The 144,179-nt window shown below is 43.6% G+C and overlaps 1 protein-coding gene across 2 annotated transcripts; it reads right to left on the bottom strand.

Annotated features, from left to right (window-relative positions):
- Positions 1-23,660: 23,660 nt before the first annotated feature.
- On the bottom strand, positions 23,661-127,383 carry LOC143982686 (synaptonemal complex protein 1-like). Of its 2 annotated transcripts, XM_077481608.1 has the most exons (9): positions 127,031-127,377; positions 124,551-124,661; positions 106,493-106,585; positions 78,246-78,320; positions 61,179-61,229; positions 60,897-61,088; positions 52,768-52,911; positions 31,328-31,414; positions 23,661-26,046 (listed from the first exon to the last, which is right to left on the bottom strand). In XM_077481608.1, exons 1-9 carry the CDS (start codon positions 127,172-127,174, stop codon positions 25,921-25,923), a joined length of 1,023 nt encoding a protein of 340 aa, XP_077337734.1. In that variant the 5' UTR covers positions 127,175-127,377; the 3' UTR covers positions 23,661-25,920. The 2 variants fall into 2 exon arrangements, with proteins under 2 accessions (XP_077337734.1, XP_077337735.1); XM_077481609.1 differs by lacking the exon at positions 52,768-52,911 and having other exon boundaries at positions 127,031-127,383.
- Between the last annotated feature and the right edge of the window lie 16,796 nt (positions 127,384-144,179).

Here is a 144,179-nt window from a genome sequence, read left to right as displayed (position 1 = left end):
AGGGGATTATTCTGATATCCCTCTATACCCCAACAATGCTTTTGTTGTCTGCCAGACTTTGCCAATAAATTTTATTGTCGGGCATCTATGGATAAATGAGTCTGCCTCTAATACCTCTATTAAAGTATTATGGGGGGCCCCCATTATCATCATCCTAACGCTGGAATTTCCCCCTCCATGGGTTCTGCAGCCCACTAGCTGCTGAAGCGGAGATGCCAGAAAATATGACCTCGGGTGCGGAACCTCCATATTCCCTTCTTTGGTCGGTAACTGCATGGTTTGCACACTAATTCTAGATTGGCCCTTTTTCCAAATTAAATCCCTAAACAGGAATTATATTCTTTTAAAGCACTTTTAGCCTATCCAAGTTGGGGAGTTGTGGAAGAGGTATAGAAGCTGGGGAAACCATATCATCTTGATTAAATTATAGCGTCCTGCTACAGACAGCGGGAGTCGGTGCCAAATATTTCCTTTTTGCTTTAATTTAAGTAATAGAGGGCTAAGTTTTCATTGATGTATAGATTTATATCGCTAGCAATCCAAACCCCCAAATATTTCAGTTTTGCAACTACTTTTAGATTGGGAGTTCCCGACAATAGATGGTCGCCAAGCGGGTCGACCATTAACGAGGCCGATTTGTCCCAGTTGACAACCAGACCAGAAAGTTGTCCGAACTCTCCAACCATTTGTATCAATGTTTGTTACGCAGTTTGAACATCTCTGAGTAAAAACAGGACTTCTGTCCGCCTCTGAAATCCCTGTATGCCTGACATTGATCTAGTCATGATTGCTAGAGGTTCCATCGTGAGAGCAAATAATAAGGGGGACAGGCAGCAGCCCTGTCTCATCCCTCTCTCCAACTGAAACAAATCAGAGTATTCGTTATTAATTTTTATTTTTGCTCTTGGTTCGGTATAGAGTATTTTCACCCACCTAATGAAGGAGGAGCCAAACCTGAATCTCTCTAGCACTCTCCAGAGATAGTGCCATTCCAGACTATCAAAGCCCTTGGCTGCATCCATGAACAATATTGCCCTAGAGCCACTGTTGTCTGTTGGAATCTGCATATTTAAAAGGACTCTTCTAATATTAATGCTAATTGACCTATTCGGAATGAAACCTGACTGGTCAGGATGTATAAGATTTTGGATACATCCATTTAAACGGGTTGCTAATACTCTGGCCAAAATTTTTACATCTGAACATAATAATGAGATTTTGCGATAAGAGGAAGCTTCTCTGGTAACGCGGGGGGAGGAGTCTGGTAACGATGTGCGCCTGCACCTAGCGTGTCGGGAGTGCATCGGGTCTCCCGCCACGCCAGAGACACCGCCGAACATTGCCCCGCACTAGTCCCGGCTCCAGCCTCACCACTTATGTGGTAGGGGTCCCCCTGTCCCTGCCTCTCCCCCTTCCTCCGGCTGCCCCATACTGAGTCTTTGGGAGGAGAGTCCGGGGAAGCGAAGCACGAGTCGGGAAGGGCGCAGCTGACGAGACGAGACGGACGTGGCGTTCCCTGGGTCCCTGGCGCTCGGAGATTTTCGGAGGACACACGAAGGTACCGGACGCCCTCTGCTGGACAAGGAGCCGCGGTGCACCGAAAAGTCATACAAAGGTTACACATGAAAATTATCTGAACGTAACAAAGAAGGTCAGTAGAATTGTGCATAAAGTTTATGCTTTGGCAGTATCAAGGAGATACCTCAGGAGACCAAGTGTGGGGTAGGTGGACTTAAATTATATTATGCTACCAAGCATTATAACAAAAGTAAACCAGTAAAACAGGACTGTGGAAGATCCTTTTAGGAAAATACACATAAGCAGTTGGTACGTAAGCCGCAGCACAGGTTATAGTATTAAGCATCCACTGAGTTACAGGAGATCCCCCAAAGAAAAAAAGGGGGGGCTATACTTTTTACTCTGAACTTTATTGAACATTAACAGTAATGGCAGTGGGGAGGAAAAAAGGGCGGAGGGTGAATAGAATATTGTGTACCTCCGCAGCCTCATAGTGTTCTCGCATTAAATTGCAGTTCTTCGGGGGTCGCAAAACCAATTAGAAAACACTCAGAACGCAGACTCCGCTAGGTTGGTTATAAATATGAAGAGACACACTCTGAAGAGACATTAAAAAGGTATATAAAGAAAGAGCGGAGAAAAGAAAAGCCCCATATAAATAAAAAAAAAAAAGGGGTGCTGCTAATTCCGGGACAGATGAAGGGAAAGTCAGCGAAGACAGGGGCTATCCTAAAATCGCCTCGGCGGAGTTTGGTGACTAGCCCAGGCGCAATGAATAAATACGTCACGCAGACAGCGTCAATGGAAAAACAACAGACGGAAAAGCAACAACATACAAGAAGCCTTCAGGCGGAAAACAAAAAAAGAGATAAGAAAGACAAAGAGAGAAGAAGGCTCCAAGTACAAAATAACTCCTCACAAGACATTGACACACTACCTGATATACCACCTGGGGATGAGTCTGAGCAAATAGTTGAATCAGATCGTGATACAGAAAGAACATTAGCCCCCTCGTTACAACAAGAAAATCCCCAAGCTTTGCCCACCAAAAACGAAATAATTTCCATGTTTGCAGCATTGGAAAGTGCTATGAAAACTGAAATGGAAAGATTACATAAAAACTTAGGACACGTCCTGGAAAGGGTAGAAGAAATGGAAAAAAAAGCGGAAAAGGACGCGAACACTATAAAGAAACTAGAATCAGAAATACAACATCAAAAGGCACAACAAGATCAAGCATATAAAGCGGAGGACCAAGAAAATAGAGATAGAAGAAAAAATTTAAGAATATGCGGAGTCCCTGAAGTACCACAACGAGAAGACCTTATAGATATAATTAAGAAGATTTGTAACCCTTTAATGAACAAAGATATAATCAACCCAATGGGCCTCCCACAGGAAAAGCCACGGGATATAATAGTATGATTCCAAAACGAAGAAGAGAAATATCAAATATGGAGAAATACAAGACGAAACGCACCATTAAGATATGAAGAAAATGATATCCAGATATTTCAAGATCTTTCACAAGAGACCTTAAGAAGAAGAAGAGCTTTAAAGCCATTATTGTCAGTGATGACAGAGAACGGTGCCCTATATAATTGGGGTTTCTCCGCATGCTTGATAGGGAAAAAAAATGGTCGGACAGAAAGACTGAGTTATAGCGAAGAAACAACAGAATTTTGTAGAAAATTAGATATTCCAGTACCGGGGGTGTAGGGGGGGAGCAGGGGGGGGGAGACAGGGGGTGGAACAGGCCCCCCCTCTCTTCCATGTGGGGGGAGGGGGAGCGGATGGGGGTCGGGCGAGGGTTGTGGGTTACATGGTCCCCCTTTCCTCAGATCCTTCTCTCGGGCTGTCTCCTCTCCGTCCCTCCTCCCCCTTCCCACCTTTTTTCTTTCTCTGGGGGGGAGTGAGGGGGAGGGAGCCGGGATGTGGGGGGGGTGCGGGGGTTGTGGTGGGGGACGCGAAGTTCCTGGCATGTGGGATTACCAACTCGCAACTAATAGGCGAGAGAGAGGCCGGCACCGCCACTCAGAACTCCACCCTAGGACTAAGGGACAAATGGAACGAGGGAGTTCCGGTTAAAATGTCCTGGACCAATGGGTAATTTTTACATCAAAAGAGGGAGCAGGGAGGGGGGAAAGGTGGGAGGGAAGAATCTGTTGACGCAAATCCATTACAGGTAGTAAGAAAATGTCTAGGCTGGTACAATGTTGGAGCTTAAAATAGCAACATATAATGTAAGAGGAATGAATTCTCCAAAGAAAAGGTATAATATTCTTAGGGAGCTGGAGGGATATTCTGTAGATATTGTCTTTTTACAAGAAACGCATCTAGCCTTAGATTCCAACATCAGGTTAAATACAGTAAAGTTTCCAATGTGGTATTATGCAGATACTCCGAGCAAGGGCTCTAGGGGAGTCGCAATTGGGATCTCTAAGAATGTTAATTGGAAAGTGGAAGAAATGAAAGTGGACCCAGAAGGGAGGTTCCTATTCTTAAAAGGAAATATAGAAAAAAAAAGATATACATTAGTGAACATCTATTGTCCTAATAATGGCCCAAAAAAAATATTTAAATCGAATTTTGAACATATTAGAAATATATAAACAGGGCCACACGATCTTGGCCGGGGACCTAAATTTTGCAATGGACCCGCCCATAGATAGTACATCTCATGGTCTTTTACAGGAAAACAAACAACACAGAATTCTAAAAAAGAGAATGCATACACAATAACTAATGGACACTTGGAGAATATTTAACCAAGGAAAAAAAGATTATACATATTATTCTTCAGTCCATGTTATGTACGTGAGATTGGACTACATATATGTAGATCATAAATTGTTAGATAATATATCAGAGGCAAAGATAGGAACTATAACCCTATCGGACCACGCGCCTGTAATAATAAAACTTAAAGACCCAGTAAGGGAGAGTAGAAAAGGGTCATGGAGACTAAATGAGTCTCTATTAGAAGGCGTAGAAACTGAGGACATCATAAAAAGAGAGATCGAACAATATTAATGAAACAGATGAGATCCCAAAGGCTACTCTTTGGGAGGCACATAAAGCTTTAATCCAGGGGAAATTAATTTCCATAGGAGCCTGGAAAAAAAAAGAAAGTGAAAAGAAACTAAATGAGCTAAAAAAAGAGCTTTATGTATTAGAACAAAAGCATAAGAGCCAACTGGATAAAAATATATATAAAGAGATTATTTATAAACGTACTCAATTAACCACTTTCAGACCGGACCAATTTGCTGGTCAAAGACCAGACAACTTTTTGCGATTCGGCACTGCGTCGCTTTAACTGACAATTGCGCGGTCGTGCGACGTGGCTCCCAAACAAAATTGATGTCCTTTTTTTCCCACAAATAGAGCTTTCTTTTGGTGGTATTTGATCACCCCTGCGGTTTTTATTTTTTGCGCTATAAACAAAAATAGAGCGACAATTTTGAAAAAAACGCATTATTTTTTACTTTTTGTTATAATAAATATCCCCCAAAAATATATAAAAAAACATTTTTTTCCCTCAGTTTAGGCCGATACGTATTCTTCTATATATTTTTGGTAAAAAAAAATCGCAATAAGCGATTATTGATTGGTTTGCGCAAAAGTTATAGCGTTTACAAAATAGGGATAGTTTTATAGCATTTTTATTAATAATTTTTTATAATTTTTTTTTTACTAGTAATGGCGGCAATCAGCGATTTTTATTGTGACTGCGACATTGTGGGGGACCCATCGGACATTTTTGACACATTTTTGGGACCATTGTCATTTATACAGTAATCACTGCTATATAAATGCAGTGATTCCTGTGTAAATGACACTGGCAGTGAAAGGGTTAACCAGTGGGTGGCAGTGTAGGGGTTAAGTGTTCCTAGGGGAGTGTTACTAACTGTGGGGGGGTTGGGCTTTCATTTAGTGTACACTGATCTCTGCTCCAATCACATGGAGCAGAGATCAGCGTCACTAGTTGCTAGGCAGAATAGACAAATGTTGTTTACACAGCATTTGCTCTATTCGGCCGCTCCGTGAGACGATCGCGGGGATGCCCGCGGCGATCGAGTCCGCGGGTCCCGCGGCGGGACTCACGGGGGTCCCGACCAGCATGGCGCGCTCCCGATGGCAGGGCGGCATCGAATATTGGACGTACCTGTACGCCAATATGTCTGCCCGTGACATTCTGTCGACGTACATCGTCGTGCGCTGGTCGGGAAGTGGTTAAATGACAGGATGGAACTAGAAGCAAGAAAAATATATAAAAATGTAGCCAAAGAAAGGTATATGTGGGGAAATAAAAACGGGGAAACATTTGGCCAGATTAGTAAAGGAAAAAAAAGCTACAAATTATATAGGAAATTTTAAAATGCGCAAGGGGAAATAAAATTTAGAACATCAGAGATAGCAAATGCTTTTAAAACATATTATAGTGCCCTATATTCAATCAGGAAGACCGAGACAGAAAAACAGAAAGGGACTAGAAAAACTAAAATTCAGGAATATTTGAGTGAGATAGATTTACCTAAAATAACCCCAGAGATGTTCAAAAGCCTAGAGGACCCGATTACCCCAGATGAAATCGAGAACGCAATAAAGGAAATGCCGAATGGGAAAAGCCCAGGACCAGACGGTTTTACCATTAGGTATTATAAAAAATTTAAACAACAGTTGGTCCCTGAGTTATGTAAATTTTGGAATAAACTGGCAGATGAGGAGGTTCTGAGGAAAGAATCACTCCTGGCAAATATTACAGTTATTCCAAAACCCGGTAAAGATAGCTCTATCTGTTCTAACTATCGTCCAATAGCGCTATTGAACACTGATACCAAATTATACGCAAAGGTATTAGCGACAAGGATAAAAAATCTACTCCCTGAATTGATCAATGGTGATCAAGTAGGATTTGTACCAGGTCGGGAGGGCCGAGACAATAGTCTCCAGACTCTGCTATTAATGGGAAAGGACAAAGAAACCAATCCTCCAATGATTTTAATCTTGATCAACGCCGAAAAGGCTTTCGACCGAGTGGATTGGTGTTTCATAATGGAAACTTTACAGAATGCAGGCCTAGGCCCAAGAATGCTGAAATGGATAAATAATCTATACACTCATCCGTCAGCTAGAGTGGCGGTGAACGGGAGTATGTCGTCCGCATTTGACATGCTAAACAGTACAAGGCAGGGGTGCCCCCTCTCGCCCTTACTATATGTGATAGCTTTGGAGCCACTACTAGCAAAGATTCGTAATAATTCTGATATAGGAGGAGTAAGACTGGGGGGAGAAGAACATAAAGTGGCTGCATATGCGGACGACATACTCCTATATATGACCAACCCTCGATCGTCATTACCTGGTTTAATAAAAGAAATTAGAGACTATGGGGCCCTATCTAATTTTAAAATAAACCCAATCAAAACAGTTATTCTGAATGTAGGATTAGATATCCGGGAAGAGGAAAAGATACGCCAAGAATTCCCCTTTACATGGGAAAATAAAGAAATAACATATTTAGGGATTAAAATAACAAAGACACTTCAGGGGTTATATCAAGCTAACTATATTCCATTCGTAAACGAAATCAAAACACTGCTAGGGAAGATGAATAAAGGAACAATTACATGGACGGGAAGAGTTAATGTGTTGAAGATGGTGGTATTACCAAAAATTACATATAAAATTCAAATGCTTTCGATAAATATTCCAAATAGCTTCTTTAAAATAATAAGAACTTTATTTTTAAAATTTATATGGCAAAATAAAAAATCTAGGATAAAATATAATTTATTAACCAGAAAAAAAAATAGGGGTGGAATGGCACTACCAGACACATATAGATATTATCTTGCAATTATTTTAGCAAGACTGGTGGAATGGACAAATTTAAGCACTAAAAAAAAAATGGGTAAAATGGAGGAGACACTTGGTTCACAATTACAAAAAAACATTTGGATTCCACCAAAATTTAGATTAGTTAGTACTAGGACACACGAAATCACTTTAACGGTATTAAAAAAATGGGATACAATACAGCGGAAAAATAAATGGGTATATAATTCAACACTAATCCCTCTAGAGGGTACGCTTTTTTTCACCCCAGGATACGGCACACAATTAGGGAAACAAATGAAGGATTTACAAATAAAGGATATCACGCGGGATGGGAAATTAATGTCAAGACAAGATTTAATCAAGAAGCACAGTTGGCAAATTTTAAGAGAATGGGAATACCTACAGATTCAACATTTTATTAACTCTATCCCAAAACCAATAAGAAACGAAAATATGTTAACACCAATAGAAAAACTATGTACGGGGAAAACAGCAGTTAAACACTGTGTTTCACAGGTATATGATCGTCTCTCGGAAATAGAGGGCCTAGGTATTATACCATCTATAGTTGAATGGGAAAAAGATTTGGGTTTTAAAGTAGATGAGACCCAAATGATCAATTCCGTATACGACCACGTACCCGACACAAGATCAATAGAGGCTAATTATAAATGCCTAAGGAGATGGCACTTAAAGCGGGAGTCCGCCGGGACTCCGCGTTTTTTTTTTTTTTTAAAGCCAGCAGCTACAAATACTGCAGCTGCTGACTTTTAAAATAGTGACACTTACCTGTCCAGCGCGCCCGCGATGTCGGCACCCGAAGCCGATCTCTAGATCGTCTTGTCGGGTGCTGCCGCCGCCATCTTGGGTATGGGAATCAGGAAATGGAGCCTTTCGGCTTCATTTCCCGGTTCCCTACTGCGCATGCGCGAATCTCGCTGCGCAATAAGGATGGTCCCCGATGCCTCTGGGATCTGTATGTTTCCCAACAGGCAGCGGGGCACTTGCAGAAAGGGGCGGGCACTTGCGGAAAGGGGCGTAATCTACGCCCCTTTCCACAGAGAGCTATCCCGGAAGTGGGTGCAGAATACTGTACTGTACAGGTATCTGCACCCCCCTCCCCCCTGAAAGGTGCCAATTGTGGCGCCGGAGGGGGGGAGGGTTCCGATGAGCGGAGGTCCACTTTAGGGTGGACCTCCGCTTTAACACCAGATAAATTATACAGAATAGATCCCTCCAAATCTAAACTATGTTGGAGAGAATGTAAATTACCGGGAACAATATTCCATATTTGGTGGGAATGCCCAGAAATAAAACAATACTGGCGCAAAATAATAGAATATATTGAAATAATAACAGGGGAAAGAATACCTTTATCCCCCGGGGAGTGTTTGTTCCAAGGGGCAGAAGAAAAAACCAGTAAGCAATTTAAAAAAAGAATAAAAAATACGTTAGTACCGGTCTTACTTAACGCGGCAAAAGCCATAATACCCAAAAACTGGTTACAGGTAAAAAAAAACCCTATCAGAGAATGGATACAAAGAATAGAGTACATCAATAATATGGAATATCATAGCAAAATGGAGGAAAATAAAATGAAAAGATACAGGGTAATGTGGGAAAAGTGGAGAATATTTAAAAGGACGAAACATTATACACAAGCACTAACAGAATAAAAGGTAGTGGATTCAGGAAGGGCCAACAGATTAGAGAGAAGAGGGTAGGGGGGAGGGGTAAAATAAATAAATAAAATTGTTTAGTAAATAAGATATAGTTTCTTAAACATGAATGTAAAAGCATTTAATGAGATGGTAGTTTTATTCTTTCTTTTTGTAAAGCTCTCCCTTTTTTGTGAAAGGAAAAAAAAAAAAAAAAAAGAAAAATGGAGAAAAGGAAGGAAAGAAAAAGAGAGACTGTCACAATGATGTTAAGTTAAGAGGGATTCTGAGAGTCAAGCTGATTAGAATCCGTCAGTACAAAGAAACTTACTGAGATGGCAAAAAAAAAAAAAAAAAAGAGGAAGCTTCTAGTAGGTCTTTGCCCTCCTTGTGTATCACCACAATAGTGGCTTCCGACATTGAGGTAGGCAGTCTCCCATTGGTTAATGCCCATCCGAATATCTTCAGCAACTCCGGGAGTAATACTTCTCCATATGGTTTATATATTTCTATTGGGAGTCCGTCGACCTGGCGACTTTTGATTTGACATCCCAGCCACTGCTCGCCGCACTTCCTCCAGGGTCACTGGTGCATCCATGACCATTTTATCCCTTTCTGTCAAAGTCGGGTTTGTTATTTTCTGAAAGAAGTCCTCCATTTCCCCCCCCCCCCCCAATTCCCCTATCAGACTTATATAGGGATCTATAACATTCATGCATTATCTCAAATGGATCAGTAGAGATCTTTCTACTTTGGGTCCTAACTGTCGAGACTGTGGGGGGGGGGGGGGGGGGGGGGGATTAGATCTAATCAATAGAGAGAACATGCAACCAACTCTCTCTCCCCTCCTCCAAGTTGGCATTGTCTCTGAAATATTCATCTTTTCTCATAGCTTGTTGTTTGTCTAGCCATTCCCTCTGTCTGGCGTTGGATCCTCTACATATCGCCTCTCTGCCAATGTTGCCTCGTCCCTAGCATCCCTTTCCCACTTCCTAGATTTCCCCTTAGCTCTTGCCACCTATAGGATCAGGAGACCTCTAAGATAGGCCTTCAAGGAGTCCCAGACCACTCCGGCTGGTGCCGTACCTGTACTTATTTGCATAACTTCATTTCGTTTAATCACCACTTCTCCAGAGTTACCAATCAATTCCAACCAACAAAGGTCGATCTTCCATTCTCTTGGGTGGGCTTTACCCACTGCATTTATTGTCAGTGCAAGCGGGGAATGGTCAGAGACTGCTCTTGGACCATACTCTAAATTTCTTATTAACACTAGTGCTTCACTGCTAAAAAAGTATACTGCGCTATTTGATGAATTTACAAGCCGCGGCTCAAGATATTATACGACACCAACACATATATGCAAAAAAGGAGCTGCGTTAAATATATCACTGCACACTAATTCAACCAAAAATTATAAATGTGCTGCAAAAAATTCAAAATAATTAGAAACATGACAATATAATATAATTAATCGATATTAATTTGTGAAATATATGCTATTTGATAATCAAAAGAATACCGACGATACGGCTCTCCCGGTAGGAGAACATCATTCCTCTACCGATCATTATGCTCACCCCCTTGAATATGAGAACTGCACAGAATGATATTGGGTTTGAAATTTCTGACTACGAAGTTGTGAGATCGTGTCATTAGTCAAGTGTATCTCCTGCAGGCAGAGCAGTCCAGGCCCACTTCCCTCGAGTGCAGACAGAACAGATGTTCTCTTTATCTCTGTACTTTCATTCTTGTGTACTTCTAAACATTCAAATCGAGGTGCATTCCCTCTCCTCATATTCTAATAAGCCATTATTATTGGTGTAATATTATTGTGATAATAGAAAAACTGAAAAAAAAATCCTTCCATTCCTTTCTTTTTTCCCTTAAATAAAAATGAAAAAAATGCACACACATATGCATGCATATAGAAAAAAACAAACAAACAAAAAAAAGGGGTAGGGGAGCAAAGGACGGAGGGAGGGGGGAGGAAGCAGGGAAAGAGGGGCCAGTAATCAAAAAAAAAAAGAAAATAAATGTTTCTTTCCCTCCCCCTCTCATAAGCAAAAAAGTAGCTCCCCGCCAACCCACCTCCCCCCACCCATAATCAAATCATAATCAAGTCAAGACAGCAGCAGTTCCATGTTCTCTAAGTTCTACAGGGCTATAAGTCCCTCTTGTTTTCCTCCACTGTACCGCCTCAGCCGGAGAGCTAAAAAACAAAGTCCCGCCGAGTGCTGTCATCCGCAAGCGGGCCGGGTACAGCAATGAATATGCAACCTTATATTACATCAGGCTATGTTTGATCTGTGTAAATTCAGCTCTACGCTTTTGAAGATCTGGCGAGAAGTCGGGGTAAAGTGAAACCTTAACCCCATTAAACTTAATGTCCTCCATCTCTCTGGCCTTCTGTAGCAGGTTCACCTTATCATTATAGTTAAGAATTTTCAGGAGTATCGGTCTAGGGTAGTTGCCCGTCTGATGGGTTTTAAAGGGGACTCGGTGTGCTCTTTTGATCGCAAATAGTGGCGTAAAAATAGTGGGCCCAAAAATTTCCCTGAACCATCCCTCCAAAAATATTATAGGGTTGGGAACCTCAATTTGCTCTGGCAGGCCTATCACTCTAACATTATTATTACTATTCTTCATTTCATCAAGTTTGGCTGCCTGGATGACCATTTGTTCTTTGAGCCCCTTGATTTCTCGCCTCAATGGGTACAGATTATCCTCAACTGTGCTTACTCTTTCCTTTAGAGCCGGTAGTGCTTTCCACAGTTTTACAAAGTTCTTGCCCTACAGTAAGTATTTCCTCCTTGATGCTTTTTAGCTGGGTATCAAGACTAGTGATTGAAACTTTACAGTCGTTAATCGCATTTAATACATCTCTTAGTGAAGGTTCCTCCTTCAACAGTATAGAACCAGGTGTAGGAACTGACTACAGCAGAGGTTACAAGTACAGTTCTAGGTTTACCTCTCCCTGACCCTTTAGTACTCACAGTTTTAGTGGTTGATGGGGTAGATGGATTTGAGGATACCTGCCCTTAGCTCTTCCTGTCTGTTGTGGAGATCATCTGTACTTTAGCTTGCGTTGTTGCCTGTTGACAACCCCCTGTAACAAGTGACAGAGAGGGTGTATGGGCATATCTCTCCAATTTGCTGCACGAGTTTGTTGAATCCCCTCCTGGGGTGGCTGTTCCTCCGCTGCACATTTTCTGGACATGTTGGGCTTTAAGAGGAATATTCAAAGATTATTATTTATTGCAGGTAGCTTACTATTCAGGAGGAGGGAAGTTAAAGCCTCCATCGGCTGCCTCCTCACAAGAACACACTCCACGAGCTGATATTTCCATGTCCCTCTGTGCCAATACACTGCACATCTTTCCGCCCGCCCGGCTGAGCAAGCAAGTCCCGCAGCAAGATCTCCAACACCCAAAGCCTCGCGAGATCACCCTCAGGCTCGTCGTCCCCGCTTCGGATATCCACCACAGTGCGCAGGCTCTCCCATCACTATAATGCGGGGGAATTCCGGAGGGGGGGGGGGTCAAACGTCTACCTGAGCCAGGTCCTCTCAATCCTAAGCGGCTGGGCAATAATGAGAAGCGGAGCGGAGGAGAACCTTGCACGCAATCTCTCCTGCATCCGGTCACTCCCCCCGAGCAATGTTATATTTAATGTATCTAATCGGGTGCACCAAATGAGAATACCCCATATCGCAACCCCACACCTCGATGAAAAGGATGATGGGGCCCAAAGCAAATCTTTGAGGCTGGGTTCACACCATAGCGATGCGGGAACGCCGCAAATCCGCGGCGTTTTCCCGCATCGCATGCCTCCCGCCGGCAGTTCACACTGCCCTATGCGGACTGCTGGGGAGTGTCAATGAAATCTTAATGACACCCCCAGACCAGTCCGCATATCGCAGTGCGATCTGCAAACTCGGACAGGAATCGGATCGCATGGTGTGAACACCCATGCGATCCGATTCTGCTGCGGACCAAAAAAAGGGTCCTGTGCGAGTTTGCGGCGGATGCGATGCAAATTCAGCCATACTATCTGTATGGCTGAACTCGCAGCGCACAGACAGATCGGATGTGATTTGCACTGCAGTGCGGTGTGAATCACATCTGGATCTCTCACCCGCAGCGGTGTGAACCCAGCCTGAAGGTGCAAAAGTTCAGGTAATACCAGTGACCATCTCAGGAACTCTGGCGATATCAGAAGAAAATCTCCAGATTCTTCCTGTAATTCTAGACTTTAACATGATGTGAGGCCCATTAAACAAAGGATTGATTGTTCAATCAATTCTGGGGGAAAATGGAAATCAAATATATCAATCCCAAAGGCACCAAAAAAAAAGGTCAGCGAATATGCAACTCAAGATAAGAGAGACTCAACTTAGGAGCAAAAACAAACTGATGGCAATATAAAGGATGTTGATAACAAGATCTGAGCAGAAATTAGACTCTGGGAATCAGGACAGAAAGGCATACATTTCAAACCAGAGAGATTAAACCAAAACAACAGAGCAGAAAAAGCAGTACTCACCTTCAAAGTGACTACATCTTTTTTTTACAGATAGAGGAGGTACTAGAAAAGACCCAGACGTCTGTCCTGTTGAGAGGAAAAAGAGAAGGCACTCACTCATCCCAAACCTTATGGTGTGTTATTTGTGTGTTTTAGGATAGAGAGGCCTGCACTGGGTCTAGCAAGGGTTGAACGTGAACTGGGGAGAGACAGCTCCAGCAGAGCCGGTGAGTCTTATGAGAATGGCAGTCCTGTCAGAATCCCTGACAGAACCAGGGTTTAGTATAGAAGGTAGGCAACTTGGCTGGGACCACAGCAGGAAGAAGCACTGGAGAAGAAGAGATTTGGCTGTGCGCAGCAGCTCCCATCTGCAGGAATTGTACACTGATGACAGAAGCTGGAGTGACCACAGGAGAAACTACTGTAAGAATCAGAGAACCACACTCAGGTATGGGCGTTGTTCTGGGATGGGGAGGGAAGGGTCTATCAGTATAAAAGGAAGCTCTATTAAAGATGTGGTGATGGTAGGAATATACCAGGGAGCTGCAGGCACAATGGCAAACAGTCTGGGTAGGAGTAGAGCCAGCGCCATAAGCACCAGTGACTCCAGCTATAGTCTTGTGTGTGGCTGCATTACTGCTGATCCTGGAAGAGGTTAAGTCTCACCTGGACAATGGGCAAGTGCACCTGGTAGGGGTAAGGGCCATTTTACACTTGCAGCTTAAAACACTGCTGTCCACACAGCATCTTGAGTTGTAAAACCATGCAAGGAGATGGAGTGATGCACGTTTCATTGCATCATACAGCTCCTTATAATTGTTCATTTATTTATTTTTGACAGAGCCTTATATGAAGTGTACAAAGTGACACTTCATTCATGTCGCTGCACAGCATCATGGTGTACTGCGCTTGCTATGCAGTGACATGTGGGGACCGTGCAGTGCGGCGCAATGCCACACAAACATGTTGCATAATATCGCACAAGTGGCTGACACTTGTGTTTAAAGAGGAACACAGTGTAACACTTATCGTGGCTTTCAGTAGATGCCTTTCCTGGATACTAATAGCATCCTGGCAATTGAATGAAAGGATGTAGGCCTATGTGGGCACGTTAGTAAAAATGAAACACTGTCATCTTGACAGCCAAATCATAGCTTCCCTCACAGTGCCTTTTTATGTTTATGAAAATTGTGTATCATAATGGAAACAGCATTACTTGAATATCCATGGGGAATTACCAGTCCTTGTAATTGTAGGGGGAGCCATGGCAGATGCCATGCCTGCACAGTAAAACTGATCTGACCGCCTCCACAATGCAGTCGTCAGGAGCAGTGGTTAAACTGTAATCGCTAGATCTACTCCAGACAAACTACAATCATACTCACCAAGAGTAGGTTCAAGAAGAGGACCAGGTGAAGGAAAGTCTGTGACTGTAGTGCGATGAAAAGGATTCTTTGTTGTTCAGGCACCTCCTGAACAGCTCCAAGTTGAGCTGTTGCATCCCCCCCAGCAAGGGTGAGGGCAACTGAGTAGGATGCAGTGGAAGATGAGAGAACAGGCACAGGAGGGGTCAACATCCAAGTGACCTGGGAGTCAAATCAGCAATGTTGAGGCAGGAGCACTTGGGGGTGCTTTTCCACTTGCTAATGATGAGCCAGCCCTGGCTTCATAAAAAAGACTAAGTTCAGTGATGAGGGGCTGGAGAGTGAAGAAAGAAGCTGCTGAAAAATCATGCAGTCCAGTGGGGGAAAATTTCCATTGCAAAGTGCAACATTCCTAGCAATGTGAACAGCCTATTTTCCTTTAGTAAATCAATCCCAAATAGCCCAGAAATGGTGTGATTTCACCCTAACCTGGGTACAAAAAGACCCAGATGTCTAATTTAAAGTTACAACATGACTATTGTATAACAGATGTACTGTCCCTCTACGCTAACGGACAAACCTTGCTACAGGCCCCATTACCATTCCCAATTAATAGAGACCACACCAAGTTGGGGTAAAATTGGCCGTAGCAGCCCCTTTATTAATAAATTTAAATGAACATAACCATAAACATCTGATATTCGCATTGGTCTTGGCGGGCACTACACATACCCTCTATTTAATAATAATAATAATAATACTAATAATAATACTAAAGCACTGCGGAACCTTTTATATCTGCTAATAGGCCTCTAGCCGACATACTGGCTCGGAGACAACCAACTGACCGCAGTGCACCCGTTAACCAAATTCCAGCTAAAACCACCGTTAGCTGGAATACCACCATCGGGACCCATACCACCAATGGGTCCCTACTCTCCTTATCCGAGGTTTCTTCATTCACCAGCCAAGACCAACACCCGCCCGCTGCAACGACATCCTGAGTACACACCGTTCTGTCGGAAGAAACAAAGTCAAGTACGAAAACAAACAGGGAGGGTGGGTGGGAAGCTTGTTCCTGTTCTCTGCACTGATGATGGAGGGGGGAGGGGCCAGCTCCTTTTTACTCTCCTGTCCCCTCCTCCCCACCGCTCCTCCAATCCAGAAAGACCTAACCCTCTCTGTACCCTGTTAACTCTGTCATGCCCGCCCTGCGCTATCTCTTCATTTTATTTCGTTTTCGCTCCGGGCTCTTCTTGACTATTGTATAACAGATGTACTGTCCCTCTACGCTAACGGACAAACCTTGCTACAGGCCCCATTACCATTCCCAATTAATAGAGACCACACCAAGTTGGGGTAAAATTGGCCGTAGCAGCCCCTTTATTAATAAATTTAAATGAACATAACCATAAACATCTGATATTCGCATTGGTCTTGGCGGGCACTACACATACCCTCTATTTAATAATAATAATAATAATACTAATAATAATACTAAAGCACTGCGGAACCTTTTATATCTGCTAATAGGCCTCTAGCCGACATACTGGCTCGGAGACAACCAACTGACCGCAGTGCACCCGTTAACCAAATTCCAGCTAAAACCACCGTTAGCTGGAATACCACCATCGGGACCCATACCACCAATGGGTCCCTACTCTCCTTATCCGAGGTTTCTTCATTCACCAGCCAAGACCAACACCCGCCACAGCGCCCAAGGGGAACACCTTACCCTTGGGAGCCCCACCAACCCCTACGCTCTCCAGCTGCCACCTGCAAACCCCCGGGCCCCCAAATTCCTCCGCCCAGAATAAAGGTCACTTCCCTACCCCAGAAGCGCCTACCAGTATCCATGTCCAGCTCTAACCACCTGCTGCCCAGCCAACATTCCTGACCCCACACAGGCCGACATCCCCATTACCCTTTTTAGTTAACCATTTCCAGCCCCAGCTGCCAGGCAGTCCAATCTACAATTAAACGGGCAATGCTGCGGGGCCCCCACACAGCCTCCGCCAGGAAAGCCCCGCGTGTGTGCCCAACTCCACCTTACAGCACCCTCGTAACCACCCACATGGACATCAAGCGCACATGGTAACCACAAACCTTTGACCGGCAGTATACGGCGGGCCCCATCCAGTAGTGCCCATTCTGCGCCCTACAGGCATGCCGCGCTCCCCAGCCTGCCCGGCACTCCTGCTCAAAGAGAGCCGGCCGCTCTTATAGCCATGCCCAAAACAGTGTCCCCCACTCCGACAGTCTGCCTCACTTGTCCCCTGAAACCCATACAAGGGCCCAAAAAAATAAAAGAAAAGAAAAAAGGAAAAACCTTGGCAGCCTGCCCGCACCTGAAATCGTCGACAGGATGTGAGAAAGAAAGAGGGAAAAAAAAAAAGGAACAACAAAACAAAATATCATCTACAGAGATGTATGTATACACACATATACCCCTAGGACCAACTCGGTTACCCCGCAAATGAGCTGAAAACCGGACCTGAACCCGACCCACACCTGGCCGCTTACCCACAGCCGCAAAAGTGAGACAATGCCATCCCGAGGAAATAACCCGACGCCCATGACCTCTCAAACAAACTGACGAGGAATATGAACATGGTGGACATTCCCCCACCGTCGCCACGGCCCCCCGCCTTCGGACCAGCCGCTCAAGCCCATCATTACCCCTCTAGTACCGTAGTACCATGCCCCCCAAATCTACTGGAAAGGCTACCCAGCTGGCCTCTCCCACCAGCCCCTGCCGCAAACCTAGGGAAAGCCATAGTGCACCACGAAACCCCCTTGCCGACATAACCCGAAAAACAAAAACAATGGCCCCAAAACCCAGTCCCCTGCAGCTACCACCGCACAGAGCTCTACGTGTCCCGACTTTTCGCGTGTGGGGAGGGGAGACACCGATAGCGCTCGTCCTCCAAATGGCAATGAAGCGACAGCAGCACTGCGAGTTAAAGAAACATACCCAACTCACTGAACCCAGAAACTAACCCGCAACCCTCTCCCCGGGACCCACCGTACCATCCCTGCCCGATGCACCAATGACAAGAATACTGCAATATCCCCTTAAGAAGCAGCCCAACTCCCAAGCCTTCCTGCTTTTTAGGATGACGTTCTGCCCCCAGGAGGTGGCAACACCCTACCAAGGACCGCTGATCCCCAAACCCAACATGACGTGGAAGCCGAAACTCCCCGCACAATGACCCCTTGGAAGCGCCCCACAGCACCCCTACACAGACCTACCTCCCTTAATGGCCAGCACACTCCCATGGCCATGCCTCGTACCTCCCAACCGACATACTCCGAATCCAAGAGGAAAACCTTATTCCCCCGGCCCGCGAAGGAAACCCCACAGCCCGTCCGGCCGGACACGCGCCCGTAAACGCCTATAGCCCATCACCAACCTGCCCGATCACCCCCCATAGCGCAATCAATCACCAATTGTGAAATCCCCCATCACGTACCAACCAGTTTAATGCAGGTAATACAATAAGCTAACGTCCCATCTACAGCCCGTGCAGGCCCATAAACCCACCATTGCCTACGCTACTACTTACCGTATACTTACTTGCCACCCTGATGTCACCACCGCGATGGTATACTGAACTGCTTGCGTACTCACCAGATACGTACTCAGTCGCCCGAAGTCACCACCGTGAATACATAAGTCTCTACTTCCATACCTACCAGATACTCACCCGCCACCACCATCACGTCAGGAAGGGAAACCACACCCCACCGCGGGCCCAATCAAAAGTTTCCACCATCATAAAAGGGGCACCATACCACCGATGGGCTCCACCACCATATGTGAACAGTTTAGGCAGGGCCACCCAAACCTGCTGGGCCCAACCAACCTTTCTCCATCGTCAGGAAGGGGCCGCCCATACCACTGATGGGACCGACCAAACATCACTTCACCGTTAGGAAGAGCCCCCCATACCTCCGAAGGGCATAACCAACAGTTCTCCACCATTAGTAAAAAACCCCCCCATACCTCTGATGGGCCAGACCACTCCGTCTCCACCGTCAGGAAGGGCCACCCATCCTCCGATGGGCCCGCCCAACACCCCTCCACCGTTATGAAAAGGGGCCGCCCCTACCTCCGATGGGACCGACCGACCCCAGTTCAGATAGGAAGGGGCCCTGTACCTCCGATGGGCCCAACCCACTGATATCCCCCAGCCCCACAGGACCCCCCCAACACCTCCAATGGACCCAACCAACATTATTACACCGTCGAGCAGGGACACCCATACATCCGATGGGCCTAACCCCCCGATATCCACCGTTAAGAAAAGAACCCCCTACTACAACCACACCCAAACCGCTAGGCAACTACCGTTTGTGCCCCAACCCTCACTATATATTTATCTACGTTGTCATTTTGCCTTTTATGTGATTGTTTATTTATGTAGGTTTTTTTTTTTTTTTTTTGTGTAGTGCCCAGTAGGGCACCCCCCACGCAACTGAGCACCAAAGCCCGTTGTGCCTAGCAAGAAAATGAAACAAACCCCATACCTATGCTAGCCCCTCCCCACGAGTCTTCCGGCAGGAAGGAACCCCCAAACTCAGGTCGGCACAACCCACCATGCTCCCTCCCAAGTAGGACGGGGCCCCCACCTCAGCTAGGGCCCCCCCACTATTTCCCCCAGTAGGACAGGACACCCATCCCTCCGCCGGGCCCAGCCCTGCTGTTGCCCGTGCCCCATGCGGCCCAGCACCCCTGTCTCCGGGTCACTGCTCCCCGGCCCCCCTTTCCTTGAAAACACTGAAACCCGAATTGAGTCCGCACCCAACATGGAAAAAACCCGGCATCCCCATCTATTGCCCCTGCAAAAAACCCCACCTCAAGGGCATGTAATGCCCCCCTGTCGCTCAGCGCCAGCTGGGCCAGCAGCGCTCTCCCCCTACTGTCCCGGCCAGAGCCCCATTCCCTTCCGCACAAACCCGGCTGCAGACCGGACCCGTTGCCCCTTCCCCCAACCATTAAACTCCCGCACCGCCCTGGCACCGACGTGACGATAGGACGGACGAACCCAGGGGAACACCCGCATGCAAACAGGCGCGAGTGCCTCTACCCCCCACTGTGGCTTCCCCCTACCCGTACTAACTACCAAGAAATAGGAAATTGCAAAGTAGCATACCTGACTGCCTAGGAAGAGTCCCACCATCCGCAAGACTGGCCACCCTCGCCGCCGATCAATCCTGGGGCACTCCTTCCGCCTCCTTGTTCGCCGCATTTTGACCAACTGTCCCCCGTGAGGTGCAGCCCTTCTGGGGAAGCATCCCCCAGGATGGAGATGATCCACGAGGCCGGAAGCCCTCCGGTCCGTCTTCGTCCGTTGGAACTGCCAGCTGAGGGAACGGCAGCCTGGCGCCCGCAGCTGAACCAGGTCTGCCCGACGGGGCTCCGACCCGCGTGGTCCACCAGCTGGCTCCGAGATGGCCGCCAACTGGGTTTTGGGTTTCCTGGTCCCCCCAGCCGGGCCAAAAACTGGTGCCCGGAGAGCCGCCCGCCGAGGCAGTGCCGGCCCGGCGGCCACTGCTGGGTCAGCGTGTTCCTCCCGGATGGCCACAAACGGGGGGGGGGTGAGGCGCCTCGGTCCCCCCAGCCTGCCCCCCGCTGCCGTGCACATGTCCTTGTCCGGTGCCCGGAGAGCCGCCTGCCGAGGCAGTGCAGGCCCGGCGGCCACTGCTGGGCCTGCGCGTTCCTCTAGTAGGGCCACAAACGGGGGGGGGGGGGGGGTGGGGCGCCTCGGTCCCCCCAGCCTGCCCCCCGCTGTCGAGCACATGTCCATGTCCGGTGTCTGGAGAGCCGCCTGCCGAGGCAGTGCAGGCCCGGCGGCCACTGCTGGGTCTGCGCGTTCCTCTAGGAGGGCCACAAACGGGGGGGGGGGGGGGGTGGGGCGCCTCGGTCCCCCCAGCCTGCCCCCCGCTGCCGAGCACATGTCATGTCCGGTCCGGAGAGCCGCCTGCCGAGGCAGTGTAGGCCCGGCGGCTATCGCCGGGCGCTGCCCCGCCCGCGGAGAGCCGCCTGTAGAGGCAGTGTAGGCCCGGCGGCCAGCGCTGTGCGAGGCCCCGAGCGTGTCGAGCCGCCCGCCGAGGCCGTGTAGGCCCGGCGGCCATGTCCCCCGACCAAGGAGAGCTGCCTGCCCAGGCAGAGGAGGCCAGGTGGCCATCGCTGGGTGTGCGGCCCCCACCGCTGCTCTGCCATCCGCTAGCCCCCCGCCGATGCCGCGGGCTGGACCACGAGGGTCACCACCCGGTGCAGTGGTCCACCCCGCAACCCAAGGCCGGGAGTCCCGCCACCGAGGTTCGGCCCCCCATCGGAACGACAGGGCGGGCCGTATGGAATGGAGGCCGCTATCCGGAGGGCTGCAGAGAAACGCTGAGACCCCTCCGCCCGCCGGAGGCCGCGGGCCGTGCTGAGTGCCTGAACCCGGTGCCTGCCGCCCCCGCTCCGAACGGGCGGCATGCGCAGGTCGCGCAGCCGCAGCATGCCAGGGTAGTAACCCCCCCCGAGCGCCGCGATCGCGGGTGATGGCGGCTGGGCCCGACCGACCCAGCCCAAACCGAGGCCGGCCGCTACAAACCTCCCCTTCACTCCACGTGCCCGTCCTGAGCTGCCCAGGGCGGCAAGCTTGTTCCTGTTCTCTGCACTGATGATGGAGGGGGGAGGGGCCAGCTCCTTTTTACTCTCCTGTCCCCTCCTCCCCACCGCTCCTCCAATCCAGAAAGACCTAACCCTCTCTGTACCCTGTTAACTCTGTCATGCCCGCCCTGCGCTATCTCTTCATTTTATTTCGTTTTCGCTCCGGGCTCTTCTGACTAAGTTGCTACTCTTATTAATCATCTTTAAAAGGGCTGATTTGCTAAGACCAGAGAGTGCAAAATCTGTTGCAGCTCTGCACAGAAACCAATCAGCTTCCATTAGTTAGAAAAATATTTTATAAACAGTGAGATATCTTTTTGCAAAGGGTACAGCTTTTGGTTTATTTTTGTCATTTTACCCCATTTTCATTTTAAATTTGCTGACAATTATCTAACATTTGATTTATTGAAACATGTCACCATTGTACATGGGTACAAATGCTCTTTGAGAACAAAAATGTGTATGGTTAGTACATCAGTATGACATACGTTTTGTAGGTTTGCACCAGTTTGGCAGGTGTGCTTAACTTTTTTTTCAAATTGATGGCACCTTTCTTTTAACCAGTTGCTGCCCACTCACAGTACATTTACTGCGGGCATGGGCAGACTGGATCACATAATGCATGTCATCCAGCCTAGGGAGTGCAGCACGCCACTCCCATGACCGCTGTGAACACTGGTCGCTTTAATGAATGTCACTCATAACAGCTGTGCTTCCTTTACAGTGATGCTGTGATTGGCCCACAGTTATCACATGGTACCTGGGCTGATCACAGCTGTAGCTAATCACAGATCACTAGTAATCACAGCTGTTAATGTAACCCTTTCATGACAGTTCAGAACATTGCTGGTACAGTGATCATAATTGTAACAGTCATTAAAGTGAAAAAAAAAAAAAAAACCCTGATCACCACACCCCCAGAGTAGTACAGTGTTACTATGGTGACACTAAACTACTCTGATGAAAGTATGTAAGATAAAAGTAGTAAAACAAGAAACAAAAATGTACATTTTTAAGTTTATTTTTTGTTAACATACCGTCAGAGTCCCCGATCGTCGCCACACCAGTCATATGATGATGCACTTGAAAAAAAAATATCTTAATTTTCCCAAAAATTTTAAGCAAAAACAACAAATTCAAAAAACTTGCTATGCCTCTTACTAAATATCTCAGTGTCTTCCAAATTAGGTCATTTATCTCACAGTGTCTTCCAAATTAGGTAATTTGGGGGGTGGGGGGTGTATTTGTACTGGCCTGGCATTTTATGTGCCCTAAGAAATTAGATCGGCCATTGGTACATCAGAATTAATCAATTTTCTAATATATATGCCATACTTTTTAGACCCTATAAACTTTCACACAAACCAATTAAGACACTAATTGGGATTTTTTTTTTACCAAAGACATGTAGCAGAATATGTTTTTGGCTAAATTTATGAAGAAATTAGATTTTTGGATTTTCATATTGGATATGTTTTGCAACAGAATGTAGAAAATATCTCAGTTTTTTCAAAACGTATATAATAAAAAAAACAAATGGTGATCCACTACCACCAAAAGAAAGCTCTATTTGTGTGAAAGTAATGCATGACCATACAATTGCCAGTTAAGGTAGTGCAGTGTCGAATAGCAAAACATGGCCTGAGCATGAATAGGGTAAAACTTTCCAGAGCTCAAATGGTTAAATACTTACATTTAGCTCTAAGTTCAGTTCACCGTTTTTCTGTAAAACAATCAGCCGTTTTTTATCCTTCATAAATGTGGTGGTGTGGAGGCTTCCCAAAGTTGAGTATGGGAAAATGCTACTGATATTTCAGCATGTTACTTCTTCATATATACACCTCGTCAATACTAACTCTATTTCTTTCAACATTTGTTTTGTAGTATAAAAAAACACAACACAAATGTAATGGTCATTTTGGATAATTTCATGGGTATTTAAATGGATGAATGAAAAGTTATTGTGCACTAAATAAAAAATTGCTAACTTCTGAACATATGTTAACATGCAGATCTTATTTGTAATTTTTTTCAAGTTTTAAATTGTTATTTATCATCTAATAAAAAATGATACCCAGACACTTAAACTGGAATCGATTTATTAGTTTTAATTGCACACTAACTTAGAGAGTCATATTGAACATACAAGCTTACAGACCTGCCAAATAAAGTAAAAAGATTAAATGTTTAACTGTTATCTAGATACATCTATAGGTATTGTTAGTGGGCCAATCCACAGTTCTTAGGGCTCTCTTCACATCTTGGCATTCTGAATCGTGGGAGGAATTGTGGCAAATCTTGGGACACCCTTGCCACTTACTTTGCCACCCCCAACACGATTTTGCCACGATTCGTCAGGCGACAATCACGGTACAATCACGCAAACAGAATCACAGGTGGCCTGTCGCTCCAAAAGAAGTACAAGAGCTTCTTCCACCCGCGATTCAGAACACCAAGATGTGAACAGAGCCTAAGTGAACCTGTCAGGGCCTAAAATATTACAGTTCTGAAGTGCAGGCACCTGTGTTTGAAGATATCCTGGGAATCTCAGGCCCAGGATATACATGGGGCCTGTTTGAGTTCAGATTAAAATTTCATTACAGGCTGTGCTTTGTGAATGGCAAAGCAAACAGAGGTGGCAGAGACGAGACTCTGGAACTAATGTCTGTTAAAGAAACCTCTCTGATGTGGTGGAGAAGACACATAAAATTCAAGAAGGACAAAAGGTACACAAGTTTTAAGGTGTCTAAAAGTCTAAATATTAAGGTGCCCTGTATTGGGCTTTAAGTCTCTGCCCTTTCCTGGAGCTAAGCCCCATTACCTTGTCCTTAAATCCACAGCTTCTACAGCCCACTGAAGTTCTGGCATTTGAAAATAACCTAACAGGGGGAGAATTTTGTGCTGGGAGGAGGAAGACTTTGTCAGAAATTCAGCCTCTATTTAAGCCTGGGCCAGGGGGCTCAGATCTACTCGAAGACCAAAAAGGGTACTTACATTTCATCACTGTTGGTATCTTGAAAAATTTTAGGCCAGGTTCCAAGCCAAAGAGGCCAATCAATGAAAAATTGGCCAATTACTGGCTAGGGTATGAAGAGAAGTATTGATAACTGTTTGGATCAAATATTAAACGGCTATGCTAGTTACTTTGTGATGTGATGTGTATGTACACTGATAAAATAATGATTTGCATAGTGATTTGAAAATCACAGCAATCAGTCATTTATCAGCATTAAAGGTAGTTTGAAGTATCATAAAAACTGAACGCTATGAGTTACTGCATGTCATTACTTTTTGTAGTAACTAGTTCCATCCTGAATGGGTTTCAGGAAAGTGACACTTTGCAAATATATTCAACTACATTTAAAAAGGTGTGATTAGCGGTAAAGTTATTGCAAGAATAAAACTAGTAATGGATCTAATTTAATAATGAAAAGTGAGGTTAATTGAAACTGTATTCAATTCCAATCATGTGCAGAAGAATTTAAAAAATGCTTCTTCTGTACATAACGAAATGTTGGAAGTGCACACAGAATCACTTATATTTGCTTTCCATTTCAGTAAATTGGGTTCACTTTTACATTACTGCTCACACTTTAGTAAATCAGGACCACAGTGGCTATTTTCAGTAGTTAAATCATGACCACAATGGTATATTCTAAATAGGGAAACCAAAAATGTAATTAAAGTAGAACAGTAGCTCATAGTAACCCACCAGGTTTCTCACCCCATTTGCCAAGTGACAGAAAGATAAAAAACTGGTTTATATTAATTTTCTTTACTTTCCTTGCCTTAGTTTGAACAGCAGCTGTATAAATGTTTGTATGTTTCACATATTACTTGCACAAGCGCTTTCACAATTTTTAAAGATATTTAAGGAACAACATAGAAATGGGAACAGTATATTACTTGCACAAGCGCTTTCACAATTTTTAAAGATATTTAAGGAACAACATAGAAATGGGAACAGTATGGATATAACAAACGCTATCTAATTCACTAGAATTTCAAACAGTCAGGAAAAATAACTTTCTTTAAATACAGGGAAATAATTATGCATGCTAGAATAAAGAGTGTGCCTTATTAATGGTACTCAGTTTTTTATATGGGACAAGAAGCCGGCAAAATAAAACCAATGTTCCTATTCCTGGCAAGGGTTCACAGTATGGAAACATTTTTAATTAACCTTAAAACTAATTTTAGATATCGCCTCTTTAATGAAGGCATACACTCAAAGAAATGTCTCTAAATAAAACTAGTATAAACATTAAGCAAATGCAACAATCTTTAAAGTTTCAAACCATAAATAATAAAACTAGGCAGGTTCGGCAGATTTCAATGAAATATTTTTTTAAGCAGCTTTCATTTTTCGTCTTCGATCTACTTTGGGAAAAGCAGACCAGTCAGCTTGACTCATATTTTTCATAGTTGAGACTTTGAGGTCAATACTGGGCTTTATAGATGATTCAGTAGGAGTCTATGCAAAAATGAGGAAACACATGAATAATAAATAATTACTTTTAAGTTGTATGTGATGGGTTTTAATTAATGCACAATAATAGACCTACTGTAAACGTTTTTTTTTTTTTTTTACTATACTGAGTTTATATGAACTGTATGGTGCTGTTAATAGATTGCCCAAAATGTTCAGAATGGCAGAGCAGCTTTAGGTCTAAGGAGCCAATTCTGTTATATTGCTATCAGCTCTCTGTTACACTCTGCAGCATTTTTTAATAGTTGCATTTTGCATCCAATTCATAAAATGCAGGTCACTGTATTGAGTTATCTCTGCTTACAGGCCTGTGTTAATTGGCTTTGGGATTGTATTGATGGCATCAGCCTGACAAATATTTGGATGGGATTTCAAAACTAATTTGAAGCAAACAAAAGCTCAACAACCCAGGTATTAACGCAGCAGAGAGAATTGCATGACTGGAGGAGAGAAAGTCATGTGATTTTTACCGGTCACATAACTAGGCTCACCTCTCAATTTCTTTCATCCTCTTTATTTTATTGTGTTTCACCAGCTTAGATTTTCTAAAGCACACTCCTATGCTTTATAAAAGTGTAGTAGTTTTTTTTTCCTAAAGAAGCGGTAGAGATGCAGTACTGTCTACTGCCTTTCACATAGATTCCATAAGCCCCAATAATTCTTAAATGGGTTGTAAACCCTCACGGGTTTTCACCTTAATGCATTCTAATCAGAATAAACTCATCAATAAAACGCATTTCTTATGTATGCGGCATGACAGTTTTTTTGGTAGCGTTTGAATCAGTCGCTGACAGGAGCTCTTTTTGCTGTGAGTCTCACTAGTGTACCAGTAAATTTAGAGACCAAAATATAAAATCGAAGGTACACTAGTGAAGAGGCCTACACGTTTCTGAGTATGACAGATAGTGACGAGGAAGTCACCCATCTGTCAGATTCAGGCTCAGAATACAATCCTGTAGACAATCCTGGAGAATTGTGGTCCCTGCCAAGTTTTGGGCGTACCTGACTCCATTCTTCTGCTGTTATTGAGGTGCAGGGCTCTCTTATGGAGCAGAGAGCCAGTACTAGTGCCGCTCGTCCTTCTGGTGAACTGGCAAGCACCAGTGGCCTAGTACACCCTGGTTGTAGTCAAACCAGCACTGCAGTACTAAGTTTCTGACTGCTGGTCTTTCAAACAGTATCTTCTCAGCAAGAGTGCCAGATATGGGATCAAGATGTATAAACTCTATGACAGGGTCACAGGCTATACATATAGTTTTATGATTTACGAGGGAAGAGATAGTCACATAGAGGCAGGGAACTGCCCCTTATTCGCAAAGAGGTACCACTTGTACGTGGACAATTATTACACGAGCGTGCTTGAAGTGTAATAATTTTCTCGCTATGAAGTGGAGGTATAATCGGAATGTTTTTGTTCTGTCCTCTCTTCACGCAGACACGACCGCTCAAATTCCTATGGCGACTGGTGTTGTGGAGGAACCCCTATGTGTCCATGAATATAACCTGAATATGGGAGGGGTGGACCTCAACGACAAGTTGTTGGCGCCGTACCTAGTTGCGCGTAAGGCCAGACGCTGTTCCAAAAAAGTGTCTGTATACTTATTTCAATTGGCTCTGCTGAATGCTTGTGCTATACAAAGCTTCAAGACGAACTGGATCACCACAGCCCTTCTGTTTCCAGACGGTGCTGTGGCCCAACTTCCAAAATCCAAATGCAGTAAGCTGGCTGCATGAGAGGCATTTTCCGTATGTCCTCCCTGGTTCCCCTACCCAAGGAGCCCTCCAAAGAAAATATTGTGTCTGCATAAAGCGCAGATATAGGCGTGACACACGCTATTATTGTCCCTCCTGTCCTGACCATCCTGGTCTTTGTATTGGGGAATGTTTTGAACGCTACAACACACTAGTGGAGTATTAGCGTAGGGTATAGCACTGCACAGACTAGGACACACTTTCACAGGGTCTCCAAAGATGCCATCACATTTTGAGAGACCCAAACTGTTACAACCACTACAACCGTTACAACCACTACAACTGTTACAGTTACAAATAAAAGTGTAAAAAAAAAAAAAAAAAAAAGAGGAAAAAAATATATAAAATAAAATTTAAAAAAATAGTTGTCGTTTTATTGTTCTCTCTCTATTGTTCTGCTCTTTTTTACTGTATTCTACAATGCAATGTTTTATTGTTACTATGTTTTATCAAGTTTGCTTTTCAGGTATGTAATCCTTTTATACTTTACTGGGTTTTATTCTTAACCATTTTTTTGTTTTCAGGTATGCCATTCAGCTGCAGCACTGATTTATCTTGACAGAAACAGCATTTGCTCCCATGATAAAAAAAAAAGAGCATATACGCTGAAGCATGGGGGCAGGGGCGATTTGCCCCTAACATTAGAGCTGGACTGCCCGCATGCTTTGGCATATATTTTTTAGGCACAGATTGCATTAAAAAATGTTTTATTATATTTGATTTGCAGGTATGGTATGTCTTAGCCTCATGCACACAATCGGATTGTTGGCCAACAAGACCATGGACTTTTGTCCCGAAGGGCATTGCCCCAAACTTATCGTGCATACACACGGCACACAATTTTTGGGCAACAATCACGAACGTAGTGACGTACTACATGGTTTTTCAGCTCTTTAGCGCCACCCTTTGGGCTCCTTCTGCTAATTTCGTGTTAGTAGAAGTTTGGTGAGTGTTGATTTGTGCTTTTCAGTTTGTGCTTTTCATTTCATGCTTTTCAGTTCGTTTCTGAACTGCCATTCCTCAACCAGACATGTTGAGGAATCAGAAGAGATAACATTATTATTATTGGCCTTGGAGTTATTGCTTTGACATATTTTTTTGAATAATGATTTGATTTGGTATATTTTCTATATTTTTTCTGGATACATAGAATGCACTTTTTGGTTAAGTTCTATTGGCAGATAGCATGTCTCATTTTGTTTTCTTTTTTTTAAAGCACAATAAAAAAAATTGTGTAGAATAATACTTGGCTATGTGCTTTACTTCAAATGCTATTTTGGGAGTAGGCAGTTACTTTAAAAAAAATACAATGTAAAATTAACAAGGAACACCAACACAGTTGTATCTTTGATCTTAAAAACTACAGGATAAGGGTGTTGTGGTAACTTGCCCAAAAAAAGAAAAAAGAAAAGCATAATAATATTATTCTTGATGATATCACTAGAAAAAAAAAAGCCTTTGAAAATTAGTTTGCAATAACTCCATCAGTATCACCAGCAAAGCAACGTCATTATTATCCCATTAAAGAAGAAGAGAATGTATTTCGAGATTTCATAATTTGCCACGTCACAAATGTTTATTGTCCATTACGAAAACTAGTTTACAAGACCGACTGCTTCTGGCTCATCCTTGCTTCTGAGCATGCATGTTTGTACTTTGGGACTTTTGTCCAACGGACTAGTGAACACAAGTGAACACAAGCTCAGAAAATCTGACAACAGACATTTGTCTGCGGAAAATTGTAAAACCTGCTATCCAATCCAACATTTGTTCGTGGACAATCCGACAACAATTGTCCGATGGAGCATACACACGGTTGCATTTTCCACCAACAGCCTGTTCTTACACATTTCCCGTCGGAAAATCCGATCGTGTGTACGAGGCTTAACTGTTATTGTGTAATGTTACTGTGTTTAATTGTTAACCATCATTTGCTTAGCAGGTACGCCATTCAATTAGGAGGAGGTGATTTCACCACCACAGTTAAAAAAAAAATGGTGCATGTATGCCCATCATAGTGGGTGAATGAAGGTCGGTAGTCTAATGGTAGGCATAACCACCGATCAATCTCTTTTTTTCATGCAGCCCATAGGCTGCATGAAAAAAAGGACATTACAATGTATGCCCAACAAGGACCAGCAACGTACTGGTATGTTTCCGGACTTTGAGTGGTTATACCAGAATGATGCCTGTAGGTTTAGGCATCATCTTGGTATCATTCTTTTCAGCCAGCAGTTGGCTTTCATGTAAAAGCAACCATAGCAGCTAATTAGCCTCTAGACTGCTTTTACAAGCAGTGGGAGGAAACGTCCCCCCCCCCACCGTCTTCCTTTTTTTTCTCAGGCTCTCCTGTCCCAACAGGGAACCCGAGAATGTAGCTGGTGGTTCTGCCAGCTGACCATAGACCTAATCTATTGCCTAAGAAACCGGAAGCTACAAGCATTTCATAACTTAGGTTTCGCTGGATATAAACAGTGCCATTCGGAAATTGGCAAAGCATTTTATCACACCGATCTTGGTGTGGCCAGATGCTTTAGGCCAGAGGAGAGATCTAGGGTCTAACAGACCCCAAGTTTAAAAAAAAAATAATTACCTGTCACTACCTATTGCTATCATAGGGGACATTTACATTCCCTGAGGTAAGAATAAAAATGATTAAAAAAAAAGCACCCCTGTCCCCCTGTGCTCAAGTGCAAAGGCGAACGCAAGCGTCGGTCTGGTGTCATATATAAACAGCAATTGCACCATGCATGTGAGGTATTACCGAGAAAGGTCAGATCGAGGGCAGTAATTTTAGCAGTAGACCTCCTCTGTAAATCTAAAATGGTAACCTGTAAAGGCTTTTAAAAATGTATGTAGTTTGTCGCTGCTGCACGTTTGTGCGCAATTTTAAAGCATGTCGTGTTTGGTATCCATGTGCTTGGCATAAGATCATGTTTTTTTATTTCATCAAACAGTTGGGCAATATAGTGTGTTTTAGTGCATTAAAATAAAAAAAAAATTGTTTTTTCCCCAAAAAAGTCTCACACATGAGGTATCATCATACTCAGGAGAAGCAGCAGAATGTATTTTGGGGTGTAAATTCCAGAAAATGTACCCTAGTTTGTAGACGCTATAACTTTTGCGCATACCAAGAAATATACGCTTATTGACATTTTTTTTACCAAATACATGTGGCTGAATACATTTTGGACTAAATGTATGACTAAAATTGAGTTTATTGATTTTTTTATAATAAAAAGTAGAAAATATAATTTTGTTTTTTCCCGTTTATATTGCAAAAATTTTTCAATCGCAGAGGCAATCAAATACCATCAAAAGAAAGCTCTATTTGTGGGGAAAAAAGGACGCAGATTTTCTTCGGGTACAGCATTGCATGACCGCGCAATTACCAGTTAAAGCTGTACAGTGCAAAATTGTAAAAAGTGCTCCGGTCATTGAGCAGCCAAATCCTCAGGGGCTGAAGTGGTTAAGTTATAATATCAACTGAACAAGACTAACAATACAAGTGTACCTTTCTTGGAGTTGCTGAATAGGGGCATGGGGTGTCATGTGATGCCACATGTAAACTTTTGAAAATGCCATCATTTTTATATAATCCCTATAACATGATAGACAAAAGGGGTTCATTACAACAATTATATATTTACCATTTTGACACTTGCATTAAAAACATTTTCAGCAATTCATTTTAAAGCTAAATTATGGTTCTATGGTTATTCTTCTAACTCTGGAGCAATATTCACAGCGTTTCACATTTTGTTATGTTACCGCTTTATTCCAAAATGGATAAAATTCATTCTTCCTCCTCAAAATTCAACAAAAAATACAGAATAATGACACTGAAATACGTTTGTTGGAAATCTTTGCAAATTTATTAAAGATAAAAAACAAAACAAATCACATGTACATAAGTATTCACAGCTTTTGCCATGACACTCAATATTGTGTGCAGGTGCATCCTGTTTCCACAAATCATCCTTGAGCCTGGGTTCACACTTGTACGACAAATGCTCCGACATTGGGAGCTTATGTTGTATGATGTGTGAAAATCAATGTTTCCCTATGGAAGCCATCTTAACTTGTCTGACACAAGTCGCTCCGACTTTGAAAATGCTCCCTGCACTACTTTGTTCCGCGTTTGATCCTACTTCAGTCCATTGAATATCCAATGAAGTCGTATCAAAGTCAGATCGCCGTCTTGACTGATTCGACTTTGGCAGGCAACTTGTACTCTAATGATCTTGAAAGGACACTCCATACCAAATCTTTTTAAAAAAACGACATGGGTTCCCCAGGCCCTTTGATCTGGTATGGATTTTAAGGAGAATCCCCGCGCCGAAAAAACGGCGTGAGGTCCCCCCAAAATCTGTACCAGACCCTTATCCGAGCACAAAGCCTGGCAGATCAGGTAAAGCACCTTGTCCCCATGTTGTTGAGGACAAGGGCCTCTTCCTGACAACTCTGGCCGTTGAATGTCGGGTCTGCAGGTGGGGGGCTTATCAGAATCTGGAGGCCCCCCCACTTAAAGACCAGGCCTCTTTTTCAGACTCTGTGTTTACAAGTTAAAAAACATGTTTTTTTTGCTAGAAAATGACTTAGAACCCCCAAACATTATACATTTCTTTTCTAACACCCTAGAAAATAAAATGGTGGTCATTGCAATACTTTTTGTCACACCGTATTTGCACATCGGTCTTACAAGCACACTTTTTTGGAAAAAAATTTCACTTGTTTGGAATAAAAAAATAGGACAACAGTAAAGTTAGCCCAATTTTTTATATTGTGAAAGATAATGTTATGGCGAGTAAATTGATACCCAACATGTCACGCTTCAAAACTGTGCCCGCTCGTGGAATGGCATCAAACTTTTACCCTTAAAAATCTCCATAGGCAACGTTTAAAAAATTCTACCGGTTGCATGTTTTGAGTTACACTCTTAACGATCGTGGCGATACCTCACGTGTGGTTTGACCACCGTTTTCATATGCGGGAGCTACTCACATATGCATTTGCTTCTGCGTGTGAGCTCGTCGGGACAGGGCGCTTTAAAAAAAATTTCAATGTTTAAAAAAAAAAAATTGGGTCACTTTTATTCCTATTACAAGGAATGTAAACATTTCTTGTAATAGAAAACAAGCATGATAGGTCCTCATAAATATGAGATCTGGGGTCAAAAAGACCTCAGATCTCATATTTGGTCATAAATGCAATAATAAAAAAATTACAACAGAAAAATGTGCCTTTGACACGTATGGGCGGAAGTGACCTTTTGACGTTACTTCCGCCCTGCTATAGTATGGAGACGGGTGGGGGCCACTCCCCTCACTCGTCTCCATACAAGTCACGGACAGGTCCCGATCGCCTCTGACGATGGCTCCGGTAAGCGGCGGAGGGTGGTGTCACCTCTCCCACAGCAGATAACGGTGATCTCGTGGCGAATCCGCTGCAGAGACCATCATTATCGTAAACAGGACCGCCGGCTCTAAAGATGGATACCTGCCGGTACCGAGATATCCATCTTTAAACTGCCGACTTATATGTACATGAGCCGGTCGGTAAGTGGGGGGCCCCCAGATCCTGCCCCATCCTGTGTGAATGAGTATGGGGTAGATTGTACCCCTACCCACCCCCCCAAAAAAAATTCAAAAACAAAGAACATTACACAGGGTTTTAAAGTAATTTATTAAGGCAACTCCGTCGTCTCTTCTGATTTCTTCTTTCCTCTCCCTCTCTTCTGCCTCCTCCACTGACGTCTTCTCCCCTCTCCGGGTCTTCTCCATTGATGTCATCTAGCCCTCTCCAGTTCTTCTCCCTCTGTCCGGGTCTTCTCCCCTATCTTTTTACTCTTTTCCTGGGTCTTCTCCCTCTGTTCTTCTTTCGATGTTGACTCAACGCTCTCTCCCACTCTAATGCTGGGTGCGCCACTAATTATATTGGCCAGGGGGCGGGCCCCCGGAAGTCCGTCCCTTATGATGTCATCACCTCATCATGCCCAGGGCGGTGACATCATAAGAGGCGGCACCCCCAAATGACATCAACCAGTGACCCCACCCAATCCCAATATAAGTAGTGGCATGCTGCGCACCCAGCATTAGAGCGGGAGAGAGCGTTGAGTCAACATCAGAAGACGAACAGAGAGAGAAAACAGCAGAGAAGACTCAGCAAAATAGTGAGAAGGTAGCGGTGAAGACATCCGACAGAACGAGAAGAACCAGAGAAGGCTAGAAGACATCAGCGGAGAGCAGAGAAGACCCAGAGAGAGGAGAAGAACCGGCGGAGGTAGAAGAGCCAGAGAGGTTAGAAGAGAGATCAGAGAGACGACAGAGCTACCTTAATAAATTACTTTAAAAACCTGTGTAATGTGTTTTATTTTTGCCATTTTTTTTTTACGTGAATGGGTAGGGGTACAATGTACCCCATACTCATTCACATAGGGTGGGGGGCCAGAATCTGGGGTCCTTCTTGTTAAGCCCCCCACCCGTAGACCCTGACAATCAATGGCCAGGGTTGTCAGGAAGGGGCCCTTGTCCTCATCAACATGGGGACAAGGTGCTTTGGGGTGGGGGCGCAGCCCCTTTCCTGACCTGCCGGGCTGTGTGCTCGGATAAGGATCTGGTATGGAATTTTGGAGGGACTCCAATGCCGTTTTTTCAGTGTGGGGGTTCCTCTGAAAATCCATACCAGAGTTCCCGCTAAAGATTCATACCAGACACAGTGCCTGGTATTGTCGGGGATCAAAGTCGGATCCCTGTTCATTGAAGTCAGATGCATGTCGAACTTCAAGTCGGATCCAAAGTGGTAAAACTGTCCTGTGTCTTACCAGTGTGAACTCAGCCTGAGATGTTTCTACAACTTGAAGTCCACCTGTAGTAAATACTGCTGATTGGTCATGATGTGGAAAGGTACACACCTGCCTATATAAGGCCCCACAGTTAACAGTGGATGCCAGAGCACAAACCAAGCCATGAAGTTCAAGAAATTGTCTGAGACAGGATTGTATTGAGGCACAGATCTGGTAAAGGTTACAGAAAAATGTCTGCAGCATTGAAGGTCCCAAAAAAGAAAGTGGCCTCCATAATTCATAAATCGAAGTTTGGAACCACCTTCCTAGAGCAGGCTGACTGGCCAAACTGAGCAATGGGGGGGGGGGGCCTTAGTCAGGGAGGTGATCAAGAACCTGATGGTCACTCTGACAGAGCTCCAGCCTTTATCTGTGAAGTAAAACCACCTCTGCAGCTCCCCACCAATCGGGCCTGCATGGTAGAGTGGCCAGACAGAAGCCACTCCTCAGTAAAAGGTACATAACAGCCCACCTGGAGTTTGCCAAAAGGAACCTGAAGGACTCTCAGACCATGAGAAATAAAATTCTTTGGTCCTATGAAACAAAGATTGAACTCTCTTTGGCCTGAATGGCATGCGTCATGTTTGAAGGAAACCAGGCACCGCTCATCACCTGGCCAATACCATCCCTATAGTGAAGCATGGTGGTGACAGCATCATGCTGTGGGGATGTTTTAGAGCGGCAGGAACTGGGAGACTAGTCAGGATCAAGGGAAAGATGAATGCAGCAATGAACAGAGACATCCTTGATGAAAACCTATTCTAGAGCACTCTGGACCTCAGACTTGGACGAAGGTTCATATTCCAACAGTAATTAAAACAGAGGGATAGGGTGCGCTATGGAATCTGTTATACAGAGAGTATGTAGTGTAATATAGGTAAGAGCAGCCTCTATTATGTTTCCATCCAGATGGATGGAACAGTAAAATAGGGGAAAGAAGGAAAATAGATGTGGCGCTATACCTTATAAAACTCACTAAAAAATATAAAATGTAATATAATATAAATAAAATTGTACAAATTTTCCAGCCTGCTGGCTAGTATTTTTTTAAAAAACAGCGAGAAACCTTAATGGACTGTATAGTAAAATCAATAATAAAATCAATAAACAATAAAGTGCTGGAGGTTAGTCCTTATTAACCACTTGAGGACCGCCGTATTGCCATTGTACGTCAGCACAATGGCACAGGCAGGCATAATCACGTACATCTACGTGATTGCCTTCCAGCGGGTGGGGGGTCCGATCGGACCCCCTCCCGCTGGTTACGGCGGTCCGATTCGGTCCAGGAGCGCTCCGTGATGAGGGGATGGCCGTTGGTTTTCGGCCACCCCCTCTGGATCGCTCCTGGCCAATGAGAAGCTTCCTCCCCTGTGTATTGTTTACACAGGAAGGAGGAAGTGATGTCATTCTCCTCGGGGCGGTCTTTTTGACCGGACTACGAGGAGAACAGTAAAAGTAAGTGTGCACCAACACTACACTGACATGTAGGTACACACAGGCACACAAACCCCCCCGATCCCCCCCCGATCCCCCCCCGCCCCCCTCCCCCCCCAGTCACAGTGTCACTGATTGCATTGATCATTTCTTTACTGATCAATGCATTCAGTGTCAGTTGTGACAGTAAAAACTGTCAGGACAGTTAGTGTTAGGTCCAGGGTAGCCCCCTATCACCCCCCAATAAAGATTTAACCCCCTGATTGCCCCTAGAGTTAACCCTTTCACCCCCTTTTGCCAGTGTCACTAAGCGATCATTTTTCTGATCGCTGCATGTGTCGCTAGGTAGCTAGTTATTTTTTTAGGTTCACCGCCAGGTTTTTATATCGCTAGGTACCCCGATATACTACCCAATAATGTTTTTAACCCCCTGATTGCCGCTAGTTAACCCTTTCACCCCCTTTTGCCAGTGTCACTAAGCGATCGTTTTTCTGATCGCTGCATTAGTGTCGCTACAGTCGCTAGGTAGCTAGTTATTTTTTTAGGTTCACCGCCAGGTTTTTATAGCGCTAGGTACCCCGATATACTACCCAATAATGTTTTTAACCCCCTGATTGCCGCTAGTTAACCCTTTCACCCCCTTTTGCCAGTGTCACTAAGCGATCATTTTTCTGATCGCTGCATGTGTCGCTAGGTAGCTAGTTATTTTTTTAGGTTCACCGCCAGGTTTTTATATCGCTAGGTACCCCGATATACTACCCAATAATGTTTTTAACCCCCTGATTGCCGCTAGTTAACCCTTTCACCCCCTTTTGCCAGTGTCACTAAGCGATCGTTTTTCTGATCGCTGCATTAGTGTCGCTACAGTCGCTAGGTAGCTAGTTATTTTTTTAGGTTCACCGCCAGGTTTTTATAGCGCTAGGTACCCCGATATACTACCCAATAATGGTTTTAACCCCCTGATTTCCGCTAGTTAACCCTTTCACCCCCTTTTGCCAGTGTCACTAAGCGATAATTTTTCTGAACGCTGCATCAGTGTCGCTAGTGTCGCTAGGTAGCTAGTTATTTTTTTAGGTTCACCGCCAGGTTTTTATAGCGCTAGGTACCCCGATATACTACCCAATAATGGTTTTAACCCCCTGATTGCTGCTAGTTAACCCTTTCACCCCCTTTCACCAGCGATCACAGTATAAGTGTCACTGGTGACGCTGGTTAGCCAGTTAGTTATTTAGGTTCCCCGTCAGGTTTTTATATAGCGCCAGGGACCCCCATATACTACCTAATAAAAATTTGAACCACCTGATTGCCCCTAGTTAACCCTTTCACCACTGATCACCGTATAAGTGTTACGGGTGACTCTGGTTAGTTTGTTTTTTATAGCATTTTATATTCAAATCCGGAAGGCAGTGCTTGGTTTTCGGGGTCCCGTACGTGGCTAGGCTCCCAAAAAGTCCCCCACATGTGGTATCCCCGTACTCGGGAGAAGCAGCAGAATTTATTTTGGGGTGTAATTTGACTTCTGCCCATAGCATGTGTGAGCAATATATCATTTAGTGACAACTTTGTGCAAAAAAAAAAAAGTTTGTAATATTCCCGCAACTTTTGGCAAAATATAAAATATTCCATGGACTCAACATGCCTCTCAGTAAATAGCTTGGGGTGTCTACTTTCCAAAATGGGGTCATTTGGGGGGGTTTTGTGCTATTTTGGCATTTTATGGCCTTCGAAACTGTGATAGGTAGTGAGGAGTTAAATCAAAAATTTGCACCCTTAGAAATCCTGAAGGTGGTGATTGGTTTTCGGGGTGCCGTGCGCGACTAGACTCCCAAAAAGTCCCACACATGTGGTATCCCCGTACTCGGGAGAAGCAGCAGAATGTATTTTGGGGTGCAATTCCACATATAACCATGGCATGTGTGAGCAATATATCATTTAGTGACAACTTTTTGTAAAAAAAATTTATTTTTTTATTTTTTGTCATTATTCAATCCCTTAGGACAAAAAAAATAAATATTCAATGGGCTCAACATACCCATCAGCAATTTCCTTGGGGTGTCTACTTTCCAAAATGGGGTCATTTGGGGGGGATTTGTACTGCCCTGCCATTTTAGCACCTCAAGAAATGAGATCGGCAGTCATAAATTAAAAGCTGTGTAAATTCCAGAAAATGTACTCTAGTTTGTAGACGCTATAACTTTTGCGCAAACCAAAAAATATTCGCTTATTGACATTTTTTTTACTAAAGACATGTGGCTGAATAAATTTTTCCCTCAATGTATGACTAAAATTTAGTTTATTCGATTTTTCTTATAACAAAAAGAAGAAAATATCTTTTTTTTTCAAAATTTTCGCTCTTTTTCCATTTATATCGCAAAAAAAAAAAATCGCAGAGGCAATCAAATACCATCAAAAGAAAGCTCTATTTGTGGGAAGAAAAGGACGCAAATTTCGTTTGGGTGCAATATTGCATGACCACGCAATTACCAGTTAAAGCAGCGCAGTGCGAAATTGCAAAAAGACCTCTGGTCCTTAAGGTATTTATTGGTCCGAGGCTGAAGTGGTTAAATAGTGAATGCAAAGTGAATATAAATTTTCCAGCCTGCTGGTTAGTAAATGCAATAAAACTGTACGGTCCACTCAAATTAGGTAAAGGTGAATAAATAAATATTTAGATAAATAATTAGTAAAACTATCATGAATCAATCAATACTTAATAGTGAAAGCTATTAGAGTTGCTTGTGACTGTGATTGTAGCACAACCAAATGAATGGACACAAGGGGAACAATCAATCCTATATAAACGTGAATACTGGTGGGGTGGTGGGTGTAAACACACTGTGTCAAATCTCAAAACATGCCATAAATACCACAATAAAAAAATTGAAAAATAGAAAATTAAATACAGTGAGGAAATGAAAAATAATAAAAAAGATTAAAAATATTTTAGTCCAGAAAGTAAAAAGTAAAAAGTAAAAAAAGTAAAAAAAGTAAAAAAAAATCTTGCGGTGACAAGTCTAATATAAAAGTCCAATTGAATAAAGTTTAAAATTGATATTTAAACATGAAACGAATATTTGGTGGTGAAAAAAGTAAGTGAGGAAAGTGACTTCAATATACTGTGGAGGCTGATCCACCCCGGACGGGGTCATATCTCTGGTGAGAGCAAAATCCATAAACGTTCAATGCAAACGTTCACTGCGAACGAATATTGAAGTCACTTTCCTCACTTACTTTTTTCACCACCAAATATTCGTTTCATGTTTAAATATCAATTTTAAACTTTATTCAATTGGACTTTTATATTAGACTTGTCACCGCAAGATTTTTTTTTACTTTTTACTTTTTACTTTCTGGACTAAAATATTTTTAATCTTTTTTATTATTATTATTTTTCATTTCCTCACTGTATTTAATTTTCTATTTTTCAATTTTTTTATTGTGGTATTTATGGCATGTTTTGAGATTTGACACAGTGTGTTTACACCCACCACCCCACCAGTATTCACGTTTATATAGGATTGATTGTTCCCCTTGTGTCCATTCATTTGGTTGTGCTACAATCACAGTCACAAGCAACTCTAATAGCTTTCACTATTAAGTATTGATTGATTCATGATAGTTTTACTAATTATTTATCTAAATATTTATTTATTCACCTTTACCTAATTTGAGTGGACCGTACAGTTTTATTGCATTTACTAACCAGCAGGCTGGAAAATTTATATTCACTTTGCATTCACTATTTAATAAGGACTAACCTCCAGCACTTTATTGTTTATTGATTTTATTATTGATTTTACTATACAGTCCATTAAGGTTTCTCGCTGTTTTTAAAAAAAATACTAGCCAGCAGGCTGGAAAATTTGTACAATTTTATTTATATTATATTACATTTTATATTTTTTAGTGAGTTTTATAAGGTATAGCGCCACATCTATTTTCCTTCTTTCCCCTCATATTCCAACAGGACAATGACCCTAAGCACACAGCCAAGATAACAAAGGACTGGCTATGGGACAATTTAATTTCTTTGAGTTGCCCAGCCGGAGCCCAAACTTTAACCAGATTGAACATCTCAGGAGAGATCTGAAAATGGCTGTGCACCGATGCTCCCCATCCAACCTGATGAAACCTGAGAGGTCCTGCAAACAAGAATCTGCCCAAAAATAGGTGTGCCAAGCTTGTAGCATCATACTCAAAAAAAGCCTTGAGGTGTTAATTGGAGACAAAGGTGCTTGGACAAAGTATTGAGCAAAGGCTGTGAATACTTATGTATGGGATTTTTTAAATTTGTAATAAATGTGCAAAGATTTTATCCAAACTTCTTCCACATTGTCATTATGGGGTATTGTTTGTAGAATTTTGAGGAAAATAATGAATGTAATCCATTTTGGAATAAGGTTGTACCATACCAAAATGTACAAAAAGTGAAGCACTGTGAATACTTTCCGGATGCACTGTAGGGTATGGCAGGCAGGACATGTGCCACTCGAAGACAGTGGCAGCAAGGAAGGATTATAACCCCGTCAGATTTTTCTTTCACCGTGTGCCCATTGCAGAGGTTTTTCTTCACTTCCTGTGCCATAGCCGAACAGGAAGTGAGATTAAGGGAATTCCTTGGGGACACCCAGGTCACGAGAACTAGTGTCCCCATGGGAAGATTTCCCCGCTATTACTTTTCTGGGGCCAACCCAAAATTTGGGGATTTTCTTTTACTTTCAATTATAATGGTAAACAGGACAAATAGAGAGGGTGAATCTCTTTAACAGGGGCACAGAAAGCAATAAAAACAGACAGGTGTTCTAATCCCTCTCCACTCTGTCCAAAACTAAAAAAAAAAAAGTTTTGCTTTGGCTTATACTTTAATTTGTGTCCCATTCAGGCCTTCCATCAGCATGGACCTGCAGTGACAGATAGCACAGTCTATCTCTGCTGTAACAAAGAGCTAGGGCAAGGAAACTCACAATAATCACTTCCTTTACTGGGCTCTAATTGGTCTGAATATGGCACATCTTAACTAAAAAGGCAAACACCATTCCTCATTTCTGGAACTGGGGCACCAATTGGCTAAACTGTCACTGCAATCAGTCACAGGTCCACGCTGATGGAGGTCTGAATGGGTTCAGAATCATGCTATTATGGTACAAAAATACATGCCACACTGTATCCTTTTTTCTGCATTACATCATTCTGATAGTATGCTTTTCCACACTGCCTAATTCTGTATGCAATGTTGTAGTTAGCTATCCTGCACCTTGTTATGTGTGTGTTCCAGAACTGAGGTGTCAGGTGTCAGGTGTTTGGGCAGGGACAGAATTTCAGCACTTGGCATAGGCAGTATGCCATAGATTGTTCCCTGCTCTGGGTGCGTGGGGATACCTAAAACAGTTGCAAAAAAAGTATGTGAACTCTTTTGGAATGATATGGATTTCTGCACAAATTGGTCATAAAATGTGATCTGATCTTCATCACAACAATAGACAATCACAGTCTGCTTAAACTGATAACACACAAAGAATTAAATGTTACCATGTTTTTATTGAACACACCATGTAAACATTCACAGTGCAGGTGGAAAAAGTATGTGAACCCCTAGACTAATGAGAACTCCAAGAGCTAACTGGAGTGAGGTGTCAGCTAACTGGAGTCTAATCAATGAGATGAGATTGGAGGTGTTGGTTACAGCTTCCCTGCCCTATAAAAAACACACACCAGTTCTGGGTTTGCTTTTCACAAGAAACATTGCCTGATGTGAATGATGGCTCACACAAAAGAGCACTCAGAAGACCTATGATTAAGAATTGTTGACTTGCATAAAGCTGGAAAGGGTGATAAAAATATCTCCAAAAGCCTTGCTGTTCATCAGTCCATGGTAAGACAAATAGTCTATAAATGGAGAAAGTTCAGCACTGCTGCTACTCTCCCTAGGAGTGGGCGTCCTGTAAAGATGACTGCAAGAGCACAGTGAAGAATAGAGTGTCAGCTAAAGACTTACAAAAGTCTCTGGCATATTCTAACATCCCTGTCAGCAAATCTACCATACGTAAAACACTAAACAAGAATGGATTTCATGGGAGGATACCACAGAGAAAGCCACTGCTGTCCAAAAAAAACATTGCTGCATGTTTACAGTTTGCACAAGAGCACCTGGATGTCTCACAGCAGTACTGGCAAAATATTCTGTGGATAGATGAAACCAAAGTTGAGTTGTTGAGAAGAAACACACAACACTATGTGTGGAGAAAAATAGGCACAGCACACCAACATAAAAACCTCATCCCAACTGTGAAGTATGGTGGTGGGGGCATCATGGTTTGGGGCTGCTTTGCTGCATGGATGGATTGCTATCATCGAAGGAAAAATTAATTCCCAAGTTTATCAAGATATTTTGCAGGAGAACTTAAGGTCATCTGTCCACCAGCTGAAGCTCAACAGAAGATGGGTGTTGCAACAGAACAACGACCCAAAGCACAGAAGTAAATCAACAACAGAATGGCTTAAACAGAAGAAAATACGCCTTCTGGAGTGGCCTAGTCAGAGATGCTGTGGCATGACCTCAAGAAAGCGATTCACACCAGACATCCCAAGAATATTGCTGAACTGAAACAGTTCTGTAAAGAGGAATGGTCAAAAATTACTCCTGACCGTTGTGCACGTCTGATCTGCAACTACAGGAAACGTTTGTTTGAAGTTATTGCTGCCAAAGGAGGTTCAACCAGTTATTAAATCCAAGGGTTCACATACTTTTCCCACCTGCACTGTGAATGTTTACATGGTGTGTTCAATAAAAAACATGGTAACATTTAATTCTTTGTGTGTTATTAGTTTAACCGCTTCGCTCCCGCCCTATAGCCGAAAGACGGCTACAGAGCGGACGCTAACTGCCGGGAGGCCGTCCCTGGACGACCTCCTGTTTACTTCCGCAATGTGCGCTCCCAAAAGCGTGCATCGGGGAAGTTCTGTGCTGGCCGTGTCCCTCGGACACAGCCAGTCACAGATCGCTTTAAATGGCCAATCACAGCGGCCATTTACAGCGGGATCGGCCTATCCAATGAGAGATGATCTCATATGTAAACATATGAGATCATCTCTCAGCGCCGCTCTCCCTCCTCACACAGACAGCATGTGAGAAGGGAGAGATGAACGGCTGCAGCGGCCGTAAGAAAAAAAAAGTACCATCCTCCCCAGTGGTGCCTGCCCCCAGTGCCACCTGTTAGTGCTATCTGTCCCCAGTGCCACCTGTTGTCAGTGCCATTTGTCCCCAGTGCCACCTGTCGTCAGTGCCATGTATAAGTGCCATATGTCATCAGTGCCACGTGTCATCAGTGCCACATAGTGCCATCTGTCATCAGTGCCACGTATTAGTGCCATCTGTCATCCATGCCACGTATCAGTGCCATGTGTCCTCAGTGCCACCTGTCAGTGTCACATGCCATCTGTTGTCAGTGTCACCAATGCCACTTATCAGTGCCATCTGTCATCAGTGCCACGCATCATCTGTGCCACGTATTAGTGCCATCTTTCATCAGTGCCACGTATTAGTGCCACGTGTCATCAGTGCCACGTATAAGTGCCACGTGTCATCAGTGCCACGTATAAGTGCCATATGTCATCAGTGCCACATATTAGTGCCATCTGTCATCAATGCCACGTATAAGTGTCCTCAGTGCCAGGTATCAGTGCCATCTGTCATCAGTGGCACGTGTCATTGTCCTGGTGCTCCAGGGCCTTCAAAAGTGGTAATAGGTAGTCAACATGTTAGATGTGTAATTTATGCTCCTAGAACACGTCATGGTGCTCCCTGCATGTTGGGCCTCTCTATGTGGCCAGGCTGTGAAAAAGCCCCACACATGTGGTATTATAATACTCAGGAGGAGTAGCAGAATTTTTTTGGGGGTGTAATTTGTGGTATACAAATGCCATGTGAGAAAAATAACCTATTACAATGACAATTTTGTGGGGAAAAATTAAAAAAATTAAAAATCTTAATTTTGCAAAGAATTGTGGGAAAAAAATGACAACATCAAAAAGCTCACCATGCCTCTTACTAAATACCTTGGAATGTCTACTTTCCAAAAAGGGGTCATTTGGGGGGTACTTTCCTGACATGTTCAGGTTGCAAGAAATGAGATAGGCCACCAGGCACCATCAGATGTGATCAATTTTGTATGATTCACGCCACAGCTTGTAGACTCTCTAACTTTCACAAAGACCAAATAATATCCACTAATTTGGGTTATTTTTATCAAAGACATGTAGCAGTATAAATTGTGGCCAAAATTTATGAAGAAAAATTAATAATTTGCATAATTTTGTCACAGAAACAAAGAAATATGCGTTTTTTTTTTCAAAATGTATAGCATTTATAGCGCAAAAAATAAAAACCCCAGAGGTGATCAAATACCACCAAAAGAAAGCTCTATTTGTGGGAAAAAAAGGACAAAAAATTCATTTGGGTAATTGTCATGCAAAGTGTGAGAGCACCGAAAGCTGAAAATTGGTCTGGGCAGGAAGGGTGTTTAAGTGCCCAGTAAGCAAGTGGTTAAGCAGACTGTGATTGTCTATTGTTGTGACTTAGATGAAGATCAGATCACATTTTATGACATTATGACATTTTATGCAGAAATCCATATTATTCCAAAAGGGTTCACATACTTTCTTTGCAACTGTATATGTCATGTAGTGAGCATTTATGTATGTATGTATGTATGTATGTATGTAAGTATGTGTGTGTGTCTTAATGCCTGTACATATGTATTATGATGGGAACACTATTTGTCATTGTAAAAATGTGGTGAGTTTTGTGAAAAGCCTGATAACCTGCTATCTCAGGACAGGAAGCCCAGTGAAAAAATTGGATTTTTGTACACACAGTAAAATCCTTTGACGGACACAGCTCCTTTAATTCTTGACCTTAGGGATGTCCTCAAGCAGTGCCAAAAAATGTGGGGTGGAAACAGCAAAACATAACTTCACCCACAAAAAAGGGAACACATCAACAGAGGAGTCGCCATCTTAAACGGCCGCCATCAAAACCAGCAGCCAACTTGTGCATCAAAAGATGCGTTTACAACAAACTAGTAACTTAAAGAAAGTGTAATTGCAAACATACACAGCCGCCTGCAAAACCTTATGGCCAAAGCAAGCATTTGAAGATGCGCTTACGTCAACTTTGTAGAATTTAGTGAGAGTGTGAACGGACGACCAAGTCGCCGCCTTACACACCTGGGAGACAGACGCTTGATGTCGGAAAGCCCAAGAGGTCCAATTGCTCTGGTGGAATGAGCCATAACAGGAAAAGGGGGCACCTGCCCCTTTAAGGCATAGGCCTGAACCACGATCTGTCTGATCCACCGAGAAATGGTGGACGAGACCGCCAGACCTTTTTTCAGACCAGCCACCGAGACAAACAGAGAGCCTGACTTCCGGAAGGGAGCCATAGCAGACACATACACCCGTAAAGCCCGGACCAGGGAATATAAGGCAATCTCTTTTGGGTGTGTTGGCTTAGGGCATAAGGAAGGTAACACAATGTCCTCATTTATCTGGAATGCCGAAACCACCTTTGGAAGGAAAGAGGGCTGTGGATGTAGCATCGCCTTATCCTTATGGATGACCAGGAAGGGAGACTTGCATGACAAGGCCGCCAACCCAGAAACCCTCCTGACAGATGTAATAGCCACTAGAAAAACTACTTTCTGAGAGGGTGTTAACAAGGGAATCTCCCTAATGTTCTCAAACGGCAGTTTCTGAAGCACCGATAGCACCAGATTCAGATCCCACGGAGGTAGTGGGGGTCGAACCCCTTGCACAAAGGTACTCACCAATGAGCAGGATGAAGTATCGGACCTTGCGCTAGAAGGCCCTCTTGCAGTGGTAGCTGCCAAGGAAAATCTGCCACCAGTCGTACTAGGTCGGCATACCAAAGACGATGAGGCCAATCTGGGGCAATCAGAATTACTGGAATCCCCTCGGCCTCCACTCTGCGCAGCAGAAGTGGTAGAAGCTTGAGTGGGGGGAAGGTATAAATCAGCCGATAATGCCACCATGGAGCCACCAACACGTCTGATGTAACCGCCAAGGGGTCTCTTGTCCTGGGCACAAACCTCTGCACCTTCCGATTGAGACGAGAGGCCAAGAGGTCCACATCTGGTGTGCCCCACCTTAGGCAAAGAAGCCTGAATACCTCCGGATGCAACGACCATTCCCATGGGTCCAGCATCTGACGACTTAGGTAGTCCGTCTGCCAGTTTTCCACACCCAGGATATATATGGCCGTCAGGGCCGTCACATGTCGCTCTGCCCACTGGAAGATATGAGCAACCTCCCGGGCTGCAGCTGAGCTCCTTGTTCTTCCTTGATGGTTGACGTATGCCACCTCCGTGGCGTTGTCTGACTGGATCCTGATCGGACGCCCTTGTAGCCTCATTGTCCATGTGGAGAGGCAAAGTCTGATCGCCCAAAGCTTGAGAACATTGATAGGCAGTTGGGATTCTTCCCACGACCAAAGTCCCTGAGCCAACTGTACTCCCACCACACCCCCCTAGCCGGTCAGGCTGGCGTCCGTTGAGATCCCATCTAATTGAGAAGAAGGAACGATCTCCCGGACCTAAGGGCCAGAGACTTCAGCCACCAGAGAAGGGAATCCCTGACTAACTGGCTCACCTGAATTTGACAATCCAGGGATAATGAAGATTTGTTCCATTTTGACAAAAATAGGATTTTTAAAACAGCTTACCTGTAAAATCCTTTTCTTTGATGTACATCAGGGGACACAGAGCCATAGTAATAACTATGTGGGTTATATCGGCATATCAGGTGCTGGACACTGGCACGCCCCTTAAGGCATGAACTTCCCCATATAACCCCTCCCATTACTGGGAGTCCCAGTTTTGTAGCCAAGCAATCAAAGTGTATAAGAAGAAGGGAGGGACCACTGTGTCCCCTGATGTACATCAAAGAAAAGGATTTTACAGGTAAGCTGTTTTAAAAATCCTGTTTTATTTTCTTACATCAGGGGACACAGAGCCATAGTAATAACTATGTGGGATGTCCCATAGCAATGGCAACTGAAGGGGGGAGACAGAATCAAGGAAACAGGAGGCCAGAAGACTCATACGGCAGCCTGCAGTGTATGCTGTGCCCAAAGACAATCTCCTCATGACCTTTAATATCGATTTGAAAAAAAAAATCGGATAAACGTCTGAACCAAAGACCAATGTTTCGGTCTTACAGATCAGAGTCATAGAGGCCTGATGATGCATTACCCAAGAGGCACTAATCGTCTTGGATGAATGTGCTCTTAATATGAGAAGGAAGAATTTTTTCTTTAAGCTGAAGTTTGATAAATCACTTGACCAACCCATTTGGAAAATAGTGGGTCTTGACGCTGCCTGTCCATATCTTGGACCCTCTGGCAGTACAAACAAAACCTGTGTTTTGCGAACCTGAGCGGTCACCCTTAAATAGATTCTGATCGCTCTTACTACATCAAGAGACTGTAGTGCTTTTTCTTCCTCAGAATAAGGCTTCTGGGGAGAAAGAAGAAAGAATAATATCTTGGTTTAAATGAAAACCTGTTACCACTTTTGGTAAGAGTTCAGGATGAGGACATCAAATCACCTCGTCCCTATACATGATGAAATATGGCTCTTACAAGACAGAGCCTTTCGTTCCAATACTCTTCTAGCAGAAGAAATGGCAAGCAAAAAAATATTATCTTTCTTGTCAAAGAGCCAAGAGAATTTCTCATAAGGTTCAAACGGCTGATTTAACAAAGCCGACAAGACCAATTTTAAATCCTAAGGATTTAGAAGTGCCTTGATAGGGGGAATAAACTGTGTTACCCCCTGAATAAGCTACGCACCAAGAGAGGGAAGCAAGAGGCCGTAGGAAAAGACATCGACACGGCCTGGATTTGGCTCTTGATAAAAGTTAAGGCCGGCTTCAATTCAGATCCCATATGCAGGAATTCTGCCTATTGACATACCTCCAGGGGTGCCAACCCCTGGATCCATACCAAGAAACCTATGCCTTCAAGATTCTATAGTAAGTGATTCTGGAAGCTGGCTTCCTGGCATTAGTCAAAGTAGACACTACTGAAGGAGATCACCCACGATCTTTTATAGAGTGGGATTCAACAGGCAAACCTGTTAAACTCCTTGTCCGTAGAGTAGGATGAAATATCGGACCCTGTGCAAGAAGGTCTGGCTATAATGGCAGAGTCCAAAGGACTTAAACTGCCCTCCTTATGATCTCGATAAATTCAGATCTTCTGGGACCCGCTGGGGCCACCAGAATCACCGCCTTCTGATCCTGCTTAATCCTGCGGAGAAGGCGCAGAAGTAGCAGAGCTGGAGGAAATGCATAGATCAGTGAGAACTGATCCCCTGGGAAGACTAATGCGTCTGTTCCGCCAGCTAGCGGACCCCTTGTTTGACAAAGTTTTCGACCTAACTAATGAATGTAGACGCGAATAGGTCCATGTGCGGAGTACCCCATCTGACATATTGCTAGGAAGATGTCGGGGTGAAGAGATCATTTTCCCGGAAATAATTGTTGGCGTCTCGAGAAGTACGCCTGAAATATTAAAATTGCCGATAGGCAAGGAGTGTTGTGTTCTGCCAAAGCTAGAACATTATTCACTTTTATTTTTTTTTTTATTGCTGTAAGCCACCACCGTGGCTCTGTCAGACTGAATCCTGTCAGGACAATCCTGTAATCTGACCGCCAAGATTCTATGGCCAGATATACTGCCTGAAACTTCCAACAAAGTTGATAGGCAAGGTACTCTAACCTGGACCATCTCCCCTGGACAGAATATTCTTCCAGGGCTGCTCCCCAGCCTAGAAGGCTGGCATCTGTTGTTGACCTCTTGCAGGATAAAGATTTTCACTCCTGCTGGATAACAACCACTAATTTAGGCTCTGACCTATGTCGGGAGCCAAGCATATTGGAAACACACAAGGTCTGAATCCTCTTTATTCCAGACCAACAGGATGGTGTCTTGAAGCAGTCTTTGAATAAAACTGCACGTAAGGGATGGCCTTGAAGGAGGCCACCATTTCCCCTAAAAAATATCCTGCAGCCAAAATGAAGGAATTTTCCTTCCTGATAAGTTGAATTAGTCCTACAATGGAACTGATTCACTTCAGGGGCAAGAATACCTTCTTCTGTATGGTCTTTATAACCAGCCCCCAAGTAACCTCCTTGATGGTCTTAAGGAGAATCTTCCTAGGCTAAGAATCCAAACCTAGAGATTTCAGCTATCTACAGCTGAGATCAGACTTTGGTTTTAGACCTGAGACTTAATGATCTATTCAAAGTAGATCTTTTAATAGGCTAGGACCGCAATGCCTTGAGCCTTTAAGTGCCAATTCAGATCTCTGAGATCTAGACTAGGTCTTACCTCTCTGCTTGGCTCTGGGACCTTAAAAGGTTGGAGCCAAAAAAAAAAAAACAGTTCCACTAAGGGAAACACTGATATCACTGACTGGGATAACAGCTGATCCAGAGACCAGAAAGAGACACTTCTCTTCTTTCTCTTTTTCTCTCTGGAACCTTAGGAGCATTCTTTGAGGAGATGGACACTCTTGCATAAGACTGCCGCATCAGCAGCCCCAAGGACCCCACAGGCAGCACCCAAACTGGACCCGAACCCTCGGATCGAAAGCCAACTGAGTCATCCGGGCTCTTGAAACTCTAGATGTAACCTAGAGAAGAAAATCGCAGAAATCACTCTGCTCTTAACATTGTTCCTGCCAGACTTTGAGAATCGCAGGACCTTTCCCCTCACTCAAACAAATGGGGGTGCTCCTTCATGAGAAGGCCTTAGCATTCTGCTTGATGGGTTTTCTGCCCCCAAGATCCTTGTGCTGCCCCTGGGAACTTTCTCCTGAACCTGACGATTGAGACCGTCGAGACTGCCTAAAGGCAGATTCCCCTCTATCCCCTCTATCCACATGCCATTCCGCCTGCCCCCTGAGCTTCTGCTGTGTACCGCCTGCCATGTTCCTGCCATGCAATGTGTTCCCCCCCCCCCCCCCCACAGAGCTGCCAGCTTCCCTCTGCTCCCACCGGCTGCTACGGGGCACAGGGGATCTATAGGTGGAAAATGGTACCGATCACTCACTGAGTTAATTTATAACTGAAGCATAGCAAACTGTTTACTATGTCTCCATTTGTAAATGAACAGGAAACTTCAGAGAGCTTCATATTTATTCATTTCCATTGCAGCTGAGGCTGCAGAGAAATGAATTGGGAAATTTATGTCCCAAAAGTGAGATATCAGGGGCATATGCTGACAGCTTCTCTCTGCTCCTTTCGGATGCTGCGGTGCACAGTAGATATATGAGTGGAGAGCTAGGGCAGAGCTGCTTATAAAGGGGTAGCACCAGTCCTCAAATATGGGGCCCAGGCAGCAGCGGAATTGGATATGGGCAACTTTCAGCTGCTGCAGGGAGAGACACACAGGGGTTTGGTTCCTGTAATTGCCCCCACCTCTACCTCACCGATCACCTGCCCTGTCCAGGATTCGATTCCCCCTGCTGCCCGCTAATAAAGATTTTAGTGTATTCTTAATTAAAAAAAATTAAATATTTATTAAAGGCTTCATACAGATAGGCTGTATGGGGCACTGTGATTTCTAACAGCAGCCCTGCCTGAGCAGGGGAGGGGGTGTGGAGCAGTAAATATATCAAACTTACCAGCCCCTTCCTTTCCTTAATGAGCACAGTGAGTGATTGGTACTGATCACTCACTGTGTTCATTCATAACTGATGCATACTGTGCTTACTATGCTTCAGTTTGTAAATGAACAGGAAGAGTGCTTCCTATTCATTCATCTCCAGTGCAGTTGAAGCTGCAGACAAAAAATAAATACATAAAAAAAAAAAATGAATACAGGGGAAAAGAGGGTCAATGTATACAGGGGGGCAGTATTGTTTGAGGAGAAGAGAGTGTGTACAGAGGGTGAATATAATTTGGAACAATTCCCAGGTTGTACTTTCTTCTGCATAGCAGGTCTCTGTCACTCTGGTAGGGGCCCCAGTGCATTACTTTGCCCAGGGACCCATGATGTAAGATGGTACTGACCGGAGGTAAGGCTTCATTCAATCCTCACCTCCATGGCAAATTAGAAGGGGTGGGGCCACAACAAAACAACACCCCAGCGGGGCAGGCCTTTAATAAGCCAGCTATGACTGTAGAATGAGGTGATTTCGAGCCTCACCTCCATGGCTGACTGTGATTGGCACTACCAGGAAGCAAGAAGAGCTCAAAAAAGTAGACCTTATTAAAAAGACCTGCTTCTTTGCTCCGTTTTTCTTTCCTGGTAGTGCTGCTCCTAACAAGCTATGGAAGTGAGGCTTGAAATCACCTCATTCAAACCTCACTGTGACTGTGTAGGCCAAATGTCAGCCCCCATTCCCTTGCTCCCATACATGGTGCCGGCCTAACAATAAGAAATATTTCCCCCCAGATAGAGAACTTCTCGCTCAGGTTGGGGTGGGACACCAAACTAAGTCTTTGCCCTGGGTGAAAGAATGTCAGAGGAAGATCATTTGAATTGACCTGGGAGACTAAATTAAATACATGTCAGTGTGAGTGTAAGCAGACTAAGGCTCTGTCTGGTGACTGAAATAGCCAGTACAGCAGAGAGGCTGGAACTGGAGCAACAAATAGCTGCGCAACAAATAGCCAGAAGGCTCTAAAATATCTCTGTTGTGCTGGAATATCCTGTGCATGTAAAGACCAGCTATTATCTGCCTTCCTTAATGAATAAAAGTGGTCTGGAAGCCTTAAAATGCACCTTGGCAAGAGTCCTTAAAAGCTCCCCATTTGAATTTGATCCTTACAGTGTATATGCTGGTGGGGGACCCAAATTTACTACTATAAAAAAAAGATCTGACAAGCATTTCTATGTGATAGTATAAAGGCAGTAACATTGCAGAGGAGATCTGTGAATTGTTGTTTACTTATCTCCCACCATTGTCCATCCTAAACAACTTTCCAGTGGTGCTGGGCTCCAGTAGGGGTCAAGGGACAAAGGAGGGGAGGGGATGTCACTTGTTGGCAAAAAGAATAGCTATGTTTACTTGGGCTGAATTGCTTGGAAACAAGAGAGGACTTCTCTTGGTCAGGCCAAATGATCTTTTCCATCAGCATTTACATAAGTGTACTATAGTTTTTATATACAGTAAATTTGTATTATGGATATGTGAACAAATGTGTGTTCCAAAAAATGACTTTTCACAATCCTTAGAAGGCAAATAAAGCTCCTCTAAAAAATAAAGAGAAAGAAAATGATTTTAAATAGCCTAATATTTTGATTAAAACTCAGTTAAAGTGGTAGTAAACGCTTCATTTTTTTACCTAGCTTATAATAATTTACCTGGAAGGAAGACTGGGTGAAGATGGAAGCCTCTCCAGTGGTGACTGCACACTGCTGGAGGGCTTTGTTTCAAGGTAAGTTTTTCATATATTAGCTCATATTAGCCTTTACCACATTAGCACATTATGCCTTTAGGGAGAGCTTTTTTTCTGTTAAACCTTTACTACTGCTTTAATAAAGAAAGCCTCTCTATTTTCTGGGGATATTTTTATAAAATGTACCAATAATTTATAAGAACAAATAAAAGTTATAAGATATATACTTTAATTTGAATTAAATATTTTACCAGAATATCTGAATTGTCAGAGCTATCAGAATGGAATTCAAAATTAACGGAAACTTTTCTTTTCTTCTTTGCTGGATCTTGAAGACATGCACTAAAACGGTCAGGTAAATTGGCAAACTTTGGTGGGGTCTTCACAGAATATGTCTGAAAAGCCAATATATTCAATTAAATATGTATACGTATGATATAATGGTCACAAACAAGGTATGTTGTACCTCTTTAAGTAATGTATTGTGCAAATTAAGGAATATAGCGAAAGTCCAGATATTAAATGTACATGTAGCACCGATTCTTGACGAGCATGCGCTATATGTTTTTGAAAATTAATATTCCTGAAACCACAGTTGGGTTTTAGGACAAATTTTGCACTAAGTTCTCCTTGGCGGCAGGTGTCACTGTCACCGCTAGCAAGTGGTAGAGCGCAGTTTAGCTGGGTGTATTGAGTTCCACGTTTTCTCGGAACCAGTCCAGTGAGAGTGTTCTCCTGCTGTGCACTCTCGGAGGTGGTATTTAAGGTACTGACATCACGTGCTTCCGGTCCAGAAGCTGTTTGGTCCTGGTCCTCCTGACCGACCCCCATGGCCCTCCTGGCCTGGGGTGCGGATCCATGCAATTCCAAGTCTCAGAGCTGGATAGCCCCGAGGCAAAGCAACTGCAGGGACAGGCCTGATATCAAGGCCTGAGGATTCAAGGGTGGTCTGGTGCCTTCTCATCTAAGGAGAGGCCCAGCAACTGGAGAAGCATCCAGGGGAGGACTCTTCGGGAGGATGCATTGCACAAGGCTGGCTTCTCTGAAGGAGCAAGGACATTTCATGGATATACACTCATATGGTATCGCCGGACCGGCTGAGAGATACTGGTACCGTATGATGGCTTTATAAGTTTGTCTATGTCCCTCAGTTACGCTCAAGTTTGTGGCAGAGACTTTACTCAAGTATTTCAAATTCAAGTCTGTGGAAGAGACTTTTCTCAAGTATTTCACATTCAAGTCTGTGGCAGAGACTGTCTGTGGCAGAGACTTGACTTTACTTAGCACCCTGCTGGCTGCTAGGCCTAGTGAGAGGAGGTCTATCCGGAGGTTGTGAGAATCCAGCTGTAAAACGGTTATTCTCTGTCTTTCTTCTATAAGAGATTTTCTATTTATGCAGTCCAAAAGTACCTGAACTTCCTCCTAACCCTCTACCCTAAACTGAGAGATCTTGTTTGTATTTCAAATAAATAACCCAAAAGAAGATCCAGTGTCAGTTTCTACATTTCTTTGGGCCATTTAGCATGGGAAACCCTAGACAGAGACGAAGTAAAGAAGGTAACGGTAAGCCCAATAAAACCAGCAGCTCTTTTGGAGGTCAGTGCTACATACATCATTAGTGACAATGTGCAGTTCATATATTTTTTATAGCTGAGATAGCATTCTGTGGTCTTATATTTGTAAGCATGTTATCTACAAAATATATTTTGGGATAAATGTGGGTTTAACAACCAAGCAATGCAAAGTATCTCTGCAAAGCAGTAATGATTGACAACTAAGCAAATATGCTGAAATATTAAAATATGAATGCCCAAATTCAATAATGTTCTCTACAAAAAAAGTACATTTCTGTAAAGGTATTCACCAGTGCTCACTGTTATCTGTGCTGGGGGGAGGGGCTTTAGCTGAAAGGGAAAATGCTGGGGTAATCACAATATAGAAAGATTTCTCACTGCCAGTTGTTCTCAGCCATAGAATTGTACATTTAAGTGTCATTTGCACATCTAAGTGCCAAGTGCTTACTATGTCCAAAACCCCCTCTCCCCAAAAAAATAAATAAATTACAGGTGGTAAAAAAATATTCAATAAACATTTCCCTGGAGCGTAAATTATGCATGGGAAAACCTAAAAGCAACAATCGAAGAGTTAATTCAGCTCAAATCTGACAAGAAAATAACACAGCAGAAAGTAAAAAAAAAAGTTTAAGAAAAAATAGTAAAATACCTCCTTAATAACAAACTTAACATAGCCTCAAAAAATGGAATCAAAGCCATCCAGGTCCAATGAGTCCACTATGCAAAGAATGATAAGCACAACAGTATACTTCACTCCTAGAGCTGGCAGACTGATTGATATAGGGATGGCATATTTTTACAAACTCACAAACTCTGAGGCAGGGATGAGAAAAACACACACACACACACACACACACATTTAAAACAAAGGAAACTTTTTAACCACTTTAGGACCGCCGCATGTAATAATACGTCGGCACAATGGCACGGACAGGCACAAGCACTTACCCATACGTGCCTGCCTTCCAGCGGGTGTCGGACTCCCTCCTGCTGGCTGCAGCGGTCCATTTCACTTCAGGAGCGATCCGGGATGAGGGGATGGCCGTTGGTTTCTGGCCATCCCCTCTCGATTGCTCCTGGCAAATGAGAAGCTTCCCCTGCCTGTGTAGTGTAAACACAGGCAGGAGGAAGTGATGTCGCTCTCCTCGAGAAGGTCTTTTGGATCGGACGGCGAGGAGAGAAGACATCATAGTAAGTGCACCAACACTACACTGACATGTAGGTACACATAGGCAGACTTTAACCCCCAGTCATCCCCTGATCACCCCCCCCCCCCCCCCCCTCCCAGTCACAGTGTCACTGATTGCAGTGATCATTTATTTACTGATTTACTGATCACTGCATTTAGTGTCAGTTGTGACAGTAAAAACTGTCAGGGCAGTTAGTGTTAGTGTTAGTGTTAGGTCCACCGCCAGGTTTTTATAGCGCTAGGCACCCCCATATACAACCTAATAAAGGTTTTAACCCCCTGATTGCCCCTAGAGTTAACCCTTTCACCAGCGATCACCGTATAAGTGTCACTGGTGATGCTGGTTAGCCAGTTAGTTATTTAGGTTCCCCGTCAGGTTTTTATATAGCGTCAGGGAGCCCCATATACTACCTAATAAAGTTTTTAACCCCCTGATTGCCCCCAGGTAACCCTTTCACCCCCTTTTGCCAGTATCACTAAGCGATCGTTTTTCTGATTGCTGCATTAGTGTCACTGGTGCCGCTAGGTAGCTAGTTATTTTTTAGGTTCACCGCCAGGTTTTTTTCAATATCTGATCTGATCAGATCTATACTAGCGTCCCCAGCAGCTTAGGGTTCCAAAAAAACGCATTGTTAGCGGGATCAGCCCAGATACCTGCTAGCACCTGCGTTTTGCCCCTCCGCCCAGCCCACTCAAGTGCAGTATCGATCGATCACTGTCACTTACAAAACACTAAACACATAACTGCAGTGTTCACAGAGTCAGGCCTGATCCCTGCGATCGCTAACAGGTTTTTTAGGTAGCGTTTTATATTTAAATCCTGAAGGCGGTGCTTGGTTTTCGGGGTCCCGTACGCAGCTAGGCACCTAAAAAGTCCCCCAAATGTTGTATCCCCGTACTCAGGAGAAGCAGCAGAATGTATTTTGGGGTATAATTTCACATATGCCCATAGCATGTGTGAGCAATATATCATTTAGTGACAACTTTATGCAAAAAAAAAAAAAGTTTGTAATATTCCCGCAACTTGTGTCAAAATATAAAATATTTCATGGACTCAACATGCCTCTCAGTAAATAGCTTGGGGTGTCTACTTTCCAAAATGGGGGTCATTTGGGGGGGGGGGGGGGTTGTGTTATTTTGGCATTTTATGGCCTTCGAAACTATGATAGGTAGTGAGGAGTGAAATCAAAAATTTGCACCCTTAGAAATCCTGAAGACAGTGATTGTTTTTTTAAAATTTGTAAGTGACGTTCAAAAGTACCCTTGTTCAGCAGTGGTACATGTATTTGTATACCATTAGCTAAATTATTATAATGTTCTCATGGTGTTTTATCCAATCAATAAATCACGTGCCAAAATTCCGCTCTCTTCTTTACCCCACAAGAGTACTATAAATCTCCAGCATCATTCCCTTCCTATTAGGCTTGATAAAGACGATTGAGGCCTCAAAACCCATTGCCAAGGAAACTTTACCTGGACATAGATGCATTATTGGCAGGCCAAGACGCCACTCACTAACAAGGAGACTAAAGTCTTCATCACTGGGTTAGACCTATTTTTTTTTCTTGTGTTTAAATCTTTTTACTAATTTTTACTAATTTACAAATACATAACAAAAAACAGAAAAAAGAAGAAAAAGGAACATTAAAACTCATACACTCATCATTTAATTATCACAACCACCCTATTTATTTCTCAAAAAGGAAAAAAAAGGGAGACAACAGGAGAGGTGGAGGTTCCCTAAATTTTAGTATATATGGGCCGACTAGTCTTAACGAAGAGAGATGTAGGAGCTACCAGGCCCTACTACCTAGATCCCGCATCCTCTCTCTCACCCCAACTTCCTCTATTTCTCCCCCTTCCACCAGCTCCCATCCACCACCTGTTTCATGTGTTGTGACCTGATGAATCATTCCAGTTGTGATATTTAACTCTAGTATACAAAAAAGGAAAACAAAAAAAAGAGAAAAGGCTTACTGTATAGTCCCTCCCTCCCACCCTCTTATCCTCCTTCCCTCCCCCCTTACCCTCCCTCTATTATTACCACCCATTCAGTGTGCATTCTACATTCAGTGAATTAGTGAAACCTCCATTCCATTATTACTGTGAACAAATGATGTGCGTGCCCTTAACTTCCCTGGCGGTATGATTATGTCAGATTTTTGATGCTGAAAGCGATACATTAGTTGGCATGGAAGTTTGGCGTTTTATATTGTAGGCCTGTAATTCTTAGGAATAACTCACTTAAATCTGTCCAAACAACAGTCTAGTAGACATCCAGGGTATGATAAAGTTTAAAACACACAATCATAAATTATTATATAATAAATAACTATAAATAATTATAACAAATTATTTAATAATAATAAATAAAATGTATTCAATATTGCAATCAAATCAAAAACACTGAAATTTGCTCAGTTGCAGAATTGTCGCTGTCATTGCTTTCAGCGTTTGAGGACGGATTTCCCCATAAATCACTATCGCTCAATTCTGCGAGTGATTCTAATTTATTATCGCTATTTTCTAGCTACTCTAAAACCGCTTTTGGCGCAAAAGTACGCTTTTTGGTTGCTATGGACAATCTCAAGTTTCCAGGCAGAAAAAACAGTATATATAATATAAAACTGCATGCAGGGCACTGGACAAAGCATTAGGGACAAAAGGGATGTGACAACATTTGATACAGTAATGTACTCTTACAGATTACAGTGTACTGTATGTGTTATGCGTTTTTAACTTTTTGAATTTAGCGCTGGGCTCTGTCCCCATGGGGATCCAGCAGCTACACATACTACAGCTGCTGGCTTTTAACAATAGGACACCTACCTGTCCTGGAGTCCAGCGACGTCGGCACCGCAGATGATGTTTCCATTGCAGGTAAGAGTACCCGGCAGTGTAGCCCTACTGCGCATTCACAAGACCCTTTCCTCTCTCCTACTGGCCCAGCAACAGGGAGAGGAGGGAGCCCTGCGGTGATGTCACAGGCCACGGCCTGGACACTCAGAAGTGGGAACAGGATACCCGTCAAAGACAGGTATCCTGTCCCCCCTCCCCCCAGAAAGGTGCCAATTGAACGGAAGAATTAGCCTCCTTAATGACCAGACCATTTTTTCACGATACGGCACTGCGTCGCTTTAACTGACACTTGTGCAGTCGTGCGACGTAGTATCCAAACAAAATCCTCTTTTCCCCACAAATAGAGGTTTTCTTTTGGTGGTATTTGATCACCTCGGCAGTTTTTATTTTTTGCGCTATAAAAAAATAGCGAAATTTTCAAAACAATATTTCTTACTTTTTGCTATAGTAAATATATCCCACAAAAAATTTCATCAGTTTAGGCCAATATGTATTCTGCTACATATTTCTGGTAAAGAACAATCACAATAAGCGTATATTGATAGGTTTGCGCAAAAGTTATAGCATCTACAAACGGGATAGATTTATGGCATTTTTATTATAATTTTTTTTTTTTACTAGTAATGGCGGTGAGCTGCAATTTTTAGCGGGACTGCAACATTGTGGTGGACAGATCAGACACTTTTTTGGGACCATTGACATTTATACAGCGATCAGAGCTAAAAATAGCCACTGATTACTGTATAAATGTCACTGGCAGGGAATGGGGTTAACACTAGGGGCGATCAAGGGGTTAAATGTGGGAGGTGTTTCTAACTGTATGGGGGCTGGGCTGACTGGAGGAGAGAGATCGTTGTTCCTAATCACTAGGAACAGACAAGCTTTCTCTCCTCCTATGACAGAACGGGGATCTGTTTGCCTATACTTTCCCTGTCCTGCCTGTTTCTGGAGTGATCGCGGGTGGGCGGCGGACATTGAGTCTGCCAGACCGCTGGTTGGCTCCCCAGCTTGTGAATGGGCACGTGCGTCCACAAATCTCCATGTAAACGCCCGACGTACAATGACGGTGATTTGCGCAGGGGAGCTGACTTCCGGCAGTACAAATGCGGCGGGCGGTCGGTAACACAGTGTAAATGTATCAGCTCTTCCATTACTCTAGTTCTATCTACCTCACTGAATGATTCTGTTATAGTTGGTATTTACTTTGATTTCCAGTATTTTTGGACTAATACTTTCGCTGCATTTAACAAAAATGGTATAATAGACGTTTTATATTTTTTCCTTGAATTGCTAGTAGCATGGAATAGACATTGCCAAGGGTCTTGCCCAATTTCAGTTACTAATCATCTTAATAATATTTAGAACTTTTTCCCAATATAGCTGGATGATTAGACAGTGCCACCATATATGGGCATGCGTTCCCTCTCATTTCTTTTAGCTGCTGCACTTCTCACGGCTGGCCACAAAACAGGGGAGGACAGCTTTATATCTATCTGCGCTTGTTCCTAGAACTACTTTTGAAAATCAATCAGTCAGTAGGCAGACGAGTTTTAAAAAAAGTTATCATGGTCTGATATTTCATTGGTGTGCCGTGAGTTTCTCATCCCTTCCTCAAAGTTTGTGGGTGTGTCTCTGTACCAATCAGTCTGCTAGCTCTATGAGTGAAGTATACTTCTATGCTTATATTTATTTGCATACCGAAATTATTGGACCTGGAATTAAAGGATTTGATCTAATTTATTTGACCTGAACCGATCCCCCCATTCACACAAGCAAGGTGGATAGAGGATTGCTCACCACTGTGTTATTGTATTCTGACAGCGGGGACTCCTCTGCAGTCAGAATACAGTGATCAGCGCTGCAGCCAAAAGGCTGCAGTGCTGATTGAAGGAAAATTTTCCAACAAGCTGATTCAAGAGAAGTCAATAATTATATCAAATTCTTTGGAACAAGAATGGCTACAGATGGATCAAAAATCAGCCAGTCCCTGCTGAACCAGACACATTTCAATCTATCTATGACCAGCACCAGCACAAATTTAGACTCCAGATGAAATACACATGTAGTGAGGGGCTCTTTCCCCTAAAATGGAAAAAAGTTAAATGCCTTTTCAACATAATGCTCACTAGTACTAATTTTCTCTTTTACTACAATCAATGCCCGACTGACTTCAGAATGCTTAAAAGAGAAATTTGTGATTAAAAAATCAAACATTCATACTCACCTAAGTGGATGCAGCATTGATCCGATGCTACATCTGTTCCCTGCGGGCTCTGCAATAAATCAGAGCAATAAAAACCACATATCAGTCAGTTCTCCCCCTCCGCTCTGAACAGAGAGCCGTAACTTGTCAGCCACCAGCTCTCTGCTCTCCCCTCCAGTGCTCACTGGAGCGCTGGGCTGTGAAGAGGGCCGGGGGAGCTGTCTCAGGCTCTCGGTGGATCGCTGAGAGGCTGAGACAGGTGTCGGTCCTGGCATCTGGGTAGATCCCAACCATATGGTCAGGTTCTTTCCTAACCTTGAACTGGCTGAATGACATCAACCGACAGAGGACTTTAGCCCACTGTCGGCTGAAAACAGTTGACGGGAGTGCAGAAAAAACTGCACTCCTGTAATCTATAGGAGAAGTATGGCCAAAAAAGCTTTGGCCATACTTCTCCTTTAAATTGGTTACGACTTGTCAAAACATGCTAGTCCATAACTCACTTGCATTTGCCTTTCTGTAGCTGGTTGGAAAGAACAGAATAAATATTTGTACCTTTGGGACTGTGTAATTGCAGCTCTTTGAATTGGTCCATGGAGATGAAACCTTGTTATCAGACTTTCTGTCAGACTGCCCTTGTGATATTATTTCTGCAAGAGTTGATCTCTTTGAAAAAGAGGAAGAAGTCTGTATACTTCCTATTTTGGACGACCGCTTTGGAGTTTCTGCAATAAAGGTCTGAACCTCCTATATGAGAAACAGAAATGCCATAAAACTTTGGATTGAATTTACAGATTTTACTTTACTTTTAATTTAAGCTTAAAAAATATTATTCACCTTATGCTTCATATTTGTCTTTAGTTGTATTTTCTCCTTTTCAAGTTTTTCCTAAAATACAATATTTACATATTAAAGAAAATGCACATATGCGTAATGAAACTAACTCACACCAACTATTAAATAACTATCTTTTTCTAAGCAGAATGCGATAATGAAGTTTTAGATTTTGAATACTGTTTTTATATTTTCCTAAAAAGTACTGAAAACAGCAATCAATTCAAGAAGCAAACAATGAGAAATGTGGTCAGAGCAATGGCTGTGAGTCGAGTATATCTGGTACCTGAAAGATGACTATTAGCTTAAAGTGGATGTAAACCGTTAAGCCTTTTGCCGCATACACACGACCGGACTTTTCCACGGACTAGGTCCGACAGAACGAATCCGCCGGACAGTTGATCGTGTGTGGGCTTCATCGGACCTTTGCTGTTTAAAAATCAGATGGACTTTAGATTTAAAACATGTTTCAAATCTTTTTGACGGACTCGAGTCTGGTCGAAAAATCAGTTTGTCTGTATGCTAGTCCGATAGTCCGACGGACGAAAACCAATGTTAGGGCAGCGTCCGGTCGTACGTCATCACGTTTGAATCCATCGGATTTTGGTGTGCTTGTATGTGGCCAAGTCCGTTCGTTTGGAAAGTCAGTCGGAACTCTGCCGAAAGTCCGTCGGACCTAGCTTTTTTCATTAACCCCAGCGGGTTGAACAAAACAAAACTGACAGCTCAGGTCAGAGCAGCTGTACTAACAATCCGATGTTAGTACAGCAATATTGCCTGCTGTACTATTGTGTTCTTACAGGGAGACGGCCCCCCTGCCAGAAACACCAGTCAGCACTCTTAGCCGGGGCCGGTCGGCAGACCTTTTTCGGTCATGACTCGTAAATAGACATTCAGCCTGTGTGTACTAGGCTTTAATTATACCCAGCAGATGTAATGCATTTTAAGACTTTCCATTAAAAGATCTATAGTGAATATTAAACCTCTTTCTAAAATAAAACTATTCTAAGTGAATTCTTGTAGTACTTTAACTAGTTGCTGACCGCCGGCTGTCAAATAACGGCCAGGCGGCGCACCAACTGTGACGGCCTCCCGTTTAAACAGGGAATGCGCGCGATCGTGCGTGTGCATCCCTGTTTTTTCGGTGGCGGTGTGTCACGGAGACACCGCTCGCCACCGAAGGGGGTGAACAGCCATTGGTTATGGCTGTTTACCACGTGATCGGCCGTGATGAAGTCACGGCCGATCACAGATGGTCACACCCCGACTGTGCATGGCGCATGCGCACGATCGTGAGCGTGCTGCGCGTGCACAATGGTGGCGGCATGTTCCCCGGGAACACTGCTCGTCACTGACGCTGGTAAACAGCCATTGGCCAGCTGTTTACCCACGTGATCGGCTGTGATCCTTTCACAGCCAATCACTAAAATGTAAACAAACCGCGGTAACGAGATGTTATCGGGTTCTCCTCCTCACACACCGATCGTGTGTGAGGAGGAGATTGCGGTAACATCTCGTTACCGCCTACAGTACACATCAAGCACACTGATTGCCCCCCCCCCCAATAAAGAGGACCTGTCACCACCCCTCATAATACCTGTCACAGTCCATCAGAGTATTTGAGTACCTGTCACAGCCCATCAGAGTACCCGAGTACCTGTCACAGCCCATCAAAGTACCCGAGTACCTATCACAGCCCATCAAAGTACCCGAGTACCTATCACAGCCCATCAAAGTACCCGAGTACCTGTCACGGTTCATCCGAGTACCCGAGTAGCTGTCACAGCCCATCAAAGTACCTGAGTACCTGTCACGGTTCATCCGAGTACCTGTCACAGCCCATCTGAGTACCCGAGTACCTGTCACAGCCCATCTGAGTACCAGAGTACCTGTCAGAGCCCATCTGAGTACCCGAGTACCTGTCCCAGTCCATCTGAGTACCCGAGTACCTGTCCCAGTCCATCTGAGTACCCGAGTACCTGTCACAGTTCATCTGAGTACCTGTCACAGTTCATATGAGTACCTGTCACCGCCCTTCAGAGTACCCAAATACCAGTCACCAAGCCATCAGAGTACCTGTCACCAGGCCATCAGAGTACCCGAGTACCTGTCACCAGGCCATCAGAGTACCAGAGTACCTGTCACCAGGCCATCAGAGTACCTATCTCCAGCCCATCAGAGTACCCAAGTACATATTTGCAGCCCATGTCTCATAGAATATACGTTGGGGTGTTTGCTATCCAAAATGGGGTCATTTTGTGGGTAATTTCACTGTCCTGGTGGTCCAGGACCTTCAAAAGTGTGATAGGTAGGAATGAAATGAGATGTGTCATTTATGCTCCTAGAATGCCTGAACGTACTACTTCAATGTGCGGCCTCTCTATGTGGCCAGGCTGTGTAAAAGTCCTACACATGTGGTATCGCCATACTCAGGAAGAGTAGCAGAATGTATTTTGGGGTGTAATTTTTGCTATATACATGCTATGTGTTAGAAATATCTTATAAATTGAGTGTAAAAAAAAATGCGTTTTAATTTTTTTCCACATATTCCAAAAACTTCTGGAAAAAAATGAACCATTCAAAAGACTCATTATGCCTCACATATTATACGTTGGGGTGTTTGCTTTCCATAATGGGGTAATTTTATGGGAAATTCCATTGTCCTGGTACTCCAGGGCCTTCAAAAGTGTAATAGGTGGTTGAGAAATGAGATGCGTCATTTTTGCTCGTAGAACGTCTGAAGGTACTACATCAATGTTGGTGCTCTGTATGTGGCCAGGCTGTGTAAAAGTCTCACATATGTGGTATCGCCGTACTTGGGAAGAGTAGCAGAATGTATTTTGGGGTGTAATATGTTGTATGCATTTGCTGTGTGTGAGAAATAACCTGATAATATGACAATTTTGTAAAAAATAATAATAATAAAAAAAAATCTTCATTTTGCAAAGAATTGTAGGGAAAAATGACAACTTAAAAAAACTCACCATGCTACTTACTTAATACCTTGGAATGTCTACTTTGTAAAAAGGGGTCATTTGGGGGGTATTTGTACTTTCCTGACTTGTTAGTGTTTCAAGAAATGAGATACACCTGATATACTGAAGGCCTGATCAGATGTGATACATTTTCAGCGATTGGCACCATAGTTTGTAGACTCTATAACTTTCACAAAGACCAAATAATATATACTAATGTGGGTTATTTTTTTTTTCGTATAACATTTTATTGAAATTTTTGAAAATACATAACAGAGAAAGATCAATAGTAGCAAATACATCCAATTGTTATAAGACATATTTAAAAGATAAATTAAACAATATATAATGTTGAAATGAACACAGTATGTCTGGTTATGTTACTTTCATAAACTATATAAGTATCTGTGGATGCACAAATCATATAGCTAAAAAAAAAAAAAAAAAAAAAAGTAGTTTAAGTAATTAAATTATAGAATACTAAAAGGATAAGGGGAAAATAAGGTCAATTAAAATGCATCTGTATATTATCAATATATCATAGTGAGTATTCATGTGAGGATCCTAGTATATGTCGCTGTTGTACGGAACTGTAACCAGCAGGTCCATGTTTGCGTAAATTTAGGTTGTGTTTCTTTCGCCTGGTGGATAAGTTCCTCCATTTCAGCTGTTTTATTTATGCGTATGAACCATTCTTTGAGGGATGGAGGTTCAGTGGATTTCCATCTGTTGGGTATACACATATTCGCTGCCATGATCATGTGCATGGTCAAGGATCTGAGGTATGATCGTGTGGGAGATGGGAAGTGTAATAACATCTGTGCCGGGGAGTATTCAAGAGAAAATGTAGTTACTTGTTGGGTAATGTTATGTACTTCCTTCCAAAATGGTTGGATTTTGGGACATGCCCACCATATGTGAATCAAAGATCCAACCTCTATATTGCATCTCCAGCAGAGTGGGGAAGTGGTTGGGTACATGTGATGCAATTTAGATGGTGTTCTATACCATCGAGACAATAACTTGAATGCATTCTCTTGAGCATAAACATTCATAGATCCTTTATGTATCACTGTATAGATATGCGTCCAATTTTTCTCCGTAAGCTTAATGGAAAGATCTTTTTGCCATTTATCTAAGACCCAATTCTCAGAACTGGTTTGGGTAGGGAATAGAAGATTATAAGAGAAAGAAATAAGGTGCCTTTGCGGTTCGTTTTTCAGACACATTATTTCAAAGGGGGTTTTAGGTCTCGTCCATTCATAGGTTTTGGCGTTTATGTTTAGAAAATGTCTAATTTGTTGATATGTCTGTGATGAAAAATTAGAGGCATTTAGCTTAAGCAAAAGGGTGGCATAAGAAATTGGGCGGTTGGTGTCAAAAAAATGTTCAGCCCGGATCGTGTTGTGTGGCCAATCTGGTAGAAAAGAGGGTTGAATACCGGGTGCGAATGCAGGATTCATCTTAAGCGGAGTCAAGGGTCCCATGATAGAGGAAAGGTTGAATTTGTCACAGAGTTGTCGGAAGGTGTTCAATGTCGGGGATATAATTGGATGATTTACGTATACTGGAGGGATGTGTTTCCTGAGTAACCAAGGAGATTGGGCTATTGGTATTGAGGATAGCGAATTTTCAACTTTAACCCATGCTTTTTGTGCAGAATGAACATTCCAATCTATAATTCTAGTCAGTTGACATGCCTGGTAGTATTTTTTAATATCTGGCATACCCAAACCCCCCTTGAGTTTGGGGGTGGTAAGTCTCTCATAGTTTAATCTAGGTTTCGTTGTTCCCCAAATAAAATCTGAACACAATTTGCGATAGGTAGTAAAAAATGAGTTTGGTAATTTAATTGGAATCGTTTGAAAAAGGTATAATATTCTAGGTAGGATGTTCATCTTCATAATAGCAGCTCTGCCAAACCAGGAAAAGACTCCAGTAGACCACTTGGTGAGATCATTTTTAATGTTACGTAAAAGAGGCAAGTAATTCTCGGAATATAAGTTTGTCAATGATGTAGGTAATTGTATACCTAGATATGTGAGGCTGTTACGTGTCCATTTAAAGGGAAAGTTAATTTGACATAGTTTATATAATTTTGTGGGTAATGAGATATTTAGGGCATTAGATTTCGAAAAGTTTATCTGGAGATTTGATAATTTTTTAAAATATTCCAAAGTTTGAAGCAAATTAGGGATAGACGTCAAGGGTTCAGATAGAAACAGAAGTATATCATCAGCAAATGCTGCTGTTTTAAACGTGGTTCCCTTGATCTCTATGCCCTTTATGTCGGGGTTATCTCTAATATTACGTAGGAGTGGTTCAAGAGTAAGAACAAAGATCAGAGGGGATAGTGGACAACCCTGACGTGTACCGTTCGTAATGGAGAAGGCATTCGATAGATGACCATTTACTTGAACCTTGGCCGTTGGGATGGAATATAATAGATTGATATAATTTATCATCCGAGGGGGGAGTCTAATCATGTGTAGCGTTTCTATCATGTAGTCCCAGTTCACTCTATCGAATGCCTTCTCCGCATCTAATGATAATAAAAAGCCTTTGTGTTTTTGGGAAGTAATCCAATGATGAATATTGATTGCTTTAAGGGTATTATCCCTTGCTTCTCTGCCGGGTATAAAGCCTACTTGGTCGGGATGGATCAGGTCAGGAAGTAAGGGGAGAATTCTGTTCGCCAAAATTTTGGCATACCATTTTAGGTCTACATTTAATAGTGAAATGGGTCTATAGTTCGTTACTTGTGAGGTGTCTTTGCCTGGTTTAGGGATCACCGTGATATGTGCTGTAAGGAGGTCTCTGGGTGGAATAGTGTGTGGAGTTATATTTTCGAAGGAAGCTACTAAATAGGGGATTAATAGTTGTGCATATGTTTTATAATACCCAACAGTTAGTCCATCTGGACCTGGGCTTTTACCCGATTTCAGGAGTTTCAAGGCCGATGTAGCTTCATCTATGGTTATAGGTGAGTCCATTGTTTGATAAGCGGTGTCAGAGATTGGAGTGGGGCAATAACATCGTAAAAAGTCGGTAATCAATTGCTTTCTCTTAGAGGAGGTTTGGGGGGTGGTAGTTTCGGCTAGGTTATATAATTTAGAATAGTAATCTACAAATTGTTGAGCTATATCCTGAGTTGAATTGATTTTGCGGCCTAGTGGATCCGTAAGCGAATGAACAGTGTGAGATGCTTTCCTGGATTGAAGGGCTCTTGCTAAAAATTTGCTAGTTTTATTTCCATATTCATAGAACGTTTTTTGGGAAAGAATGTATCTGCGTCGAGTTTGCTTACCAAGAAGATCTAACATTTCCTTCCTAGCATTGGTTAATGTAAGCATAGTGGCGGAAGCCCTTGTGGCTTTATGTGCTTTTTCAAGTTGTCTAATTTTATCAGTCAGTTCAAAGAATTTTTTCTGGGCTTCTTTCTTGCGTTTGGCTGCGGCTGCAATAAGAATGCCTCTTATTACACATTTGTGGGCTTCCCAATTAATCAGGGGCGAGGTATCAGAAGCTTTGTTTTCCTGAAAAAAATTTTTAATTCCTTTTTCTACATCCTTAACTATCGTTGGATCTGTAAGGAGGGAGGGGTCAAGTTTCCATGTATTCTTATGTGGGGAAGATGTGGGGAACGTTAAAGTTAATGATATTGGATGATGATCGGAGAGAAATAGGGGTTCTATGGTTGCATGGGATATTGCAGGGAGGTCAGCTTGTGAAATGAAAAGGTAATCAATTCTAGAGTATTTATTATGTGGTGCAGAGAAGAACGTGTAGTCTTTGGTATCTGGGTTTAAAGTGCGCCATGTGTCATGTAACAAAAGGGAATGGAGTTGAGTTTTGATTGCTTTGAGTGCTGCATAGGGGAGGGACGAGGTGGAGGTAGATGTGTCAAGTGTAGGATTTAGGGGGACATTGAAGTCTCCACCTACTAATAAAGTACCTGTTTGAAAGTCAGTTAAATGTTGTAACGTGTCTCGAAAAAAGGATACTTGTTTATCGTTAGGGGCATATAAATTTGCTAGTGTGAATGTTTTTCCATTATAAGAAAATTTCAGGAAAATATATCTACCATTGTCATCAACAAGAGTTTCCGTGACTTGGAAAGGGCAATGTTTTGAAAATAAAACAGAGACTCCCTTTGATTTTGAAACATTGTTTGTAGAATGGAAAACCGTCGGGAAGTATCTGTTTTGCAATTTTGGAATCATAGCTGTCTTAAAATGGGTTTCTTGTAATAATAAAATGTCTACTTTCCATTTTTGCATAGTTAGCAGTAATTGGGTTCTCTTTTCAGGGATATTCAAGCCCTTGACATTAAGTGAAACTATCTTAAGGCGATCTATTCCGGTTTTAGGTGAATTGGCAGGCATGTTGTAATAAAGAGTACAGATGTCTAGAAGAAAACTCTGGTATTGGGTAAGTTTGACGAATATAGAAGGATTACCTTACGTGGTATAAAAGATAAGAGATATCTGATATTTATGGTTGAGTATGTCTGTTCGACCCTATTATAGAGGGGGGTTAAAGGACAGTAAAGTACACTTGATAAAGTCAGGGAAGTGGGGAATATCCGGCAACAGGTGAGTCCTGCTCTCCTGTTTCAGGGGTATTAACAGAGCCGGAGTGGTGAGTGGTGAACTAATCTAATAAATCTTGATAAAACAAGAGAAAGTAGGACAGTGATTGACACCACTATATAGGAGGTGGTCTTGGTGAGAAGAGTTGGATATCCAGGTCCAAGGCCAAATCATTAGCCTGTTGTATTGAAAGTGTAAATATCTGCAGAGGAATGTAATATATACCGAGAGGATGAGGTAATCAAAAAAAATTAGAAATACAAACCATATATAAAAGAAAAGTTTGTGAGTGGTATGACAGTTGTCAAAGGTTAATGAAGTAAACGGGTTGTAATTTATGTAAATGTGGATTGAAGTATTGATCGAATTGCTAACATTGCATGTATGTTTATCGTGGAATATCGGGCTTCATGTATAAGTTGTTATTGACACCGTTAGCAATCTGTCTTTTGTATGGATTGAATGTGGATGGGTCTAAAGCAATGTGAGGATCACGTGAAAGGTCTGGGCGTTCTTAAACATATATATTCTTAAACATATATAACTTTTATATAACACTGAAAACATAGGAGTGAGAAAAAAAAAAAAAAAAAAAAAAAAATTTCTAGTATATCAACTCTATCCTTAAAGCTAGGTAGACACTCTGTCCGGTCAACTCAATAACCTTAGATATTTATGGCATATCGCACGGGTATATTAACTTTGCTTTACGATTAATATCAAATATTCTAAAATGTGATCCAATACGTAAATCCCAACAGGAGATTTGAATAAGTAAATTACTGAAACTTATAGGAAAGTCACGTGGTGAAGAGTGTCCACCTGTATACGATTGCAGCTAAACCATATCACACATAAAGCAAAAATATGTATTTGATTAGTCTCCTAACTATGTTTAAAAAAAAAAAAAAAAAAAAAAAAAGTACATGCAAATTATCTGCAAACATCTTCTGCAAAAAAAGGCTCTGAGTTCCGGATAGCTTTGGTAAAAGTTATATTATTGAAAGAGATATTGGTATATCATTTTCCAAGTTAGGAGAACAGTTTATCTCCGAAGGAATGAATCATAGGTATCTTCTCCGGTCTGCATATCTTATGTGGAACAAAGCTTATTAGAAGAGATATGGAAGCATTCATAGGAGGGGAAAGCTAAACAGTTCTTAGCAAAGCAGCGATAGCGATTCTGTGTAAGTATATAGCTCAGTAGAAGCCATGCGAGCATAACAGCAGAAAATCTAGTGAAGGATAAGGGTGAAAGAAAAAAAAGAACAAAAACAAACTGTAGAGCCATAGATTATACTTTCACTAGGTGGCAAGTAATCTTAACATAGAATGTTTTAGCGGATCTAATCAGCAGTGTGACAAAAGGGTGACTAAGTATCTTTTCGGAGATCAAAGTGTAGCAAAGTTGTTGGAAGCATGCAGGAGTTTGTAACATATCTGATTGTATTTAAAAGTCAGAGCGGGAAATGGCAGAAAAAGTGGAATACAGGGAGAGGAAAAAATAAAAAAAATAAAAATACTGAAAGAGATGCAGGAAAGCAGAATTGGTGAGTACTTATCTGTATTTAATGGAGGATTTGTGACATTTCAGCGATCACGGCGAGCTCTGCGAGACAGTGGAGCAGATGTAGGGCTATGAAGCTGGGGTTGTGAAGGCGGTGTACGCGATGCTCTTGTTAGCGAGGGAGAGCGGCGCCTTCGAAAGTGAGTGTGCTGTGTTTCCATCAGGTCTTCGGTAAGGCTTTTTGGGATTGAATTAGACTTGAGAGCTGTGTTAAATTCAGAGTACCAGTGAGGTAGCTCCACGTAAGGTATATCTAGCGTATAGCAGAATCCTTCAAGCTCTTCGGGAACTCTTAGCAGGGCTGTTTTCCCATTATTAGAAGCAGATAATCCAAAGGGAAATTTCCAGCGGTATAAAATTCCTTCACTTTTCAGTACTTCTAACAGGGGGCGCAGATCCCTTCTATTTCGAAGAGTTATGGCAGAAAGTTCTTGGAAGATGTGAATAATATTGCCATTGTAATTCAGTTGATGTTTAAGCCTGGCACGCTTCAGAATCTCTTCCTTTACTTTATAGTCAGTCAGGCAACAGACTATATCCCGCGGTGGATCAGTGTCTTTCCTTCTGGGTCTGAGTGCCCTATGGAAGCGTTCCATATCGATTTGAGAGTGAGCAGGCTTCTCTAGGAGTTGATTGAAGAGATCCGTGATGGTAGATAGAATTTGATCTGGAACAACACTTTCGGGGATTCCTCTTATCCGGAGGTTGTGTCTTCTCCCCCGGTTGTCAAGGTCCTCGACGTGTCTCTGGATATCCCGGAGCTGCAGTGTATGTGAGTCCATGGTTCGGTGTATCTTTGTGATAGCTGTTTGATGCACAGCCGTCTTCTTCTCGACGTCTTGAACTCTGCCCGCAATGGCTTGAATCTCATGACGGAGATCTGTGATAGCAGCGAATAAAGTATCTTTAATGTCCGCTGCCACTGTCCGTAGGTCCGTTAGACTCGGTTGTTGGTGAGCCATTTGTGTTGGTTGTAGCGTTGCGGGAGCTGAGGTGGCTGGAGTTAACACAATCCCGCCTGAACTCTGAGAGGATTCTGAGGTGGCCATGTTGGCCCGATGTGCCGTAATCACTTCAGAGATATTCTGGGTCCTCCGGTTATGGGTTTCTCTCGGGGAGCGGGATCTTGAGGTAGAAGTTCCTCTAGAAGCTGTCCCCATCCTCTGGGAAATTAAATATGGTGAATAAATCCTCTGTATGCTAAGGGAAGGCTTAGATTTGGCGGAGCTGTAGAGCTAAGCATCCATCTTCTCTCACGGCAAGCCACGCCCCAATGTGGGTTATTTTTACCAAAGATAGGTAGCAGTATAAATTTTGGCCAAAATTTATGAAGAAAAATTACTAATTAGCAAAAATTTATGACAGAAACAAAGAAAAAGCCATTTTTTTCACAAAATTTACGTTTTATTTTATTTATAGCACAAAAAATAAAAAACCCACTAGTGATTAAATACCACTAAAAGAAAGCTCTATTTGGGCGGAAAAAAGGACGCAAGTTTCATATGGGTACAGTGTTGCATGACTGAGTAATTGTCATTCAAACTGTGAGAGCGCTGAAAGCTGAAAATTGGTCTGGTCAGGAAGGGGGTGTAAGTGCACTGTATTGAGGTGGTTAAAGGTTAACCACTTAAGCCCCGGACCAATTGTCAGCCTAAGGACCAGAGGTCTTTTTACAAATTCACACTGCACTGCTTTAACTGGTAATTGCGCGGTCATGCAATGTTGTACCCAAACGAAAATTTGCGTCCTTTTTTTTCCACAAATAGAGCTTTCTTTTGATGGTATTTGATTGCTTCTGCGATTTTTATTTTTTACGATATAAAAGGAAAAAGACTGAAAATTTTGAAAAAAAAAGATATTTTCTAATTTTTGTTATAAGAAAAATTGAATAAATTAGATTTTAGTCATACATTTAGGCCAAAATGTATTCACCCACATGTCTTTAGTAAAAAAAATGTCAATAAGCGTATATTTATTGGTTTGCGAAAAAGATATAGTGTCTACAAACTAGAGTACATTTTCTGGAATTTACACAGCTTTTAATTTATGACTGCCTATCTCATTTCTTGAGGTGCTAAAATGGCAGGGCAGTGCAAAACCCCCACCAAATGACCCCATTTTGGAAAGTAGACACCCCAAAGAAATTGCTGAGGGGCATGTTAAGCCCATTGAATATTTTTTGTCCCAAGTGATTAAATAATGACACAAAAAAAAAAAAGTTTACAAAAAGATGTCACTAAATGATATATTGCTCACACATGCCATAGTTATATGTGGAATTGCACCCCAAAATATATTCTGCTGCTTCTCCTGAGTACGGGATACCACATATGTGGGACTTTTTGGGAGCCTAGCCGTGTACAGCACCCCAAAAACCAATCACTGCCTTCAGGATTTCTAAGGGTGCAAATTTTTGATTTCACTCCTCACTACCTATCACAGTTTCGAAGGCTATAAAATGCCAAAATAGCACCCCCCCCCAATGACCCCATTTTGGAAAGTAGACACCCCAAAGAAATTGCTGAGGGGCATGTTGAGCCCATTGAATATTTTTTTTTTCACAAAGTTGTCACTAAATTATATATTGCTCACACATGCTATGGGCATAAGTGAAATTACACCCCAAAATAAATTCTGCTGCTTCTCCTGAGTACGGGGATACCACATGTGGGGGACTTTTTGGGAGCCTAGCCACGTACAGGACCCCGAAAACCAAGCACCGATTTCAGGATTATAATATAAAACGCTACCAAAAAAACTGTTAGCGATCGCAGGGATCAGGCCTCACTCTGCGAAAGCTGCAGTTATGTGTTTAGTGTTTTGTAAGTGACAGTGATCGATCGATACTTCACTTGGGTGGGCTGGGCGGAGGGGCAAAACGCAGGTGCTAGCAGGTATCTGGGCTGATCCCGCTAAGAATGCGTTTTTTGGAACCCTAAACTGCTGGGGACGCTAGTATAGATCTGATCAGATCAAATAAGATATTGATCTGTTCAGATTCTATACCACTACGGGAGGTGTATGCTTTGCGCGTGGGTGTTAGCTTTACTGGCACTAACCTAGCGCTGCCTGGGGTGACGCAGACGCAGACCCTAAAACCTAATTGATATCACCCACCGGGTGATCAGGGGGTTAAACCTTTATTGGGTAATAAATGGTGGGTGCCCCGATGCTATAAAAAGCAAACAAACTAACCAGAGTCACCCGTAACACTTATACAGTGATCACTGGTGAAAGGGTTAACTAGGGGCAATCAGGGGGCTAATCTTTATTAGGTAGTATATGGGGGTCCCTGACGCTATATAAAAACCTGGCGGTGAACCTAAAAAATAACTAGCTACCTAGCGGCACCAGTGACACTAATGCAGCGATCAGAAAAACGATTGCTTAGTGACACTGGCAAAAGGGGGTGAAAGAGTTAGCTGGGGGCAATCAGGGGGTTAAAACCTTTATTAGGTAGTATATGGGGGTCCCGGATGCTATATAAAAACCTGACGGGGAACCTAAATAACTAACTGGCTATCCAGCATCACCAGTAACACTTATACGGTGATCGCTGGTGAAAGGGTTAACTCTAGGGGCAATAAGGGGGTTAAAACCTTTATTGGGTAGTATATGGGGGTACCTAATGCTATAAAAACCTGGCGGTGAAACGAAAAAAATAACTAGCTACCTAGCGGCACCAGTGACACTAATGCAGCGATCAGAAAAACGATCGCTTAGTGACACTGGCAAAAGGGGGTGAAAGGGTTAACTAGGGGCAATCAGGGGGTTAAAACCTTTATTAGGTAGTATATGGGGATTCCGGACGCTATATAAAAACCTGACGGGGAACCTAAATAACTAAATGGCTATCCAGCATCACCAGTGACACTTATACGGTGATCGCTGGTGAAAGGGTTAACTCTAGGGGCAATAAGGGAGTTAAAACCTTTATTGGGTAGTAATGCTATAAAAACCTGGCGGTGAACCTAAAAAAAATAACTAGCTACCTAGCGGCACCAGTGACAGAAAAACGATCGCTTAGTGACACTGGCAAAAGGGGGTGAAAGGGTTAACTCTAGGGGCAATCAGGGGGTTAAACCTTTATTGGGGGGGCTACCCTGGACCTAACACTAACTGCCCTGACACTTTTTACTGTCACAACTGACACTAAATGCAGTGATCACTGCAATCAGTGACACTGTGACGGGGGGGGGGGGGGGGTGTCTGGGGGCGATTTGTGTGCCTATGTGTACCTACGTGTCAGTGTAGTGATTGGTGCACTTACTATGTGTTCTCCTCGCAGTCCGGTCAAAAAGACCGCCCCGAGGAGAGTGACACTTCCTCCCTGCCTGTGTGGAAGCTTCTCATTCGCCAGGAGCGATCGAGAGGGGATGGCCAGAAACCAACGGCCATCCCCTCATCCCGGATCGCTCCTGAAGTGAAACAGACCGCCGCAGCCAGCGGGAGGGGGTCCGATCGGACCCCCCCACCCGCTGGAAGGCAAGCACATACCGGTACGTGCTTGTGCCTGTCCGTGCCATTGTGCCGACGTAGATTTACATGCGGCGGTCCTTAAGTGGTTAAAGCACATCTAAATCTTTAAAAACCCAAGACAAAAAATGAATATATTGCAGCTTACTAGTTCTTTATTTCAAGTTTTCTTCCTTTATTTTTTCCTGGTGATTCCGCCAGTAACAGACTTTCTGACCTAGGGTGACAATGCTCACTTACCACATGGCATGTATAGTGAAACAGCATTATAACCGTAGGACGTGACTACAAACACCTCTATACCACAGAACTGAGGGTTTCTGTAGTTCCCAGAGTTAGATGGGAACAATATAATTGATAAGACTGTAGCACAGGCAAATAGCACAGGAAGGTATCAGCTGACAACATTTCTGGCAGGGTCACCAGGTATTTGTTGTACTAATAAAACAGATATAATGGAAAATGTTTAGTGGCATATTTAAAAGATCAGAAGGGTCCAAATAAGAGAAGGTCATTGTTAGATCCCTTTCACACTGCACCTGAAAAACTCACAAAAACCTGTTTCCATTAAAATCAATGAATGCTTTCACACTGGGGCAGTGGGCTGGCAGGGCGGTGAAAAAAAACGCCCCTCTCCATTGAAATTAATGGAAAGCTCTTCAATAGCGCCTGAAAAGCTCTTCAAAAGCGCTCAAATGTTTTACTGGCAGTTTACAAGCACCTCAGTGTGAAAGGGGCCTTACAGGTTACATGCCCTTTAACCTCTAGAGATCCGCGCTATAGCCGAATGAAGGCTACAGTGCGGACCTACTTTGCCGGGACTACGTCTATTGACGTCGTCCCGTGCACGATCGGCCTGCGCGCCCCCTGAGGGGCGCGCGGCGCGCTCTGTGATCGCCGAGTCTATGAGACTCGCCTGATCACGGATCCGAGCAAGGGGTCGATCCCGACCCCTTACCACGTGATCAGCTGTCAGTCAATGACAGCTGATCATGTGACAAAACAGAGCCGGTAATCGGCTAAAAAAGACGATCACGGCCAGCTTATCAGTGCCCACCTGCCCCCTGCCAGTACCACCAAGATATAAAAAAAGTGCCACCCATCAGTGCCATACATCAGTGCCCACAGTGCCATACATCAGTACCCACAGTGCCACCTATCAGTGCCCACAATCTGCCTCAACAACAGTGCTGCACCTCAGTGCCACATATCCGTGCCAATCAGTGTCATCTACCAGTGCCCATCAGTGCCACCCATCAGTGCCACCTATCAGTGCCCAGCAGTCCCATCTATCAGTGGTACCTATCAGTGCCCCTTAGTGCCTCCCATCCGTGCCACCTATCAGTGCCATCTTATCTGTGCCCATCTTTGCCCATCAGTGCCGCCTTATCTGTGCCTATCGGTGCCACCTTATCTGTGCCTATTAGTGCCGCCTTAAGTGTGCCTATCAGTGCCCACCAGTGCAGCCTATCAGTGCATTTCAATGAAGAAGAAAAATTACCTGTTTGCAAAATTTTATAACAAACTATTAAACATGATTTTTTATTTTTTTTTATTTTGCATCTTTTTTTGTTTGTTTAGCAAAAAATAAAACTCCCAGCTGTAATTAAATACCAGCTCTATTTGTGGGAAAAAAATGATAAAAAGTTCATTTGGGTACAGTGTTTTATATGGCCATACAATTGTCATTCAAAGTGCATCAGCGCTGAAAGCTGAAAATTGGTCTGGGCAGGAGGGGGGTTTAAGTGCCCAGTAAGCAAGTGGTTAATAATTGCAAGCCTACCAAGCCTTTAACAAAGAGAGATCTTCCTTCCTTACTACTGCATAGCCGACATAAATGTAATGTAAAACAGAATTAAATATTTGTCTCCTCTGGTGGTGTAATGCAAATGTCAAAGCCAAATGACAAGTATGTATTTAGTACATCTCCAGAATACGAGGGTTCTTCAAAAAAATGTCTGCACTTTATTAAACTCTATCAAGTATAAAAAAAGTTTAGAAATTTTTGAAGACCCTTTGTACTTGCATATTTCCCAATGTTTTATGCCTTTAATTTTTATATTTATAACTTTATGCTATAAATATAAGAAATATCTGTTTATGTGCCAGAAATATACAAACCTCATACCTTCCTCTTTGACATGACAACACAGTTCTGCATTCCTAAGCACGTGTTTATCAGTCCAGCCAACTTAAAGTGATATAATTTATTTTTTTATAATAATCATGCTATATTTACCAGCTCTGTGCAATGGTTTGCACAGCACAGCCTGATCCTCTTCTTCTCTGGTCCCCTGTTGGCGATTTTTGCTGATACCCCTTGACCAGTGCCCCCAATAGCAAGCTGCTTGCTATGGGGGCACTGGTACGTGCTCACTCTCAAGCCTGGCTCTATACATCCATAAGACACTTAGAGCTGTGGCTTGGCCCTGTCCCCACTCTCTCCTTATTAGCTGTGATTGACAGCAGTGGGAGCCAATGGCTCCTGCTGCTGTGTCTTAGCCTATGAAGAGAGAGACCTGGGACAGCTCCTGTGCACATCGCCAGATCAAGATGGGGCTCAGGTATGTTTGGGACTGTGGGGGGAGTAGCACACAGAAGGTTTTTTTACCTTCATGCATAGAATGCATGAAGGTAAAAGCCCTTCAGCCTCTACAACCACTTTAATTTCTGATACATTACAAAGAACACAACCCTTTCCTCATCTCTATAACCCCTCCTTGTGCACACGCACGGAGCACAGGACGTTATCAGCTCACAAGACTACTGACAAAATCAAAATATATTGTTTTCACTGATATATTTTGCAGACCAGAAAGGAACATGTAAGAGAAGTTAATTGTCAGGGTTTACATACACTTAGGGCTTAAAAAATGCAGCTTTTAAGGGCAATTAGCATTTTTTTCTCTGCCTGTAAACAGACCTCTATTTTAGCCATTGGGGTGGATTTCATAAAACTGGAGATTGCAAAATGTGAAGCACTGCATGGTGGTCAGCTTCCAGTTTTTTTTTAATCATAGCTTAATTGAATAAGCTAGAAGCTGATTAACTACCATGCACAACTGCACCAGATTTTTGCCCTCTACAGTTTTATTAAAGCAACCCCTATGTGTGTATGCACACATAGGCGTTTACAGGCAGAAAAACAAAAACCATTACCAGCGTGTTCAGAAGAGGAGCTTTAGGGCATAAAAAAAATTATTGATCTGTCTAAACGCATCTAAATGCGCTTAAACATTGGACACATTTAGTGTTTGAGCATTCATTCATTCCAATGGCCAATATAAATTAATATTCTGGCCAATTGAATCCATGAAAGCTCAAATGTTTGACATACCTGAACATTTGTTCAATATGCGGCTTTAGGCACGATTTTAGGCTGCTTTTCCCTGCTAGGAGTATAGCGGAGAAATTCCAATGCCCTGTGAGCATGGGTCCTTAACATTTAATAAAGCATTACCTTCTTTTCCTTTTCATTTTGAAGCTCTTGTTTAAACTTGATTATTTCATTATTTTTGCTGGATAGCTCCTTTTCCTTGGGAGACAAAAAAAAAAAACATCTTTGCAATGTACACAGCTAAAGAGAGACTCCTTCTGCTACTACTACCAGACTATGGGGGTTATTTACTAAAGGTAAATCCATGTTGCACTACAAGCGCACTGCAAGTGCACTTGGAAGTGCAATCGCTTTAGATCTGAAATGAGTGGAAGCTCTGCTGATTTTATCATCCAATCATGTACAAGCAAAATGCTGTTTTTTATTTTCCTTGCATGTCTCCCTCAGATCTGCAGTGACTGCACTTCCAAGGGCACTTGTAGTGCAAAGTGGATTTGCCTTTTGTAAATAAACTCCCCCAACTACTACTTAAAGTAGTTGTAAAGGTAAACACCTGGCAGTCACCGGCCCTGTAACCCCCCCTGTTTTACTTACCTGGGCTCCCGACTCTTGATTGGATAGATTGATAGCAGCGCAGCCATTGACTCCCACTGCTGTCAATCAAATCCAATGATGTGGGTGCCGGGAGCGTGCCCGCAAGTTAACCCCCTCAGGAAAGCGCTTCTCCGAGGGGGTTATCAGATGTGGGGAGGAGTTGCGAGAGCCGCCAGGGGAATCCCAGAAGAGCAGGTTCGGGCCCACTCCTCTGTGCAAAACGAGCTGCAAAGTGGAGGTATTATATATGTATTAAAAAAAAGGCCTTTTCAGTCACTTTAACACACTGTTCTAAGCTTTTATGGTGCTGAGTACCAAGCTAAAATGTTTCCACAAAGCTATTAGTGTACACTTATTTGGCTGAGATAAGCCTCAGGCTGGGTTCACACTAGTGCGCATTGGATGTGGGTTTCTGTGACCAATTCTCTATGGAGCCTGTTCATATATCTCCACAGTGGGTCCGGTACGATTTGCACAGGAGTCCTGTTCATCTTTTGGTCCATTTCAGGTCCAAATTCAGCCAAAAATTCGGGCTCAAATCAGATCTGAAACTGTGAACGAGGATGCACCAGACTCCTGCTGTGAGCCGCTGCTTGCTCATATGTGAACCCAGCCTCAACTTACCCGATTTGTGCCTATATCTAATTTCACTGACTCCTCTAGGGAGCCGTGGCCCCATCCCTCATTTCTGGTTTTGCATTGGCTCCTGGGAGATCTTGGTAAGCTTGGCATGGCGTCTATTAAAATTCTTGGCCAGCTTGGCATCGCACGGCTCTAGTAACATTTAACATTGGTGTCTATGGAAAATCTTGGTCAGCTTGGCATGGCTGTGCCATGCCAAGCTGACCGAAATTGCACCGCATTGCACATACATGAGATCGGCAGGCGCATGCTGGTTAGCCAGCATGCACGGAATCCAGGAAGGACAACGTGGCTTCATATGCCCACATAGGAGATGGCCGCGCTGTGCAGAAACTTTGCAAAAAGAAAACAATGCTACACAGATAGAAAACTGGGCATAGTTTACAGCATACCTTTGTTACATTGCACGAGGCATGAGTATTCTAGGGCCTTTTTTTTATCTTAGAAGTCATATTTCAGCCAGAGCTCCGCTTTATTAAGGTGCAATACTAGCTCCTGACTGGTTGTTTGTGTAATTTATACTGCCCCTCACTTCTCCACCTCAGAGGTAGCGATAGCAGGCAGGGAAGTGGGAAATGGCAGCTTCCTCGGCCATTGCTTGGTAGCCCCTGTAAAATGCAGATTAGGTTGTCTATATATAGTTTATACAGGTTATTCAGAGCTTTTTTACTCAGCGAATAGGTGCTGGACCAAAGCCTCCCTGCCTGGGTGAATCGTATCAAATGGTGGGTGTGGCAAAATTGCACAGTGGGAAGGTCTTAAAGGAACATGAAATACCGGAAGTGCATTACATACAAAGTGCAGCATTCAGGATTGCACTATGTACAGAGTACTGAATTGCACCATGTACAGAGTGCAAAGCTCAGGAGTTTGCTACATACAAAGCACAAAGTTCAGGAGTGCGCTAGGTACAGAGTGCAGATTTTAGGAGTGCGCTTCATACATACTTCAGAAGTGTGCTACTTACAGAGTGCAGGTTTCAGGAGTGCGCTATGTACAGAGTGCAGGGTTCAGGAGTTTGTCACAAAGTGCACGGTTCAGGCGTTTTCTATGTAGAGGGTGTACAGTTCAGGAGTGCACTATACGCAGAAGAGTACAGAAGTGATTACACACAGACTGCAATGTTCTGGGGTGCGCTATGCACAGAGTGCAGAGTTAAGGAGTGTGCAATACACAGGGTGCAGAGTTCAGGGATGCTCTAGGCACGGAGTGCAGAGTTCAGGGGTAGGCTATGCATATGGGGCAAAGGTCATCTTATTTCCATGGGTCCTTACCTCGGCACTCTGCATCCACATCTCACACATCCTCTCTCCACTGCCCTAATCTTCCCTCCCCCCCTTAAAAGCTCCACCATCTTCCAAGTGTGTTACCTTTGCAAAAAGCACCCTGCTTGGCTCTAGTACCTCCCCGCAGACTTTAGGCAGCTCTGCATTTGTCACTTGCAGCAAAATCTTCCAGCTGGGAGTGTTGGCATCCAGTTGATAGAGATTGCAGACTGCCACATGATACCTACCTTCTGCCCGTGAACACTTTGCTCCAGGGCACCTGCATCTCCTTTGTCTCTACCCTGAATGCAGGGTAGTGAGGGATTGGTGGGAATTTCTGGGAGAGGTTATCTGTCACTTGTAAACACAGTGATGAGCAGGGAACAGAGGGCCAGAGATGGAGGTGGCGGAGGTCTGCCATGTTCTGACAAAAAAAAGCCCTGCATATATGTATTTATTCACTGAGCAAAATTATACACTGAGCACTTTTGTGTTTGCCCCTATTTATCATGAGCTGAACTTACAGATCTACGACATTTTCAATGAACCCCAAAAGGCCTATTTCTCAAAAGGAAAATTTACAAAAATAAAGCAACATGTACACACCCTAAAGAGTTAACTACAATTAAATGTATTGCTTGAAAATAGCAAAGTACAAAAAATAACAGAAAACCACATAAATTTTGCTAATCTTTATAGGCCAAAAGGGATTCCAAAAATTCCCGATGGTCTATACTTCTCTACATCAAATGAGAACAGATAACCTATGTAAAAATTATGCTATCTCCCATAACTGTGGAGAGCAAAGGTGAACACAGCAGTCCACAGACCCCCCCCCCCCCCCTCCCCTAGCTAAAAAGCACCCTCTATAATACCTTCTGAATACCCAAAGCCACCTATATATGGATTTCAAGCATAAGATTCCTAAAAGAGGCAGTGTGTTTCCATAAAACACAGATATAAATCACACTGTGCCGTGATGGAATGATGCACGATCCACATTCATGCTAATGTACACATAATGCTACTCATATCACCGGTCAGTCAGTCAGTGGGGCTATATGTAAACACAAATTGATGGTCACAGCAATGCATGAATATAGATGTTGTCCAAAATGATGGAGAAGCACCCTCATGGACAGGTCTATGTGTTCTCCTATTTCAATTAGTCCCTATTGCTCTCGTCCTGGTGTTAAAGTGCAATGGTGGAGGAATAATCCAAATACCAGAAAAGCTGTGTTAGTCCCTAGACACTGCAAGTCCAAATGGTTGATGGTATTGTCTCAGAAAATCAAAAGCTTATTCACGGGTATATTCAATGTAACTACATGCTAGGATTCCTGCAGCTTTCATATAAATTCCTATAGGCAATTAATACAGTGATACGATTTTTCCGTCTGTAGTGGTTGCTCATGGATCCAGCTGGCAACGTAGAGATCTCCACTGATCTTATGTGGAAATCAATCTGTCGGTGTATGTACAATGCATGCAATTCCTCAGCAAATGGTTCCTCATCTGTGAAATTCTATTGATTTCCAGGTTATGCAGTGTTTTAATGCTATTGAAGTAAGCTGATGATAGTCCAACGGACAAATTAATCAATGTCCATGGAGTCTGGTACACAGGATAGATCTCCAGGATGGTACTTAGAAGGGAACATTCAAGCTGGTTGTTTCAGATGCATCATCTACTTTCAAAACGATGTCCCTGAGAGAGCAGAGTGTAGGATGAGGTAGGTATAAAGCAGGGGTGCTGTCCCAGGGTAAAACTCGTAAAACTCAGCTGTCACTTGTTTAACCACTTGCCTACCAGGCACTTCCTGCCCAAGCCATTTTTCAGCTTTCAACGCTGTCGCACTTTGAATGACAATTGCACGGTCATGCTACACTGTACCCAAACAAAGTTTTTTTTATCATTTTCTTCACACAAATAGAGATTTATTTTGGTGGTATTTAATCACTGCAGTTTTTTTTTTAATTTTTACAAAAAAAATAAAAAATTGAAAAAAAAATGTTTTTCACTTTTTTTCTGTCAGTAACTAAATCATTTTTCGCCTTCACTGATGTGCGCTGATGAGGCGGCACTGATAGGCTGAACTGGTGGGCACTGATGAGGAGGCACTAATATGCTGCACCCATGGGCACTGATAGGTGACACTGATGGGCACATTTGGGTGGCACTGGTGGGCACTGATAGGCGGCACTGGTGGTCGGTACTGATGGGCACTGATGGGTGGGACTGAGGGGCGACACTGATGGGCATTGATTGACAGAAGTGATGGGCATTGATGAGCAGCACTGATTGCCAGCACTTACTGGCATCGCTAATAGGCACTGATTGGTGCCACTTGTGGGCAGTGGTGGTCCTTGATTGCTGCCACTGGTGGGCACTGTTCGCTGGCATTGGTGGGCACTGTATGGTGAGATGCAGCTACTTATTGTCATATTTACATTTAATTTTTTTTTAGTTCTAGCGCAGTATTCACTTCCTTTCTACTGTATAGTGACACTATTTTTCACTATTGTAATCAGAGCACTGATGATCAGTGCCCTGATTACATTCTTAAATGTCCCCCTGCGTGGAGATACCGCTGATCGGCTCTCCTCACCACACACTCTGTCAGTGTGAGGCAAGGAGTGCCGATTACCAGCACTTCCCTGTTTACATGTGACCGGCTGTGATTGGACACAGCTGATCACATGTTTAAAGAGCCCTGGCTCTTTCCACAGATCGGGGTTTCCACATAGGTGCGTGAGAGCGGTCATTCTGGGACAAGAGCCGCACCGCCCCGCTGTCATATTACGGCGCCCCAGAACAAGAGCCGCACTGCCCGGCACTCATTTGACAGGGGGCAGATGGCAGCCAGTTAAATATAGAACCATACCCCACCTTTAATTAGGCTAAAACAAAAGAGGTGCCTACCCACGCATTACTCATAATGGTCAATGTGATAATTCCACAAGTGCTCAAACCATTAAAATTGTATACATAACGTCCACTTTTTCCCCATAACGTAAATCCTATCTCAAGAAACATAATGATAGTAGCATATACCAGGGGGATGACCGCTCAGACAGACACACTAAATAAATACTCTCAAATTACAAACTCTCTGCCATATCCTCATTTAGAACCAGAGGACATTACATTGTTTTATTTGCAATCATTATGACACACAATGATACAGTAGCGATCATAATAGCCTTAATTACTCATTACTGGCAATTCACAATTTATGTGTTTCGATACATGGACATGCAAAACCATTAAAACACCAGACATCTTTCTAGTGTTTATTCAAATACCTAACATCTTAATAAAGAGGTAGGTAGAACGGAGTATCTGCATCCCAGCATCGGAAACACATAAACACACAGATAAAAAACCATATGGAACGATACACCGGTTGCACCCGACCTCACATCGCACATACGTTTATGGTACAGCAGACTATTTCAAACGGAATGAAAATGTAATATCCACCTACAAAGTAATAGCAGGTAGATACAAGAATCAATATACCTATACGTTAGTGTTCCGTGGTCCAGAGGACGTACATGGCTAGTCCATACATGCTGTTTAATCACTTTCAGACCGGAACCATTTTGCTGGCTTAAGACCAGACCACTTTTTGAGATTCGGCATGGCGTCGATTTAACTGACAATTGCGCGTCGTGCGACGTGGCTCCCAAACAAAATTGACGTCTTTTTTTCCCACAAATATAGCTTTCTTTTGGTGGTATTTGATCACCCCTGCGTTTTTTTATTTTTTGCTCTATAAACAAAAATAGAGCGACAATTTTGAAAAAAACGCATAATTTTTAACTTTTTGTTATGATAAATATCCACCAAAAATATCTAAAAAAAAAAAAATTTCCCCTCAGGTTAGTATTCTTCTACATATTTTTGGTAAAAAAAATCACAATAAGCGATTATTGATTGGTTTGCGTAAAAGTTCTAGCATTTACAAAATAGGGGGTAGTTTTATGGAATTTTTATTAATAATTTTTTTTCTTACTAGTAATGGCGGCGATCAGCGATTTTTATTGTGACTGCGACATTATGGCAGACACATCGGACATTTTTGGGACCATTGTCATTTATACAGCAATCACTGCTATACAAATGCAGTGATTCCTGTGTAAATGACACTGGCAGTGAAGGGGTTAACCAGTGGGTGGCAGTGTAGGGGTTAAGTGTTCCTAGAGGCGTGTAACTAACTGTGAGGGGCTGGGCTTTGTTTTACTGAACATTGATCTCTGCTCCAATCACATGGAGCAGAGATCAGCGTCACTTGTTGCTAGGCAGAATGGCGAGATGCTGTTTACAACGGCATCTCCTCATTCAAGCCGCCCCGTGAGACGATTGCGGGTATGCCTGTGGCGATAGAGTCCGCGGGACGCGTGACCGGACTCACGGAGGTCCCGACCGGCGCGCGAGCAGGGCGCAATTTAAAACGGGATGTACCTGTATGCCAATATGCCCGCCCGTGCCATTCTGCCGACGTACATCGGTGTGCGCCGGTCGGGAAGTGGTTAAGATGTTCGATCTATTGGGTGCAGAAACAGGAAGTCAGAGGGTGTCCAAAATGAGAGAGTGGACCTACATTATTTGATCTAAAGTCAGTACACCAAATGACCATAACAGTACATGAACACATTCATTATGCACTGGGTGTAATAGGTTTCCCATGGTTCTGATTATTAATTCAGTTCACCGAGTTGGATCACCACATTGATCTAATTTCAAATCACAGTGCAACCTCAAAAGATAGAGACACATTGGTATAACAAGGTCTATTTGCAATACTACCCACTCATTCATAATATAAACCACGTTTAAACGTAATATATTCTGATGTATGGGGTATGCATTGCACACAGATCACCCATACACCAGACGACTTCCCAATAACTGTACCCAATGAGTCCGACACCATCAGTCACTGCATCCATATCAAGCTACAACTATCCTCCTAAATATTACATTACAAGTATGTGCCTGAAATATAATCATAGGCAGATACTATCAGCCGTTCCTCCCGTACTTTTATGATGCATCGCCCAAAGGGGCGTATGGAAAATAGCCCATAGGTGCGGATAGGGTGTCAGGCCCATCGGGACTTGGAAAGAAGAGTAGCGTTGTTATACTCAAGGGAAAGGAAGTACGGCCCATGGCCTTTATTTATAGTTACACTAGAATGTTGGAACATATATACCGATCACATTTTGTTCGGTTGTGTGATACCAGCATTCGATTTGTAAAATCAAAAATGCCGGATACCACCGATAGGGGATATGAGTGTTGAATGTATATAATATGAAATGTAAGAATCCCCTCTATTTAGTTCCAAACTCAGAATTAATTTACTAAATAAAGTCTAAATTTTAGCCTAATCTCACAAATTGTGAGATTTAACAATTACTTTCATATCCACGGTGAAGATAATAGGGGATATGTTCAATAACAAGGTATATGTTCTCCTGAATGAGATGGGGATATCACAATTGAAGAAAGAAGAAAAGAGATTAAAAAGTCAGGTGGTATTTATAGGAAACATTGCAATGACACGTATAATTCCTCTCTCCCACCATCCCAAATGCAAACACGCATAAGATGGGTGGGTATGTTTTATTGATGATGGTAGTGTGGAGGGGTACTGTGTCACAGTTCGAGCTATTTATGAAAGAACTCAATACAGTGGGGATCGAAAGTTTGAGCACCCCAGGTAAAAATGTGTATTAACCACTTTCAGACCGGACCATTTTGCTGGTAAATGACCAGAGGTCTTTTTACAATTTGGCACTGCGCTGCTTTAACTGGTAATTGCGCGGTCATGCAATGTTGTACCCAAACAAAATTTGCGTCCTTTTCTTCCCACAAATAGAGCTTTCTTTTGATGGTATTTGATTGCCTCTGCGATTTTTATTTTTTGCGATATAAATGTAAAAAGACCGCAAATTTTGAAAAAAAATGATATTTTCTACTTTTTGTTATTAGAAAAATCCAATAAACTAAATTTTAGTCATACATTTAGGCCAAAATGTATTCAGCCACATGTCTTTGGTAAAAAAAAAGTCAATAATTGTATATTTATTGGTTTGCGCAAAAGTTGTCACATCTACAAACTAAGGTACGTTTTCTGGAATTTACGCAGCTTTTAGTTTACGACTGCCTATCTCATTTCTTGAGGTGCTAAAATGGCAGGGCAGTACAAAACCCCCCCAAATGACCCCATTTTGGAAAGTAGACCCCCTAAGGAAATTGATAAGTGGCATGTTGAGCCCATTGAATATTTTATTTTTTTGCCTCAAGCGATTGAATAATGACAAAAAAAAAATTTTTTTTTTTTTTTTTTACACAAAGTTGTCACTAAATGATATATTGCTCACACATGCCATGGGCCTAGCCGCGTACCGGGCCCCGAAAACCAAGCACCGCCTTCAGGCTTTCTAAGGGCGTAAATTTTTGATTTCACTTCTCACTACCTATTACAGTTTTGAAGGCCATAAAATGCCAAGATGGCACAAAACCCCCACAAATGACCCCATTTTAGAAAGTAGACACCCCAAGCTATTTGCTGAGAGGCATGTTGAGTCCATGGAATATTTTATATTTTGCCACAAGTTGCGGAAAAATTACAAACTTAAATTTTTTTTTATTTTTTTTTCACAAAGTTGTCACTAAATGATATATTGCTCACACATGCTATGGGCATATGTGAAATGACACCCCAAAATAAATTCTGCTGCTTCTCCTGAGTACAGGGATACCACATGTGTGGGATTTTTTGGGAGCCTAGCCGCGTACGGGGCCCCCGAAAACCAAGAACCGCCTTTAGGTTTTCTAAGGGCGTAAATATTTGACTTCACTCCTCACTACCTATTACAGTTTTGAAGGCCATAAAATGCCAAGATGGCACAAAACCCCCACAAATTACCCCATTTTAGAAAGTAGACACCCCAAGCTATGTGCTGAGAGGCATGTTGAGTCCATGGAATATTTTATATTTTGCCACAAGTTGCGGGAAAATTACAAACTTTTTTTTTTTTTTTCACAAAGTTGTCACTAAATGATATATTGCTCACGCATGCCATGGGCATATGTGAAATGACACCCCAAAATAAATTCTGCTGCTTCTCCTGAGTACGGGGATACCACATATGTGGGACTTTTTGGGAGCCTAGCCGCGTACGGGGCCCCGAAAACCAAGCACCGCCTTCAGGCTTTCTAAGGGCGTTACAGTTTTGAAGGCCATAAAATGCCAAGATGGCACAAACCCCCCCCAAATGACCCCATTTTGGAAAGTAGACACCCCTAAATTTAGGGGTACACTAGTGAGACTAGGTAATAAATGGCGGGTGCCCTGAAACTATAAAAAAATAACTAACCAACCAGCGTCACCTGTAACAGTTATATGGTGATCACTGGTGAAAGGGTTAACTAGGGGGCAATCAGGGGGCTTTATGCGGTAGTATATGGGGGTCCCTGGCGCTATAAAAAGCTGCGGCGAACCTAAATACCTACCTGCCTAACTAGCGTCACCTGTGACACTAATACAGCGATCAGAAAAATGATCGCTTATTAGGCTGGGTTCACACTGGAGCGATGTGGGAACGCCACGAATGCGCGGCGGGTTCCCGCATCGCATGCCTCCCGGCGGCAGTTCACACTGCCCTATGCGAACTGCTGGGAGTGTCAGTGAAATGTTAATGACACCCCCAGATCAGTTCGCATATCGCAGTGCGATCTGCAAACTCGGATCGCATGGTGTGAACACCCATGCGATCCGATTCTGCTGCGGATCCAAAAAAAGGGTCCCGTGCGAGTTTGCGGCGGGTGCGACACGAATTCAGCCATACTATCTGTATGGCTGAACTCGAATCGCACAGAGATCGGATGTGATTTGCACTGCAGTGCGAATCACATCCGTTCTCATAAACCGCTGCAATGTGAACCCAGCCTTAGTGACACTGGCGACGGGGGGTGATCACGGGGTTAAACCTTTATTGGGGGGGTTAGGGGGGTACCTTAGAACTAAAGGGGGCTAACCCTAACTGCCCTAACAGTTATTACAGTCACAAATGACACCCGCCGGGTGATCAGGGGGTTAAACCTTTATTAGGTAATAAATGGAGGGTGCCCTGAAACTATAAAAAAATAACTAACCAACCAGCGTCACCTGTAACAGTTATATGGTGATCACTAGTGAAAGGGTTAACTAGGGGGCAATCAGGGGGCTTTATGCGGTAGTATATGGGGGTCCCTGGCGCTATAAAAAGCTGCGGCGAACCTAAATACCTACCTGCCTAACTAGCGTCACCTGTGACACTAATACAGCGATCAGAAAAACGATCGCTTATTAGGCTGGGTTCACACTGGAGCGATGCGGGAACACCACAAATCCGCGGCGGGTTCCCGCATCGCATGCCTCCCGGCGGCAGTTCACACTGCCCTATGCGAACTGCTAGGAGTGTCAGTGAAATGTTAATGACACCCCCAGATCAGTTCGCATATCGCAGTGCGATCTGCAAACTCGGATCGCATGGTGTGAACACCCATGCGATCCGATTCTGCTGCGGACCAAAAAAAGGGTCCCGTGCGAATTTGCGGCGGGTGTGGCGGGTGCGGCGAATGGCTGAACTCGAATCGCACAGAGATCGGATGTGATTTGCACTGCAGTGCGGTGCGAATCACATTCGTTCTCATAAACCGCTGCAATGTGAACCCAGCCTCAGTGACACTGGCGACGGGGGGTGATCACGGGGTTAAACCTTTATTGGGGGGGTTAGGGGGGTACATTAGAACGAAAGGGGGCTAACCCTAACTGCCCTAACAGTTATTACAGTCACAAATGACACCAATGCAAAAAAAAAAAAAAAAAAGAAAAGAAAAAATGACATTGGTGTCACTGTGACTGGGGGGCAGGGGTAATTGGGGGGGTGTGAGTGTGCCTGGCATGTTCTACTGTGTAGTGTCGTGTTGGTGCAACTCACCGATCCTCTCTCCTCGGTGTCGGAACGAAAAATACCGACACGGAGGAGAGATTACAATGTTTACATTACAGGAGAGGAAGTGATGTCACGGAGCATTTTCATTCGTCGGGAGCGATCGCGAGGGGGTGGCCATGAATGAATGGCCGTCCCCTCGTCCGGGATCGCTCCCGAACGAATACCGAACGCCGCGGGCACCGGGCGGGGGCCCGATCGGGCCCCCGACCCGCGGGAAGGCAGGGACGTACATGTACGCCAATATGCCTGCCCGTGCCATTCTGTCGACGTACATCGTCGTGCGGCGGTCGGCAAGTGGTTAATGTGCATAACGAAGCCAAGGAAAGATGGAAAAATCTCAAAATGGCATCAAATTACAGATTAGACATTCTTATAATATGTCAAAAAAAAGTTAGATTTTATTTCCATCATTTACACTTTCAAAATGACAGAAAACAAAAAAAATGGCTTCTGCAAAAGTTTGGGCAAAGATACCTCAAACAAGAATTGAAAGACTTTTGGCTGGCTACAAAAACCGCTTGTAAACGCTTTTTGTAGCCAGCCAAAAGTCTTTTAATTCTTGTTTGAGGTATCTTTGCCCATTCTTCCTTACAAAAGTGTTCCAGTTCTTTGAGATTTCTGGGCTGTCTGTCACGCACTGCTCTTTTAAGGTCTATCCGTAGATTTTCAATAATGAGGTCAGGAGATTGTGAAGGCCATGGTAAAACCTTCAGTTTACGCCTCTTGATGTAATCCCCCGTGGATTTTGAGGTGTGTTTAGGATCATTATCCATTTGTAGAAGCCATCTTCTCTTTAACTTCCGATTTTTCACAGATGGCATCAAGTTACCATCCAAAATTTGCTGAAATTTTATTGAATCCCTTTTTCCTTCTACTCGTGAAATGTTCCCTGTGCCACTGGCTGCAATACAACCCCAAAGCATGATTGATCCACCCCCATGCTTAACAGTTGGACAGAGGTTCTTTTCATTAAATTCTGTGCCCTTTCTTCTCCAAACGTACCTTTGCTCATTCCGCCCAAAAAGTTCTATTTTAACCACTTCAATACAGGGCACTTAAACACCTTCCCGCCCAGACCAATTTTCAGCTTTCAGTACTCTCACACTTTGAATGACAATTACTCTTTCAAGCTACACTGTATCCAAACAAAATTTGTATCATTTTTTTCTTACAATTATAGCTTTCTTTTGATACTTTTTAATCACAGCTGAGTTTTTTATTTTTTGCGATATAAGCGGAAAAAGAGCGAAAATTTTGAAAAAAAAACACTTTTTTTTCGTTTCTATTGTAAAATTTTGAAAATAAGTAATTTTTATTCATAAATTTGGGTCAAAATTTATACTGCTACATATCTTTGGTAAAAATAACCCGAATTAGTGGATATTATTTTGTCTGTGTGAAAGTTATAGAGTCTACAATTTAGGGTGCAAATCACTGAAAATTGATCACATCTGATCACACCTGATGTACTGAAGGCCTATCTCAATTCTTGAGACACTAACAATCAAGGAAAGTACAAATACCCCCCAAATGACCCCTTTTTGGAAAGTAGACAGTCCAAGGTATTTAGTAAGAGGCATGGTGAGTTTTTTGAAGTTGTCATTTTTCCCACAATTCTTTGCAAAATTAAGACTTTTTTTTTTTTTTTTTTTTACACAAACTTATTGTATTGACAGGTTATTTCTTGAACACAGCATGCGCATACTTGCAACAACAGCCAAAAATACAATCTGCTACTCCTCCTGAGTATGGCGATACCACATGTATGAGACTTTTACACAGCCTGGCCACATACAGAGGCCTAATATCCAAGTAGCACCTCCAGGCATTCTAGGAGCAAAATTACACATATAATTTCATGATGACCTTGCTCAGTTTTGAAGGCCCTGGAGCACCGGGACAATGGAAACGCCCACAAAATTACCCCATTTTGGAAAGCAAACACCCCAACGTATAATCTACGAGGCATAATGAGTCTTTTTAACGGTTAATTTTTTTCCAGAAGTTTTCAGAAAACATGGGAAAAAAATTAAAATGCATTTTATTTACACAAAGTTGTCCATTTATAAGATATTTCCAACACATAGCATGTACATAGCAAAAATGACACCCCAAAATACATTCTGCTACTCCTCCTGAGTATGTCGATACCACATGTGTGAGACTTTTACACAGCCTGGCCACAGACAGAGGCCTAATATCCAAGTAGCACCTCCAGGCATTCTAGGAGTAAAATTACACATATAATTTCATGATGACCAAGCTCAGTTTTGAAGGCCCTGGAGCACCAGGACAATGGAAACGCCCACAAAATGACCCCATTTTGGAAAGCAAACACCCCAACGTATAATCTATGAGGCATAATGAGTCTTTTTAACGGTTCATTTTTTTCCAGAAGTTTTCAGAAAACGTGGGAAAAAAATGAAAATGCATTTTATTTACACAAAGTTGTCCATTTATTAGATATTTCCAACACATAGCATGTACATAGCAAAAATGACACCCCAAAATACATTCTGCTACTCCTCCTGAGTATGGCGATACCACATGTGTGAGACTTTTACACAGCCTGGCCACATACAGAGGCCTAATATCCAAGTAGCACCTCCAGGCATTCTAGGAGTAAAATTACACATATAATTTCATGATGACCAAGCTCAGTTTTGAAGGCCCTGGAGCACCAGGACAATGGAAACGCCCACAAAATGACCCCATTTTGGAAAGCAAACACCCCCAGTCGTCCTAGGAGCATAAATTACACATATAATTTCCTGACTACCAATCAAATTTTTGAAGGCTCTTCATATTTCTAACACATAACCTGTACATACCAAATAACAAAAGATTACCTGTGGTTTTAGTAGTGGTCCACAGAAGAGAGCATCGGTCCAGGCACCAGGCAGGGATGTGGTCAGCGACAGCAAAAGCAATCATCCAGGCAGCAGGCAGGAATACTGTCCATAGTTAGTTCAGGCAGGGATACTGTCAGCACAGCCAAAGCATTGGTCCAGGTAGCAGGCAGAGATGTCCAGGCAGAAATACTGTCTATTGTTAGTAGAGGCAGCAGGCCGAGATATGGTCAACACAGCCAAATTATTGGTCCAGGCAGCAGAAAGAAACACAGTCCATAAAGTCCTGGGTCATTACAGGCAGCAATATGGTCAGCACAGCCAAAGTTTTGGTCCAGGCAGCAAGAAGGGCCATCAAGCTTAGGGCCAGGGGGGCAGGGGTAGAGGCTTCTCCCACCCAATTCTCTTTGAAGCCTCCGGGCAACCAGACCCTGTTCTAGGAGCACAGAAAACCAAAAACTGATTTTCTCTACTCAGAACGCTATTCTGAAGCCCCTCACATATGTGAGACCCCTGCATACTGAAGTAGAAGGGCAAAAGATCAGTCCAAGTGGCAGGCAAAAACATGGTCGATTTAACAGGCCGAGGTCGGTGCACGTGGAAATCAGAAACGTGGTTAAAACTTCAGGCAAAGGCATGGTCGGTAAACAGGCCGAGGTCGGTGCACGTGGCAGTCAGAAACATGGTTAAAACAGCAGGCAAAGGCATTGTTGGTAAACAGGCTGAGGTTGGTGCACGTGGAAGTCCAGAAACGTGGTTTCAAAACGACAGGCAAAGACATTGTCGGTAAACAGGCCAGGGTCAGTAAACATGGTGGCAGGAAAATGATGCACAGAGGTAATTGAAATGGGGAAATGGCAGTCTGTTACTAATAAGGGGAACTAATATCGGATGGATGTGTGATACTTTTTGAAACAATCACCGATACACAGGCCAGGTTGGGAGGGACAATCAGGACAATAATAACTTGTATCTCTTCTAACTCCTCTATTTGAGCATACACGACATCTCTTTTGGCGTCTTCTTCCAGATTCTGTGAGGGGAATGCTATAGGGAAAATGTTGCTCATGTAGTCGACTCACACAGTCAGAGCGAATGCTTCCTGGGGTGGGTCCTTGCTGGTAAATAAGGGCAGTGATAATGTTTTCAATATATTTGAGGTAGCTGATGGGTTGGTTTTGGGGTGACTTTTGATAGCAGACAAATTAATTGAACATGGCCATATGAAACAGATGAAATGCGACTTTTTTATACCAATATCTGGACTTGCGGGTTGATAAATACGGTTGCAGCATCTGATCATTTAAATCCACCCCCCCCATATAAAGATTGTAGTCATTGACACATTCAGGCTTTACTATGGGGCCACGTCTTCTCTGAATCTCCACCAAGGTGTCATTGTGAATGGTACTCATCATATGAACATCCTTCTTGTCCCGCCACTTCATGGCCAACACCTCCTCATTCCTCATGAATGCGGCTTCCCCCTTTTGTAGCCGTTTTGATAATAAATTTTGTGGGAAGCCCTTCCTATTTTTTCGGAAGGTACCGCAGGCCAGGGTTTTTTCATGATACAGGTGACGGAAAAGGGGCAAGCTGCTGTAGTAATTATCTACATATAAATGGTAACCTTTTTTGAACAGGGGGTATGCAAGGTCCCACACAATTTTACCACTGGTTCCTATATATGTGGGGCACTCAGGGGGCTGGAGCTGGTAGTCTTTTCCCTCATAAATACGAAATGTGGGGAAATCCCCAAGGGCAGGTATTGCCCAGTTTTATAAGGTCTTGAGACGGGAACATGAAGCGGAGGTACCAATCTTCATTAAAAAATGGGAAGAAGAGATAGGAGCACGGGGTGAAAAAAAATATATAGAAAAAATATTGAAGATGGTGCACAGATCCACAGAAAATAGTAAGACGATAGAAACAAATTATAAAATTTTAGTAAGATGGTATAGGACCCCAGATATAATGGCAAAGTACCAGGAGGGACAATCTGGGAAATGTTGGAGGAATTGTGGACAAACGGGAAGTTTGGCCCATATATGGTGGGATTGTCCCAAGATTAAAGAATATTGGAGAAAAATAATAAGATATATAGAAGTAATAGCTAAAATACAGCTACCTGAGAACCCATGGGTATGCCTATTCCATGCAGTAGATACCCCAATTAAGGAGTATAGGAATTCCCTTACAAGCTCATTAATAAACGCGGCAAAAAGTCTGATTCCAAAAAAATGGAAAGAAATAGAAGCACCCAAAGTAAAGGAATGGTTAGGAAAAGTTGAGGAAATGTACAGCATTGAAGGGCTGGGAATGGAGGAAGAAAGAGAAAGAAAGAGATTCCATGTGAAATGGAAATACTGGAAAATCTTTAGACAATCTATGATCTTTAACGAGGTAATGGGTCGGTAGGGGTGGGAAGAGGGGTGGGAGGGAGATATTTTAGAAGAACTCGAGAAGTAAAGAAAGAAAACCAGGATAATGTGAAAAATTGAAAGGCATGAATGTATATTGGTTCTATGGTTTTCTTTTAATACCTGATTATGTTTTGTACGCAACTTAAATGAAGAATTTAAATAAAGAATTAAAAAAATAAATAAATACGAAATGTGTACACGTATCCAGTGGCTCGGTCACATAATTTATTCAATTTCACACCGTACCTGGCTCTCTTACTTGGGATATACTGCTTCATATGTAGCCGGCCAGTAAAGTGGATAAGGGATTCGTCTACACAAATATTTTGGTCGGGGATAAAGACTTCAGAAAATCGTTTGGTAAAAGAATTTATTAGGGGGCGAATCTTATATAATTTGTCGTGGTTGGGATGATCTTGGGGAGAGCACTGCGAATTGTCATTGAAATGTAGGAAGCGCATAATCATATCGTACCGTGACCTGGACATAACAGAAGAATATATGGGCATGTGGTGGATGGGGTGGGTGGACCAGTAGGCATGCAGTTCGTTTTTCTTTGTAAGCCCCATATTAAAAGTAAGGCCCAAAAACAATTTTAATTCGTCTAGTGTTAGACGTCGCCATTGGAACATACGGGCGTAGGATGTACTGGGGTTGACAGCAATAAATTGCTCTGCATAGAGATTTGTTTGGTCAACCATGTACTGCAACAAATCTTCGGGGAAAAACAAATAGAAATAGTCCAAATGTGCAAAATTTGAAGTGTTGGGTTGCACACCTGGCTGTGCAGTGAAAGGGGGGATTGTAGCCGATCCTGAGTTGGCAGGCAACCATAAGGGGTTTGCCAGGGCATCGGGAAGGTAGGACTGGGCCTGGATTCTTTGGGCTCGATGTGCAATTCCAGTACTTGTACTGGGTTCCTCTTCTTGGGGTCTGGCGCTGCTGGTGGTAGGCAGGTGTTCTGATCTTGGTCCTGATCTAGGTCCTGATTGCCTTACTCTTGTAGGAGGGGCGGTTTCTTCCGCTGACTCGGACTCCGATCCACTATCCTCCACTGGTTCGTATTCCGAACCAGAATTGGATAATGAGAGCTCCCCGCTGCTCTCATCATCCGACATGGTGAGGATGTTATATGCCTCCTCAGCTGTGTAAACTCTTTGGGACATGGTGGTACTTTTGACGGGCTTCTGTGACAAAACTGGTGGTGGTACTGACAGCTCACTGATGGCGGGCCTGTGTGATGGTACTGACAGGTTACTGATGGCCTGTGTGATGGTACTTTATAGCGGGACTGTGAAGCGGTAGTGATGTTGGGCCTGTGTGACAGATGGGCTGTCAGATCCAGATGGTTCTGATGGCGGTACTAATAGCGGCACTGATAGCGGTACTGTTAGTGGTACTGATGGTGGCCTGTATGACAGGTGGGCTGTCAGATCCAGATGGTACTGATGGTGGTACCGATGGCGGGCTTTGTGACAGATGGGCTGTCAGATTCAGATGATACTGATGCCGGTGCTAATGGCGGTGGCTGTGCTGGTGGCGGTGGCTGTGCTGATGGCGGTGACTGTGCTGATGGCGGTGGCTGTGCTGATGGCGGTACCGATGGGGGTGCTGATGGCGGGCTGTGACAGGTCCTGCTGGGCTGTGACAGGTCCTGCTGGGCTGTGACAGGTCCTGCTGGGCTGCGACAGGTTCTGATGGGCTGCGACAGGTTCTGATGGGCTGCGACAGGTCCTGATGGGCTGTGACAGGTGGGCTGTGACAGGTGGGCTGTCAGATTCAGATGATACTGATGCCGGTGCTAATGGCGGTGGCTGTGCTGATGGCGGTGGCTGTGCTGATGGCGGTAACGGTGGTGGTGCTGATGGCGGTGGCTGTGCTGATGGCGGTACCGATGGGGGTGCTGATGGCGGGCTGCGACAGGTCCTGCTGGCCTGCGACAGGTCCTGCTGGGCTGCGACAGGTCCTGATGGGCTGCGACAGGTTCTGATGGGCTGCGACAGGTTCTGATGGGCTGCGACAGGTCCTGATGGGCTTTGACAGGTGGGCTGTGACAGGTGGGCTGTGACAGGTCCTGATGGGCTGTGACAGGTGGGCTGTGACAGGTCCTCTTTATTGGCAAGGGGGGATTTGTGTTGAGCACAGTATAATAAATGAAGTATAGTGTTGTAACTCACAGATCAGATCTCTCCTTCTCTCTCCTCACGATCGGTGTGAGGAGAGAGAAGGAGAGATCCCTGGATACTGCTGCTGTGTTTACACTTGTGACCGGCTGTGATTGGACACAGCCGATCACGTGGGTAAACAGCCATTTCATTGGCTGTTTATCTGGATCGGGATGGGGATATGTCCAAGGGACATATACCATCTCCGATCGGCGTACTGTTGCGCATTGCGCGCGGCCGGGTTTGTTTTGACATGTGACCGGCTGTTATTGGATACAGCCGATCACATGGTAAACAGCCAATTTCATTGGCTGTTTACCCTGATCGGGGAAGTGCTGTGTCCGAGGGACAAGCGTCATCCCCGATCGCCGTGGTGCGCGCCCCCGGGGGCGCTCGATTCCATTGTATCCTACAGGACGTCATATGACATGATGTCAGGATAACGAAACCACCTTGCCGCCGTCTATTTGTAATAGGGCGGGCGGCAAGTGGTTAACCTCATCGGTCCACAGAACTTGTTTCCAAAATGCCTCAGGCTTGTCTATATGTTCATTTGCAAAGTTCAAACGCTGATTTTTGTGGTGAGGACGTAGAAGAGGTTTTCTTCTGATGACTCTTCCATGAAGACCATATTTGTACAAGTATCTCTTTATAGTGGAATAGTGTACCACAACTCCAGTGTCTGCCAGATCTTTCTGGAGGGATCGTGCAGTCAAACGTGGGTTTTGAATTGCTTTTCTCACAATCCTGTTGGCTGTTCTGTCTGATATTTTTCTTGGTCTTCCAGATCTTGCTTTAACTTCCACTGTTCCTGATGACTGCCATTTCTTAATTACAGTCCGAACAGAGGATATTGACATCTGAAAACGCTTTGCTATCTTCTTATAGCCTTCTCCAGCTTTGTGAGCGTCAACTATTTTCAGTTTCGGTTTTCTAGACAACTGCTTAGAAAAGCCCATGGTGCTGATTGTTGGGGCAAGGTCAGATGAGTCTGACCATTTAAAACCTTTGAGATTGACATCACCTGGTCTTCCCAGACGATGATTGAGAACAATCTATGACACTGTCAGGTCTCAGCTTTGCAAAGGGGGCAGTGCATGCTATAAATTCTGCAGGGTGCCCAAACTTTTGCAGACGCCATTTTTTTGTTTTCTGTAATTTTGAAAGTGTAAATGATGGAAATAAAATATAACCTTTTTGACATATTATTAGAATGTCTAATCTGTAATTTGATGCCATTTGGAGATTTTTCCATCTTTCCTTGGCTTCGTTATGCACATTAATACACATTTTTACCTGGGGTGCCCAAACTTTCGATCCCCACTGTAACACCAGAAATATTTTTGTCACCTATAAGGTGGACAGTGACCAAATTGAGTTTTTGGATCTGTTGATCTGTAAAGAGAACACAAAAATTGTAACCAGTACGTTTAGAAAACCCATGGCGGGTAATACACTCTTCCATGCCACCAGCCACCATCTGTGGCCCCTCATCAGAGGGACCCCTATGAGACAGTTTTTGAGGGTCCGCAGAAATTGTTCCAGCATGAAGGATTTCCACAAAGAGAGCAATAGATTAAAAAACTAAAGAAAAAAGCTGGAAAAAACTGAGAGAATATATCCTGGGTCTTGAACAAGACAAGGAAAAACTGAATAAAACTACTACAGACAGAATAGGACTGGTGATGACCTATGGTACCCATTGGGATTACGTAAAAAAAAGTATGAGGCAGATACTGGCATTTGCTTATGCTGGATACAAGGGGTCCCCAACTTATGAACGCCCGACCTACGGACATCTTCTACTACGAACCAGGTGCTGCGGGGACCCTCTGCCATTTTGCGTGGACATCGGCCGTTCTGCACACGCACGGCCAGACGGAGCCTCAGAAAATGAAGTAAAACATTGGAAATGTCTGTAATTTGCCATGCATGCACAGAGCGGCATTCAACAGGACATTGGAAATGTCCGTAATTGTCGTTTTGCGCATGCGCGTCCAACTTATGAACATTTCCGAATCACAAACAGGAGCACAGTCCCTAACGGGTTTGTAACCCGGGGACCCCCTGTAATAGGTTAAAGCAGATCTTGGGTTTTCATCCTAATATGATAGCTAAACGTGCACCTACGATAGATGATGCACAAAAATAATAAAAAATCAGCTTTCCCTGTCTTTTGCTCCACATACTGAAGGCATGTACCCCTGTGGACATTGCTCTGTATGTAGATTTGTCATCAGGATGAATACCTTTAAGGACTCTACTGGCAGAACACCATACAGGATAAAACCTTTTGTGAATTGCTCAACGACCTATGTCATACACCAAATTATATGCCCTTGTGAGAAAATATACGTAGGAAAAACTTTCCGGCAGACTAGGTCCGACGTAATGAGTCCGTCGGGCATTCCGATAGTGTGTGGGCTAATCCGATCATTTTCATGAAAAAAATCTGACAGATCTAGAAATAGAACATGTTTCAAATCTGTCCAACTGACTCAATTCCTTTTGGAAAAAATATTTGTCTTTATGCTGGTCTGATGGACAAAAAACTACGCAAAGGAAGCTACTGGCTACTGGCTATTGAACTTCCTTTTTTAGTCCCGTCTTATGTGATCATGTTCAAAACGAATGGACTTAATCCATTCGTGTGTGGGCAAGTCCGTTCATTTGGAAGTCCATCGTAACTCCATCGAAAGTCTGTCGGGAAGACCGTCGGACCTAGTCTGCCGGAAAGTCCGGTTGTGTGTGTAAACGGCATAAGAGAGTTTCAGAAAAGAATGGGTGAACACATTCCCAGTATAACTACTGAAGATGACACATCACCAGTAGCAATCCACTTTATGGGTTGCAATGCATGGTTGTCTATAAACTTGAGATGTTCAATAAGAGAGGAGATTGGGACAAAATCCTATTGCAGAAGGAAGCCAAATTGATTTTTCTGCTGAATTCGATGGCGCTGAGGGGGTTAAACAGTGACATGTCATTCCCATATTTGCCACCTGACTTTTTCATCACTTTCCCTCTGTCGTCAATTGTGATTTCCCCATCTCATTCAGGAGAAAATATACCTTGTTGTTGAACATATCCCCTATTATCTTCACTGTGGATATGAAAGTAATTGTTAAATCTCACAATTTGTGAGATTAGGCTAAAATCAAGACTTTATTTAGTAAATTAAGTCTAAGTTTGGAACCAAATAGAAGAGATCCTTGCATTATATACATTCAACACCCATATCCCCTATTTTTTGATTTTACAAATCTAATGCTGGTAACCCACAACCGAACAAAATGTGATTGGTATATATGTTCCAACATTCTAGTGTAACCATAAATAAAGGCCCTGGGCCGTACTTCCTTTCCCTTGAGTATAACAACGCTACTCTTCTATTCAAGTTCCGATGGGCACCTATGGGCTATTTTGCATACGCCCCTTTGGGAGACGTATCATAAAAGTGCGGGACGAATGACTGATAGTGATCTGCCTACGATTATATTTCAGGCACATACATGCAATGTAATATTTAGGAGGGTAGTTCTAGCCTGATATGGATGCAGTGACTGACGGTGCCAGACTCTTTTGGTACAGTTATTGGGAAGTCGTCTGGTGTATGGGTGATCTGTGTGCAATGCATACCCCATATATCAGAATATATTATGTTTAAATGTGGTTTATATTAACGAATGAGTGGGTAGTATTGCAAATAGACCTTGTTATACCAATGTGTCTCAAAATCTTTTGAGGTTGCACTTTGATTTGAGATTAGATCGATATGGTGATCCAACTCAGTGAACTGAATTAATGATCAGAACCATGGGAAACCTATTACAACCGGTGCATAATGAATGTGTTCACGTACTGTTATGGTCATTTGGTGTACTGACTTTGGTTCAAATAAATTAGGTCCACTCTCATTTTGGACACCCTCTCATTTCCTGTTTCTGCACCCAATGGATTGGACATCCTAAACAGCATGTATGGACTAACCATAAACATCCTCTGGACGACGGAACACTAACGTATAGGTATATTGATTCTTGTATCTACCTGCTATTACTTTGTAGATGGATATTACATTTTCATTCCATTTGAAATAGTCTGCTGTACCATAAATGTATGTGCGATGGTAGGTCGGGTGAAACCGGTGTATCGTTCCATATGGTTTTTTATCTGTGTGTTTATGTGTTTCCGATGCTGGGAAGCAGATACTCCGTTCTGCCTACCTCTTTATGAGGATGTTAGGTATTTGAATAAACACTAGAAAGCTGTCTGGTGTTTGAATGGTTTGTGCATGTCCATGTATCGAAACACATAAATTGTGAATTGGCAGTAATGAAGGCTATTAAGAAATGATCGCTACTGTATCATTGTGTGTCATAATGATTGCAAATAAAACAATGTAATGTCCTCTGGTTCTAAATGAGGATATGGCAGAGAGTTTGTAATTTGAGAGTATTTATTTAGTGTGTCTGTCTGAGCAGTCAGCCCCCTGGTATATGCTACCATCATTAGGTTTCTTTAGATAGGATTTACGGTATGGACATTATGTAGGTGTGCAGGGCAGCACACCATATACAATTTTAACGGTTTGAGCACTTGTGGAATTATCACATTGACCATTATGAGTAATAGATGGGTGGTACCTGTTTTGTTTTAGTCTAATTAAAGGTGTGGTGTGGCCCTATATTTAAACAAGTGACAGCTGACTATCCCTATGTGCTGATGAAGTTCCGGTATAACAGGAACGAAACATATAAACTTTTACGCCGGGACAACACCCCTGCTCTATACCTACCTCAGCCTACACTCTGCTCTCTTAGGGACCATAGTTTTGAAAGTAGATGATGCACTGAAACAACCAGCTTGAATGTTCCCTTCTATGGACCATCCTGGAGATCTATCCTGTGTACCAGACTCCCTGGACATTGAATAATTTGTCCGTTGGATTATCATCAGCTTGCTTCGATAGCATTGAAACACTGCATAACCTGGAAATCAATAGAATTTCACAGATGAGGAACAATTTGCTGAAAAATTGTATGCATTGTACATACACCGACAGAATGATCTCCACATAAGATCAATGAAGATCTCTGCATTGCTAGCTGGATCTGTGAGTAACCACGACAGACTGAAAAATCGTATCACTGTATTAATTGCCTATAGGAATTTACCTGCACGCTGCGGGAATCCTAGCATGTGGTTACATTGAATATACCTGTGACTAAGCTTTTGGTTTTCTGAGACAATACCATCAATCATTTGGAGTTGCAGTGTCAAGGGACTAACACAGCTTTTCTGGTATTTGGATTATTCCTCCACCATTGCACTTTAACACCAGGACGAGAGCAATAGGGACTAATTGAAATAGGAGAACACATACACCTGTCCATGAGGGTGCTTCTCCATCATTTTGGATAACATCTATATTCATACATTGCTGTGACCATGAATTTGTGTTATTATAGGGGGTGCTTTTTAGCTAGGGGAGGGAGGGGTCTGTGGACTGCTGTGTTCCCCTTTGCTCTCCTCAGTTATGAGGGATAGAATAATTTTTACATAGGCTATCTGTTCGCATTTGATGTAGGGAAGTATGGACCATTGGGGAATTTTTGGAATTCCCTTTTGGCCTATATACAGGGGATTAGCGATATTTCTTTGGTTTGCTGTTATTTTTTGTATTTTGCTCTTTTTAAGCAATACATTCAATTGTAGTTAACTCCTTAGGGTGTGTACATATCTCTTTATTTTTCCTTTTGTTATTATTGATTACACCCCCCCCCCCCCCCCCCCCCCCATATTCAGTCGGTGAGTACTACCAGTTATTTAATATAGGCAGGATTCCCATCTTTCTCTATTTTTGCTATTTCTCTCAAATATTGTTCACAAATCTGTCTAAATCTGTGTTCGTGAGCACTTCTCCTTTGCCGAGATAATACATCCACCTCATAGGTGTGGCATATCAAGATGCTGATTAGACAGCATAAGGCGTATGCTATGGACAGTGAACACAGGTGCATTTTATTGATGGCATTTTGAATGCACAGAGATACTGTGACGAGATCCTGAGGCCCATTGTTGTGCCATTCATCCATGACCATCACCTCATGTTGCAGCATGATAATGCATAGCCCCATGTTGCAAGGAGCTGTACACAATTCCTGGAAGCTGGAAACATCCCAGTTCTTTAATGGCCAGCATACTCACCGGACATGTCACCCATTGAGGATGTTTGGGATGCTCTGGGTAGGTGTATACAACAGCATGTTCCAGTTCCTGCCAATATCCAGCAACTTTGCACAGCCATTGAAGAGGAATGGACCAACAATCCACAGACCACAATCAACAACCTGATCAACTATGCAAAGGAGATGTGCTGCACTGTCTGTTTTTCAGACTCGCCCCAATACAGTAAAACTGCACATTTTAGAGTGGCCAGCCTAAGGCACACTTGTGCAAAAATCATGCTGATCAGCATCTTGATATGTCACACCTATGAGGTGGATGGATTACCTCGGCAAAGGAGAAGTGCTCGCTAACACAGATTTAGACAGATTTGTGAACAATATTTGAGAGAAATAGGCCTTTTGTGTCCATAGAAAAAGTCATAGATCTTTGCGTTTAGCTCATGATAAATAGTGGCAAATCCAAAGGTGTGGCATTATAATTTTGCTTAGTGTGTGTGTATACACATATACATACACACACGGTTTATACAGATATGCCACCCTAAAAATTTGCCATGCCCCTATAGATTCTAATAGTTGGGGACCTTTAACTTAAAAAAATAAAATAAAATAAAATTTTTAGGGGACTCTGGAGTCTAGTGCGGGTATTTTTTCACACTAGACCCCCAGTAAATTCCTTTAATATAAAGTTAGTAAAAAGACCTATGTGAGAGTGAGCATTCAAAAATGATAGTGATTTATTTATCAAGACATGCCTGTGACACTTGTAACCGAGTGTATTTATGGATATACAAATACTGTACACTTGGTACAAGTATCACAGAAATGTCTTGATAAATGAAAATATTGAAAAATATTAATAAATGGTCCCTCTCACATCTTTTATTAAATTAAATTGTATTTTTAACTTTTTTTTAGTTTTCATTGAGAAGTATTTGAGGTTGTGATCTCACAAGATCATGGGCTCAAATCTCACTTCTACTACACATCTCGGCTATTCATTCACTTTTCTTCTCAGAGAAGAGAATTGCAACTAATGAAAAGGTTCTCTTCTGAGAGATTTTATACATGACGAAGAGCAGCGATGTGTAAAGGCAGGCCAGATCACAGGTTAATAAATGCACAACTATGTGCACATGTGAAAAAAAATCAACTGATATAAGTAGTAAAGATGGTTGGTCTATAACATATTGTTCAGCTTTCTACAAAAATGTGCTGTTACTGAAGCAGAAAATAAAGTATATCTAAAGCAAAAACTTAAAAAAAAAAAAAATTGGGATAGAATAGGGAATGGTAAAAATCCCACCAGGTTCTTTTTTTGCCTTCTATGTCCAACTGCAGACATTTTCCTTGACCTCCTGTCCTCTAGATTTACCAGGAATTTGTGAGAGAACTACCATCTTATACAGTTGTAATGGGAACATGTCACCCCTTTTGGCACCTTAAACTTTGCGTTTTTCCTAACTTACAGTCCCGGTGGCACCAGGACAAAAAAAGTGGGTGTATCCCTAAGTGGGGATACAGAGACTATAACAACCTGACAGGAGAACACTTCATCACTCTATCCAAGACACAATTTAAGGCAGAAAGGTTTGAATTTTGTAGCCTACAGTTAGGAAAATTTCAGCTTGAAGTTTTTTTGTAAATAAAAATATAATACTTACTATGCTATGTGCATCTATCACACCAGTAGCACCATTTACAGCATAGATCAGTACAGACAAGCAAAACAGCGATGATTAAACAAAAACGGCAATTGTGTTAATATATAGTTGTGTTAAAGTGCATGATAGGTCATTACAGATCCTTCAAGGTGGAACACTGATAACTATACCTTCTTTGGCAGAAACCTTTTAAAATGACAACCACATTATCCATGTAGTTTGTATCTTCTGGGTCCTCTATACCCCTATGCTATGTGCAAGAGCTTAAGCTGTTAAGACTATTGCCACTCTCTTTTGGACCTAAACAGAGTTAACTAATCAGAAATTAGTGTAGATAAAGTCTGGAGAAATAGTGAATCATCAATTTTCTGATTCACCTAAATGTTTCCATGTGGATCACATACATTAGGAATCCAGACAATATAATACATGCATTGCATTATTGGAGTAGTAAAAAGTGAATACCGCGCTAGCCTAATTGCAACTAAAGAAAAAAATACAACACTGTGAGATATGAGATATGCACAAACACAGTGAATATAATAAAGGAGAAAAAGCTGTACAAAAAAATTCAAATAATAAAAATGAAGTAAGTGAATAAATGTGGTATAACACAAACAAATATTAATACCAATAAAACAACAAATGAAAAGTGCTCAAATACTTAAGTAGAAAACAGTCCAGTGATTTGCGTGAGGATAAAAAAAAAACTCCTCAGTGCAAAAAACACCAAATGCTGTGAGCCTCCCCACACACAATGCGCGCTTATCAGAGGGCAAGCTTTAACAAGCCTGTGTAATTGGTCAGCGTCCGGACATCAATCCAGCAGAAGCAGAAACTCTCTATGGACATCTGCAGTATTACAACTTGACCTGTGCCTACTTACAGTTTCTTGTAAAGTATTTACACTTATAGTCTCTTAGCAACGGTCTATCTCAGTCTCTTGTAATAGAGCAGTGGTAAATGATTTTGACAAACATAATTGTTGGTACTAATTCTACATAACGTGGGATGTGATAAAAAGTTGGTTCCAAACCGAGTGAGAAGGCAGGGGTCAAGGAAAGGATTTTTGTCTACTCAGACGAAGGTTAATTTTGCCGCCCACCCCAGACCCCCCTACTGTCACCCTCCTCCCTTCCACAATGCAACCCCCCACCACCATATGGCATACACTTTATTTGCACCTTATTAGTTCCTTCTTTACGTTGCACCCATAATGTGCTGGGGTGCAATGTGAAGGACATCACACAGCATTACAAATTTGAGCTGTCCTGAACTGCCACTAAAAGGCAATGTGTAATGAGGGAGAAGAAGGTTGTGCATTCCCCGTTTCCATTCACTGGCTACGGGCAGCTGACAGGTGAGGCAAACTAAAACTTTGATGCTGCGCCTGGTAGAAGAGAGGGGGTAATGTGTTAGGGTATGGAAGACAGGTGTTTCAAAAATCCAAATCCCTGGGGAAGAGGTGTCTAAGATGGTGCTGAGTGAGGTTGCATACCTCCCAACTTTTGAAGTTGGGAATGAGGGACACAGTTATTTGAAATATTAACACGTTTATCTTATTACCAGTAAAGCTCTTGAACAAACTGTTTCCTGTTCTTTTGATCTGAGCTGAGACAATTCTGAATCCTTTTCTTCAATCAGTTTATCATACTGATGCTAACAGAAAAAAAAAAGATAAAACATAATTATATTAATCTATCAAATATCTATCTATAGCCTTTGAACCTGTTAAAATGAACCTCAATAATATTCCTATTTCCTCTGTTGTTTAGTGAGTATACATTTTTATTCTTGAAAGTGTCCAAGTCACACAGGTCTTGTTGTAGGCTTCTATGCACAGAAGAGAGAAGGCGGGACAGAATGTAATATGACTGCAGATTTAGGTGATCTTAAGTTTTAGTTAAAGGGAATAGAAGGAGGAGGAGGAGCCTGGAGTTCAGCTTTAGGCTGGGTTCACACTGCTGCGGGGGGAGATCCGGATGTGATTCGCACCGCAAATCACATCCGATCTCCGTAGCGATGCGAGTTCAGCCATACAGATAGTATGGCTGAATTCGCATCGCTCCCGCAGCAAACTCGCACGGGACCCTTTTTTTGGTCCGCAACAGAATCGGATCGCATAGGGGTTCACACCATGCGATCCGATTCCTGTGCGAGTCAGCAGATCGCACTGCGATATGCGGACGGATCTGGGGGTGTCATTAACATATCATTGACACTCCCAGCCGTCCGTATAGGGCAGTGTGAACTGCCGGCGGGAGTAATGCGATGCGGGAAAACGCCGCGGATTTGCGGCGTTCCCGCATCGCAGCGGTGTGAACCCGGCCTTAATGACAAAGAGCTTACCAGCTGTAATGGGCCTGGGAGATGTCAGCTGGTGAAGCTTAGCTTTGAAGTCAGTGTACCTAAATCAAGAAGGGTACCTTAGAGGCCTTTCCTGTCTAAAAAAGGTAATAGCAGGTATCTTGCAGCATCTGTTTTTAAGCATAAAACTTTAACTTTTAAAGCAAATTACTCATTAAGTATTTATTTTATATCTGCATGGTAAAAAGATGACAAGCAAAGTCTGAAGAGTGGATGGCCTCACCTCTTCTGGACCTTGGGTGTAGGAAATACCGTATTTATCGGCGTATAACACGCACCCCAAGTTTAGGAGGGAATTTTAAGGAAAAAACTTTTAGGAGGGAAGTTTAAAGGAAAAAAAAACTTACATTTATGTGCCCATCAGTGTCATCTGCAGCCTTGTCCACCATTGCAGCCTTGTCATGCAGCCTTGTCCACCATTGCAGCCTTATGCAGCCTTGTCCACCATTGCAGCCTTGTCTATTTAAAGCGGTTCTTCACCCTAAAGGGGAAGGTCCGCTAATCTGATCCCTCCCCCCCTCCGGTGCCACAATCGGCCCCTTTCAGGGGGGAGGGGGAGCAGTTACCTGGATAAACGCCCCGCCCCCCCCCCCCCCCCCGTTGTGTTCTGGGAAGCACACAGTTCCCAGGATACAGCGGGGGATCTGAAGAGACGCGCAGCGCGACTCGCGCATGCGCAGTAGGGAACCTGGCAGTGAAGCCGCCATGCTTCACTTCCCGATTCCCTGACAGAGGATGGCGGCGGTGGCAGCAGCGAGACGAGCGATCGCTCGTCATCTGCTGCCGACATCGCTGGACCCTGGGACAGGTAAGTGTGATTTTATTAAAAGTCAGCAGCTGCAATATTAGTAGCTGCTGGATTTTAATATTTTTTTTTTTGGTGCAGAACCACTTTAAATGGTCTCTTTTTTATTTTTTTAAAATGCCGCCGCTCAGGCCGCCTTCGGCTCTTCTCGGCAGATTTCGGCCGTGGAGAGCGGCCGAAGGCGGCCGGAAGCTGCCGAGAAGAGCCGAAGGCGGGCAAAAGCCACCGAGAACGGCCGAAGGCCGCCTTGAAGAGCCGAAGGCGGGTAAAAGCCGCCCAGAGGCTCAGAACTGCGGGGGATCGGCGTATAACACGCCCCCGCAATTTCCCCCTGCTTTTAAGGGGAAAAAAGTGCGTGTTATATGCCGATAAATACGGTATGTCAAAAAAGACTTTGACGGGTTTCCTAGGGAATACTTCCTACGTTATGCTCCCTTTCCTTCACTGCCACTTCTCAAAATCATATTCTACTTTTTTTTTTTTTGTTATAATATTTGTTAGATTCCGCGCATAGGTGTAGGCTGGGCTGCTGCCTCCCCCAAGGGGCTCTAACCAATAGTAAAAATTATATGAATATAGAGGTGGGTGGCATTAAGAATGAGCAGTGAGTGCTAAATAGTTTGGTTAATCACAAATGTTATAAACAAATTTCATCCTAAAGAATTTGTTCCAACAACTATATCATTAAGGTTCAGCATGAATAAATTGTATCCAAATCATTAGTGTCCAAAAATGAGTGCATTAACACATTCTATTAAAAGGAGTTTTTCTGTAAAAAAGATGTATATATATTTTTTGCCATTTATAATCAGGGCCCATTCACACTTCTACAGTGTGGCACTTTAATGCACCCATTATAGTAATACACGTTAAAGCAGTAATAAACCCAAAAGCAAACATTTATTTTATTGCAGTTTACCAATTCTTATGTCGCGTACACACGATCGGACTTTCCGGAGGACTTGGTCCGGCAGACCAGAGTCCGTCGGACAATTTGATTGTGTGTGTGCTCCAGCAGACATTTTCTTCTCCAAAGTCCAGAAGACCTAGAAATAGAACATGTTTTAAATCCTTCCGCTAAAAGTCCGCCGTACCCAGTTCCTGTCAGGAAGTCCGCTCGTCTGTATGCTGGTCTGACAGACCAACTACGACGCAATGGCAACTACAGCACCTGCCCGCGAGAATGTTTCCAGCATGATCCTATCGCGCTAGTTCTCGGCTGCAGGGTACTGTACACCAGGCCCTTAGGTCTGGTATGGATTTTAAGGGTAACCCCCTACGCCAAAAAAACGGCGTGGGGGTCCCCCCACAATCAGTACCACACCCTTATCCGTGCACGCAGCTCGGTCAGTCAGGAAAGGGGGTGGGGACGAGTGAGCGCCCCCCCCCCCCTGAACCGTACCAGGCCGCAACATGGGAGGTGGGTGCTTTGGGGAAGGGGGGCGGCCTGCGGCCACCCCACCCCAAAGCACCTTGTCCCCATGTTGATGAGGACAAGGGCCTCTTCCCGACAACCCTGGCCATTGGTTGTCGGGGTCTGCGGGCGGGGGGCTTATCGGAATCCGGGAGCCCCCTTTAATAAGGGGGCCCCCAGTTACTGCCCCCCACCCTATGTGAATGAGTATGGGGTACATTGTACCCCTACCCATTCACCTGGGTCGGGAAGCGTCAATAAAAAAACACACTACACAGGTTTTTAAAGTAGTTTATTGGACAGCTCTGGGGGTCTTCTCCCCTTCCCCAAAGCACCCACCCCCCCAAGTTGAGGGCATGCGGCCTGGTGCGGTTCAGGAGGGGGGGTGCTCGCTCATCCCCACCCCCTTTCATGACCTCTAGGCTGCGTGCTCGGATAAGGGTCTGGTATGGATTTTGGGGGTTACCCTTAAAATCCATACTAGGTGACGGGGCTCGCAACGTGTCAATCTCGCCGATGAAAGCGGCGAGATTGACTTCCTTCTCTAGTCCCGTCGTACCTGGAGTCACGTTCAAAATGAATGGACTAGTCCGTGGGCAGGCAAGTCCGTTCATTTTGAAAGTCCGTTGGACCTCCGCCAAAAGTCCAACGGGAAGTCTATCGGAACTAGCCCGCTCATGTGCAAGCCCGCTCGTTCGGAAAGTCCGGCGGACCTCTGCTGCAAAGTCCAGCGGATTGTTCGCCGAACCAAGTCTGCCAGAAAGTCCGATCATGTGTACGTGGCATTAGATGTAATGGTTGCATTCGTTTCCATTTTTAGGCTTTATTTCTTCTATTTCCATCTGATGGATGGAAACCACACTGACAGGGGTATTTAAAAAAATGTACTTTTAATTATTTATGTAAAACCTTTATCGCAAAAGGAAAAGACTGTTTGCTGTAACTGAATATTAAGCCCCATGTACACTGGACGTTTTTACAGCTGCTGTTTTTGGCTTCAGACGTTTTTTTCTACAGTCAATAAACTCTCCAGCATGTTATCCTATGTGTCCATGCACACATAGGCTGTTATCGACTGTTAATGTCTGGGACATTGTTTGGCTGTAAAAAACAAAACAAAAAACTAGAGGGTTCCGAGAAGAGTTTTTTAGCTGTCTCACGTCAAGAAACGCTGATAACTGCTCAAAAACTAGGCTCACCAGCGTTTTCTAACTTTTTAATCCATTGGAAAAAAACGCTATTGCAAAAACGTTGAAAAACTCACTGCAAAGCTACTCATGTTTTTAGAAAACTATTATAACGTCCAGTGTGCATGAGGCCTTAGGTGGAGTTTGGCTTCAATTTGTTACTGTATTTAAATCTGCTAGTACATCTTAGCCCTTGTACACATGGTCGGAGATTCCGACAACCAAATCCGTCGGATTTTGTCCGACGGATCTTGTCCGAAACTGTTGCATACACACGGTCGGACAAAGTTGTCGGAAAATCCGATCTTTCAGAACGTGATGACGTAATTTCGTTACGATGGGACTACGTTCAGGCTAGTAGCCAATAGCTTTGATGTAGGAATTTGATCTGAGCATGCGTGGCACTTTGTCCGATCGGAATTCTCTACACATGATCGGAATATGTCCGATCGGAGCATTTTATCGGAAAATATTTCCGGCAAGTTGGAAAAGTTGGTCCGACGGATATTCCAACGGAAACAGTCCGATGCAGACCACACATAGTCGGAATATCCGACAAAACGCTCCGATCGGACACATTCCGTCGGAATCTCCGATCGTGTGTACAAGGGCTAACACTTCTCTTATCTCCAGACTGACAATGCTGCGGTCTGCTGTACCTTCTATTCTCATTCCTCCAGTTGTGTCTCACTAATACCGGAGGTATGCTACTGGCCAGATCACCAGGTGAAAAAAGAGGGGACAAAAAAAAAACAAAGAAAAGAAAACTGATGCAGCCATCACATCTAATAAGCTGCAATGTATTACATTTTTGAGGTCCATTCATTTTAACAGTAAACCAATGTAGTAACACAACACATTTTTTTGTTCTTCTCCATCTTGGTGCATGGCCAGTCTCTTAAAATAAATGAGCTGCCTCAATGCAATGTGCAGTAACATGAATGCGTTAACACAATGTACCAAGAAAGACCATTGTGAATGAGCCCTTAAACATTTTTTTTTTTAATTTTCATTTATTTTGTTCTTTATGAGTGCCTCATTAAAACAACCATGTAAAAGTTAACAAAAACCTTTTTAACCAGTTCCCGACTGCCAGCCGTCAAATTTGACGGCCAGGCGGCGCACCTATTGTGGCGGGAGGGCGTCATATGACGCCCTCCCGTTTAAACAGGGGATGCTCGCGATCGTGCGCGCGCGTCCCTGTTTCTTCGGTGGCGGCGTGTCTTGGAGACACCGCTCGCCGCCGAAGGGGGTGAACAGCAAAGTAGGTTTTGTGATATCTTTGCTTTCTGTGAGAGCATTGGCCTGGGCTAACTCTCTATGGGAGATGCAAAAACATGTTGTCTTGAGTTACCCTCAGTTTGTGGCCTCCTTTAAAAGGGTTTTAGATGTTCCCGCAGGCTCCACTTCTGCTGCCAAGTGGCTCATGTCCATCAAACAGAGTACGAGAACTGTTGCCGACTACGCCATTGAATTCCATACTCTGGCAGCAGAGGTTGCTTGGAACAATGAGGCCCTCGTGGCTGCTTTTTCTCATGGTCTCTCGGATTCCATCAAGGATGAGATAGCAGCCAGAGATATACCCACTGAGCTGGAGAGCTTGATCTCGTTTGCCATCCTCATTGACTCCAGACTCAGAGAAAGACTCTCTCTTAACCACTTTCAGACCGGACCATTTTGCTGGTAAATGACCAGAGGTCTTTTTACAATTTGGCACTGCGCTGCTTTAACTGGTAATTGCGCGGTCATGCAATGTTGTACCCAAACAAAATTTGCGTCCTTTTCTTCCCACAAATAGAGCTTTCTTTTGATGGTATTTGATTGCCTCTGCGATTTTTATTTTTTGCGATATAAACGTAAAAAGACCGCAAATTTTGAAAAAAAATGATATTTTCTACTTTTTGTTATTAGAAAAATCCAATAAACTCAATTTTAGTCATACATTTAGGCCAAAATGTATTCAGCCACATGTCTTTGGTAAAAAAAAAGTCAATAATTGTATATTTATTGGTTTGCGCAAAAGTTGTCACATCTACAAACTAAGGTACGTTTTCTGGAATTTACACAGCTTTTAGTTTACGACTGCCTATCTCATTTCTTGAGGTGCTAAATTGGCAGGGCAGTACAAAACCCCCCCAAATGACCCCATTTTGGAAAGTAGACCCCCTAAGGAAATTGATAAGAGGCATGTTGAGCCCATTGAATATTTTATTTTTTTGCCTCAAGCGATTGAATAATGACAAAAAAAAATTTTTTTTTTTTTTTTTTACACAAAGTTGTCACTAAATGATATATTGCTCACACATGCTATGGGCATATGTGAAATGACACCCCAAAATAAATTCTGCTGCTTCTCCTGAGTACGGGGATACCACATATGTGGGACTTTTTGGGAGCCTAGCCGCGTACGGGGCCCCGAAAACCAAGCACCGCCTTCAGGCTTTCTAAGGGCGTAAATTTTTGAGTTCACTTCTCACTACCTATTACAGTTTTGAAGGCCATAAAATGCCAAGATGGCACAAAACCCCCACAAATGACCCCATTTTAGAAAGTAGACACCCCAAGCTATTTGCTGAGAGGCATGTTGAGTTCATGGAATATTTTATATTTTGCCACAAGTTGCGGGAAAATTACAAACTTTTTTTTTTTTTTTTCACAAAGTTGTCACTAAATGATATATTGCTCATGCATGCCATGGGCATATGTGAAATGACACCCCAAAATAAATTCTGCTGCTTCTCCTGAGTACGGGGATACCACATATGTGGGACTTTTTGGGAGCCTAGCCGCGTACGGGGCCCTGAAAACCAAGCACCGCCTTCAGGCTTTCTAAGGGCGTAAATTTTTGAGTTCACTTCTCACTACCTATTACAGTTTTGAAGGCCATAAAATGCCAAGATGGCACAAAACCCCCACAAATGACCCCATTTTAGAAAGTAGACACCCCAAGCTATTTGCTGAGAGGCATGTTGAGTCCATGGAATATTTTATATTTTGCCACAAGTTGCGGGAAAATTACAAACTTTTTTTTTTTTTTTTTTTTTTTCACAAAGTTGTCACTAAATGATATATTGCTCACGCATGCCATGGGCATATGTGAAATGACACCCCAAAATAAATTCTGCTGCTTCTCCTGAGTACGGGGATACCACATATGTGGGACTTTTTGGGAGCCTAGCCGCGTACGGGGCCCCGAAAACCAAGCACCGCCTTCAGGCTTTCTAAGGGCGTTATAGTTTTGAAGGCCATAAAATGCCAAGATGGCACAAACCCCCCCCAAATGACCCCATTTTGGAAAGTAGACACCCCTAAATTTAGGGGTACACTAGTGAGACTAGGTAATAAATGGCGGGTGCCCTGAAACTATAAAAAAATAACTAACCAACCAGCGTCACCTGTAACAGTTATATGGTGATCACTGGTGAAAGGGTTAACTAGGGGGCAATCAGGGGGCTTTATGCGGTAGTATATGGGGGTCCCTGGCGCTATAAAAAGCTGCGGCGAACCTAAATACCTACCTGCCTAACTAGCGTCACCTGTGACACTAATACAGCGATCAGAAAAACGATCGCTTATTAGGCTGGGTTCACACTGGAGCGATGCGGGAACGCCACGAATGCGCGGCGGGTTCCCGCATCGCATGCCTCCCGGCGGCAGTTCACACTGCCCTATGCGAACTGCTGGGAGTGTCAGTGAAATGTTAATGACACCCCCAGATCAGTTCGCATATCGCAGTGCGATCTGCAAACTTGGATCGCATGGTGTGAACACCCATGCGATCCGATTCTGCTGCGGACCAAAAAAAGGGTCCCGTGCGAGTTTGCGGCAGGTGCGGCGGGTGCGGCGGGTGCGACACGAATTCAGCCATACTATCTGTATAGCTGAACTCGAATCGCACAGAGATCGGATGTGATTTGCACTGCAGTGCGGTGCGAATCACATCCGTTCTCATAAACCGCTGCAATGTGAACCCAGCCTTAGTGACACTGGCGACGGGGGGTGATCACGGGGTTAAACCTTTATTGGGGGGGTTAGGGGGGTACCTTAGAACTAAAGGGGGCTAACCCTAACTGCCCTAACAGTTATTAGTCACAAATGACACCCGCCGGGTGATCAGGGGGTTAAACCTTTATTAGGTAATAAATGGCGGGTGCCCTGAAACTATAAAAAAATAACTAACCAACCAGCGTCACCTGTAACAGTTATATGGTGATCACTGGTGAAAGGGTTAACTAGGGGGCAATCAGGGGGCTTTATGCGGTAGTATATGGGGGTCCCTGGCGCTATAAAAAGCTGCGGCGAACCTAAATACCTACCTGCCTAACTAGCGTCACCTGTGACACTAATACAGCGATCAGAAAAACGATCGCTTATTAGGCTGGGTTCACACTGGAGCGATGCGGGAACGCCACGAATGCGCGGCGGGTTCCCGCATCGCATGCCTCCCGGCGGCAGTTCACACTGCCCTATGCGGACTGCTGGGAGTGTCAGTGAAATGTTACTGACACCCCCAGATCAGTTCGCATATCGCAGTGCGATCTGCAAACTCGGATCGCATGGTGTGAACACCCATGCGATCCGATTCTGCTGCGGGCCAAAAAAAGGGTCCCGTGCGAATTTGCGGCGGGTGCGGCGAATGGCTGAACTCGAATCGCACAGAGATCGGATGTGATTTGCACTGCAGTGCGGTGCGAATCACATTCGTTCTCATAAACCGCTGCAATGTGAACCCAGCCTTAGTGACACTGGCGACGGGGGGTGATCACGGGGTTAAACCTTTATTGGGGGGGTTAGGGGGGTACATTAGAACTAAAGGGGGCTAACCCTAACTGCCCTAACAGTTATTACAGTCACAAATGACACCAATGCAAAAAAAAAAAAAAAAAAAAAAATGACATTGGTGTCACTGTGACTGGGGGGCAGGGGTAATTGGGGGGGGTGATCGGGGGGGTGTGAGTGTGCCTGGCATGTTCTACTGTGTGTGTAGAGTGTTGGTGCAACTCACCGATCCGCTCTCCTCCGTGTCGGAACGAAAAATACCGACACGGAGGAGAGAATACATCACTTCCTCTCCTGTGTTTACATTACAGGAGAGGAAGTGATGTCACAGGGGATTCCTATTCGTCGGGAGCGATCGCGTGGGGGTGGCCATGAATGAATGGCTGCCCCCTCGTCCCGGATCGCTCCCGGACGAAAACCGACCGCCGCAGGCACCGGGCGGGGGCCCGATCGGGCCCCCGACCCGCGGGAGGCAAGGGACGTACATGTACGCCAATATGCCTGCCCGTGCCATGCTGTCGACGTACATCGTCGTGCGGCGGTCGGCAACTGGTTAAAGTGGAAGTAAACTCCCCTATCGTTTTCAGCCAAGGAAGCCACCATCTTTGCCTCTGTTTAATCTTCAACTGCTATGGTGCTGCACATGTGATTCGTTATGACACCAGCCATTGGATGGCTTGATAGTTTGGCTGAGAGCACAGCCAATGTGCAGTTAGCATTCCCGGCATGCCTTTTTTTTTTTTACCTGTTTAAATCCATGGGTTTACTTCCACTTTAAGGAGCGCTTGTGGAAGCCTCCTGTACGTTTGCCTCTGAGCTTTGTAGTTCCACCCATGCCTCCCTCACCTCCCTTGCCTCCTGGCACCGAGTTGGTAAGTGAAGATGAACCCATGCACCTGGGCTTCACGCGTCTCTCTGTGGATGAGAGAGCCTTTTGGAGGAGGGAGAGATTGTGCCTTTATTGTGGCCAGGCAGGTCACTTTTTGAAGTTTTGTCCTACCTGTCCAGGGAACGCCCGAACCTTGAGGTCCTGTCATGGACAGACCTTAGGTGGCATTGTTTCATCCCCAGTTATCCAGAAGGATAAGCCCCTGGTTTTGGTCACCCTTTCTTGGGCTGAGTCGTCCATCAAGATACAGGCTCTAATCGACTCTGGGGCTGCAGGCCTGTTAATTGATGCTGCATTTGTTTCGCAGCACTCGATTTAGCTGCAGCTGCGTGACACTCCACTTGCCATTGAGGCTCTTGACGGGAGACCTTTACAGCCTGCCCATGTAACTCATGAGACAGTTCCGTTGTCCATGGCCGTAGGGGATCTTCAGTATGAGATAATCCAATTCCAAGTTATTTCCTCACCCAGATTTCCGCTGGTTATTGATTATCCTTGGTTACAGAGGCACAACCCCTCTTTTGATTGGCTCCGTGCTGAAGTTCTCTCCTGGTCACCACAATGCAGTGAGACATGCTTCCTGAAGGTATCCAAGGTCTTGTGCACCGCTTCACTCCCCTCCCTGCCGGAGGAGTACCGTGATTTTGGCGATGTCTTTGATAAAGGTCAAGCCAGTAGTTTGCCTCCACACTGGCCTTATGATTGCGCAATTGACCTTCAACCTGGTGCCATACCTCCTCGTGGCTGGGTTTACCCTTTGTCAGTCTTGGAGGATAAGGCCATGGAGGAGTATGTTGCTGACACACTTTCTCGAGGTTTCATCCGCAAGTCCTCGTCTCCTGCTGATACTGGTTTCTTCTTTGTGAAAAATAAGAACGGTGAACTGAGACCTTGTATAGATTATAGGGGTTTCAATCGTGTCACGATTAAGAATGTCTACCCGATTCCATTGATTACAGAGTTATTTGACCACCTCAAGGGAGCAACGGTTTTCACAAAGCTTGACCCGAGAGGGGCATACAATCTTGTGCGCATTAAGGAGGGCAACGAAGGGAAAACTGTGTTTAATACCAGAACAGGCCATTATGAATACCTGGTAATGCCTTTTGGCCACCACACAGATGTCTGTCGTGTACTTCAGAAACGAAGGGAGAACAATCTCTTTTGTAAACTGGAGAAGTGCAAGTTCCATCGTGAACAGGTTACATTCCTGGGCTATGTCATTTGCACTGCTGGTTTTTCGATGGACCCAGAAAAACTGTCAGCAGTCCTACAGTGGCCTCGACCCGTGGGTTTACGTCCTCTGCAGCATTTCCTGGGCTTTGCCAACTACTATCGGAAGTTTATTTGTAACTTCTCGTCTCTGATCAAGCCTCTGACTGATATGACCAGAAAGGACGGTAACCCACAGAGTTGGTCTCCGGAGTCCATTAAGGCCTTTGAGACTCTCAAGGCTGCCTTTGTTTCTGCTCCTGTGTTAGCACATCCTACGTTGCCTTTTATCCTAGAAGTTGATGCTTCTGAGACTGGAGTTGGCGCCCTTCTGTCTCAACGTCCTAACTCTGAGAGCGCTATGCATCCGTGTGGTTACTTTTCCAAGAAATTGTCACCTGCTGAATGCAATTATGAGATTGGTGACAGAGAGCTGTTGGCGATCATTTTAGCCCTGAAAGAACGGAGACATCTCCTTGAAGGTACCACTGTGCCTGTTCTTATTCTTACTGACCATAAGAATCTTCCATTCTTGTCTGAGGCTAAGCGACTCTCTCCCAGAAGGGCGCGATGGGCTCTTTTTTTGTCGAGCTTTAATTACATTGTCTCATTCACGACAATTTTCCTCCACTTCCAAGTCGGAGTCGGTTCCGGTTCCTATGATTCCTCCTGATCGTATCTTGGCTACGGTTCGCACCAGTCTTACTTCTCCTTTGGGTGACAAAATTCTTGCTGCTCAGGTCCATGCTCCTCCTGATAAACCTTGTGACCGCTGCTTTGTCCCAGAGAGTCTCCGTACTGCAGTGCTCCAGACTTACCATTCTCCCAAGGCAGCTGGCCATCCTGGGAAGATTCAACTCATTTGGGCCATCTCCCAACAATTCTGGTGGCCTAGTCTACGGGCTGATGTTACTGCCTTTGTAGCTGCCTGTCCCGTGTGTGCTAAGAGTAAGACTCCATGACACCTTCCAGTGGGCCTCCTACAATCTATACCGGATGGAAAGAGGCCCTGGACTCACTTGTCTATGGATTTCATTGTGGAATTGCCCAACTCCCGAGGCAACACTGTTATTCTTATGGTGGTTGACCGGTTCTCAAAGATGTGTCATTGTATTCCACTTGAGAAGTTGCCCATCTCTAAGGAACTGGCTTCCATTTTTGCTCGGGAGATCTTTTGCTTACATGGGCTACCCAAGGCGATTGTCTTGGATAGGGGCAGTCAGTTTGTCTCCCGGTTCTGGCGAGCCTTTTGTGCACAGTTGGGAATCCAGCTTGCTTTCTCTTCTGTGTATCACCTGCAGTCTAATGGGGCTGCAGAACGAGCCAATCAGTCCTTGGAGCAATTCCTACGTTGTTATATTTCTGACCATCATAAAAACTGGTCTGGTTCCCAACCTTCCCTGTTGCCTGACTCGTTTGTTCCGCAGAGTATTCCTGCATTAGAGGAGCATCTCCGTGGTCTTCGTTCCACTTGGGTACAAGTCCAGGAGGCTTTGTGTCATGCTAATGATAGGTACAGACTCCATGCTGACCGCAGACGTCTGCCTGCGCCTTCCTACCAGGTTGGGGACAGGGTCTGGCTGTCATCTCGCAACCTCTGGCTTTGTGTTCCCTCACTGAAGTTTGCACCTCGGTTTATTGGGCCTTTCCGTATCCTTTGCAGGATTAACCCAGTAGCTTACGTGTTGGACCTTCCTCCTAGTATGCGCGTCTCAAATATGTTTCATGTCTCCTTGTTGAAACCGTTGGTCTGTAACCGATTTACCACCTCGGTGCCACGTCCTTGCCCTATTCAGGTTGAGAACCATGAGGAGTATGAGGTACAATCCATTGTTGACTCCCGTAGGTTCCGTGGGCACATACAGTACCTGGTGCATTGGAAGTGTTACGGTCCGGAGGAACGCTCCTGGGTTTCATCCTCTGACGTACATGCCCCTGTCCTCCTCCGCGAGTTCCATAGACGGTTTCCCCTCAAGCCCGGTGGCCTTCCAAGGGAGAAGGGTCATTGAGGGGGGGTACTGTCAGGGCTGGCTTAGCCCTTCCTCCTCTGGGCTGGCCGCTCAGCTGTCAGTTAATTGCCAGCTCTCTTCTCTTTCCACAGTTACCAGCTGTTAACGATGACGCTCGTCTGACCTGCCTATTTAAAGCCTTCCAGCTCACTCTTTCCTTTGCCTTTGCGTTGGTCACATCACTAGGAACCATCTCCTGCTGTTTGTTTCAAGACTGGCTTGCTGACATCCCTCCTGGCTTCTATCCTGCTTGCAGTTGCTCTCCTTGGATCCCTGACGTCTGGACTGGCTGATTACCCAATCTGGTTTATGAATTATGGACTGGCTGACTAGCCGATCTGGCTACTGGACTCTGGCTATGCTTGACTATGCTTTTTTCTATTTACCTTTTTATTTTTATTAATAAACAAGTGTGATTTGATTGTACTTCTGTCTCTGTCTGTTTCATGGTTCCTGACAACGCCACACTTTTCAGAAATGTATTTGTAAAAATTGTAAAAACCATTTATCATTTTCCTTCCACTTCACAATTATGTGCCACTTTGTGCTGGTTTATCACATAAAATCACAATAAAATTAATTTACATTTTTGGCTGTAACTTGACAAAATGTGGAAAATGTCAAGGGGTATGAATACTTTTTCAAGGCACTGTATATGCAGTTTGTAGACAGTGTATTACATCAGTATTATTTCTTTTATAGATGGATAAAACTCTTGTGGATTTAAAAACTCCATATATGCCCTAATTCTCAAGTAGCAGTGAAACGTGTCGATATAACAGGCGCCAATCCATATGATTTGAAATTGAATATTGTATACATTTTTTTAATGGATAGTTGATCTTTGCTATGAGATTATTATATGGCGTTTAATGTATAAAATAAAAATATAAAAGCTTTTTTATCCTAAAGTAATTTTGGTTTATATGGTCGAACTCTGTTTTCCTGGTAGCACATCTAAAGTCCTTATTTTTTATGTAGGTACAATTAGCCATTTTCATTTCTTCCTCTATTTAGTGGAACAAGACAGTCAGAATCTACAGGGAAGTAAAGGTATAAATTAGCCTGCATTGAGATCAGGGGATAATTAGAGAATCTGAGGCTAGAGTTAGAGGATCCCTAGTTCTGGCAACAAACAGAAATCGCTTGTTGTTGTGGTTGGAGGTTAGGATCTCCACATCAGGAGTCTCCCCCACATTTGGCATATCAAATTGAACACATCGGGATAAGGAGCACATTCCCCTTGGTACAAATGGTGGTGGCTGAGATATTTCACCTGCCAGTTGTTCATTCCAGGGATCTTGACTGCAGAGATTGCTGGGTAGTGAGCTCCTGTCCAATACAAAATCATTCAAAGCAGTTAAGCTTCTCGTGTCCCTTTGATGATTTGACATATGACACTGAGGGGAAAGGAAGGGTGACTCAAGTGCAGGAGGAACAATCTGCCTGCTTCTGGAAGGACAATATGGCTGCCCTGAGCTCCAAAATGTTGATGGGGAGTTTGGATTTCTCTCTTGAACCTGATCACTGAACTATCAAAAATTGGAAGACCCTTCTCCAGCCTGACAGACTGGCATCTGTTGAAGGAACCAATCTGTTACAGTTGGAGATGTGATCCACCAGAACAAGGAAGTTCTTGCTTGGGTAGATAGGAGAATGGGTAAGTTAAGGTAAGGGGCTTGGGATGTGTTCAGGATTAGACCCAAGTAACCTAGGCTAGAGGAAGGCTGCAGAGCAGATTTTTTTCTTTCTTTAATTGATCAACAAGCTAAAGGTTTGGAGCAATTGAATTGACGTTTGGACATCTGTTGAAATTTGCATGAGGATGACACTTGGGTGCCCTGAGTTCTGAAAAGGGCAAGCAAGGGTGCTAAGACCACTGTGAACACCCTGGGAGCAGAGGTTAGGCCAAGAGGCAACCTGATGGTTGACTGCAAAGTGTAGGAAACACTAATGAGGTGGGTAAATAGGAATATGGAGCTAGGCATTTTTGGATTTCCATGGATGCAAGTATTCCTCTTGTCTCAGAGAGGCAATTACTGATTGTGTGAATTCCAAGCGCAATTTTGGAATTTGAAGGAATTTTAGGTTCAGGATAGGATTAGAAGCCTGTTGGACTTTGGTAGTGTTAAAAGGTTTGATTAAAATCTCTTGAAATTGTCCTGTGGCAGCACTAATACAATGACTTCCTTGAACAAGAGGTGGCACAAGGCATTTTGCATATCTGACTGTTTTTAGACAGCCTTTGGTTGGTTTGAAAGAATATGGTGAGGCGGTAGAGTTTTGAACTCTATCTTGAAACTACTGATTGAAACCACAGGTTTGGGGTGTCTGTGACCCAGAGAGATAATAAGGATGACCCTTCATTGTGAAGAGGGCTTGGTGGCCTTTTTGGCCAAGCCTTGTGTTGAAAGGAAGGGCTGTACTTTGAAGTTTAAGCCTGAATAGAACGTATAGGATACTTTGCATTTTGAAGTGTTAGGAGCTTCTGAGGGAGGTTTTGTTAGCTTCTTTTGAGGAAATAAAACTTTCCTACCGGCAAACTCTGATGAATTGGTCAAGTGCCTCACCAAACAGTCATCTTGCTCAGAAAGGCATACGTACAAGGTGCCTCATACAGGCAGCTTCTGCTGTCCAAACCTTTATCATAAGATTCTGCGCATAGGAATGGAGATTAAAGCCACTCTGAAGATTTTTCTCATGTTCCAGAGCATCTACACAAAACAGAAGAGCAAAAGGTAATTCTTCAACTTGCTCTGTAACAGCATGATCCTGAAATACAGGGTCATGTTGGTTATCCTTAGTCCTAGTTCAGTTAGCTGAGCTGGTAGCAGGGCTAGGCCTGCCACATTAAAGAGAGTTTTTAAGAACATCTCAGATTTTCTATCTGTAGAATCCTTGAATTTTCAATAGGTATAGTGAGATGTTTGTTTAGGACAGAAGATCAACCATAGGAATATTCCACTTTTTCATCAAAAATGTATTTGTGGGAATGAAAATCCTTTCAGGATAGACTGCTCATTCTATCTGTTTATGAACAGGGAATGTTTTGCAAGTTTTTTTTATAGGGGCATGTCAAGACAGAGAAGAGTCAGGCTGCCAACCGCCAAGGCTTTTGTGTGCAGAAGCAATGAGCTTTTCTACATTAGCAAACATGTTGCTTGAAGCGCCTTCAACATAGCGACAATGCAGTGGAGATAAATCGTCTGCAGCTTCCTCTAACACTCCTCTTCATCACAAGGGAAAAGGTGGGGCATTTTTGGAAACTGGACAAAGACCCTACACCGTTCAAAAAATTGTGAGATAGATTCAGAGAATTCTTCTCTTGTTAGGTAGGTTGATTATTGTGTGCCTAAAACAGAGTTAGAATCGGATGCTGAAACTGGTGGTAAAACTGGGTCCTGCTCTGGTGCAAGGGATGCATCATCACTCTGAGGTTAAGTGTTGAGTAGGCTTTCGGCAGAGCAAATGTTCACCTGTTATTAAGAATTAACTCCCTTTTACCTAATCTTGGCCATAGCTGTGGGGTACTCAGGAAGTAAAGTGGGAGATAGGGTAAGCTTGTCTGAAAAGTGAGAAAGGGCAGGAGGAAGCATCTGTGCACCTTAAAAGGGCTCTAGGCGGAAGTGATTTTATGTGTGACTAGTGGTGTGATATAACAGCAAAATGAAAAACAGCAAAAATCAGCACAAGGGACATAACTTACAGTCAGTAGGATGTATCCCTTGTGCTGATGCATCTTCTGTTAGGTGAAATCCTCTTCCATTTAGGAACCCCCCTCCTCCCCTGCCCCCCACCGTAATCTTCCTGTGTAGTGGGGGGGTTAAAAGAACTGTGGGAGATGTCACAGGCTTTTATCAAGAATGCCACCCTTGCCCACACTTTAAATCGAGCTGCTTCATTTATAGAAGCCGTACCACAGTTTTTTATGAATGATCAAGGATCTATGAATGGAGGAGGGGCCCTGTAAATCATTCACCTGTCCTCCACTCACAGATACTGTTTTATTCATAGAAGCTGTAGTACTATCTGAAAGTTATATCCCTTATGCAGACTTTTGTGTTTTGACACTTTGTCTTTAAGTTGGTGCCTTGACTTTTGCCCCAGGTTGACAGTTTCAGGTTAGCTCCTCCCTCTTGTAGCATCATATGGAGCCACCCTTGCATACAGGGACTACAGCTGTGTCTTTCTACACTGTGTGCATCAATAAATACACACAGTCCCATAGCCTAGCATGGCAAGGCATTCCCCTGCCCCTCCCTTCTCCAAGCTGAAAGACTGGTTTGATATTGCACTGTCCACTGTTAATTCTTTCCTGTTAGGACCTGAAGTTTAGGAAAGCAGTACTGACAGAGAAGAAGCCAGCAACATTGAAAGTTGTAAATTGCAAGTGCTGGGGTAAGCATTTTAATAAACAATTTACTATGGAATGTTTGTTGTATTGTGCTCAATGACTTGAAGTGATATTAAAGGTTCAGGTTAGAAAAAAATTAAAAATAAATGACCACGTTATACTTACCTGCTCGGTGCAATTGTTTTGCACAGAGAAGCCCCGATCCTCCTCTTCTTAGAATACCCTGAGCCCTGCATGCTGCATCCATAGACACAGACATTAGGGCTTTGCACCACCATCCACTCCCTCATCATAGGATTTTATTACAGCAGCAGCGGGAGCCAGTGGCTTTTACTGCTATCAATCTGCCCTGTGAGGAGGAAAAGAGCACAGAGAGTAGTTCTTTTGCACAGCACTTGATCGAAATGGGGCTCCGGTAAATATAAGCAGGGGGCTGAGGAATCCTAGACACTGAAGATTTTTTTACTTTAATGCAGAAAATACATTAAGGTAAAAAACCTTGGGCCTTTAAAACCACTTTAAGCTAAGAAATGCTGAGAGTTTAATACTACTTTAAAAGTAATAAAGAAAATATATTCAATAACATTATACATTCCCTTTAAGTTTACCTTATGCTTTTCCATCAGTGCCACCATTTCGGTAATCTTATGCTGACATTTAACATCTGTTTCTTTCTGCAGCTTTATTGCTTCATCAGATGCGAACTTTAATTTTTGAACCTTAATGCCAAAAAAAAAGGGGTAAAAAAATATACTTAGCTTGATACAAAATGTTTTAGTAGAAAATACGTATATGCGTTGACAGATAGCAAGCTTTTCAGACATCTAGACTTTTATAAATCCACTGTCCATTTACTTATTCTTAACAAGCTGTCACACAACATCTAGACTTTTATAAATCCACTGTCCATTTACTTATTCTTAACAAGCTAACACACGACAGACAACCAGTCTCATATACCAAAAAGGCTATGGACGGGAATTAAATCTGCACAGAAGTTGAGGTGGACTTCTCAATATCTCACAGTTCAGCATCAATAGCTGCCTGAAAGGCATTGGTAACTTAGCGGCCTCCTGGGAAGGCTAAGGATAGACAGAAATGTAAATACATTTTTTTTGTAAACTTCTGTAAATTGAATTTTTAAAGGGTATACAAAATTGCAGCATACAAGCTGCCAGGTAACAAGCATACAAAATTCAAAAAGAAAAAGAAAAAACTAAACAAAGAAAGAAAAAATAACCGTACAATAGTAGCCTCATCGAGGTTGCCGGTGTTTAAGTCACCCAACTAGGTAAAAAAAACCTTGACCAGTGAAATGCTGATCCCCCCCCCCCCCCCCCCATGTCAATCACTGCAGGATACACATAATATTCCAGCATCCACCCCCCACCAGTCCGAATAAGGAATATACAATCACCTTTAGAGCTTTGAAAAAAACATCATGGGAATATACCATAAATATACAGCTGAGAGAGTGAGTTAATACAGTATTTAGTCAGAAACAGTATCGGTAGAAGACAACTATGCACTCCACACTTTATCAAACTTGGTAAATGCACCCCCTATTTGCAGTAGTGGCCTTATATAAAGGGACAGCTTTGTTCACTAATGATTTCCATGCTGCCACAGAGGGTGCTGACGATTTTTTCCAAGATAATATAATCAACTTCCTGGCATAATACAACAATAGTGTAAGGGGGATACGTACTGTATAGCTTTAGTAGTGGCAAGTGAGTCAACCAGACTTAAAAAAACACACTTCTATGGAGAGGGGAACAGAAATGCAGGAAGAAGCGATGCATGCCAAAACCTCCCGCCAGAAGGGACAGTTCCAAAAAACATGCATTTAATCTGCGTCTGGTGTGGAACATCGCCAACAAAGGGAGGATTGGTTCCCAAATATCAAAGCCAGTCTCGCATGTGTGAGATAGACCCTATGAATGAACTTAAAGTGTATTAAATGGTCTCTAGCAGAGACTAATCTGGTAAAAGGAGTTTCCTAAAGATTCCCCCACTACTCCTGATCTAAACTAGGACCCACAACTTCCCAAGCTGCTTTAAGGGGCTGTATCAGCTTAATAGTTTCTGGAAAAAGATCTTTGTATATAGTGGACAACAGCTTGACCAGGTCCTCATCCCACAGCAACAATTTCATATCACTAGCTTCTAAGGAAATATGCCAAATTCAGCCTGAAAACAATGTCGTAATTGTGAATACCTAAAAAAGTGGGAATTAGTTAGTTGGTACAGTGCCTTTAACTCTTCAGAGAGCTCTGAGATGTAACGTTTTGCAATGTTTTAATGCCATAATTCGTCCATACTATTGGGTCAGGGTGTAAATAAAATTGGGTCAGGTTTGGGTTTTTCCATAAGGGTACATGTGGAGAGAACCTAGGGGGTTCCTCAGGTGCAGAGCCGTGAACCACACCCCAAGCCTTTAGTAGAGAACGCATGGAGCTAGTAAGACTATGTGGAGATTAAGGACCCCTGTATAACAGATGTTGTAAAGCACGGATGCTCAAGTTGTGGCCCTCCAGCTGTTGCAGAACTACAAGTCCCATCATGTCTCGGCCTGTGGGAGTCATGCTTGTAACTGTCAGCCTTGCAATGCATCAAGGGAATTGTAGGTCCGCAACAGCTGGAGTACCACAGGTTGAGCACCCATGCTGTAAAGCCTTTTAGGATCACAAGTAAATTCATTTTTAATAAAAATGCAGGATATAAAATGTTTACTGAGTAGCAGAGCTACAAGCAAATGTGCCTTTTTTTCTAATTTGGGGCGAAGGGTTCACTTTATGGGTGTTAAACTAATACTGTTATTTACTAGGTTTTATGTATTTATCATCAAGCTACAGGCTAACTCATGGGGGCTTATTTATTTCACCACTACAAAGAACAACAAAGATTTTCAAAAACAGTTATTCATGCAACCATTAAATTTCCATTCACTAAAGTCAGATGACGGAATGACCTACCCTTGGTTGCATTGCAGTTCTCAGTTTTGTACTTTTTTTTCTAATTAAATAAACCTCTCAATGTCCTCCATTAAAATAATTACTGCTAGCTGAAATATAAAGTAATAACATACCTCTCCACGCAGAGTTTCTTCCTTAAATATTGCATTTGAAATCTCCACTTGTATGCTGCTAATTGTTTCTTCATGCTGCATTTTATCTTTTTCGATCTGTGCATGTAATCCATTTACCTTTACAAATAAACATAAATGACACATGGAAGGAAATGCAATACATTTGATAAATCAGTTGGTATTTATGCAAATATAAAAGTTATTTTACATGACATTTAAGTGATAAAAACATTCATAATTACAGTTGTCTATGAAATGTATATAAACCTATCAAAATGCCCCCTTCGATGAGGAATAGAACTTCAGATAGGAATAAAAGTATGTTTTTGTTGCTAATATGTGAATGAGTCCTTCCCCGATCACTTTATTTATATTATTAGTTCAAAGACAGCCATCATCTTCTAAAGTCTTAATCACTTAACATGCAAATCCACAGTTCATCAAAAACCCTGCAGCGTTGGTGTAAGTCATCAAAATATTTTAACCTGCTATTTACACTTTTCATGTGTGATGCTGTACTTTTTCACTTATTACATTTTCACATTGCAATTCATATTTGCAAAATGTTGAGGTAGTCAAGCATATCAACAGCAACAAGAAAAACCTAAAACAGCTAAAACAATACATAAAAATAAATGGTTTTATTTTTACAAAAACATTTAACAGCAAAGGCTGAAAATCCATCCCAATGATTAAAACAATATATATAAAGCACATTTAGTTACTTAATAAATCACAGGGTGTAAATACTAGCTTATGAGGGTGTGGCAAAAAAAATTTATACCAGAAGTACAATCTATACTGAAACAAAGAATAATATCAAACAGCATAATCATAAACCAGTATTCCTATTGTTATTGCGTTCCTCATTAAAAAAAATAAAACGCTTCTTCGGGACAAAGTATCTAGTTTAGACCCCTTTCACACCACACCGCCCATTGCGTCGGCGGTAAAACACCGCTATTTTTAGCGGAGTTTTACCGCCGGATTTGCGGCGCATTTCGGCCGCTAGCGGGGCACTTTTACCCCCTGCTAGCGGCTGAGAAAGGGTTAAAACCGCCGGCAATCCGCCGCAATAGCGTCGGTTTGCCGGCAGTATTACAGCGCTGCCCCATTGATTTCAATGGGGAGCAGTGGTGGAGGAGCGGTAAACACACAGAAGCTGCTGGCAGGACTTTTTTCTGACGTCCTGCCAGTGCACCACTGTAGTATGAAAGCCCTCGGGCTTTCACACTACACATAATGGTGCAGCTTCTTTAGGGCGGATTGCAGGCGCTATTTCTAACGCTACAGCGCCTGCAAAATGCCCTGGTGTGAAAGGGGTCTAAAAGTCAACACGGGTCCTCACAGTACAGTATATCTGTACAAAGAGTAGATAGACAAACACCCCAAACATCAAAGATGTAACATAGTTTTGTATTTCATTTGTGAATAGTATATGTGCATTTTTGAATTTTCAATCCCAGCACAAAGTCAGCTGCCTTTTTGAATGTATATATCTGATCAAAGGACTGAATGAAATAGGCCTTAGCAGAGTTTACGGCTTTATTTAAAATTGTCTGTCCTTATTTTGGCTGCAGTCCATAGTTTTTTGTACACTGTACAGATTACTGTGATTTCATTTTCCAGACTGAAGACTTGTTATGATTTTAAAGGGGTTGTAAACCCTGGCCATTTTTCACCTTAATGTATTCTATGCATTCTAACCCTTACCATCACTTTACGTTCTTCATCAGTACTGTAATTCTAAAATGTTTCTGTCTCTGCTGCAGAACTGGCCCATACAAGACCATCAGCTTTGTAACTTTACTTTGCACTGTGTACATTCGTTCTTTGGCAAAGTGTATGTCCCATTTCAGCAACACAGAGAGCACTGTTGAGCATCATTAGGTTTGCCACATTTAGGTGTCCATTTATGAAGCAGTGGAAAATTTCCACTGCTCCATTCTCCGCATTCACAGAGGAGATCTTTCTTCTCTGGGTGGCAATTTATGAAGTGGTGTAGATAGCTTCTCCTTTTATGAACTGAATCAATCTACAAATGCTTCAAACGGTTGAGAACGCCCCCTGATACTGGAATATCATGAGACTTAACAAGATTACAGTACCAGAAATTCCTTGAAAGACTGTGGTGTTCCTTTATTAAGTGTTTTACTTGTGTCTATCTAGCAAGGTTACTCTGTGGTATAACAAGGAAGCTGAGACTGCTGCAGTGTGTTAATGTGCTTTTACTATACAAAGATGCTTTACATACAAAACTATTACTATATTAGGAATACAATACAAGACTGACAGATCTCTATAACAAGCAAAATGCCTAGAAAAAGAACAGCCTAAGGCCTATAACTACAAATACATTTAAAAGTTACTTATCTTCTGTTACTGTATGTTTGTGATCTCCATTGGCAATGATTCTTCTTGGAGACCAGGCTCTGTTCTTCTATCATGAGTGGCTTCTTCTGATCTTACAGCATGATGATGTTGTGTCCTAGCTTATGCCTGAGTCCCCCTTTTATGTGTCAGGCTGTTTACCATAGTTACCAAACAACAGAAAACATACCTGTTTACTGCAGCTGTAGAAACAATGGACTGTTGAAAAATGTCAGCTGAATACAACAATGCTATCTACCCATTGTCTACTCAAACCAAACCTGCCAGTAATCTAAGTCATTCTCCCAGTTTGAGAGCTGAAAGAATATCACACAAGTAAATCTCTTACTTGTTGACTGTAGCTATAGAGACAATAGCCTATTCAAACTGTAATACAACAATGGATTGTACGTACCCAATGTCTAGCAGCATTTGTTTCAGAAATCTACTCAAGCCAAAAAACCCGACAGTATCTCTGAGCAACCACTATTGTGTAATGTGTGCCCATTCATATGTCATGTCTGATTAATATAAAAAAGAAATCATATTTTTAACAAATGCAACACATTAAGCAGTGATAAATGATCACTGCTCAGTCCACGGACAGACGGCCCACCTCATGTGTATATATATATATATATATATATATATATATATATATATATATATATATATATATATATATATATATATATACACACACACACACACATACTATATATATATACAGACATATACAGTATCTCACAAAGGTGAGTACGCCCCTCACATTTTTGTAAATATTATATCTTTTCATGTGACAACACTGAAGAAATCACACTTTGCTACAATGTAAAGTATTGAGTGTACAGCTTGTATACCAATGTAAATTTGCTGTCCCCTCAAAATAACTCAACACATTAATGTCTAAACCGCTGGCAACAAAAGTAAGTACACCCATCAGTGAAAATGTCCAAATTGGGCCCAATTAGCCATTTTCACTGATGGGTGTCATGTAACTCGTTAGTGTAACAAGGTCTCAGGTGTGAATGGGGAGCAAGTGTGTTAAATTTGGTGTTATCGCTCTCTCTCTCATACTGGTCACTGGATGTTCAATATGGCAACTCACGGCAAAGAACTAGGCTATAAGAAGTTTGCAAAGACCCTGAAACTGAGCTGCAGCATGGTGGGCAAGACCATACAGCGGTTTAACAGGATAGGTTCCACTCAGAACAGGAAGAAGTTGAGTGCACATGCTGAGCATCACATACAGATTTTTTCTTTGTGAAATAGACATATAAGTGCTGCCAGCATTGCTGCAGAGGTTGAGGCGGTGGGGGATCAGCCTGTCAGAGTTCAGATCATATGCTGCACACTGCAACAAATTGGTCTGCATGGCTATTGTCCCAAAAGGAAGCCTTTTCTAAAGATGATACAAAAAAAGCCTGCAAAGTTTGCTGAAGACAAGCAGACTAAGGACATGGATTACTGGAACCATGACCTGTAGTCTGATGAGATCAAGTTAAACTTATTTGGTTCAGATGGTGTCAAGCATGTGTGGTGACAACCAGGTGAGGAGTACAAAGACAAGCATGTCTTGCCTACAGTAAAGCATAGTCTGGGGCTGCATGAGTGCTGCCGGCACTGGGGAGCAACAGTTCATTGAGGGAACCATGAATGCCAACATCCCCTCCCTTTAGAGACTGGGCTGCAGGGCAGTATTCCAACATGATAATGACCCCAAACACACCTCCAAGACAACCACTGCCTTGCTTAAGAAGCTGAGGGTAAAGGTCATGGGCTGGTCAAGCATGTCTTCAGCCCTAAACCCTATTGAGCATCTATGGGGCATCCTCAAATGGAAGGTGGAGGAGCGCAAGGTTTCTAACATCCACCAGCTCCGTGATGCTTGGAGGAGTGGAAGAGGGCTCCAGTGGCAACCTGTGAAGCTCTGATGAACTCCATGCCAAGAGGGCTAAGGCAATGCAGGAAAATAATAGTGGCCACACAAAATATTGACAGTTTGGGGCAATTTGGAAATTTTCACTTAAGAGTGTACTCACTTTTGTTACTAGCAGTTTAGACATTAATGTATGTGTGTTGAGGTATTTTGAGGGGGCAGCTAATTTACAGTGTTATACAAGCTCTACACTTACTACTTTACATTGTAGCAAAGTGTCATTTCTTCAGTGTTGTCTCATGAAAAGATATAATAATATAATAATATTTACAAAAATGTAATGGGGCACTTTTGTGAGACACGGTATATATACACATAAATATGACAGAGGGACATGGTTACTGTCTTGGGGGATCTGATTGAGGTAGAAGGAAGTTAATAATCTTCCTCCTTTCCCCTCAGTTCCCTCGGGATTCTCTCTTCACTCCCTAATTCACCAGCTCTGAGCTGGTGAATTGGAGAGGGTGAATTCTGACACAGATCACCAGTGAAGTGCTGAGATTGCAGCTTCATAAACTGACCGTTTCTGTGTCAGTCAACGATGGATTCTCAGTGTGCAGAGATCATCAGCGGAGAACATGTTCTCCCCCCCTCATCTCTGTTTCATAAACCATTTATGAGCCGAGATCAGCGGCAATCCTCGGGATCGCTGTTGTTCACACTTTCATAATAGGACACTTAGTAGAACTTTGTCCTCCAGCCTTTTGATACCTGCTTTGGGTACTCCACAACTTCCACAGTGTGACCAACCCTTAGTTCCGCAACTTAACTACACATGATCTATTCAGAGTGATCCACTTCTTTCACTAAAATAAGCCGATGTCCAAAGTAGCCATTAAAGTCACTTATGAATCTGGACTGGATTTTATGAGATGTAAACAACTTGGCTCACACCTAAAAATGATTTTCCATGCTAATCATGCCTTACGCCCACTCACTCCTGTGGAACTTTTATGTTCAGACAAAACCCATCTGAGACACTCCCTCTTAATGACTTATTCTATGCTGACCTCTAACATGTAATCACAGAGCCACCAGCTCTTGCAAAAATGGAAGGGGGGCATACAGAGACAGTTCACAAAACCCCAAAAAGACTGCATGCTCCTTTTTGCAAAAAAAGTCTCTATAGCTAATATCTACCAAGAAAATGGACACAAAATCATGATGCGCTGGTAAAGGAACCCTCAAATTTTACATAAAATGGACCCACAAATACCATCTCTTTGTTGGGGATGTAACCAAGAGGAAGGTGCACTGCTTAACATTTTTTTGGGATTGTCCCTCCCTACAAAATTACTGGTCTGCAATACATGTCGTAATTTACAGGATGATCCGGTGGCTTGCTTGTTACACATTACTCCAATGTAAGTGAAGCACTATAAAAACTCTCTTTTTAAACATGTTCTCAATGCAGCCGAACAACTGAGCAAGATTGACATAACTGAAGAAACTGGTAAAACTACCTGGGCTGTAGGGGATACTCCATCCTCAGTTGCTCATAGTTTTTAAGATGGACATTCTCGTAGAGTTGAACTAGGGTGATTACCCCAGCCTTCTCCCATCTTTGAAAACCTTGAATAGATACCTCACACAACCTGTCATTACCGCAAATAGGAGTATATCTAGTAGGGATTTCCAACAGTTTTTTTTTTGCTCCATTCCATGTTTTGTACATTAACACCAGAGTGGGCATGGCGGCATAAGAAGTCAAACCCCCCCCCCCCCCCAATTGTCCTCTCCAGTACATGTAATGGTGGCCAGTCCCAAAACAGCTGGGAAAATAAAGAAAGGGCAGCATGAGATGATGTTACAGAATTCCATCCTGCAAAATGCTGTAATTGAGCTGCTAAAAAGTATATCCTCGGGTTGGGTACCGCTAGTCCCCCAGCAACCTTAGGGTGATGCAGTACTTCCAGTTTTATACGAGGGTATTTCTTTCACCAAATCAAATGTCTAAATGTGCTATAGATCAAAGGGGTATCCAAACAGGAAAATTCTGTAAATAGTATAATAACTGAGGCATCCAAATCATCTTTAGTAGGTTTATACGACCTACTATAGAAAGGGGTAGCTTACACCAGATATTACTTTGACTTTTTGAATCTAGAAAGTAGTGGGGCTATATTATCTGAAATATACACCTGAGGATGAGTGGATATAGCTATACCCAAGTATTTTATAGATGACACTACCTTGAGATGGGACACTGTAGATGGTAACGAATCTGGCAAAGGGTCCAGTGGCAAGAGCATGGATTTTTCCCAATTCATACCCAGCCCTGAAAACCTGCCAAATTCATCAACATATTCCATTACTATTGGCAAAGATGATTGGATATTGGTTATAAACAAAAGAATGTCATCCGCATATAGCGCAATCTTCTCATTATCCCCTCTTACCATACCGGTGACCTCTGTGAAAGCCAGCAAGATTCAAGCCAGGGGCTCTATAGCCATGGCAAAAAGCAGGGGGTGACAAAGGACACCTCATCCAAGCACTGCAAATTATTTAGCTGCTTGGAAGGATAAGGCTTCCTGGTTTTGCTCTGCATAGATAATGTTAGCTATGTTGCCATAACAACGGTCCGACTCATTCTGGGTGGACATCATATGACGGCTCACCTGAACGGATACTCCTGCGTGCCCACGGCGATCTCAGTCGCGCTGTGTTGCTAGGACACTGAGCGATTCCGATCTCTGTAAAGAGTCGCTGACGCACAGCCGGTCACATGTAAACAAGGAAGTGCCGGTAATTAGCTCTCCTAGCCTCACACTGACAGAGCGTCAGCTTTTTAGCTTAAAAACGATACGATCCAGAAATATTTAACAAAAGAGAGGTCTGATTGATAAGGCCTCTATTTCGCAAACTCTCCTGCACAAAAAAAACTGCTGATACCTGGCTCTTTAACGTACTGATGCTCAGGCCCTTATCTGCCCTGCACTGCAGATATTCTAGGACCGCCTCTAGGCTTTGTGCTGCACAGGAGTACCCTATATACCAGTTGTTGAATCGTATAATTTTCTATATATGGTGCGAGTCTCCATCTTTCTACTATTCAGCAATGTATGATCAGCCGGTTTGAGAAACCCTTAGCCTTCAACAACTGCTCCTTAGAAGCCAGGCTGTCAGATTCCACCTTTCTACCTGGGTACACCACACTGGTCTCTGAAAGAGGAGATCCTCTCTGATTGGTAGTAACCATAGGTGTTCTACAGCCAGTTCTCTCAGAATAAGAGAACCATGGTGTCAGGGAACTCACCATGGGAATGTCCATCCCCGTATAGCAGCAGCTTATTTTCGTTCCAAGGGCCATGCGCGTTGTCTCTGTCAGAGGCGAACGAGTTCCGGAACGACCACGTCCACCAATCCTGGCACATGCCACCATATATAAACAGGGTCCTGACTTGATACCAGTGCTGGATCATCTTCAGCTCGCTCCTGAGGTACCTGACCGCTGTTGTACCTGTTACCTTGTTCCTGATTACCCAGCTTGCTTGACTACTCTTCTGGATCACCCCTGCTTACTACTTACATGTATTTATTATACTGACCTCGGCTTGGACTCTCTACTTTGGCTTGCTTCTTGACTTTGTACCTCGCTGCCAGCACGTAACCAGACCTCTGCCTGTCCTTGACTATGAACCTGCCTTCCGTTCCTGTACCTCGTTGCCAGCGAGTTGCCAACCTTGCCTGTTCCTGACGTGCAGTGTTTCCACATACCTGCTTGGCTTCCGTTGAACACCTCCGGTGACCAGTCTACACTTCTTCCTACATGAGGATTCAGTGTCTTCAAGCCTCTATCTTCAACCTGCAGGCACCTGCATCCCTTTGCTGTCTCAGCACTCCCTGTCCTCACTTCCAGGGGTGTTGAGACCAGAACCATGCAAGAGGTCACCCCCAGCATTCGGACTCCGCTGCAAAGTACGCGACACATGGTCTTCTGGGCCAGTGTGGTGCAATGAGAATCATTGAAGTATTCTCTGTGCTGAGCTTTCTTAGTATGGCTGGTATGAGTACTGGCGGGGGAAGGCGTAACACTTGGTGAACCTCCATTTCTTTGCTAGGGCGTCCACCCAGAGTGCTCCGTCCTTTTTTTAAAGAGAAGAAGGCTCAGACTTTTGCGTTTTCTTTTGATGCGAATAGGTCCACTTGCAGAACTCCCCATTTTTGTGTAATTATCTTGAACACTTCTTGGTTTAATCTCCAGTTGCCTTCTCTCAATATCCCCATGCTGAGATAGTCGGCTACTTGATTGAGTTCTCCATTTAGGTGGACTGCTGACAGGGAAAGAATGCATTTTCCATCCAATTTAGGATCCCCTCTGCCAGGTACCACAAAGCTCCGCTCCTTGTTCCCCCTTGCTTGTTTACGTAAGCAACTACGTAAATGTTATCAGACCAGATCTGTAAATGGTGACCCTTCAGTTGTTCCTTGAAGTGTTGTAGGAGAAGAACTGCCTTTAGTTCTTTCCAAATTCAATGATCTTTTCATTTCTTCGTCTTTCCACACCTGCCCATTGTACTGCCGGGATTGCTGAGGTTAATAGTCGCCAAGCGGACATCGCCCATCTTATTGTACATGGTCGGTTGTTTTTTAGCATCTTCGTTGCTTCTTGAATTTTTTGTACTTTTTCTCTGGGTAAAAACACCTTTTGTTGTTTTGAATCTAGGAGATACCCCAAGTACACAATTTGCTGGGAGCGGAGCAGGTTGGACTTCTCTAGATTTAGTAACCACCCCAGTTTTTGTAGGAAATCTTGGGTGTAGCTCTGGAGTAGTTGCAAAGATCAGTAAGTTGTCTAGGTAGGCGATGACTGTGATGCCTCTGAGTCGGAGTGTCGCCAAGGTTCTGCCAACACTTTTGTGAATATTTGATGCGAAGATGAAAGCCTGAAAGGAAGAGCCTGGAACTGAAGTTAGAACGTCTCTTCCCTTGATTTTATTGCCAGTCTTAGATATTTTTGGCATATTTGCTCTATTGGGATGTATAAATATGCATCCTTTAGATCCAGGGAAGCCATGTAGCAATTTTGGTGTAATGGTGCCTTTACAGAAAAGATTGAGTTCATCCTGAACCGTTTGTAGGTCACTGACTGGTTCAAAGGTTTGAGATTTTGTATCGGTCTGAATTTCCTTGAGGGTTTCTGGACCACAAACACGTGGGAGTAAAAATCCTTGCCTATTTCTTCTTGTGGTACATAGCTTACTACTTCTTGTTCTATTAGTTCCTTTATGACTTCCAATAGACCTCTGACCTTTTTTCTGTTTCTTGGCAGTTCTGTGGCATAAAACCTGCTTGGGGGTAGGGTTGAAAATTCCAAACGATAACCCTGTCACATGATTCTTAGTATGAATCGGATTGAAGATGTCACCTCCCATTGTGGAAGGAAGGCCCCCAATCTTCCCCCCACTGTGACCAACTTGTCACTGTTTGTTACGGGTTTGCTCAGGAGGACAAAAAATTGCTCCTCCTTTGCCTTTCCCTCTCTGGTTCCAGGGTCTCTTTTGATTCTCAGCCCTGGGTGGTCCAAAGCGAGGCCTGCCTCGTATCCGTTCTCAGTCTTTTCTTTCTTTGTTGCGGTTGCCCCCAGGTTGGTTGGCGCGTCAACGGAAATGCTTACTTTTTATCCTCTGTGTGTCTAGTACTTTTTCCTATCCCGGCCTGAACAACAAGTCCCCTGTTAGTGGGATTCCAGAGATTAGCCTTAGAAGCGCCGCCCCCTGCCAAGTCTTTAATCACAAGGCTGTTCTTGCAGAATTTGACAAGGCTGAGGACCTTGCAGCCATCTGTACCGACTCCGCGGATGCGTCCGCTATATATATGCAATACCCTTGAGAAGCGTAGGAAAGGATGATAATATTTGCTACTTTGGTGTTCCCTCCTCAATATGGGTGTCAGAAAAGGGTTCGCCCGGTGGTAGCGCTGTCGGTCTCTTGGATGGCAGTACCAGTGTCCACCAGCGGGTGTCCTCCATCACTCTGGATATGTAGTGGAGGGATTTGCCTATTGGTGGCACTGTTGGATCCTTTGACTGTAATACCGGTGTCCACCAGTGGGTGTTTCCCGGCACTGTGGAGCAGACAGCACCTCCTGTGTTCAGGTGTCACTTGAGGCTAATTACAGGCATTCGTATAAATATCTGGCTGATGATTGTTCTCATGGCCCTGGTATCTTTTTTGTGCCCTGATCTGTACCTGCTACCTGATTCTGCAACCTGTAACCTGTGTACCTGATCCTGTTACCTTGTGCATCTTATTCTGTCCCTCCTGTTACCTTGCATCCCTGCCCTGTAGCCTGATCCATTTGCACCTTCCCCTATCTGCTGTATGACCCCGGCCTGCCTTAAAGTTTGTGATTCTGGAACTGCCCTTGTTTATCTGCTGATCTCCTGTGAATGACCATGGCCTGGCTACATTTAAGATTGTGGTACTTCCCTTATATTGTATATAGCTATTGTTGTTTGTGGGTCACTGTTTGGTTCGGTTGTTCACTGTTTATATTGGAGGTGTTTATATATTGTTATCAATTATACTTAAATAAACTTAATTATTCACTTACATGCATTTTAGTTCTCTCTGTGCAATCCACACAGTCTGGTCATACCAATTCATGGTAGTGGGCCTGTATCTGTGTAAACCAGAACTCCACTTTTCTGGCAACCACAGTAACCACCATTGCTGGCTTTAGACTCCCTACTGTAGAATCCCATGATTTTTTTCAGGAGAGAATCCATTCTTTTGTCCATTGCGTTGGACAGCACTCCCATATCTTCGAAGGCTAGGTCTGTATGCCTTGAGACCTGGAAAAATGCCGCTCCTAGTTTGGGAACCTTATTCAAAACTGATGCAGGGTCATCCGCAAATGCAAATCTTCTTTTAAAGCTGTTGAAAAGGAGGGTTTCCTATTCCGGATACTGCCATTCATGCTTTATTGTTGTCAGGTCACCTTGAGGCAAGGTGACAGATGCACACCGTAGGGATAAGGAGTGCACCGCAAGGTTGTGGACCCTACGGCTGACTGCTGCGGATGGGAGACAGATCCCACTGGGGTTAGAGCGTAAGATTCCCTGGGGCGCGGAGTCTAAGAGCTAGCAGGTGTTCACCAGCGCCTCTAGTGGTGAGGATGGACTTGGCTGCAACTGGCTCCAGGTCGCGACCCCCTGGGTCCCCCAGCTCACACCCACCGTAGGCAACAGGAGGATAGGGATAGTGAGGGACAAAGCCAAGGTCGGGGCCACAAGCAGACAGGAATAGTCAGGGACACGCCAAAAGGTCAGGATTACAGGCAAACAGGGATAGTCAAGGACACGCCAAAGTTGGTAACGGAACAACAGCAGAGCACACAGCAGGTATCAGGAAGCTAACACACAAAGGTTGATCAGCAGGGTTTGCCTGCAGTGCACAGGTTAATATAGAGCTCTCTGATAGGAGCTAGGGTGGAGTCATGCCAGAGGATGGATTACAAAAGCAGTCAGGTGAGGGTCGGCTGGTCTCTGGAGATGAACACATGGAAACAGGTAAGCAAACTATTACAAAACCATGACAGTACCCTCCCTCTTACGAGGCCTCTCCCTCCCCCGCCTGGGTCCAGGCTTAAAGGGAAACTCCAGATGGAACCTCCTCAACAGACTAGGAGCAAAGACCTCAGATGCAGTGATCCAAGACCTCTCCTCAGGGCCAAACCCTTTCCAATGTACAAGGTACTGAAGAATGCCTTTACGGAGCAGGGAATCCAAAACTTGACTAACCTCATATTTTATATTATCCTCAGAGACTGGAATCGAGGTAGGGAGAGGACGATAGGACTTGAGGACTAAAGGCTTTTTAGGAATAGGTAAGGGTATGAGAAGATCAGGAGCCTGAGCAGGGTCTCCCAGACCCTTAAAGAAGAGCTGGGCATCCAGAAGAGGACCACCAGACTGGGCAGAGGTAAGAGGATCCCTGAGGTCAGGTTGGTTAGAAGGTGACATGTCACAAGAGTCAAGCTGGATAGCTGAAGCACAAACAGAATGCAGAGAACCCTGAGAAAAAGATTGAAAACCCCACCTGGCCGAATGAGGCAGTCTATCTAAAGGATGGATTGAGCCTCTTAAACGGGTTTGAATGGACATAGTAGCAGTAGGGTGAGATCAGGTCACAGAAGGTCCTGAACAAGAAGCAGGAAGCTCATTGGGCATGGGCTGGACTGGCATAACTGGTGCAGAGGCCGACTGAATCGTATTGTCAGGTGTAGCGACAATCTCAATCGCATCACAGGGCATAGCAACTGTGGAACTTGCAGACAAGTTAGCCTGGCTGTGCATCCAAGGGAGATTAGGGACAGGCAAAGGTAAATGGTTATGCAAACTGGAGTGAATGATCGACTCAGGTTCATAGGTGGGCCCCTCATCCAGAGTACCACATGACCTAGAGAGTGCATCAGTCCAACTATTGCAGGACGCATCCCAGAGATCGCTATATACAGCGGAAATAGCAGAAGATACTGGGATGGTGGTAACAGAAAGTTTCTCTTTTGGGGTACCCTTGAGTAGGCAGGAAGAGGAACAGGAGGAACCCCAAGGATATCCACTCCTGGTGGAGTGTCCCTACTGAAATCCTAACAGGAAGAGTCTGGAAGCGTATAGGACCCCCTGGGAGAACAGTGCCATCAATCGCCAAGACCACCAATGGCGTTGTAAGGGGCAAAAGGGTAAGTCTCATGGAGGATGCAGTTTCCCAATCCATGAAATTGGCAGCGGCTCCGGAATCCAGATATGCTGAGACCGAACAAGAGGAAGCACCGACATGAAGCAACACAGAAAGGAGAAGACCAGAAGGTGAAGGTGATATTTCAGGGTCTAATACTCCACCTTCCAGATGTATTAGCCCTGAGCATTTTTCCGGACGAAGAGAACAAGTGTCACGGAAATTACCTTTGGCCCCACAATAGAGGCATAGGCCCAGAGTTCTACGCCTAGCACGTTCTTCGGGAGATAATTTAGTCCAGCCCAACTGCATAGGTTCCTCAGTAGGCAGGGGGTGCTCCTCGGATCGAAGAGAAGGGACTGGGGGCTTAGGCTGCCTAAAGAACGGGGAGTGCTGGTGTCTTTTTTCCAGGGCCCTCTTCTGAAAGCGAATATCGATCTGGTTACACAAGGTGATGACACTGTCCAGATCAGCAGGAAGGGATCTTCCTGCTAATTCATCCTTCACTCTATCAGAGAGGCCATGTAAAAAGGTTGCAACTAGGGCCTCATTATTCCAGCTCAATTCAGCTGTGAGCATGCGGAACTGAAGAGCATACTGTCTCCCCATTCCGGATACGTGGGATGCCTTCAAAGTTTGTATGCGCGGGCACTTTCAGGCTCACATTGGTGGGGTTCATAGAGAAGCTAGGAGGGGCCTTCAGGAGGCTGAGGACAGGGTTCAACTCATGGAGTCTAGCTATGTTAAGGATCGAACGCCTCAGGCGTACTCCTGTTTCAGGGAAGCTCTGAGAGATGTTGAACTTATACGAGCCTCCGCTACAAAAATCAGTTTACTCCATCAGAGTCAGAGAATTTTTGAGCAGGGCGAGCGCAATGGTAGACTGTTGGCCTGGCTGTCCAGGGAGCATTCCTCCCCGGTCTCGATATCGTGCATTCAGGCACCTGATGGGGAAGTTCTAACTGATCCGTCTCTGATCAATGCTAGATTTGCCTCTTACTATCAAGAGCGTTATAGCTCTAGAGCTCGGTATACGGAGGAGGAACTGGGTCTTTACTTGGCTCAACTGGACCTGCCGTGTCTTACTGACACGGCGAGGGAAACTAGATAGCCCCCTGACACTGTCAGAAGTCCAAAGAGCTGTCAAATCATTGCAGGGGGGGAAGACGCCAGGCCCGGACGGGTTCCCTGCGGAGTTTTTTAAACATTACGCGGAAGATATTCTACCCATCTTTAGAGACGTCCTGTTGAAAACGCGAGACGGTGGGGTGCTCCCTGGGACAATGTCGGAGGCGATTATTATAGTCCTCCCTAAGCCTGGCAAGAATCCTGAACTGTGTTCCTCGTACCGGCCCATATCTCTCCTGAATGTAGATCTAAAAATCCTGGCAAAGGTTCTGGCGGGCCGCCTGAACACAGTAATCACAGCTTTGGTTCACCCGGATCAGTCTGGGTTCATGCCAGGCAGAGGGACTGACATTAACATACGCAGATTGCTGACGCATTTGGATAGAGCACGGGAGGACAGCCCCGGGGTGGTGGTGTCCCTGGACGCCGAAAAGGCCTTCGATTCGGTAGAATGGGATTACCTCTGGGCTGTCCTTCGCAAATTTGGTTTTTGACCTGTGTTTATTCAATGGCTGCAATTGATGTATGCCTCGCCGACCGCTCGTATACGCACCACCAAATCCCTCTCGCGGGACTTCCCCCTGGGAAGGGGCACCCGACAGGGATGCCCGCTGTTGCCAGGGCTTTTCGCCGTGGCAGTGGAGCCGCTAGCCACTAAAATCCGTGACGTGTCCGCGGTCCGGGGAATTCGGGTGGGAGTAGTAGAGGAGAAGATATCCTTGTATGCGGATGACACTATTCTGTATCTAACGGAGGTCTCCTCCTAGCTCCCTGCGGCTCTGCGGTTAGTCGATGAATTTGGGACATACTCGGGTGTTAAGGTCAATTGGGAGAAGTCCTTAATCTACCCTCTGAGCCCGTCCGGGCCTAGGTCCATTATGCAGAACCCGCTGGTCTGGGTGGAAAGTTTTAAGTACTTAGGGATATGGATGGGTGGTCCACCGGCTAGGTATATGGAGCTTAACCTGAACCCGTTGTTGGCCCACTTTTCCAAGCGATGCATGGACTGGAAGGCGCTGCCCCTGACTCCGGTGGGTAGAGTGAACCTTATTAAAATGGTTTACCTGCCGAAGTTTCTCTACCTATTTAGACATAGCCCGATTGAGATTCCTGTGGCCTACTTTAACAAGATAAGGTCTGTAATTACCTCCTTTGTGTGGCTGGGCAAGGTGCCACGATTGGCACTGTCCACCCTGCAGCTGGCGGTTGGGCAGGGCGGGCCCGTCCTTCCCGACTTCCAGCGCTACTACTGGGCGGCGGGGTTGGTTACTGCCCGGTGGTGGTTCTCGCAGCAGAGGGACAACCCAGCGGTGACCCTGGAAGCAGCGATCCTGGGGTCTTACGCAGCTCTAAGCAATTTACTTTATCGAGGAGTCGGAGCGCATCCTAACGTTACCACCCTGATGCATACGACGGTTCAGGTGTGGTGTCGGGGGCGGGGACGATCCATCGGATTCCTGGTGTGGTCTCCCCCCACATGCCCCTGTGGGGTAATCTGAATCCGTCTCATTTTCGGAGTATCCCAGACCCACAGGTGTGGGCCAGGAGGGGGATTGTCACTTTAAAACATGTAGTGATAGGGAGTAGACTGGGTACGTTCCCGGAACTCAAGGCTAAATTTGATCTGCCGAACTGGATGTTTTTTTCGATTTCTGCAGCTGAGGCATGCCTTTCGGCATCAATTCCTGGATGGGGTGACTCTTGGGAAGGATCCGGTGGAGACGTTGTTGACTGCTAAGCTTCTACTGGCCCCCCTATCCACACTTTATTTTCACCTGACAGCCTCTAAGTCGCCCAAACTGCCCCGGCTATACACCAAATGGAAGGGGGACATCCCGTCCCTGGGGGTGGACGATTGGGAGTCCTGTGTCTCCTCCTATGTCTCAACTTTGATCTCGGCTAGGGACCGTTTTATACAGTTAAAATTTTTGCATCGGGCCTATTATACGCCGCAGAGATTGGCGGTTATATACAGAGATAGATCCCCCACATGTGCTAGATGCGGTAGTGAGGAGGCCACCTTTATGCACATGGTGTGGTCCTGCCCAGAGCTACAAGAGTACTGGGAACAGATTCTGACTGATGTTAATCAGACTGTTGAGAGCTCTCTACAGTTGAAGCCAGAACTTATATGCTTTTGAATGTGGTGGATGACCATGCTGTGGGGAAATATGGGAGACTATTTGTGGCCTTTGCTACTTACTACGCTAGAAGGGAGGTGTTATTGAAATTGAGGTCTGAGCTCCCGCCCACCGTCACCGCCTGGAGAAATACCTTGAATGCTGTTTTGCCGCTGTATAAAATTACATATATCAATAGAAATTGTCGCAAAAATTTGACAAAGTCTGGTCCTCTTGGATAGACTCATGGGGCTCCCTGTCATTGGAGGTGTCTCCCCCTGACCCAGATGGGGATTGATGATCCAACGGCAGGGAGCATGGGACGTGCGTTTGGTGTTTGTTACTTGATCCCCGGATGACCCCTCTCCCTATCCCCTTTCCCCCCCCTTTTTTTTTCTTCCCCCCCTTCCCCCCTCTGTCGGGCCTTTGGCTCACCCTTGCCCTTCTCCTGCATTCCTGCCCCCCCGCACTTCCTCTTCCCTGGTAATGTCTCCCTATGCCTCTGGGACCCTGTAATACTTCTTCCCCCCTCCCCCTACTGGTACCCTCCCCCGCTCCTGCCCCCCCCAATCCCCTTACTAAACGCCGTTCAATCTGGTGCAGAAGTTGAATAATTCTATGCACGGTTCTTGCACATGCCCATTATTTGGAGATTTGTATCCTGATTGATGTATGTACATGGATATTCTATTGACAGAATGTATGCCATGAGCTGACCTGTATGTTTTTTCTTTGTGTGAATAAAGTTTACTTTTGTTAAAAAAAGAAGAGCATACTGTCCCACTCTTGACGGAGACGTAAAAGAGCGCTAGCCGCTGAGGAGACACGACTCGGTTCCTCGAAGATATTCCGAAAAAGTTTCAAGAAATCAGACAGGCTAGAAACCACTGGATCATTCATTCCCACTG

This window comes from Lithobates pipiens, unplaced genomic scaffold (genome assembly GCF_037356315.1).
Source record: "Lithobates pipiens isolate NorthernLeopardFrog02 unplaced genomic scaffold, aLitPip1_a1.2 Scaffold_16, whole genome shotgun sequence".
NCBI lineage: Eukaryota > Metazoa > Chordata > Amphibia > Anura > Ranidae > Lithobates > Lithobates pipiens.
Note: the sequence above shows the minus strand (reverse complement) of the source record. Positions and strands in the feature narration are given on the sequence as shown.

Coding starts and splice junctions, on each gene's coding strand:
- LOC143982686 (XM_077481608.1), bottom strand. CDS start 127,174: ATGTGTCATTTATGTTTATTTGTAAAGGTAAATGGATTACATGCACAG. Junction 124,662..127,030: donor AAGAAACTCTGCGTGGAGAG/GTATGTTATTAC, acceptor TTTGGCATTAAG/GTTCAAAAATTAAAGTTCGC. Junction 61,089..61,178: donor AGACAAATATGAAGCATAAG/GTGAATAATATT, acceptor TTTCTCATATAG/GAGGTTCAGACCTTTATTGC.